The following is a 142551-nucleotide window of genomic DNA, read 5'->3' on the forward strand; positions in this document are numbered from 1 at the left end:
TCTCTGAGGGTCAGGAGGAAGGAGTAGTCAGAATGTGTGAGGAGGTCCATGTGTGCAGACGTGTGGAGTGGGGTGGAGGTTAAGCTCCAGGAGGAGAGCTTCCTCACCGCTAGAGTGCAAAGACTGGAGCTTGGTCTCCACGGTGGTACGGATACTAACGGTCCTGCCACAGATACCAGAGGAGTAGGAGGCTGTAAATGTCCTGCTCCCAGCAAAGACTTGGGACACAACAGCAATTGGATAGAGAGCCAGGACTCAGGAGAGGGGTCCCCGAGAGAGGCTACAGCTGTCTGTCATACAAGTATAGTTCTAGGAACATCTGAAGAGAGGCATTTCAGAGTAACTAAGTGCTGGAGTGCTTCACCCTACAAGCGCTAGGAAGGAGACTGCACAGCCCTTCTGCTGAGAGAGAATCCTGATCTGCTTCCAGGCTAATCTGCTCCAATACCATCTGTAATCAGGACCCTGGACTGCATATACTCAGTAAAGGTACAGAAACTACAACCGCTGTGTCTTGTCTGTTCCCTACGCTTTCGGCACTGCTACATTCCCATGCCAGCTACATCTACACAGCCCTGGGACTACAGCTCCACCTGTGGGGAGCTTTACCATCTAAGCTGCACATACCATCAGTCCCAGCAGATCTGTATGCAGCGTTGGACTAACACCACATTTGCCAAACACCACAGGTGGCGTCACGAACTATTCTACCAATAACTAGATCTCCCCATTACTTGGGCGCCCAGGGCCACGGACCGGGTCATCGCTGCTGTGACACATCCCCCTGACACCGGCCCGGTACCAAGTACCCCACAGCCCTGGGAGGGCGACCCAGTTTGGCATCACGAACAGAATTATGGAGCCCGGTATCCACGGGTCCTGTGTGCCATAGACTGTGATTGTGAACTATGTGAATTTGGCGCCAGAAACCGCCATTGCCGTGCTGCTTGGCGCGCGCGGGAAGAAAGAGAAAAGCCTGCCACAGAGCGCGAAGAAGAGAAGTGCCGTGTGGGAAGATAGGACAGCGTGCGACAGGAGGGGGAGCTGAGGCCTACAGCCCGGAGCATCGGGCCTGTGACGCAGCCGCCGGTGAGCTCCCATAGCCCCCGGCCTAGCCAACGTTAACTAGGGGGGAGAGAGAATGTTTGATCCGAGCGGCAATGCAGTGACCGGCGCCGTTGCCAATCCCGCGGTACCGCCAGGTGGAGCACCCGCCTCAGCGGTCCCCATAATGCTGCTGTCTATGCCCTACATACCGGGAGCGGCCTGGCTACCGCAGTACTCGGGTGAGTCACATACCCTGAGTGAATTTAAAGGACTGTGCAGTTTGTTTAAAGTTTACCCTCTGTCTGAAGACCAGAAAGTGAATATCCTGACTGGACAGCTAACGGGTGCAGCCCTGAGAGAGGTGAAAGCCTGGCAGGATACTGATAAGGACACTGTTGCAAAGATCCTGGCCAAGCTGAGAAGCACTTTTGACACCCGCACTGCAGCTGAAATCATGATGCGGTTCTTTGGCTTTAAACAGAGGGCGCAGGACAGTATCAGGGTCTATGCCCTCAACCTGCAGGAGGCGCTGCGAGCAGTTAAGCAAGTTGACTCTGACAGTGTGAAAGAAGAAGACAAATTGTTGAAGGAGCAATTCATCGAATGACTCCTGTCAAGTACCCACAGAGGACAGTTACGCATCATTACCCTGCAAAACCCTGATTTGAACTTTGCTGAGTTTAAGGACAGGGCTATCCGGGTACTGCAGGAACCAACTGACAGCTGTCCAGCGCCCCTGAGGCGCCCAGCGATCACTTACCATCAGGAAGCTACATCCTTTCTTTCCATCCCTGTGGAGGTTGATGCACAGACCCTGGATAAAGACCCTACAGAGGAGCTGCGTCTTCAAGTCCAGGAGTTGACCAAAGGAATGGCTGCACTTACCAAAACCGTGCAGTCCCTCCAGGTGTCCTCAAAGGAAAAGATCCAGCTCGCTTCCAGTCCAGAGTATGTCCCGTGGCTCTGGAGGAGGAGAGCCCCACCACTTTGAGGAATGAACAACTATCTCTACGACCAGGACGGACGTCCCATCTGTTGCCGCTGCTACAAGGCAGGTCATCTTGCAAGGTACTGTCCTTTAAATGAGCAACCCCTGGGGGCAGAGGGCCAACCCCCAGGAGTAGGATCACCAGGCCCAAGGAACTGGAAAGCCAAGTATGTGGGAGGGAGACCGATCCTCCCTGTGGTGATTGACGGCATCCCCATGAACGCTTTGCTGGACACTGGCTCCCAGGTGACCACTATGCCGTATATTTTGTACAAGAGGTACTGGGCTGATTCTGAACTCACCCGTGGCCCAACTGATGAACTAACAGTAGTTGCTAGTAATGGTCATACCTTGCCACAGATTGGATGCAAGGAAATTACTGTTAAAGTGGGGCGGGTAGAGCTAAAATCACAAGGACTGATAATTGTTGATATTGATCGACGTGAATGTAATCCCATGATGACTCTTGGTACAAATGTAATTGAAAACTGTCTGTCCGAGGTTATTGTCTTGTTGCAACAGGTGGCTGAGACTGCTGGTTCCGGTGAACAAAGTCCTGCAGAAGGAGATCCGTGCCCTGATGCAAAGACAACAGGTAGAACTCTCTGGCGGAGAGATTGGCAGCGTTAGAGTGAGTGATGCCTTCCCCATTGTAATACCCCCCAGGAGTGAAATGTTGATATGGTGTTGGGCAGCCATAGGTCTCAGAGGGCAGGATTACCAGGCATTGATAGAGTCAGTATATTCAGATAGCAGGCCCACTGCCCTGACAGCCAAAGGGGTGGTTGATGTACGAAAGGGGAGAGTACCTGTATGCCTTTTGAATTGTGGGGAGGAGGAAGCCACATTACCTCGGTACGCCACAGTTGCTAAGCTGCTCACTGTTAATAACAACTCATTGCAGGCAGCAGAGCCTTTGGTCTCATCCGATCCAGTGGAGGACAATGGCCCTGTGAAGCAGCTAGAAGAGTGGTGCCAGCAACTGCAGTTGGCAACTGACTACACCTTCATACCAGAGAAATGGGGTTTACAGAGTGACATGAGAGTATGAGCGGGTATTCTGCAAACACCCACTAGATATTGGGCAGGCAAAAGGGGTGTAACATCATATCCCCACTGGAGACCATCCACCCATAAAGGAGAGGTACAGACCTATACCCCAAGTACAGTACCAATGTGCTAAGAGTATGTTGAAAGAGATGAAGGAAGCTGGGGTCATTAGGGACAGTTGTAGCCCATGGGCAGCACCAATAGTGTTTGTAAAGAAAAAGGATGGTACTATGAGAATGTGTGTTGATTACAGGAAAATTAACAGTATCACACATAAAGATGCCTACCCATTACCTAGAATTGAAGAGTCATTAGCTGCACTTAAAACTGCTAACTACTTTTCCACCTTGGATCTCACCAGTGGGTATTGGCAGGTTCCCGTGGCAGAGGCAGACAAGGAGAAAAGAGCATTTACCACTCCAATGGGTCTCTGTGAGTTCAATTATATGCCATTTGGACTCTGCACTGCTCCAGGAACGTTTCAACGGCTGATGGAGTGCTGCCTGGGGCACATGAACTTTGAAACAGTCCTGTTGTACCTGGATGATGTCATTGTTTTCTCCAAAACCTATAAAGAGCATCCGGAACACCTGGCTGACGTGTTTGAAGCTTTGTCCAATTTTGGCCTGAAGGTGAAGCCTTCAAAATGCCATCTCCTGAAGCCTAAGGTACAGTACCTCGGTCATGTGGTCAGTGCAGAAGGTGTGGCACCAGATCCTGACAAGGCCACAGTAATCCGGGACTGGACGAAGCCCAACAACCACCATGAAGTATGCCAATTCCTGGGACTGATTCATCAAAGGCTTTACTGAAATAGCCACCCCGATGCAAAACCTTCTGGTGGGGCAGTCCAAGAAAGGCAAGCAGAAGAATTCCACATTTGAATGGACTGAAGAGTTGGAGAGGTCTTTCACCAGATTGAAGATGGCTCTCACAAGTGACAAAGTTCTGGCCTACCCAGATTATGACAGACCCTTTGTGCTGTACACAGATGCCAGCAACGTGGGATTGGGAGCAGTACTGTCGCAGGTACAGAATGGAAAAGAGAAAGTGATCTCCTACGCCAGCAGGAAGCTGCGTCCCACTGAGAGGAACCCTGATAATTACAGTTCTTTCAAGTTGGAGTTCCTTGCCATAGTCTGGGCTGTCACCGAAAGGTTCAAGCATTACCTAGCTTCGGCCAAATTTACAATCTTTACAGACAACAATCCATTGACCCACTTGGACACTGCCAAGCTAGGAGCACTGGAGCAGCGATGGATGGCTCGGTTATCCAATTATGATTTTACCATCAAGTACCGGGCAGGGCACAAGAATGCCAATGCTGATGCGCTGTCCAGAATGCCTAATCTGCCAGATGCAGGAGATGACCCTGAGGCTCTCGAAGAGATAGAGTTGTCTCCCTTTCACAGGCCACTTGCGGCCCAATGTGCTCAGGAAGTGAGAAACAAGCGGTCTGGCTTGAAGGAAGTCACTCTGAACCCATTGCCCCATCATGACTGGGCAGAAGCACAAGATAATGACCCTGCAGTCCGCCTGGTGAAAGAGCTAATGCTACAAGCTGACTCATGCCCAGATTCGAAAGCTCCTGAAGAAACCCAGCAGTTGTGGAAAGAGAAAGGTCAGCTGTTCATATATGAGGGGAAGCTGTGTCGGACGAGTATCAATGCCCGCACACATGAACTGGTCTGGCAGGTGGTGGTCCCGAAGAGAGATGCATCAATGGTCCTGGAAGCATACCACAATGGAGCTGGACACTTCGGGTGGAAGAAGTTAGAAACCTTGCTTCGAGAGAGGTTCTACTGGACTGGCATGTGAAAAGCCATTGAGAGGTGCTGCTGGGAGTGTGGACAATGTAACCTGCGCAGAAAGTTTCAAACAGCCAGAGAGCTCCCCTACAGCCAATCATCACCAAACAGCCACTGGAGTTGGTAGCCCTGGACCATGTGAAGTTGGTTCCAAGCCGGTCAGGCTACCTCTATGCCCTTACCATAGTGGACCACTATTCATGATTCCTGGTGGTTGTGCCTGTCAAAGATCTAACGGCCAAGACCGCAGCCAGAGCATTCCAGCAGCACTTCTGCAGACCACATGGTTATCCTGAGAGGGTGCTGACAGATCAAGGTCCAGCTTTCGAGGCAGAAGTGTTGCATGAATTTTGCAACTTATATGGGTGTAAGAAGATCCGGACAACACCTTATCACCCACAGACCAACGGCATGTGCGAGAAGATGAACCAGGTAGTGATTGATTTAGGCTACTTTCACACATCCGGTGTGTGGGGTCCGGCGGCGTGCGGCGAAAAGCCGGGCCGCCGGATCCAGCCTGCAGCCGTGACACCGGATGTGTGTGCGGCGTCTGATACGGCTCGGACGTGATTTAAAGGAGCCGCAGCAGGAGGTGGACAGAGACAGCCGCTGAGACAGACAGCTGCTGAAAGGGAGGTGAGGGGAGGGTAGGAGAGGAGAGGGGAGAGGAGAGGAGAGGGGAGGGGAGAGGAGAGGGGGTTGGAGAGAGAGAGAGACATGTGGGGTTAACACTCAGTGTCCGGGCGAGAGAATCTCTCTCTCTTGCCGGGCATTTGTGGGGTTAACCCCACAGAGAGATCTCTCTCTCTCACCCAGACACTGTGAGTGTTAACCCCACAAGTGCCCGGCGAGAGAGATCTCTCACAAGTGTCTGGGTGACAGAGAGAGATCTCTCTCTCTCTCACCGGGCACTTGTGGGGTTAACATTCACAGAGTCCGGGCATGCGCTGTGGAAAAAGCCGGTCCGGCGCTGAGAAAAAACGTTGCAGAGAACGTTTTTTCCAGACGCCGGACCGGCTGTTTTTGCCGGATCTGGCAAAAACCGGATACGCCGCATAGGCATCAGGCGCAATGCGGCGATAATGAAACTCTATGGGAAAAAAACGGATCCGGTGGCAACAGGCACCGGATCCGGTTTTTACACTTTTCGCCACATCGCGCCTGATGCACAAAAACTGATGTGTGAAAGTGGCCTTACTGAAGACATTGCCCTTGGAGGAGAGAAATCTGTGGCCAGAAAAGTTACCCGATCAGGTAGATCTCTACAACCATATCCCAGTGAACTCTACCAACTGTACTCCAGCGTACCTGATGAGAGAAAAGCCTGGTAAGCTGCCTATTGACTTGGACATGGGAGTCCTGACGCCTGAAGTAACGTCACCAGATGCTGACTGGGACAAGGAGAGGCAGCAGCAGTACAGAAGGGTACAGGAGTGTGTGGAGAGGAGTCTGGCTCAGGCAAGGCAGAAGCAGGAGAGACTTTAAAACCAAAATGCACCTGCTGTTCCTTTTTCGCCGAGAGAACAAGTTCTCAAGAGAAAAAGAAGACTGCATAAGCTGGATGATTAAGGCTACTTTCACACATCAGGTTTTCGGCGTCAGGCGCGATCTGGCGTCGTGCCGGAACGCCGGATCCGGCAAATGTTTTGTAAAACCTGATGTGCCGGATCCGGTTTTCTGCCGGATCCGTCTTGTTCTTGACAGACAAAACCGGATCCGTCTCATCCGGTTCATCCGTTTTTCTATCCGTTTTTCGACGGATTACGCCGGATCCGGTTTTTAAAATTGACCCTTGTGGCCTTCCGAACGGGATTGGCTACTGGAAAACTATATATAGCGTGTTCCTACAGCCCTTCTTTGACAGGTTGTAGAGGAGAACGTGCAGGTTGGAGAGAAGAGCAAGTTACTGGCGAAGATGGATGTTGTCATTGGAAATATTTTGAAGAATTTGGCGGATTTTATAGCGGAGGCGAATCGTTTGAGGGTGATAGTTCTGGAGAAGGAGAGAGCGAGACAGCAGCGCATCAGGCATCGTAGACGACGTTTGTGGATCCACCCCATCACAGCCAAGAGAATGACGCGTGGGATCTATTCTACACTCTGCATGGACCTTCGACGAAACCCGGATAAATTTTTTGGATATGTTCGGATGAAAATGGAGAATTTTGATTACTTGGTGGAGCGCATTGCACACCTCATAAGAAAAGTGGACACCTATTGCCGCTTCTCAGTTTCACCCGCAGAGCGTCTGATGGTGACTTTAAGGTAAGCCACATTTATTGGATGTGATCGCATCAGAGCACACTTTCACTGCAATCTTGTTGGTGGTAGTTTGTATCTCCAAGTGTTATAGCTGAGTTTTGGTATGTAATGCTGTTATTTAAAACTAATTGATTGTTTTTTAATTCCCCACAGATTTCTTGCAACTGGAGAATCCCTTTCGTCACTGCATTTCCAGTACAGACTCGGGATTTCCACCATATCTGGAATAGTGAAGTACACATGCCGTGCACTGTGGGACTCCTTAGCTGAAGAGTTTTTACCAGAGCCCACAACAGAGAGGTGGATTGAAATTGCTGACAAGTTTCAACAGATATGTCAGTTTCCCAACTGCTTGGGCGCTGTGGACGGGAAACATATCCGCATTGTAAAGCCAGCCGGATCGGGATTGGAATATTTCAATTACAAGAAATATTTTTCAATTGTCCTCATGGCCATCGCTGACGCGGAATACAAATTTATTGCTGTTGATATTGGGGCCTATGGCCGCTCCAATGACTCTCAAGTTTTCAAACTGTCTGCCATGGGGCGTAAACTGTATGGAAACACCTTCCAGTTCCCACCACCTAGACCGCTGCCGCAAACATCTGGTCCACCTATGCCATTTGTCTGTGTAGGGGATGAAGCCTTCCAGCTGTCAGAACACCTTTTGAAACCGTACTCTAGCAGAGGATTGACAAGACCAAAACGCATTTTTAACTACCGCCTCACAAGAGAAAGAAGAATGGTTGAATGTACCTTTGGTATTCTGACAGCCAAATGGCGGGTCCTATTGACTGCGATCAACCTCAAGACAGAAACTGTTGACGAGGTGATCAAAGCTTGCGTGGTACTCCACAATTTTGTTATCTGCAAGGAACCCATTTCCATTGAGGACACCTCTGAAGAAACCACCTTGCAAGATTACCATGACATTACCACTAGAAGTTCTGTGACGGTTTCAGTAATGAGGGACAATTTTGCACTATACTTTATGTCACCTCAAGGCAGAGTACACTGGCAGGATGACAGAGTGTGAAAGATTTGAGCCCTAACCAAACTTGTGTACCTTCTGTACCAACAGTATATACCTTTGCCAACCAAAGTTGGCTATCTTGTCATGGTCTCTATTTTTAGCTTTAGGCCACAGGTGTGTACCTGGTTGTGTTTTATGCAAAGTATTTCACCTTTTAACAAAAGTTGTGTACATTGTTAGGAAATCACCAACAATAAACACAACTTTTTAGGTGAAATACTTTGCTTCAAACACAACCAATAGCACAACTGTGGCAAAAAGCTAAAATTTACCCACAGTTATATACCTGGTTTTGAATACCTTTTTACCTTTTAAATACCCTGTATTTAACCTTTTTTTTAAACATATTTCGCCGCAGAAAGAAATGACAGACAACCAGTGTAAACAATAATTTAACTTTTATTTAAAATATTTTTTTTTTGTAAACTGTTTTTAAAGTTAAAAAAACTTTTTTAATAAAGGTTTGAAACCAACTGGGCATTTTTCTTACAAAACACATCATAAATCTGTGTAGTGTGGGGTGGAATTACTGCTGGAGGGGCTGCGGGACACTTCGACAATGGGAGTGTGGAGAGAGGACTGGGATCATGGTGGGGAAGGAACAGTTAGAGGTGATGGTGTGGAAAAAGCTACAGAATGGGTGGACATGTGGGAGGCAGAAGAGGTGGTGGGTGGTGGAGTGGAGGGTTGGGCAGGGACTGTAGGAGCAGATGATGTTGATGGAAAGTTGTATGGGGAAGGAGTTTGGTACGGGGAAGGAGTTTGGTACGGGGAAGGAGTTTGGTACAGGGCAGGTTGCTGGAAGTGGGGAGATGTCTGGTACTGGGGAGGTTGCTGGTACTGGGGAGGTTGCTGGTACTGGGGAGGTTGCTGGTATGTAATAGGAGGGGGAGGATGGAAAGTGGCTGGAGGGGGTGCAGATGTAATAGGAGGGGGAGGATGGAAAGTGGCTGGAGGGGGTGCAGGTGGAGGAACTACAGTGGTGGGAGGTGGAGGTTGGGAGGTAACCTGCTGTAGAGCACCGTGGCACGAATGCATTACATGCATCTGCTGGGTAGGAGATAGCGTTTCCATGCGCTCCACAACAGACCTGAAAAAGGTGTGGTTTGGCGAAGATCTTGCTTCTGAATGCATGGTTTGCAGAAGTGTCTTCACCTCCAGAATGCTGGAGTTGATCTGCTGAAAGCCTGCGGAGATTTGCTCTGACAAGACTTTTAGACAGTTCTGGAAAGATGCATTCAGATGCAAGAACTCTGGCGCATAACTCTTTTCCTGACCCCTCTGCTGCTGCCGCCCAGTACCCGCAGGTGTACTAGAGGTGGCAGGGGCAGAAGGGTGGGGTAAAGGGAAAGCGATCTCCTCACCAGCAGCTTCATGTAATGTAGGCGGCCACGATGCTCCTGTGCTGGTGGATGGGACAGATGGGTCGAATGTGTGGGAAGGCTGGGAAGGTGCAGATGTACCGGGGCGGTCGAAGTGTCCCTCGGTGCCGGTCTCCTCAGGGATCGCCTCAGAAGGGTCCAATCGTGCAGGCTCCCGAGTGCTGCTCACCATGCTGTGGAATAAAGAGAAAAAAAAACAATTAAAATAGTGACATGGTATGGCCCTGGCTGAAAAAAAAAAGTTACATCTAAACATTTTTTTGTCACATGTGGTGTGTAATATTTACCTTCTGGTGAGCATTGTTTCCCGGAGGAACGACAGGGCTCGTGCGTACTTGTACTTGCTCCTGCGTCCTCCAGATCCACTCTGGGTCCACATCTCTTTATTGAACTCCTTCTTGAAACGATCCCTCACAGACCGCCACCGCTTCACAATTCTCTCCCCTGAAACGAGAAAGGACAAAGTGGTTAGTATACAACATCAGTGTTTCCCAAACTCCAGTCCTCATGGTCCCCAGGGGTCATGTTTTCAGGATTTCCAAAGTAAATAGAAATCCTGAACACATGATCCGTGGGGACCACGAGGACTGGAGTTCGGGAAACACTGGTTTAAATCAAGCAACCGGTACTGTATATACTTACGCTCTTTAATCTGGGCCCGAGCTTCGAGGTCCTCCCAGCGGTCCACAAGGAGCGAACAGATTTCCTCCCAGAGTCGTCGGGTAACGATAAGGTCAGCGTGGCGGCGGTCAGCCATATTCCAGAGCGGCTCCCTTTCTCTGACGAGATCGATGAGGTGGTCCACATCGATTCCTCCATCCTCACCGTCAGAGTCGGGAGCACGCTGTGAAGGCTGTTAAAGAAAAAGACAAAAATAACATAATTAGCCTCCACAAAAGAAATGAAATAAAAAGTGCAAAAAAACAAAGCAAAAATATTTATACTTTCACGCTGGTGACCGCCGCGTTGCTGTCGCCGACGACCCTGGGAGGCACTGCGAGGACCTCTTGGCCCAGCACCATATTGGGAAGACTAGAGAAGAAAACAAAAAATGTTATGTCTTTGGATGTAGGCATTTGTTTGCTGTGTGTGGTCTGCAGAACATTGTTTTCTATGTGTTGTGTGTAGTGTGATGTTGTGTTTCTGCGTTTGATGCAAAAAACTTACCAATTGTGAGCCCACTCCAAGTGTCTGTCCACCCCTTCCTTCTTCTTCTGGGAGCTCCTCTTCATCTTGTGATTCCTGTTTTGAAATAAAAGGCAATGAATAGACATATATTACAGAGATGATGGATTTTGGAAATAAAAACTTACCGTCAAACCCTGACGATGCGAGGGAGGGCTCCCAGAAGAAGATGTGCTGTCTTCCTGATGGCCAGACTCCATGGCTGTGGGTGGTGTTCCTGCTGCTGCCATTGCTGCTGCTGCCGCATCTATTGGGCGGCTGTTGAATAAAGAGAAACAAAGGGCCAATGAATATCTTGATATTCCATAGCCCTAGTTTGGAGGAATGGGGGATTTGATAATTACCGTCTCTCATCTGCTGCTGGACTCCCCTCCCGTTGTTCAGCATGCTGCTCCATTTGGGGTGGTGCTGATGGTGCTGCTGCAGATGTCTGCTGCCTTCTCCTGCTCCTGGTTCATGGCTTGGGTGGCATGTTTGGTGTGGCTGAGGGTCCCAATGTCTTGCTTTTATATATGTCTTGTGGGCAGAGCTACTGAGCATGCTCAGACCAAAAAAAACGGATCCGGCCACCGGATCCGGCTGTCGCCGGATCAGGCGCATTGCGGCGCTCATAGGCTTTCATTGTATGAAAAAGCCTGACACGCCGGATCCGGCGTGTCCGGCTTTTTCGCCGGAGACAAAAAACGTTACAGTAGCCGTTTTTTCCAGACGCCGGATTGCGTCACATTGCCGAATCCGGTGAAAATCGGATGAAACGCATGGCCATCCGGCTCTAATGCAAGTCAATGGGGGGGGAAACCGGATCCGGCATTGCATTTCGCCGGATCCGGTTTCTGTCAAAAGCGCCGGATCACGCCTGACGGCGAAAACCTGATGTGTGAAAGAGGCCTAATGGGAAGAGGAACCTTACACCATTCTGCCCTCCAACTTCGATAATACCAAAGTATGCCTTGTTAGCAAAGATGGAGGAGAGACTTCAGCAGCGGTATCCAGAGATCACTTGAAGTTATGACCTGATCAGTTGAAAGAGAAAGCGGGAGAATCAGATAACATCCCACCTGCAAAGGAAGAAAAGACAGTCAGTACAGTGCTGGGAGAGTTCCCTGCAAATTGGACTAGAGTTAATGATGCAATCATGGTGCCGGTGTTGTTATTTCCCCAAGTAGAAGCACAGGAGGATAGGACTCAAGAGAACCCTGAAGATCGAGAAAATCAGGCAACAGAGGCCGCACCAGCAGTGGAGTGAGAGAACCCTCGCCCTGCTAGTGGTGAACCTGTCGTGCCCGTGGTGAGACCAAGAGTTCACAGACCAGTTAGTGTCCCTGTGCTACGTAGAACTAGAGCATTACACACTACACCAGTAGTTAGGACCAGATGGTTGGTAGGGACCACTACAACACCAGTGTTACGCAGATCCACTCGTACCACACAGGGTGTACTACCAGTTAGATTCCGCATATAAAGTAAAATGTGAATAGTGAAATTGAATGTAAATATGTAACTGTTTTCTAAGTTTTGTACCTACAGGTGACCTGTAAGAGTTATCTTTGGTTTGTTTTATGGACACTGAACCACAGGACTTGTGTGTGGTCAAAAACTTTATTTATAAATAGTTCACCATTTGCCAGGAATGGACCATGGACATTGATGTTGGACTTGTCATCATAGGATCATTTTTGAGCACTTGGCTTTTGTACATTTTTCATTTTTAAATCTTGTACAACTAATACTGTTAAAATGTTTATATGTTGTTTTTCATGCTTTTGTTCAGCCCAGGAGTGCTGACTTGCACTAGGGGGGAATGTGGTGCCCCCAGGGGTATGGTCGCCACTGGCTTTGCCTTCCTCCAGGGGAGGGTAATGCCAGGCTTGGAAGCAGTGATGGGTCTCTCCAGCAGATAACCTAATGGATGCAACACAGTTCCACTCCGGGCCAGCAGGGGGAGCTCTGAACCAGGATTGAGGAGCAGAGTGCTCTCTGAGGGTCAGGAGGAAGGAGTAGTCAGACTGTGTGAGGAGGTCCACATGTGCAGATGTGTGGAGCGGGGTGGAGAGCTCCCTCACCGCTAGAGCGCAAAGACTGGAGCCTGGTCTCCATGGTGGTATGGATACTATTGGTCCTGCCACAGATACCAGAGGAGTAGGAGGCTGTAAATGCCCTGCTCCCAGCAAAGACTTGGGACACAACAGCAATTGTATAGAGAGCCAGGACTCAGGAGAGGGGTCTCCGAGAGAGGCTACAGCTGTCTGTCATACAAGTATAGTTCTAGGAACATCTGAAGAGAGGCATTTCAGAGTAACTAAGTACTGGAGTGCTTCACACTACAAGTGCTAGGAAGGAGACTGCACAGCCCTTCTGCTGAGAGAGAATCCTGATCTGCTTCCTGGCTAACCTGCTCCAATACCATCTGTAATCAAGACCCTGGACTGCATATACTCAGTAAAGGTACAGAAACTACAACCGCTGTGTCTTGTCTGTTCCCTATGCTTTTGGCACTGCTACATTCCCATGCCAGCTACATCTACACTGCCCTGGGACTACAGCTCCACCTGTGGGGAGCTTTACCATCTAAGCTGCACATACCATCAGTCCCAGTGGATCTGTATGCAGCGTTGGCCTAACACCACATTTGCCAAACACCACGGGTGACGTCACGAACTATTCTACTAATAACTAGATCTCCCCATTACTTGGGCGCCCAGGGGCACGGACCGGGTCTTTGCTGCTGTGACACATCCCCCTGACACCGGCCCGGTACCGAGTACCCCACAGCCCTGGGAGTGCGACCCTACTGGTCCATGTATCGGTGCTCATTTGAGCTGGCTTTGGTGTGCTCAGTTCATCGGAGTGGTGGCCAGTGAGTAGCAGCCGACGTACTGGCTTTGTGGCCGGATGCAGAGTTTTTGCACCCTGTTCCCTCATTTGCATTGCAGCTGGACCAGTGTGACCAAATCCTCTTCCTCTGAACTGCCCACATCACTCTGCTGGTATTGACTTCATGGGGGAGTCTAGGACCTCATCATCCCCCATCGCATCATCGCACCTCTCTAGTCTGACCTTAACCCTGCTGTTCTACTAATCCACTTCTGTCATCACTGCTAGGGAACATCGGACTCGTGGATGTCCTCAAGTTTGGCCGAACTAGAGTAAAAAGTTTGGTTTGGCATATGAACTTAACCCCAAACTTGACCCTGATCCTGAACCCTCTACAAACCAATGGGGATCCAAACTTTGGTGCTCCAAAATGGTTTTATAATGGTCATAATAAGGGCTAGGAGGCTACAAAAGGAAGCTAAATAGGGGTAATAGCAGGATAAGTGTCCTGCAAACGAATTTGGATAGGTAAATTACTTAATATAATATCTCCCTTGTGCAGCCTTCTCCCTAGTGCAGCCATCTCCCCAGTGCAGCCATCTCCCTAGTGTAGCCATCTCCCCAGTGCAGCCATCTCCTCAGTGCACCCATCTCCTCAGTGCACCCATCTCCCCAGTGCAGCCATCTCTTCAGTGCACCTGTCTCCCTAATGCAGCCATCTTCTCAGTGCACCCATTTCCCCAGTGCAGCCATCTCCTCAGTGCACCCATCTCCCTAGTACAGCCATCTTCTCAGTGCACCCGTTTCCCCAGTGCAGCCGTCTCCTCAGTGCACCCATCTCCCTAGTGCAGCCATCTTCTCAGTGCACCCATCACCCTAGTGCAGCCGTCTCCACAGTGCAACCATCTCCCCAGTGCAGCCATCTCCTCAGTGCACCCATCTCCCCAGTGCAGCCATCTCCCTAGTGCAGCCATCTCCTCAGTGCACCCATCTCCCTAGTGCCACCATCTCCTCAGTGCACCCATCTCCCTAGTGCAGCCATATCACTAGTGCAGCCATCTCCTCAGTGCACCAATCTCCCCAGGACAAGTGCAGCCATCTCCTCAGTGCACCCATTTCCCCAGTGCAGCCATCTCCACAGTGCACCCATCTCCTCAGTGCAGCCATCTCCCCCCTCCCTCCCCACTGGGCTCATTCTTATCTCCCCCCTCCCTCCCTGCTGGGCTCATACTCATCCCCTCCCCCCATGTGGCGCCCCTGAGGGTCAGTCGCCACAGAGGTACTGCACCTTCTCCTAAGGTGTGGTGCCCCACCACCTAGGTAAGTTGGGAGCTCCTTTCCTCACTTCAACACCTGCACCCCACACACAGGATAGTTCAGCAAAGGACCACATTGTGGCTCCATGCTTAGAGGGTAGCAGAGCACCTTTCGTGGGTCCTTGCTTCGTAACACGAGATGTGCTGGGAGGTGGGTGGAGTTGAGATATATAAAAGGTTGGGAAGGTTTAGAATTACAGTTTCAGTCTGGAGGTCAGTCAGTCAGTCAGGAGAGTCTGAGGACAGATCCCTGGAGGAAGGAATGGAGGAAGGAGTGCTGCAGCTGCCTCAGAGACCTGAGCCAGCTGGCATGGGAAAGGAACAGAAGGAGAAAGACGTAGAACTGCAACCTAAGCTTCCATAAGAGAGAGAAGGAACAGCGCGGAACGAAGGAGTAGGAGAGCAGAGAGGAGTTGAGGGTTGGAAGAGGAACCCTGCCTATAGGTCCTCAGCGCAAGGCCGGGGCCCGGTCCCCGAGGTTGTATGGACACTTATGGTTCTGCAGCAGACATCGGTGGAGTAGTTGGCTGTAAATGCACTACTCCCATCCAAGACTTGGGGCACAACAGCAACTGAATAGAGAGCCAGGACTCCAGAGAAGGGAGTCCCGAGAGAGGCTACAGCTGTCTGTCATACAAGTTGAGTTGTTAGGAACATCTGACAGGAGTTAGGAGGAACTTCAGAGTACCACGGTACTGGAGCTCTTCACACTAAAAGGAAGCAATAGAGGAGTCGTTCAGGAAAGGTTCATGTTGGCGGAGTGTTGGAGAGGAGAACCCTGACTTGCCCGGGAGGTTAATTGAGTCTCTACCCCGCAGGGCACCGCACGGAGGCAGGCACCAGTGTGTATCACGAACTGTGAGTAAAGCTTTGGAACTGCAAGCCCTGGTGTCTTCCATTCACTTGTGCGCCAACACCGTCAGCATCTGGGTACCTACATTCCTCACACCGCCTGCGCCTATACACTGCCCTGGGGTTACAGCTTCACCTGTGGGGAGCTACACCATCTATGCTGCAACACTCCATCAGCCCGAGAGGATCTGCACGCAGCGTTGGCTTAACATCTTGCTTGCCAAACACCACAGGTGGCGTCATGAACTATCACACAAACTATATCTCAAACCACCATTGATTTGGGCACTCAGGGACACGGACCGGGTCACAGCCGCCGTGACACATCCCACTGACACCGGCCTGGTACCGAGTACCCCACAGCCCTGGGATGGGGCGACCCACCCACTCATACTCATCTCCCCCCCAGGCTCATACTCATCCCCCCAGGCTTATTCTCATCTCCCCCCTCCCTCCCTGCTGGGCTCATACTCATCCCCTCTCCCTGCTCATACTCATCTCCCCCCTCCCTCCCCTCTGGGCTCATACTCATCTCCCCCCTCCCTCCCCTCTGGGCTCATACTCATCTCCCATCTCCCCCACGCTCACACTCACCTCCCCCCGGGCTCATACTCACCTCCCATCCCCCCACTCATACTCACCTCCCCCCGGGCTCATACTCATCTCCCCCTCCCTGTATGCATGGCTGGGCTCACCTTGCGCGGTCCCTGCATGTTTACAGCTCCAGACGCTGGCAGTGGCGTTCTTCCTGTATCACACAGGCTGTGTGTGTGAGCGGTCACATGATACCGCTCATTAAGCTCCATGAATATGGACGCCACACCTATGGGAGAGGAGTGGCGTCCATATTCATTACTGTAATGAGCGGTATCACGTGACCGCTCACACACACAGCCTGTGCCACAGGAAGAATGCTGGCGGCGGAGACCATCGGAGCCGCAGGCACCGCTGGAGCCGAGGAGGTGAGTATGATGTCTTCAAGAGGGGAGGGGAGGAGAGGAGAGGGGAGCGGAGGGGAGGATCCGACCCGAACTTCCATTTTTAAAAAAAGATAAAAAAACCTTTTCCCAGGTGCTGCCCCACCACATCGTCCCGACCTAGGCATGAGCCCACGGATGCCTAGTGGAAAATATGGCCCTGCGTAGGTTCTTGATAAAAAACATGAACCTTATTCCATATTATTTAAAACAGGAAGACAAAGCAGGCAATGTTTCAGCCATAAATGATATTTCTAATGCATAAAAAATACAACTCTAAGGCACAGACCACATGGAAATGCTTTAAATACACTCCATATGACAATAGGTCCTCCTTTTTCTCCTCCCAGGAGCTCAATCCAGTTGTCACAGTAAAGATCTGACACATAAGATTCAGTTATATAAATTTTTGCCTAGCAGCAATAGATCAACTTACGATTTTTGGAGGTGCGGTTCATGCTCTTTTTTTGGCATATAGCATGTTCTTTCACCTTTCCTGGACCAGCACTCTTGCCATTTGGCACAGGTGATTTTATTTAGCAGGAGACTGCAAAGTAATGGGTCTAGCTCATTTTTGCTCTCACTGAAGAGCTTGATGGAGGTGAGTTTCTTTGCTCCTTACATTTGGTGTTGTGCTGTGTGGCAGCCATTGTTGCTGTGGTTGTGTTCTGGTGGGGCGGAGCAGTCTGGTGTCATGGGGATTGTCTTGCAGCATGGGTGCTGTGAGATCCCAGGCCATCTGTCCTACGGCTGCATTTCCACTGTGGCGGTGGTCGGCTAATGGCTCCGCTCAGTGGGAGCAATGGGGACTCCTTTCATTTGGTGTTGGTGCTGTGCGGCGGTCATTGTTGCTGTGGTTTTGTACTGGTGGAGCCGCACAGTCTGGAGACCCTGGAAATTTACTCTGCTGGTGCATTGCTGCTGTGGGGGTGGTTGGCGCACGGCTCCGCTCCGTTAGGGCAGTAGGATACACTATGAGGTTTGCCATAACGTGGCAGTGGGCTTCATACAGTCTGATCAGAATGTTAAACTAAGAACCTCATATTCAGTTATATACATTTTTGACGAGAGGCAATAGATCAACATTTTTGGAGGTGTGGTTCGTGCTCTTTTTTGGCGTGACACATAAGATAAACAATACTAACATACAAAGCATTGTATTTTGGGAGTACTGTGCCAAAAAGCCAATGTATGTACTCTGTAGCTCCCCTGTAGGAGTACAGTGCCTTTAACCAGTGGTGGGTACTCTACACCCCCTGCTTTTGGACTACTGTGCCTTTAAGCCACTGCTTGTCTGATGCAGTAACTGGAGACAGGGAAGGGGCTAACAGTTTTTTTTACTAAACAATTGATAACAGCAATACTCCTTGCAGGGAGGCAATGATAAGGGTAACAATAATAATAATAATCTTTATTTATATAGTGCCAACATATTCCGCAGCGCTTTACAGTTGAACAGTTTCAAACACAACAGTCATAAGTAATAACGTTAACAATACAATAACTAAAGCGAAATAAGACGACCCTGCTCGTGGGAGCTTACAATCTACAATGAGGTGGGGGCGATACAAAGCACAGGTTTGTATTTACAATGATGTATTTACAATGATGATCCAGCCATCTTCAGGGGGTGGGGGATAGATGGAGATAGTGAATGGGCAACACACACACAAGCATAAAATGACTTTGATTACTGAATGTGATAGGCCGCTCTGAACAAATGTGTTTTGAGTGAGCGCCTAATACTATGCAAATTGTGGATGGTAATAATATCTTGGGGTAGAGCATTCCAGAGGATTGGCGCAGCACGGGAGAAGTCTTGGAGTCGGGAGTGGGAGGTACGGATTAGGGCAGAGGTTAGTCAAAAGTCATTTGCAGAGCGCAGTGGTCGGTTAGACCGATAGACAGAAATGAGGGAGATGTAAGGGGGTGCCGCACTGTGGATAGCTTTGTGGGTGAGAACAAGTACTTTGGATTGTATCCTGTAATGAATGGGCAGCCAGTGTAATGACTGGCAAAGAGCGGATGCGTCCGAGAAACGATTAGCCAGATGGACAACCCTGGCTGCTGCATTAAGGATGGACTGGAGAGGGGAGAGTCGAGTGAGGGGGAGGCCAATTAATAGAGTGTTACAGTAGTCCAGGCGAGAGTGGATCAGGGCGACAGTGAGGGTTTTTGTTGTTTCAATGGTGAAAAAAGGGCGGATTCTAGAGATGTTCTTTAGGTGTAAGCGGCACGAGCGGGCAAGAGATTGTATATGGGAGGTGAAGGAGAGATCGGAGTCAAACATAACGCCCAGACAGCGCGCCTGCTGTCGGGGTGTTATTATGGTGCCACCCACGGAGAGGGAAATGTCAGATTTAGGGAGGTTAGTAGATGGCGGGAGCAGAAGAAGTTCAGTTTTGGAGACGTTGAGTTTCAGATAGAGAGCAGACATGAAGTTGGAGACTGCAGACAGACAGTCTGTGGCGTTCTGTAGTACAGTGGGGGTAAGGTCAGGGGATGATGTGTATAGTTGTGTGTCATCAGCATAACAAGAATATGTAAAATAAACAGTGACCTTATCGGTTGAAGTTCTGGCAGGGGGAAGGCTGGAATATCTCCCGGCGGTCTCGCAAACGATTCACAAAGGCTCTAGCTCTGATCCTCTGGAAGGAATAGCACTGCCACCTGACAATGCCAAAGGATTCAGTCTTCTTTGCTTTTAATGCACTGTAAAGTAGAAACAATCCTCTGGATAAATGTCCCAGGAATGGCGCCGGGCACAGGTCGCGCGCACTTGCACTAGCCACAACAGTCCAGGGTCTCTCGGAGTAGTCTCTTGGCTGTGGTAACGGTAACTCAGATGAGACAACAATATTCAGTGGTTTGCACACAGACGGTAACTCAATAACGTCAGGGGTGAACTCCAAGTCAGTACACAGAGGCCTGGAAGCAGGGGAGTCATCAGTAGGAGCTGCGGAGAGGGAGTCAATTGTCTCCTATTGCCTTCCCACCAAGTCTGCCTTATTCCCGCACTCAGCCCCCCTTAAGTACCCCGTGCCCCCTGCTGTCTCACCAGATGGTTTCTCCCTTGCAAGGGGAAATCTGCCCCGCTAGCAGTGGTGACTGCACCAATAGTTCCAGCCTTAAAGGGCACCACACAGCGCTGACTCTTGTCTCATCTTCTTACATTTGCACTCTGCAACCCCACCTGTGAGAGTACTGAGCAAAAATGCACCCCACTTTTGGGAGTACTGTGTCAAAAATCTGCTGTGTATACTCTGCAACCCTGCCTGTGGGAATGCTGATCCAAAAAGCCTTTGTGTACTTACTCTGCAGCCGTCTCTTACACATTTTATAAGCGAAACAAATAATTTTGCTATACTGCTGTGTCTATATGAGTAGTGTGACACAAACATAAACCACTCTGTAGTTGTGTTTTTTGCCATTTTTGGTACACAAAGATATTGTACTCTGAAGCCGTTTCTTTGCCATCTGTAGGCCAAATAAATAATACCAAATAATTTTACCGTACTGCAGTCTTACTCTACTCTGAAGCCAGCTCTTTGCCATTTGAAGGCAAAATAAATGTTTTTACTGTACTGCTGTGTCGGTACGAGTAATGTGGCAACACAATAATTCACTCTGCAGTCATGTCTTTGTCATTTTGGGTATAAAAAGGTATTATACTTTGCAGCAATTTCTTTACCATTTGTAGGCCAAATAAATAATTTTGCTGTACCCCTGTCTCTATACGAGTAGTGTGGCAAAAAAAAGAAAATCTACTCTTCCACCAAGGTTGATACATAAAATGAGAACAATGGGGATAGGGGAAAATATGTGTAGGTGGGTTAAGAGCTGGCTCAGGGATAGGAAACAAAGGGTGGTTATTAATGGAGCACACTCGGACTTGGTCACGGTTAGCAGTGGGGTACCACAGGGGTCAGTTTTGGGCCCGCTTCTTTTTAACATATTTATTGATGACCTTGTAGGGGGCATAGAGAGTAGAATTTCAATATTTTCAGATGACACTAAACTCTGCAGGGTAATCAATACAGAGGAGGACAATTTTATATTATAGGAGGATTTATGTAAACTAGAAGCTTGGGCTGATAAATGGCAAATGAGCTTTAATGGGGGTAAATGTAAGGTCATGCACTTGGGTAGAACGAACAAGATGTATAATTATGTGCTTAATTGTAAAACACTGGGCAAAACTGTCACTGAAAAAAGACCTGGGTGTATGGGTGGACGACAAACTCACATTTAGTGGCCAGTGTCAGGCAGCTGCTGCAAAGGCAAATAAAATAATGGGATGCATTAAAAGAGGCATAGATGCTCATGAGGAGAACATACTTTTACCTCTATATAAGTCACTAGGGCGACCACACTTAGAATACTGTGTACAGTTCTGGTCTCCGGTATATAAGAAAGACATTGCTGAACTGGAGTGGGTGCAGAGAAGAGCGACCAAGGTTATTAGGGAACTAGGTGGTCTGCAATACCCAGACAGGTTATTACACTTGGGGTTATTTAGTTTGGAGAAGTGAAGGCTTAGGGGTGATCTTATTACAATGTATAAAGATATGAAGGGACAATACAAAGACCTTTCTAATGATCTTAGACCTGTGACGGGGACAAGGGGGCATCCTCTACATCTGGTGGAAAGAAGGATTAAGCATACTCACAGATGCGGATTCTTTACTGTAAGAGCAGTGAGACTATGGAACTCTCTGCCATATGATGTTGTAATGAGTGATTCCCTACTAAAATTTAAGTAGGGACTGGATGCCTTTCTTGAAAAGTATAATATTACAGGTTTTTTACACTAGTTTCCTTAATATTGCGTTGATCCAGGGAGCTAATCTGATTGCCGTGTGTGGAGTCGGGAAGGAATTTTTTTCCCCAATGTGAAGCTTACTGTTTGCCACATGGGTTTTTTTGCCTTCCTCTGGATCAACATGTTAGGGCAGGTTAGGACAGGATATGGGTTGAACTAGATGGACTTAGAGTCTCCCTTCAACCTTAATAACTATATTTACTATGTTACTATATTACCATTTCTGTGCGAGTATTGTGCTGAAAGACCACTTCCAAAAATGAGGAGAGCATTAAATAGGGGACGTAGACCTGGTAATGGTGGTACCGGTGTAACAGCTGCAAGGAGAGGACGTGGTCATTTTGTCCCTGCTACGTTTCCAAATACAACACCTTCCTCTGTGTAACAATTATAGTGGTACACTCAGGAATCTCTTGGCTTGAGACAAATAAGGCAGCTGAACCAGAGTGCAGTGTAAAGTCTGTATAATTCAAACAAACACAGGTGTGACGCATAAGCAAGTTCAAGAGCACAGCAAATAAAGTGATATCAGGAGAAGTCAGTATTTACATGAATAAACGTGGGTGCAGCATGTGCACAACAGTTCAAGTGAACAGCAAACGGTGCTCTTAGGAGTAGTTCATTTTCAGCTCTGCTGCGGGCAAAGTCTTATGGGCATAGCACTCACGGGGAAATGCAGATCAGAGAACACAGTCCATACCAGGGCTGGCAGTAACTAGAAAAGAGTTCGGAAGCAGTGTAGAGCTACGAGTCCAGAAACTGTCAAATAAACTGGCAGCGGATACCAAACAAGATTAGCTGTAGCAGGCCGAGCTTGCATGTCCTAGCAGGCAGGGGTAGAATGCAGAGTAACACAGGCAAAACAGCACCACGGGCACCACTGCGAGCTGGGAAGGTTTACATTTGGGCTGACACTGGTCTGTATCACATCTAGATGATTGCCACTCATTTTTTCTTATCATTTTATATCCATCATGTGACTACTTTTTACAAGTCCTGTTCTTATGTGTGTCTTTATGTATTAATATAATAAAGTTGTATTTTTCTGTAGCTGACTTTTGTCTTCCTCTTTTTGTTTCGAACTGGGAAGGTTTGCTGAGAAGATAGAGCTGGAGTATCTGGAGAGGAAAAAGTCTCTTGCAGCACAAGCCAGGAATTCAAGCAGAATACACAAGCAAGGACTGGGAGGGGAACCAGGGTTATAAAGACAGGGAAGATGTATCACATGAGCAGAAGCGATGCAGCAGACGCCATCTTGGAGAAGGGCAAAAAGTACCACAGATGAAACAGGGAATCTAGAGTCCTGACACTCTAATGCACGCTTGTGACAGAACATTATGCATCCTTTTGTAGGGCAGAATACTGATACACAAATGGTGAGGCCAGAACATGTTGAGACTGTGTTACATTGGATGGCTGACAGTGGCTCCAGTTCCTTCACATTATCTTCCACCCAGTCCACTGCAGAGTTGGTACTTGAAGGCCATTGCCATCCAGCTTCCACTTCACCCCCTTGCAAATCAGCCAAGCAGTCTGACCCCCAAGTCAAGCACCAGCCTCTTCTGCTTTTTGATGACTCCACTGGCTGGGGTTCCGTGATCCATCCATCTACCACTGTCCCAGAAGGGGAAGAGCCCAACCACTTGTTAGGTTGGAGGATGAGTATGTGGCAGAGATAGTGCACACAGTCAGTGGACCAGCAGCACATGTCAGAGGATGAAAAATCATAGTTGCCAACTGCAGCATTTTTCTGCAGTGTGCAGACTGGCAAGGAGTGCAGGGGTGAGGAGTGGGTGGAAGATGATGCTGGGGAGGTTGAGGTCCTAGACCCTACATAGAGGAGAGGCCATCCAAGTGATGTTTGTAGCTTGTAGGATGGTGGGCACTGATCTGATTAAGGAAAGTGCCACTGACTGGGTGTGCCTTTCCTACCCTCCCCTTACCCCTGTTTTGGTTTAGGCATTTTAGCTGCCAACCCACATGTTAGTGGGGTGGGGTTTATGTATGGGGGGGCCAATGGAATCAGGAAGGGGATAGCACAAACCCTTCCTCTGTATATAAAGTCCTGGTTTTAGGCAGCCCTTCCTCTTCCCCGTTTTTCCTGCGGTCCTGGAGGTGCTTTTTCCCACCCTCCCTCCCCTTTTGTTATAAATTACTGTTACTGTATGTTGTCTTGTTTTTATTGTAGTTATTTCAAGTCACAGCGGTGGAGAAGTTATGGCACAAAGCTACGGCTTGCTGGCTGACTTGCCTGCGACTATGGAGCAGGGCATTTGGCGGCTAGCGCGTGTTTAAGAAAGCTAAGTGCCTGATTTCAAATGGTTGTTAAGAAAAAACTTTAATAAAGCTGTGACCGACCTTCACCCAAAATTTGGTCTCCGGGTCTGATTTGTAGTGGTTAAGTGGGGCTGAGGAAATGCGCCAAGGGGTTCCTCCCCTCCCTTAGGTCAACACAGTCAGAGGAGGTGGCCACACTGCATCGGCAGAACAGCAAAAGAGGTAGCAGGGTGCAAAGGCACAGCAGGCTGCCCTTTAGCCAGTATATCAGCAACTGCTGCTCACAGTGCCGATTAAATCAGCACACCAAATTCAGCTCAAAAGAGCTCTAAGATGTGACATTTTTTCAGGGAATGTGCTGGCGACAAGCAACAAATGGGTCGCCCTCCCAGGGCTTTGGGGTACTTGGTACCGGGCCGATTTCTCAGAGGGGATTGTCACAGCAGCGGTGACCCAGTCCGTGGCCATGGGCGCCCATGTAAAAGGGGTTGAGTTGGGAATAAAGTTTATAAGTGATTCGTGACGCCACCTGTGGTGTTCGGCAAGGGAGGTGTTAAGCCGACGCTGCAAGCAGATCCTCTGGGACAGATGGTGTAGTGCAGCAATGATGTTGTAGCCCTCCACAGGTAGGGCTGTTGGTCCCAGGGCAGTGTAGTGGAATGTTTAGGAAGAGGGTGAAGTGTTTGGCACAGAGATGTAGCAGTGCTGAGGATGTTGCAGGAAGGAGGCAAGGACACAACAGGGTGCAGTTTCTTTACCTTTACTTGGCAAACGCAGTCCAGGGTCCTGGTTACAGATGGTACAGGAGCAGGCAAACCTGGAAGCAACTCAGGGATCTCTCTATCAGATGGATTGTGCAGTCTCCTTCCTCGCGCTGGCTTGAGGTACATCCAGTACTGTGTTACACTGAAGTTCCTCCTTCTTATCTTCTCTTAGAACTACCTCGTATGGCAGACAGCTGTAGCCCTCTATCTCTCTTGGCTCACCCGCCGCTGTTGTGCCTCCGAGTCTTAGTTGGGAATAGAGCATTTACAGCTTCCTATTCCTCTGGTTTCTGTTGCAGGACCTTCAGTATCCATACAACCGTGGAGACCAGGCTCCAGATTATGCGCTATCACTGGGAGGGAGCTCTCTATCCTCAGCTCAACCTCCAGCTTCTCTCCACACATCTACACTCTTTGCCCTCCACACACTAACTCCTCCTTTCCCTTCCTGGCCCTCAGAGAGCACTCCTCCCCCAATTCTGGTTCAGAGCTCCCTCTGCTGGCCTGGAGTGGGAACTGTGTTGCATACCATGGTTAACTGCTAGAGAGACCCTTCATTGCCTCCAAGCCTGACATCACCCTCCCTGGAGGAAGGCAATACCACTGTGGTGACCATACTCCTGGGGGCGCCACATTCCCCCCTAGTGCAAGTCAGTTCTCCTGGACTGATAAAAGAAAAACACGAAATACATATAAACATATAAACAATATGAAGGTTACAAGATTTAAGAAAAATGAAAAATTTACAAAAAGCAAAAGCTCCAAAAATAGTCCTGTGATGATAAGTCCAAGCATCAATGTCCATGGTCCATTCCTGGGTAATTGGTAAACTATGTACAAAGTTGGCGACCACACCTAGTCCAGTGGCCCAAAATGTCCATAAAACAAAATGGGAATATTCAAAAAGGGATTTCTTACAGATTATCTGTAGGCACAAACTTGAACAGTTACATATATACACACAATTTCAACATTTACCTGAACTTATCTGTACACGATATCTGATGGGCGGTATACCTTGTTTAGTACGAGTAGACCTGCGTAGCTCTGGTGTGGGTAAACTGTGTAGTATTCTCCTACGGACTCTTAGTCTCACCATGGCTAATGCAGATTCACCACTGGCAGGGCGAGGGTTCTCTGGCTCCACTGCTGGTATGGCATCTGCTACCTGAACTTCCTGATTTTCAGAGTTCTCATGAGTCACTTCTTCTTGTAATACCAGTTGGGGAAATGTCAACACTGGCACCACTATGGCATCATTCACTTTAGTCCAATTTGCAGGGAATTCTCCAAGTATAGTGTTGACCTTTTCTTCTTCTATGGGTTGGATGTTATTTTGTTCTTCCATTCTTTCTCTTATCTGGTCAGGGCATAATTTAAAATGATCCCTTGATACTGCTGCTGAGGTTTCTCCTCCATCTTTACTAATAAGGCACACCTTGGTATTGTGAAAATTTGAGGGTAGAATGGTGTAGGGTTCAGCTTCCCATTGGTCATCCAATTTATGCAGTCTTCTTTTCCTCTTGAGTAGAGTTGAGCGAAACGGGTCGAAAAAATTCAAAAGCCGTCGACTTTCGCCAAAGTCGGGTTTCATGAAATGAAACCCGACCTTAGCGTGAGGTCGGCCACGAGGTCGGTGACTATCGCGCCAAAGTCGCGTTTCAAAAGATGCTTTTGCGCCCTTTTTCAGCCAATCAGGAAGAACGGACACTGTGGGCAACGTGATGACATAGGCAACGGTTACCACCATGTTTGTGAAGGGCATGCAAGTGATTAGCTTGCTTTGTGTGGCGTCACAGGGAGTATAAAAGGGCATGCACGGTGACCGCCATGTTACTTATGCTGATCTCAGAATAGGGAGAGCTGCTGCTGCTGATTCTGTAGGGAGAGGGTTAGCCAGGGAAGAATATACCAAAAACTACATCTGCTGCTAGCGATTTTGCCAGTACAACACACCAGTTACTGTGCAGTGCAAGGGGAGGCTATATTTCGGTGCATCAGCTCTGTTGGTTATTAGGCTGCCTTTTAAGGCTCCCTGATAGATGCATTGCTGTTTTAACACTGCTGAGCAAACTGCTTTTTTCAAAGCAATCCAAATTTTATTGTTTTGTCCTGGTGAGTTACTGAGCGTTCATTTTTTCACACACCATACAGCGGTGTACGCTCCTCACACAGTACCATGTACCGGCTGTTATCACGGCCAAATTGAAGCTATCTACGTGTGTGACTCTGTAAGGAAAAGTTGAGGAGTTTGTCCGTTCTTACAGACCTACACCTTATAGTTTTGTCCATTTTTCAAACAGTTTAGTATATTTGCTGTTTGATTACATTCAAAACTAGAGAGAGACTGCGTGTGTCAGTCTGTATACAAAAACACGGAGCTTGACAATTTTACATACACCGTACAGCAGTGTGAGTGCACGCTCCTCTCTCAGTACCATGTAACAGCTGTTATCACGGCCAAATTGAAGCTATCTACGTGTGTGACTCTGTAAGGAAAAGTCGAGGAGTTTGTCTGTTCTTACAGACCTACACATTATAGTTTTGTCTGTTTTTCAAACAGTTTAGTATATTTGCTGTTTGATTACATTCAAAACTAGAGAGAGACAGCATGTCAGTCCGTATACAAAAACACGGAGCTTGACAATTTTACATACACCGTACAGTGGTGTACGTGCAGGCTCCTCTCTCAGTACCGTGTAACGGCTGTTATCACGGCCAAATTGAAGCTATCTACGTTTTTGACTCTGTAAGGAAAAGTCGAGGAGTTTGTCCATTCTTACAGATCTACACTCTAGGGAGATTCCAATTCTGCCCAATTCTATATACACCTTGTAGTTAGTCATACACTAGAAAATTTCTGCCTGTCACATTGCGGTGTAATCTGTCCTGGGCCTGAGACAATAGCTCAGCGTCCTCCAATCTATAGTGAGATTAAAATTCTCACCAATACTCTATACAGCTTCTGCCTTCTCATACACCAGCCAATTTCTGCCTGTCACATAGCGGTGTAATCTATACTGGGCCTGAGACAAAAGTTCAGCATCCTCCAATCTACATTGAGATTCAAATTCTCACCAATACTCTATACAGGTTTGCCTTCTCATACACCAGCCAATTTCTGCTTGTCACATTGCGGTGTAATCTATACTGGGCCTGAGACAATAGTTCAACGTCCTGCAATCTACAGTGAGATGAAAATTCTCACCAATACTCCATACAGATTCTGCCTTCTCATACACTAGCCAATTTCTGCCTGTCACCTTGCGGTGTAATCTGTACTGGGCATGAGACAATAGTTCAGCGTCCTCCAATCTACAGTGAGATTCAAATTCTCACCAATACTCTATAGACCCTTTACCTTGTTTTACAGTACCATATAGCTGTTGTTATTTTGGGTACCTTTTTAAAAAAAAATGAAAAAGTATGGTGGAAGAGGCCGTGGAAGTGGGCGGGGGTTGCCAGCTGGTCCTGATGGTGGTGTTGGTGGTGGTGCTTCTGCTGGTTGTGGCAAAAGCACAATAGCACCTAAGGCAGGAGGTGGTGAGCCGGCATCATTGTCTGGCTCCACAAGGCTTCGTAGGCTCCCTTTTCTGGGAGTAGGTAAACCGCTTTTAAAGCCGGAGCTTCAGGAACAAGTTTTGTCTTACATTGCTGACACAGCCTCCAGCTCTATCGCCTCCTCTTCTGAAGTTTCAAGAAATAAATGCACTGCGTCGTCAGTGGAGGCTCCTGGTCAGGAACAACACCTTTCCTTGTGTCCTTCACCCCTACCAAAAGTGAAGGATGCGGCAGGCCACACTACAGATTACTCCATGGAGCTATTTTCTCATACCATGCCTGGGTTATTAAGTAAAATCGTGAATTCCCCAGTCCAAGATGAATCTGACATGGAGTGCACTGATGCACAGCCACTGCTAGATTTATCTGCTGGTACATTCACTCAGAGCACTACATTGTCCTCGCAGTGTACTGAGCCAGAATCTGACACTGATGAAACTCAGGTGCCCCTTCCCGCATACTATACCACCATACACGGTGACACAGAGGAAGGTGCACATGACATTGAAGAGGAGGTGATGGATGACCCAGTTGTTGACCCAGATTGACATCCATTGGGGGAAGAGGATGCCGCTGCCAATAGCTCAGAAGAGGAGGAGGAGCATCCGCAGCAGGCATCGACATCGCAACAGCTGTTATCTGGCAGGCCAGAAGCAGTCCAAAAATGTGTTACAAAAAGCAAAAGAGTTGCAGGACAGCTTGGCCAGACGGTCAAAATAGCACAGCGTGCAAGGCCTCAAAATGTCTTCCATAGTGGGAAGAGTGCAGTGTGGCACTTTTTTGAACAAAATCCTAATGATCAGGCAAAGGTTATCTGTAAGAAGTGCGCAAAGACCTTTAGCCCAGGGAAAAATATGAGAAATTTGAATACCAGTTGCATGCTTAGACATTTAACCACCATGCACTTGCAAGCGTGGACGAACTACCAAACCTCACGTACTACATGTTCAACTGCTCCCAAAGAAGGTAGTCAGCAACGCTACATTGTTTCCCCCATTGTAAGCCCATCATTTAGCACACCACCAGCAGCAAATGTTGAAGTGTTGTCGCAAGGCCAAAGCAGTCAGGGAATCACAATGTTATATCAACGAAAGACTGAATCTAGGCCATCAGAAAGAACAACTCCATCACCATCATCAACCCTCTCTCAGTCCGCCATGTCCACCGCTAGTTCCACCATATGCAGCTCTCAAGTCCAGCTCACCTTACCAGAGACTATGAGTAGGACAAGAAAGTACTCATCCTCTCATCCATGTACACTGGGTTTGAACGCCCACATTGCCAAACTAATCTCGTTAGAGATGATGCCCCACTGGTTGGTTGAAAGCGCACCTTTCCACGAACTCATGGTCTACGCAGCACCACGCTATGACCTACCCAGTCGCCACTTCTTTTCTCGCAAAGCCATCCCAGCCCTCCACCTTCATGTGAAAGACCGCATTGTCCATGCAATCAAGCAATCAATGAGTAGAAAGGTGCACCTCACAACTGATGCATGGTCCAGTAGGCATGGCCAGGGGGGCCGTTACGTGTCCATCACTGCGCACTGGGTTAATGTGGTGGATGCATGGTCCACAGGGGACAGCGGTGGTGGGACAGTGCTGCCTAGCCCATGGTATAGGAAACAGTTGGCTGTAGGCGTTCGACCATCCTCCTCCTCCAGAAGCGAAAGCTCATCCACAGAGCGCAGTCGCACAAGCACTCCATCCGCAGCTGCCAGTGTTGCACACGAGGTGTCCCCCTATCGATCAGCTAGTGGAAAGCCTCAGCAGGCTGTGTTGCAGATGATGTGTTTGGGCGACAGACACACCGCGGAGGTACTGGCCGACTACTTTCAGCGACAAACTGCGTCATGGCTGGGCACTCTACATCTTGAGGCAGGCAAGGTAGTTAGTGAGAACGGCCGGAATTTTGTGGCAGCCATAGCCCATTCAAAACTCAGACACATACCTTGCTTGGCTCACACCTTGAACCTGGTGGTGCAGTGCTTCCTCAATAATTATCCGGAGTTAACAGGCCTGCTCCATAAGGTTCGAAGACTGTGCTCGCACATCCGCCGGTCGCCGGTACACTCCAGTCGTATGCAGAAGCTGCAGAGATTGCTCCACCTTCCCAAGCACCGCCTAATTATTGACGTTGCAACAAGGTGGAACTCCACCCTGCACATGGTTGAGCGGCTGTGCGAACAGAGGCAGTCCATAATGCATTTGTGGGAGGATACACGGGCAGGCACTTTGAGGGCAGACATGGAGTTGACAGGTGTGCAGTGGTCAAAGCTGAAAGACCTCTGTAAAGTCCTTCAGTGTTTTGAGGAATACACAGCGGCTGGTAAGCGCAGACGATGCAATCATAAGCATGAGCATCCCACTTATTCGTCTGCTCATGCAAACTTTGACGGACATTAAGGAGCAGGCGTCTGGAGCCGAGGTAGATGAGGAGGAAGAGGAGGAGGGAAGCCTTCATGACAGTCAGCCATTGTCTGCTCCGGGACCTCTCCTGAATGAGGTGGATGAAGAAGAGGAAGAGGAAGAGGAGGAGGATGATGATGGGGATGATTATTTAGGGAAGGAGGATGCTTCTCGTGGGGCAAGAGAAAATGTTGACGTGGCAAGGTCTAGTACAGGGTTTGTGCATGACTGGAGGGATGTGGATTTGCCAGAAAGTGCCCCTCCATCCAGCACTCGCAGTGCATCATTGACACAGGGAACATTGGCCCACATGTCAGATTATGCATTGCAGATCCTAAAAAGGGACCCCCGCATTGCCAAAATGATGAACGATGACGACTACTGGTTTGCCAGCATCCTGGATCCACGCTATAAAGGCAAATTCCAAAATAAAATGCCACAGGAGAACCTTGACCTAATATTGGCTAACAAACAAGCAACTCTGGTAAACCGGTTGGTTGAGGCATTCCCAGCACACAGCAGCGGTGATGGTTCTCACACGAGCCATAGGGGCCAGGGGCAGTTTGGAAGAGGTGTTTGTGGTGCACACAGCAGAAGTGGCGTTGGAGACAGGGGTTTCATGACCATGTTGTGGACTGATTTTTCAAGTCCCGCTCACACGACTGATAATACTGCATCGATTGAAAGTGACAGGAGACAGCAGTTGTCAACTATGGTTACAAACTACTTCTCGTCCCATATCGATGTTCACCCTCACAGGTCATTCCCATTTGACTATTGGGCCTCTAAACTGGACACCTGGCCTGAATTGGCACAATATGCCTTACAGGAGCTCGCTTGCCCAGCTGCAAGTGTGCTATCAGAAAGAGTCTTCAGTGCAGCTGGATCAATCCTGACAGAAAAAAGGACCCGTCTGTCAACCCAAAATGTGGATGATCTAACCTTCATTAAAATGAACCATGCATGGGTTTCCAAGTATTTTGTCCCACCTTCCCCTGATGACACCAAGGTTGCCAGAAAAATGACTTGCTTTGGTCCTCCTCTTCCTCGCTCTTGCCCAGTTGCAGCTGAATGTCCAACATCAGCATATGCCATTTTGTAAACCTCCCTAACTGGGCTGCCTCCCCCCATGGCCAGGGTCACCACCTAGCGCACCCAACCGTGCGAGTGCCGTTGCCCTGGACAGGTGGGTGGGCCGACTCTTGGGCGCGGACACTGGCACAGGGTCCCTCATAGTGCAATCAAGTGTCTCTGATGGTGGGGGTGCACACCCACCATCAGACACACCGCCGTACTATGAGGGGCCCAGTGCCAGTACCGACGCCCAAGAGTGTGCCCCCCTTGCTTGGGCAGGGCCACAGCATTTGCAATGTTTACCTCTCCCTGCTCCTCCGCTGTGTAGTCTGGGCTGTCAAATCCTTCACTGGGCCTGCCACTACAAATTTGTTGAACTGATAGATGATGGTTAAGACGTAGCTATGCCCTGTCCCGCTGGCCGGGCTCTAGCTTCAGATGATCCATAGCTTCCATTTCTTATGGACCTCGACTCACAATGACATGCAGTGGTGGTTTATCATCAGCTTTCACAGTTTTCCTACTCACAGACGCGTGACATTCCGGCGCACATTTTTAAATGTGCCCCCTCATGCCAATCCCATAGAATCGCCTACGGCCTGTGGCTTCTGTCTTTTGCACTCCAAAATTGCGTGACAGATCATGATAGGCAGTGAGCAACATGTTTACATCTCTCCCTCTGATTAAAATTTGATGGAGATGAGTAACGCTGATGGGATCAGCGATACTGCGATACAGCAACACTTTCTTCACAAAGTTATGTTTTTGCTGTCTCCGCACACAAATTAATTGAGGGTCAGCATCACCTCAGACAATTGTGATGGTAGTTTTTCCCGTGATTGTTAATTCCTAGATTTCTGCAATCACTAGACTTTATGTCAGTAATTGTATGCATCTCATTTCCTATGTCGGAGAGGCTGGACTGTCTTACTGAGACAGAAATATATATGAAGATTTAAAAATACCACCAAAAGTGTATACTGGTGTATGCTTCAAAAACATTTCCTTTTTTCTGCTTTTTAGATTGTTGTCTAATCCATACTGAGAACACGGAAATTTTAAATGTTTAAACTATGCTATATATACCTGCTGTCCAGTGATAATGTACCATTTCTCACCTTTGTCCAATCACGTCTAATCCATACTGGGCCTGAGACCGCCTGAGCCTGCCTCCTGATCTATAGACATAGGTTTTTAATGCCTAAACTATGCTATACATACCTGTAATCCTGTGATACGTTACCCTTTCTCACCTTTGTTCAATCACGTCTAATCCATACTGGGCCTGAGACCGTCTGAGCCTGCCTCCTGATCTATAGACATAGGTTTTTAATGTGTAAACTATGCTATACATACCTGTAATCCGGTGATACGTTACCCTTTCTCAGCTTTGTCCTATCACGTCTAATCCATACTGGGCCTGAGACCGTCTGAGCCTGCCTTCTGATCTATAGACATAGGTTTTTAATGTGTAAACTATGCTACATATATACGTGTTATCCGGTGAAACTGTACCCTTTATCAACTTTCTACAATGTTGTCGAATCCATACTGGGCCTCATAATGGCTGCCGAACTTTTAAGCAAACCAACAGCACCTGTGGTTTGGACACGTAATTTTTTCATTTTATCAGGAATGCCGGTTAGGCCTATTTCCGTAATTGCGGTTGACCTGCACTTACTGGGAAATCATCGATCACGGGGAATAATTGGAATCCCAGATCCCCATCACTAACGGTGTTCAACGGGTTATCAGCACCAGTAAGCGACAAAAGCTGGTCCTTTCTGTTAGGGTCGGCGGAACGCACCAGATATAAATAATGGAAGGCGCGTTCGCCGCCCGGGGTCCACCGTGCGGTAGATGACAAGACCGCTGCTGGACAATGGCAGATACGCTAGAAGTGCGATACAGCGCTCGGGTTAACGTCACCCGAGAGCCTGAGGGCGGACTCTATTTAGTCACAGAGACGCCAAAGTATGAACTAGACGTAAAGGCTGAACCTGTTAGCTGCACAGGTCAGCCGGCGTGTGGCGTCGCAGCCGCGAACACCAAAAGCTGCTACTACTGCAGCGCGGCCGTAACTGAAGCCGCTAAGCGACGATGCCGGAGGAGCCGGGCACCGACGGACGCTAGTGTAGGTGAGGAAGGCTCAGTGGCGTGTAGCCTGCCACAATCTGGAGCTGACTAACCCAACATACTGTTACCATTCGTAATATCCGAGGGAAGGGGTTTCATAATAAGTCAGACACCAGTCCATGCATCCATCACCATACACACACAGCATAATATGCTACACTAGCGCATGGGCCGAGCCGCCATGCAGGCTTTTTATAGCCATGCGCTTCCGGGACCTTCCAGTACTATAGGAAGGACCAATCAGATCCGACATAGGACTTTCACATGTGGCCCCTGCTCTCCACTGAGAGGACAAGTTGCGGGCATGCCCAGTCGCACGGCGCGAGGACTTAGCCTCTAGAGCAGTTCCCTGCAAAGCAGGTTGCGTTATCATTGCTGCACCAGAGGTGGCAGCAACATCCAGGCTCACAGAACGAGTCTGCGGGGAATGCCTGGTTCGCCGAGATTGCTGAGCAGGAGTCCGAGCGGTCGGAGGAGAATGGGAGACCGCAGGATGTCTGGCTCTGGATTCCTGCTGTGCAGTGCCAGGAATCCGACGCCTAACATTACCCCCCCCTAGGGCCCCCCCCCCTCTGAGCCTCACTGCGCTCAAAGGCCGCGATCAGGAGCGGTGCGTGAATATTTTCCAGCGGCTCCCAGGTCCGAGCCTCGGGCCCATGACCCTTCCAGTCCACCAAATAAAATTTTTTGCCACGGACAAACCTGCGCCCCACGATGGCGTTAACCTCAAACTCATCAGACGATAAGTCTGATGACCCGGCAGATGACTCAGAAAACCGGACCATGTGAACTGGTTTGAGGAGGGACACATGGAACACGTCCGAAATGGCCAAATGTGGAGGAAGAGCCAGGCGGTAGACCACTGAGCTAAGTCGCTCGAGGACCTTGAATGGTCCAATGTATCGCGGTGCGAACTTGGGAGACTCAACCCGCAGTTTAATGTTTCGGGTGGAGAGCCATACCATGTCGCCAGGGGAGAAGCTTGGCGCAGGCCGCCGATGCGTGTCGGCGGACGCCCTCATCCTTTCTTTAGATGCCCGGATAGCATCCTGAGTGCGATCCCAAATGTCCCGGGCCTCCACTGCCCAGTCTGCCACCCTGGAGTTGGTGGAGGACACTGGCATCGGGACAGGGACACGTGGATGTTGGCCATAGTTTAGGAGAAAGGGCGTCTGACCAGTGGAATCAGCCACCGCATTGTTTAGGGCAAATTCTGCCCAAGGTAGCAAGGATGCCCAGTCATCCTGCCTGGCAGAGACAAAATGTCGTAAATAGGTGACCAAGGTCTGATTGGCTCTCTCGACCAAGCCATTCGTCTCGGGATGGTAAGCGGAGGATAGATTTAGCTCGATGCTGAGTAAACTGCAGAGCTCCCTCCAAAACCGAGATGCAAACTGGGGACCACGGTCACTCACGATTTTGTCCGGCATGCCATGTAGACGGAATACATGTTTAATGAACAAGGTGGCCAGACCTCGAGCGGAAGGCAGGCGTGCGAGTGGCACCAGATGCACCATTTTGGAAAAATGGTCGGTGACCACCCAGATGACCGTACTGCCACCAGACTTGGGCAGGCCAACTATGAAGTCCATGCCAACCATCTCCCAAGGTCTATCCGCCACTGGCAGGGGAAACAACAGCCCCGCCGGCCTCTGTCTAGAGGGTCTGTTCCGAGCACACGAAACACATGCCTGCACGTACTCCTTGACATCTCGAGCCATATGTGGCCACCAATATGACCTTGCCAGGAGTTCGGCGGTCCGTTTTTTACCAAAATGGCCACCCACTCTGGAGGCATGTGCCCAGGCGAGGACCTCCGGCCGTAGCTGAGGAGGCACCAAGGTCTTGCCCGGTGGTACTGACTCGAGCGCAACTGGAGCCACGGTCGTAAAACTCTCCGGCGGGAGAATTAACCGAGGCTCAGCTTCTCCTTCCTCCGCTGAGACCACTGAACGTGAGAGAGCATCCGCACGGACGTTCTTCTCTCCAGAGAGGTAGTGGAGGGTGAAGCGGAATCGTGAGAAGAGCGACCACCTGCCTGACGGGAATTCAGGCGTTGGGCCGTCTGTAGATAGACCAGGTTTTTATGGTCCGTATACACCAGAAAGGGAAACCGGGCTCCCTCTAAGAGATGTCTCCATTCAGAAAAAGCCAACTTCATGGCTAGCAGCTCCCTGTCGCCGATGGAGTAATTTTTCTCCGCCGGTGAGAAGGTCTTGGAATAGAAGAAGCAGGGGTGCTTCCGACCTTGAGCATCCTTTTGATAAAGGACTGCTCCTGCACCGACGGAAGAAGCGTCTACCTCAAGGATAAACGGCTTATCCACATCGGGACGATGTAATATGGGAGCGCCAGCAAAATGTGATTTTATAGCCGAGAAGGCCTTAGAGACATGTTCTGACCAAGCATTGGGGTTAGCTCCTTTCTTGGTGAGAGCAACCAAAGGAGCCACCAGTGTGGAAAAGTGTGGTATGAACTGGCGGTAGTAATTCACGAACCCCAAAAAGCGCTGCACCGCTTTGAGGGAATGGGGTTCCTGCCAGTCCATTACCACTTGTAGTCTGGCCGGATCCATGGCCAGCCCCTGGGCCGAGATGATATAGCCCAGGAACGGCAAGGACTCCTGCTCAAACTGGCACTTCTCCAGCTTGGCAAATAACGAGTTCGCCCGCAGACGGTCAAAGACCCTGCAGACGTCTCTCCGGTGGGTGGTCAAATCTGGCGAAAAGATGAGTGTGTCATCCAGATAGACCACCACCGAGGTAGAGAGCATGTCGCGGAAGACGTCGTTGACAAAATCTTGGAAGACAGCTGGGGCATTACAAAGGCCAAAGGGCATAACCAGGTATTCGTAATGGCTATCCCTGGTATTAAAAGCTGTCTTCCATTCGTCTCCTTCGCGAATGCGGATCAGGTTGTATGCACCCCGCAGATCTAGTTTAGTAAAGATCCGGGCCCCCCGCAACCTGTCAAATAACTCCGAGATCAATGGTAGGGGGTATTTGTTTTTATCCGTGATAGCATTGAGACCTCGGTAGTCGATGCAGGGGCGTAGTTCTCCGTTCTTCTTCTGTACGAAGAAGAACCCGGCACCAGCCGGTGACACCGATTTTCTGATGAAACCCCTAGCCAGGTTCTCCCGGATATACTGGGACATAGCCTCCGTCTCAGGGAGTGATAAAGGGTAAACACAGCCTCGGGGAGGCTCTGTGCCTGGCAGGAGATCAATCGGGCAATCATAGGAACGGTGCGGTGGGAGCGTCTCCGCAGACTTCTTAGAGAAGACGTCCGCGTAATGGTGGTAGGGTTTGGGGAGCGCGGAGAGATCCACAGGCACTTCTGTGGAAGCCACCTGAACGCTGCCCCTCAGGCACCTTCCCTCACAGTCCTTGCCCCAGCCCAGTATCCTCCCTGAAGCCCAGTCAATATGCGGGGAGTGGCAACGAAGCCAGGGAACTCCGAGGAGCACCTGATCGATGCCATTGGGCATAATTAGCAGGGACAGAGTCTCCCGATGTGAGGGCGAAATAGAGAATCCGAGTGGGGCTGTCTGATGGGTCACCTGAGATGGTAACGGTGCCCCATTTACCACCCTGATGGTCAGAGGTTGGGGGAGTATCACCAGAGGGATAGCGTGTCTCTGGGCAAAAGTCGAGGACATAAAGTTCCCCTCGGCCCCGGAATCCAGGGTGACCTCTGCCTCCCAGGAGGAGGACCCACTATCTAATGTACCCCGGAACACCGGTTTGGGTGAAAAGGGTCCCACCTTGGACTGACCACCACCTACGGCCACTGAACGTGGTCGTCTTTTCGGCCGCTGAGGGCATGTGCCAGCCAAGTGGCCCAACTGTCGGCACTGATAACAGCGCACAGAGGTTCGCATCGGACGCGACTTAGTGCCGGTGTGAGACACCTCCATAGGCTCAGAGGAGGGGTGCTCCTGTGCGGGAAATTACAGCGGCTCAGTAAAGGTGGGAGCCAAATTAACCCTACGTTTGGATTGCGCTCGTTCCAACCCGCGCTCCGTGTAGCGGAGATCAATGCGGGTGGAAACGGCGATCAACTCCTCCAGACTGGTGGGAATCTCCCTAGTAGCTAGAGCATCTTTTACGTGCTCAGCCAGGCCTCTCCAAAACACCGGGACCAACACTTTGTCCGGCCACTCTAACTCGGAAGCCAGTGTCCGAAACTGGACAGCATGATGGCTAACCGAAAGTGACCCTTGTGTTAAAGATAACAGTTGGAGAGCCGTATCGTGGGTGACCCGTGGTCCCAAGAAGACTTGCTTCAGAGCCGCGAGGAACTGAGCAGCCCCCTGTACCACGGGATCACCACGTTCCCACAATGGCGTGGCCCACTGTAATGCCCGGCCAGACAACAGAGAGACAATAAATCCCACCTTAGCCCGCTCCGTAGGGAACCGTGCAGCCAGCAACTCCAGCTGGATGGAGCACTGACTAACGAATCCCCTACAGGAGGCACTATCACCCGAAAACTTATCGGGGAGCGGGAGGCGAGACATTGTCGGCAGGGGCAAAAGTGTGGGCGCACGTGAGACAGCCTCAGCGACTGTCTGAGCAGCAGCTAGCGCAGCATTCGCAGCTGAGTTGGTGCTCTCAATAGCCGCCAACCTGCTCTCCAGCTGCCGAATGTAGCGCTGCAGCTGCTGCACGTCTGCCATTGCCAGCCAGACCCTGGCGCTAGTGTAATGTTAGGGTCGGCGGAACGCACCAGATATAAATAATGGAAGGCGCGTTCGCCGCCCGGGGTCCACCGTGCGGTAGATGACAAGACCGCTGCTGGACAATGGCAGATATGCTAGAAGTGCGATACAGCGCTCGGGTTAACGTTACCCGAGAGCTTGAGGGCGGACTGTTTAGTCACAGAGACGCCAAAGTATGAACTAGACGTAAAGGCTGAACCTGTTAGCTGCACAGGTCAGCCGGCGTGTGGCGTCGCAGCCGCGAACACCAAAAGCTGCTACTACTGCAGCGCGGCCGTAACTGAAGCCGCTAAGCGACGATGCCGGAGGAGCCGGGCACCGACGGACGCTAGTGTAGGTGAGGAAGGCTCAGTGGCGTGTAGCCTGCCACAATCTGGAGCTGACTAACCCAACATACTGTCACCATTCGTAATATCCGAGGGAAGGGGTTTCATAATAAGTCAGACACCAGTCCATGCATCCATCACCATACACACACAGCATAATATGCTACACTAGCGCATGGCCGAGCCGCCATGCAGGCTTTTTATAGCCATGCGCTTCCGGGACCTTCCAGTACTATAGGAAGGACCAATCAGATCCGACATAGGACTTTCACATGTGGCCCCTGCTCTCCACTGAGAGGACAAGTTGCGGGCATGCCCAGTCGCACGGCGCGAGGACTTAGCCTCTAGAGCAGTTCCCTGCAAAGCAGGTTGCGTTATCATTGCTGCACCAGAGGTGGCAGCAACATCCAGGCTCACAGAACGAGTCTGCGGGGAATGCCTGGTTCGCCGAGATTGCTGAGCAGGAGTCCGAGCGGTCGGAGGAGAATGGGAGACCGCAGGATGTCTGGCTCTGGATTCCCGCTGTGCAGTGCCAGGAATCTGATGCCTAACATTTTCAGTGTAGCACGCATGCAGCCCCAGACATGTAAGGGCATGATAGACCTGTTATTGCTTGATCTCGCATGCCTGAGCCTCGCGCACCCCTCTAGCAAGCTTGACGCGTACCGCGGGGGCATGCCGGAGTCTCGGTCGTTAACGGAATAAAGCTGAGAAATCGCTAGCACAACTACAAACGGACATACCACACCACACACAGAAACGACAAAGCTTGGAATCTGTCCATCTTTTCTGTAGCTTGTATGGTTGTGGTTTCCCGGGTGGAGTCCAATTAAGCCACAGGCTCCACTCCTGGTGGTTCCTTTTTGGACATTCCTTTAAGGTTCAGCTTTGCAATCATACAGCCCCCGGGAACCAAACACTTTGCCTTCATGGACGCAGTTTGGAGGTTCGTGGGAATAACGCCGCCCCATCGGCAGTTGCCTTAATTTATTGGTGGGCAGTCTGACGGTATATGATTGTGTTCGATTTCAGAAATTTTTTTTTTTTTTTTTTGGTTTGTATTTTACATTTTTATTCCAACCTTTCTTAACTTCATAAGGGCATGACAAGCCTATATCTGTGTCTCCTCCACCTCCTCCTTTTACTCCTCCACCTCTTTTCTAAATGTAGTTGCCCTTTTCCATATGTTATTTTTGTCTTCTGAGCATTTTGTCTGCTTTGGGACACCTTTAAAGGTGTTTTGTAATTGTTTTATATGTGTTTGTATGTGTTTGTGTTTGCCTGCCATTGTTTTCAATGGGGTTCGACGGTGTTCTTCGAATGTTCAATGAACATTCGACGAACTTGCCTCCTGTGCGACGAACCAAAACAGTAGAGGGGTGGCTCAACACTACTCCTGATATATCGAAGTACATTGTTAATGTTTAAACTATGCTATATATACCTGGTATCTGGTGATACTGTACCCTTTCTGCCAGGAAGTCCTCCTCCAACCAACACTCTAAGTGTATCATTGACACGTGGAACATTGTCCCACATGTGTGATTATTTCTTGCGGATCTTCTTGTTATATTGTGGTGTGATCCATCCTGAGCGTGTGAGTGTCTATGGGTTACTCCTGCAATTTAGATGTACATTTAAAAATTACCCCAACACTGTATACAGCTCTACGCTTGGGATACATTACCCATTTACTGCTTGTTATATTCTGGTCTGATCCAAACTGACCAAGTGAGAGTTATTTTCTGACTGTGGAAATAAATACTGAAATTGACAACAATGACCCCTACACTGTGTACAGCTGTACTCTTGAGATCCATTACCGTTTTACGACTTTTTAGATTTTGTTGTAATCCAATACTGAGCCTGAGAGTGTCTGTGTGTGCCTCCTCAAATATCTACGGAGATTTAGAATGTTTAAACTATACTATATATACCTGCTATCTGATGATACTGTACACTTTGTCTAATATTTATATTCTTGTCTAATCCATACTGAGCCCTTGAGCGTCTCTGTGTGGCTGATGGAATATATAGGGAGATTGACAATTATCCTTTGACTGAATAGAGCTGTACGCTTCTGATACAGTGCCATATATCTGATGTTATTTTTGGTCTATTTTCTGCAAAATTTTGAAGTTTGATGGAAGAGGCCACGGACATGGGCATGGGGGGGCCAGCTGGTGCTGATGGTGGTGGTGCATCTGCTGGTAGTGACAAAAGCACAATAGCAGCTAAGGCAGGAGGTGTTGAGCCTGCATAATGGTCTAGCTCCGGAACGCCTGGAAGGCTACCTTTTCTGGGAGTAGGTTAACCGCTTTTAAAGGCGAAGCATGAGGAACTGGTTTTGGCTTACATTGCCGAAACAGACTCCAGCACATATGCCCTCCTCTTCTGGAGTTTCAAAAAATGCAAGCACTGAGTCGTCAAGTGCTGGCTCCTGGTCAGGAAGAACCCCTTTCCTTGAGTCCTTCACCCCCACCAAAAGTGAATGATGCAGCAGGCCACACTTCACATTAGTCCATGTAGCTCTTTCTATCATACCATTTCTGGGTTATCAAGTCAAATCGTGAATTCCCAAGTCCAAGATGAATCAGACATGGAGTGTGGGTGGCCAGCCAAGGCAGTGGGGTTAATTGGTACGGGCCGGTGTCTCACAGGGATGTGTCACGGTGGTGGTGACCCTTTCCGTGGCCCTGGGCGTCCATGCAAAGTGGTGAATTACATTTATAGGTGAATGATACATGACACCACCTGTCGCTTCTGATTAGATTGACCAGCGCTGCAGTGTCGCTTCTCTGGGACAGATGTTGTGGTGCAGCTAAGATTTAGAAGCCCTGCCCAGGTGGGCCGTAGTTGCAGGGCAGATGAAAGAGTTGGTACATGGTGTGCAGTGCAGGATGTAGCAGAGCTGTGCGCCTTGCACAAGAGAAAGATGACAGACACAGTCATGCAGTTCCTTTACCTGTACTTGGTAAGTGCCGTCCAGGACCCAGAGTACAGATGGAGAAGGAGTTGGTCAGCCTGGAAGCCAATTTGGAATTCTCTCTCTGCTGATTGGTAGTGTGGCCTCCGTTCTAGCACTTATCTGAGGTATTCGCAGTGCTGAGTTCAATGAAGTTCCCCCTGTTGACTCTCTTTTGGAACTTTCTCGTATGGCAGGCAGCCGTAGCCTTTTCCTCCTGGCTCCCACACGTCGATGCTGGGGCCTCCGAGCCTTAGTTGGGTACAGAGCATTTACAACTGCTACTTCCTCTGGTTTCGGCTGCAGGAGCGTCAGTGTCCCTACAAACTCGGAGACCGGAATTCGGACCATGCGCTCCAGCTAGGAGTGAGCCTCTGCTCATCCTCCAGCTCCCCTTCTCACGTCCACACACTTCCCCTTCCCTGCACAGAGTGCCCTAACTTACCTCCTCCCGACCACAGAGAGCAGCTCCTCAGCAGTCAGGTTCAGAGGTCTCCCTGCTGGCCTGGAGTGGGAAATGTGTTGTGTGTTGGTTGAACTGCTAGAGAGATCCTTCGTTGCTCCCAAGCATGACATCACACTCCCTAGGAGGAATGTAATGCCACTGTGGCGACCGTACTACTGGGGACGTCACAAGTGCACTGATGCCCAGCCACTGCTAGATGATTCTGCTGGTACATTGACCCAGACCACTACATTCCCCTCACACTCTACACAGCCAGAATGTGACCCTGAGGAAACTCAGGTTCCCCTTCCCACATACTATACCACCTTACAAGGTGACAAAGAGGAAGGTGCAGATGAAAGTGCAGGTTCCTTGAGCAGGTGGGGGGCATACTCATGGGCGATGGCACTGGCACAGGGCCCCTCATAGTACGCAAAAGTGTCTCTGCCGGCGGGTTGTCTCTGCCGGTGGGAGTTCCCACCCGCCGTCAGACACAACGCCACACACCACCGTACTATGAGAGGCCCTGTGCCAGTGCCTTCACCAACGAGTGGGCCCCCCCTGCTTGCTCAGGATCACAGCACTTGCAACGTTGAAATACTTACCTCTCCCTGCTCCACTGCCATGACGTCTTCCGCGTGTCCTGACAGTGATATTCTGATCAAAGAGCGCAATGACATCACGTCTGTACGCCCTCTGCCTAAACAGCCAAGTGCAGTGAGATGGAAGATGGGGACGACGACGAGTCAAGACTAGTACAGGGATTCCCTAGCGAGGAGACTTATTTAATTGTTTTCAATGTTGGGACAGCAATTTTTGGGGAGCAGTAACTCTGGAGAATGATATATGGGGCCCACCATACACTGGAGCATTCCAAAGGTGGACATCAGACACTGGAGCAGCATTTACAGGGCCCATTATGCACTGGAGCATTAGAAATGGGGCCCATTATATATGGAGCATTATTTGGGCCCATAAGACAGTGCAGCTTCATCCATGGGGACCAACATATACTGTAGCATTATGTGGAGCTCATCATATACTGTTTCAAACATTATATGGGACCAATGATTCTGTATGGAGAAATATATGGGCCTCATTACTCTGTATAGCGCACTATGCGGTGCCCATAATACTGTATGGAGTAATATACTGTCCGTTTTTGGAGCTATTGGAGAATTTTAAATTGATATCAGTCATGACTCATGAGATGTAAAAAGTGAAGTATTTTTCATTGTACCATACCGCTATTTCTCTACCGTATCGGAGCATCATGAGTTGTGGTATGTGTTAAAGGGGTGCTCTTTGGCCCAGGGCACATGAAAACCTGGAGCCAGCCCTACCCCTCCACAACTTTAGCCAAATAACCCCCAGTTTTCAGTGCGTAACTATTATTATGAAGTAAATTAAGGTTGACAAGCTTCAGTAATAAAAATTGATGTTTTTGCCATTCAAATGGGCACTGTAGGTGTGTTTAATGTCTTCCACTCCCTGCCGACTTTGCTTCCCCATTGACTTGCATTGGGTTTTGTGTTTCTGTCGGCCTTCGACTTTTCACGATAATCGGCCGATTTCGTTCGACCTGACTCTTCAGAAAGTCGGGTTTCATGAAACCCGACTCGACCCGAAAAAAGGCAAAGTCGCTCATCTCTACTCTTGAGGACTTGTTGGTGGAATTCACAGGAATGTGGTTGTAGAGGTCTACCAGATCTGGCCACTTTTCTGGCCACAGATTCCTTTCTTCCAAAGGCAAGGTCTTCAGCAGGTCGATCACCACCTGGTTCATCTTTTCACACATGCCATTGGTCTGTGGATGGTACGGTGTTGTCCTGATCTTCTTGGAACCGTACAAGTTACAGAATTCCTGGAACACTTCTGCCTCAAAAGCTGGACCTTGATCTGTAAGCACTCGCTCAGGATATCCATGTGGTCTACAGAAGTGCTGTTGAAAGGCTCTGGCTCCTGTCCTGGCTGTTTGATCTTTGACAGGCACAACTACCAGGAATCTTGAGTAGTGGTCCACGATGGTAAGAGCATAGATGTAGCCTGAGCGGCTTGGGACCAGTTTCACATGGTCTAGGGCATCCATCTCAAGTGACTGTTTGGTTATTATTGGCTGTAGAGGAGCGCTCTGGCTGTTTCGATCCTTTCTGTGCAGGTTACATTGTCCACACTCTCAGCACCACTTTTCAGTGGCTTTCCTCATACCAGCCCAATAGAATCTCTCCCGGAGCAATGCTTCCAACTTCTTCCATCTGAAATTTCCAGCTCCAATGTGGTATGCTTCCAAGACCATTGATGCCTCTCTCTTTGGGACTACCACCTGCCAGACCAGCTCGTGAGTGCGGGCATTGATACTCCTCCGACACAGCTTTCCTTCATAAATGAACAGCCAGCCTCTCTCCTTCCACAACTGCTGGGTTTCTTCAGGAGCATCCGACTCTGGGCGTGAGTCAGCTTGTGACAGTAGCTCCTTCACCATGCAGACTGCGGGGTCACTATCCTGCGTTTCTGCCCAATCGTGATGGGGCAATGGATTTAGGGTGACCTCTTTCAAGCCAGACCTCCTGTTTCTCACTCCTTGAGCACGTTGGGCCGCAATTGGCCGGTGGAAGGGAGGTAACTATATTTCTTCAAGAGCCTCAGGGTCTTCTCCTGCATCTGGCAGATTAGGCATTCTGCACAGCGCATCAGCATTGGCATTCTTATGCCCTGCTCGTTAATTGATGGTAAACTCATAGTTAGACAGCCGAGCCATCCATCGCTGTTCCAGTGCACCTAGTTTTGCAGTTTCCAAGTGAGTCAACGGGTTGCTGTCCGTGAAGATGGTAAACTTTGCTGAAGCTAGGTAATGTTTGAATATTTCAGTCACAGCCCAGACTATGGCGAGGAACTCCAGCTTGATGGAACTGTAGTTGTCAGGGTTCCTTTCAGTGGGACAAAGCTTCCTGCTGGCGTAGGATATCACCATTTCTTTGCCATTCTGTACCTGTGACAGTACTGCTCCAAGTCCCACGTTGCTGGCATCAGTATACAACACAAATGGTTTTTCATAATCTGGATAGGCCAGAACTTCATCCCCTGTGAGAGCCATCTTCAGTCGAGTGAAGGATCTCTCCAACTACTCAGTCCCTTCAAAGGTGGAACTTTTCTGTTTGGCTTTCTTGGACTGCCCCACCAGAAGATTGTTCATAGGAGTGGCTACTTCAGTGAAGCCTTTGATGAACCTTCGGTAGTAGCCTACCAACCCGAGGAATTGGCGTATTTCATGGAGGTTGCTGGGCTTCGGCCAGTCCCGGATGACTGTGACTTTTTCGGGATCTGGTGCCACCACTTCTGCACTCACTACATGACCAAGGTACTGTACCTTGGGCTTCAGGAGGTGGCATTTGGAAGACTTCACCTTCAGGCCAAAATTGGACAAGGCTTCAAACACCTCAGCCAGGTGCTTCAGATTGTCTTCGTAAGTCTTGGAGAAAACAATGACATCTTCAAGGTACAACAGGACCGTCTCGAAGTTCTTGTGTCCCAGGCAGCACTCCATCAGCCATTGAAATGTTCCTGGGGCGGTGCAGAGCCCGAATGGCATATAGTTGAACTCAGAGAGACCCATTGAGGTGGTAAATGCTGTTTTCTCTTTGTCTGCCTCTGCCACGGGAACCTGCCAATATCCACTAGTGAGATCTAAGGTGTAAAAATAGTTAGTAGTTTTAAGTGCAGCTAATGACTCCTCAATTCTGGGTAATGGGTAGGCATCCTTATGTGTAATGCTGTTAATTTTTCTGTAATCAACACACATTCTCATGGTACCATCCTTTTTCTTTACAAAAACTATTGGAGCTGCCCAGGGGCTACAACTGTCTCTGATAACCCCAGTTTCCTTCATCTCTCTCAACATACTTTTAGCACATTGGTATTGTGTTGGGGGTATAGGCCGGTACCTTTCTTTAATGGGTGGATGATCTCCAGTGGGGATATGGTGTTGAACCCCTTTTGCCTTCCCAAAATCTAGGGGGTGTTTACTGAATACCCGCTCATATTCCTGGGTCACTCTGTAAACCCCATTTTTCTGGTATGAAGGTGTGGAGTCAGTTCCCACCTGCAGTTGCTGGCACCACTCCCCCAGCTGCTTGACAGAGCCATTGACTTCCACCTGGTCGGATGAGACCAAAGGCTCTGCTGCCTGCATTGCATTGCATTGTTACTGACAGTGAGCAGCTTAGCAACTGTGGCATACCGAGGCATTGTGGCCTCCTCCTCCCCACAATTCAAAAGGCGTACAGGCACTCTCTCTTTTCGTACAATAACTACCCCTCTGGCTGTCAGGACAGTAGGTCTGCTATCAGAGTTTACTGGCTCTACCATTGCCTGGTAATCTTTTCCTCTGAGGCCTATGGCTGCCCGACACCAAATCAACATTTCACATCTGGGGTGTATGGCAATGGGGAAAGCATCACTCAATCTGACGCTGCCAATTTATCCGCCAGAGAGTTCTACCTGCTGTCTTTGCATCATGACCTTGATCTCCTTCTGCAGGACTCGTTGTTCACTGGAACCAGCAGTCTCAGCCACCTGTTGCAGCAAGACAATAACCTCGGAAAGACAATTTTCAATTACATTTGTACCAAGAGTCATCATGGGATTACATTCTCGTCGATCAATATCCACAACTATCAGACCTTGAGATTTTAACTCCACCCTCCCCACTTTAACAGTAATTTCTTTACATCCCACTTGTGGTAAAGACTGACCATTGCTGGCAACTTCTGTTAGTTCATCACTTGGGCCACGGGTGAGTTCAGAGTCAGCCCAATACCGCTTGTAGTGGATATAGGGCATAGTGGTCACCTGGGAGCCAGTGTCCAGCAAAGCGTTCATGGGGATGCCATCAATCACCACAGGGAGGATCGGTCTCCCTCCAACATATTTGGCTCACCAGTTCTTTGGGCCTTGTGGTCCTACTCCTGGGGGTTGGCCTTCTGCCCCAGGGGTTGCTCGTTTAAATGACAGAAACTTGCGATGTGTCCTGCCTTGTGGCAGTGAGGACAGATGGGACGTCCGTTCTGGTCATAGCGATCGTTGTTCCTCCCTCGGAGTGGCGGGGTTCTCCTCTTCCGGAGCCACGGGACATCCTCTGGACTGGAAGCAAGCTGGATCTTCTCCTTGGAGGACACCTGCAGGGACTGCACGGTTTTAGTAAGTGCAGCCATCCCTTTGGTCAATTCCTGGACCTGAAGACGCAGCCCTTCTTTTGGATCTTTATTCAAAGTTTGTGCATCAGCCTCCACAGGGATGGAAGGGAAAGATGTTGCTTCCTGGTGGTAGGTGATCGCTTGGCACCTAGGGGGTGCTGGACGGCTCACATTTGGATCATGCAGCACACGGATAGCCCTGTCTTTGAAATCAGCAAAGTCTAGATCAGGGTTCTGTAGGGCTATGATGTGCAGCTGTGCTCTGTGGGTGCTGGATAAGAGTCCTTCAATAAACTGCTCCTTTAACAGTCCGCCTCCATCTTTCACATTGTCTGGGTCAATCTGCTTGACAGCTCGCAGCGCCTCCTGCAGGTTAAGAGCATAGTCCCGTATACTGTCCTGTGCTTTCTGTTTACATCCAAAGAATCTCATCTTGATTTCAGCGGCAGTGCGGGTGTCAAAGGTGCTCCTTAGCTTAGCCAGGATCTTTTTAACAGTCTCTTTATCAGTGTCCTGCCAGGCTTTTACTTCTCTCTGTGCTGCACCTGTTAGCTGCTCAATCAGGATGTTCACCTTCTGGCTTTCAGATAGAGGATACACCTTAAACAAACTGCACAGTCTCTCTTTAAATTCACTCAGGGTATGTGACTCCCCTGAATACTGCGGTAGCTCGGCTGTTCCCGGGATGTAAGGCTAATTTCACACTTGCTTTTTTTTGCAGCGCGTTTTTCCCGCAAAAAAACGCATTGAAAAAATGCAAACGCATACAAATGCTGCGTTTTTTTCAAGCATTTTTATGAGCATGCATGAAAAAAACGCAGCGTTTTTATGCGTTTGTATGCGTTTTTAGTGCGTTTTTACCGCGTTTGTGTTTTTTTCCAACATTAGGTGGCCCCTCACACTAACCCAAACCATGACTTTACTAACCCTAACCCTAACCCTAACCCTTACCCTAACCCTAACCCTGACCCTAACCCTAACCCTGACCCTAACCCTAACCCTGACCCTAACCCTTAACCAAACCATACTAACCCTAACCCTGACCCTAACCCTGACCCTAACCCTGACCCTAACCCTGACCCTAACCCTGACCCTGACCCTAACCCTTAACCAAACCATACTAACCCTAACCCTAACCCTGACCCTAACCCTAACCCTGACCCTAACCCTTAACCAAACCATACTAACCCTAACCCTGACCCTAACCCTGACCCTAACCCTTAACCAAACCATACTAACCCTAACCCTGACCCTAACCCTAACCCTAACCCTTAACCAAACCATACTAACCCTAACCCTAACCCTAGCCCTAAACCCCCTTAACTAACCCTAACTCTAACCCAAACCCCTAAATTCCATTGTCCAACTAATGGTAAAAAAAAACGCATGCGCAAAAAAACGCATACATAAGCATGCCAATGCGCACATATGCGCACCCATAGACTTATAATGGGTGTCTTGCTGTAAAAAAAACGCATTGCGCGCATGCGTTTTTTTGAGGCAAGTCGGACGCCCAAAAAATGCAACAGGATGCATTTTGTGCGCCCAAGCGCATACCGCAAAAAACGCATGCGCGGAAAAACGCGTACAAACGCATGTGTATGCGCACATAAGCGCATCCCATGCAAAGTATAGGAAAAAAAACGCATGCGCTATTTAGCGCTAAAATATCGCGAAAAAAAAACGCAAATGTGAAACCAGCCTAAGGCATAGACAGCGGCATTATGGGGACCGCTGCGGTGGGCGCTGTTTCTTGCGATGCCCTGGAAGCAACACTAGCTACTGGATTCACCGGCGCTGTGGGTTCTGTTGTGGCGTCCGCCGCTGCATTGGCGTTGTCCTCAGACATTTTCTCTCCCCCCTAGTTAACATGGGCCTGGCCACGGGGTTGCGCTGGCTTACCGGATGCCGCTCCTTGGCTGGATCCGGGGATGCCGGAACTGCAGGCCTCAGCTTTTCACTTCCCACGCGCTCTTCTCCTTTCACGCTTCTCGGCTGGCTCCGCCCACGAAGGCCTGCCCCATTTTCTTCCCACGTGCGCCCATCAGCGGGATAATGGCGGCAATGGCGCCAATTTCGCACACAGTCTATAGCACCAAACACAGTCTCTGGCACAAGGACCTGGGGATATCGGGCTCCGTAAAACTGTTCGTGACGCCAAAATGGGTCGCCCTCCCAGGGCTGTGGGGTGCTCGGTAGCAGGCCGGTATCTCAGAGGGGATTGTCACAGCAGCAGTGACCCGGTCCGTGTCCCTGGGCGCCCATTTAAAAGGGGTGGAGTTGGGCATAAAGTTTATAAGTGATTTGTGACGCCACCTGTGGTGTTCGGCAAGGGAGGTGTTAAGCCGACGCTGCAAGCAGATCCTCTGGGACAGATGGTGTAGTGCAGCAGTGATGTTGTAGCCCTCCACAGGTAGGGCTGTTGGTCCCAGGGCAGTGTAGCGTAATGTTTAGGAAGAGGGTGCAGGAAGGAGGCAAGGACACAACAGGGTGCAGTTTCTTTACCTTTACTTGGCAAACGTAGTCCAGGGTCCTGGTTACAGATCGCAAAGGAGCAGGCTAGCCTGGAAGCAACTCAGGGATCTCTTTATCAGATGGGTTGTGTAGTCTCCTTCCTAGCGCTGGCTTAAGGTACATCCAGTACTGTGTTACACTGAAGTTCCTCCTTCTTATCTTCTCTTAGAACTACCTCGTATGGCAGACAGCTGTAGCCCTCTATCTCTCTTGGCTCACCCGTCGCTGTTGTTCCTCCAAGTCTTAGTTGGGAATAGAGCATTTACAGCTTCCTATCCCTCTGGTTTCTGTTGCAGGACCTTCAGTATCCATACAACTGTGGAGACCAGGCTCCAGATCATGCGCTATCATTGGGAGGGAGCTTTCTATCCTCAGCTCAACCTCCAGCTTCTCTCCACACGTCCACACTCTTTGTCCTCCTCACACTAACTCCTTCTTTCCCTTCCTGGCCCTCAGAGGGCACTCCTCCCCAATTCTGGTTCAGAGCTCCCTCTGCTGGCCTGGAGTGGGAACTGTGTTGCATGACATGGTTAACTGCTAGAGAGTCCCTTTATTGCCTCCCAGCCTGACATCACCCTCCCTGGAGGAAGGCAATGCCACTGTGGCGACCATACTCCTGGGGACACTACACAGGTGGTTTCACTCTGTGCCATCAGAGCCTGAAGTGAGGCATAAGTCTTCTGAATCTGAGCACCACCTACATGATGAGACATTTGAATTCCATGCACGAGGTGCAGTGGAGTACCTTTAAAAACCATGACACATATAAGCCTCCACCTATTCCCTCTTCTGCTACAGTCTCGGCCTCGTCCTCCCTCTTACAATCAATAGGGCCATCTGCCTACCCACAAAGAAAGGATCTAACAGCATCACCACCACCACAAGTGTCACCGAGCACCTCCACACCTTGGAACATGGAAGCGTTCAGCTTTATGTCCCCTAAACCCTGGAGAAAAAGAGGAGATACCCCCTACCCATGCATGAGCAATAGTCCTGAATGACAGCATTTCCAGATGACTGTCCTTTGAATTGCTCACATTCCGTCTGGCAAAGATGGATAGTTTAAAAAACCATTAAAGGTGGCTGTCTCACAGTACATTCTTCCCAGCCAGCCACCACTTCTCTTCCAGACGTGCTATCCCTGCCTGCACACACACGTTTCGGATAAAATAAGGTGTGTCCTGCACAACACCATCAGTGGCAAGGTCCTCATAACCACTGATACTTGGACCAGTAAGTGCTGAGAGGAACATTACATCTCCCTGACTGCCTTCTCGGTAAATGTAGCAGTGCCTAGGACTGAGGTGGAAGGCATTCTAGCACATGCCTTACCACCACCGTATATTGCTTGACATTTCTCTGCCCAGGTTGTCTCCTCCTACTCCACTTCCTCAAATGCCTCCTCATCTGGTCACAGGAAGACCAGAACCTCCAACTTCAGCACAGCCAGGGGAAAATAACAGCAGGCTGTTCTTAAACTTCTCTGGTGAACAAATCCCACACTGCACAGGAGCTGTGAATGGGGATCAAACTGTAGACAGATGAGTGGTTGTTGCCTGTAAACCTCAAGCCTAAGGTGTAAAGAATGAAATAACAGATGAAATCTTGCAAAAGCTCTAGGCCTTGCCAGTTTGACGCACATCGCTTGCCTGGTGCATGTGCTGAACTTGTTGGTGCAGAGCTTCCTTTATAACTATCCACATATGTCAGAGCTGCTGCTGAAAGTGTAGGCAGTGTGTGAGCTTTCATTTTTCTCACCCTGCTGCTGCTTGCCTGTCTGCACTACAGCATCAATTCTGACTTCGTGCTCACTAGCTCATATGCAATGTACCAACAAGGTGGAACACCACCTTGCACTTGCTAGAGAAATTTAATGGTGTCTCACACTGTAATCCATCTCTGCAATATGTGGTTTACAGCCTAGTCACTGAAGCTGCACTCACAGCAACCTCATTTTCCCTTGGTTTTCAGCCTGGACGGTTGCATCATGGCACCGTCCAGGTTGTAAACCACATATCGCAGTGATGGATTACAGCTTGCCACATGTTCACTTCAGACAGGTGAGGGATATGGTTGTTTATTATTTTCTTTTTTGCATGGGACACAGGCTTCAATGGAATGGTCATAAGGTGAGTATAGCTTTGTTATTTTCAAATAAATTAGTAATACAGGGTGTTGATTTTTATTCCAAATAAAGGGCTTTATTCTGGGTGTTTTTTATTTACAATATTACTATGAGGTTAGTAATGGATAGGTGTCTTATAGACATTTCTTAATTACTAACCAGCGGTCTTCATGTCACCTGACAATATGAAAGTAACATCAACCCTACAACCATTACACTACTTGCCACTGCAAGTGGGAAGATTCAGGCAAAGTGCCAGAATTGGAGCAATTAATAGATGTGCCTTCTCTGGGGTGGCCATGTCTGCTATTTTTAGGCTGGGGGAAAATATCCATGGCCTCTTACCAGTCTGAGAATACCAGCTCCCAGCTGTCTTATTTAGCTAGGCTTGTTGTCAAAAATGGGGGAGACTCCATTCTGTTTTTTAAATTATTTATTTAAATAATTTAAAAAATTGGCATGGAACCGTTCTATTCTTGATAACCAGACATGATAAAGCTGACAGCTCAAAGTTGCATCCAGGGGTTCACCCATCACTAATTGTAATCATCTCAAATTACAGAATGAAGTCAATTTATTGTAGACGGAAGTGCCCCTGCATTATCGACAACAGAGTGATCGTAGAAGGGAAGTATACACAGTTTTGTCCCACTCAGTACAGCATATGATAGAAGGAACAGATTACGTTAGGGCATCACTGTGATGACATCACATTTATTCTTAATGACTTATTATTCTTAGACTTATTATTCAGTAGGCCCAGGGACATGAGCTATTGTTCATATGAGTCTGAACGTTGACTCGTGTAGGTTGAACTGATGTTTATTGATTTGTTGATTGGTTTCTGACTTCTTGTAGAAGTCCATGCAGCTTGTTGTTCTGATATCCTTAAGGGACAAAGGCACATGTTAATTGAACAATTGATGTTTGTTAATTTGATGAATACCTGCTGTGTCTCTATTGTATCAGTCCATGCAGTTTGTTGCTCTGTAAATATTGAAGTACAAAATATGCAGGTTAGTTGAATACTCAAATAAAGAGAGCGGTGAACTATAAAATGGAAATCTGCCTCTTTTTCTGGAAACTCTGCAAGGGAGCATCCAAGGAACAATTGCCCCAACCTGAGGAATACAGATTTTATCCAATGCCCATCACTCAACCCATGGACATGTTTGGAGAACCCAGGTTGGGACAATCAGGTCCCCATGCCGCATACTTCAATGGACTCTGTCAGCTTCCTAAGTTGGCCTCTACCTCTTCTCTGTGGGTGCCTATCAAAAGCGGGATGCTACTGGTCAGGCAATTGGCCAGGAAGCCCCAAAGTCACAGATGTTTTAATTCCCAGAGAGCCAGTGGAAGGATGAGACTCTGTCAGTTGCACTATCTTGCTGAGTTTGCATCCTATGTTATTGACTGTTGTTGATACAATAAATTACTACCATAGTGTGTTACCCTCACTCTGTGTTGTCTGAGTAGTAGTGTTGAGCATTCCGATACCGCAAGTATCGGGTATCAGCCGATATTCACTGTATCGGAATTCCGATACTGAGTTCCGATACTTTTAGCATATCGAATACCGGAATCGGAAGTTCCCATGATGCTATGAGCCAGTTTGATTTGATTCAGCCAATGACAATCCTCAGAAGTGTGGGCACATCCTGTTAGGCATGTAGACATGTTAACTAATGGCATGGCTGTGATTGGCTGCTGAAATGATGTCATGATGCACTATAAAAGCCGCTGCAGCTGCCATTTCTGGTTCACTCTGCTGTGAATTCAGTTAGGGACAGGCTGCTGTTCAAGACTGTGAGGGACAGTTAGAGATAGCGATTTTCACAATCATAGTGTGCTTTACCCAGGCTACACAATCCACCACTGTAGCTTTCTTTTGCCTTGCAGCAGTGTTCACAGCTGTCTGCAAGGTCTGTGTTAGTGCAGCTCACGCTGAGTAGTGTGTCCTGCAGCCACGTCTGGTTGTAGGCCGCTCAGCGTGTCACTGCCTCATACATATGTTTATTTTTTTGCTGCTGATTTTTCATTCTCCTATTAGTGTGCAATGTGCATCCATCCGTATCCATATACATTGGTTGCAAACACTATAGGAGTAGACAGCGGAGCCTCTCTGCAGCCTTTCAGGGCTAGTGCCCAGTTTGCTGCACTGTTCACGGCTGTCTGAGAGGTCTCTGTGTGTGAGTGCAGCTCACACTGAGTAGTGTGTCCTTCAGCTACGTCTGGTTGTAGGCCGCTCAGCATGCATCACTGGCTCACACATATTTTTCTTTTATTGCAGCTCATTTTTTATTCTCCTATTAGTGTGCATCCATCAATATCCATATACGGTGGTTGCAAACACTATAGGAGTAGACAGCGGACCCTCTCTGCAGCCTTTCAGTGCTAGTGCCCCCTTATCTGCACTGTTTACGGCTGTCTGAGAGGTCTCTGACTGTGTGTGAGTGCAGCTCATGCTGAGTAGTGCGTCCTGCAGCTACATCTGGTTGTAGGCCGCTCAGCATGCGTCACTGCCTCACACATATATTTTTCTTTTATTGCAGCTCATTTTTCATTCTCCGATTAGTGTGCATCCATCCGTATCCATCTACATTGGTTGGTTGCAAACACTACATAGGAGTAGATAGAGGAGCCTTTTTTCTGACTTGTGCCCTTCAGCTGCAGCCAGATTAGTATTACCCTATTTTTTGGAGCCTCATCTTTTGCATTGTAGGTTACCTTCCTGCATTGTAATAGCTCCAAAAAGTTAGTGATACTATCGCTTTCAAATCTTTGGTCACATCCTTTTAGTTTTTTTTTTAAAAACAAAAACAAAATAAAGTTCACCAAACACTCCATTTGACAGTTGTGTAGGCCACATTAGCTTCTATTAAAGTGTAGTCCACACACACACTTCATAAAATTAGTGTTTCTTATACCTGTTAGCAGCTGTTCAGGAATAAGCACACTAAGCCCCCACTTTGTACTTTTCTGCCTATCTTTATCAGTCTACCAAGATGAAGAAGGTAGGGAGTAAGGCACGTGGGCGTGGGTGTGGAATTTCAGCAGGGAGAGGACGTGGGGATTCTGCAGGGAGAGGACGTGAGGATTCTGTGCCTGCTGCAGGCACCAGTGAGTCAGCATCCCCCAGTTTTAGCAGGCAACAGTCCTTTATGCGCAGCTTTGTAGGACCTCGCCGTACCCCACTACTGCGGGAGGAACAAATTGAAGCCGTTGTCGGATGGATGGCAGCTAACGCATCGACTTCAATGACTTCCACATCCTCTCAGGCCCAGAGCACTGAAGAGCAACCATCTGTCTCTTCACCACCTGCCAAAGTGCCCAGGCAGTCAGAGAGCCCTGGACAGGAGCCATCACAGTCTCTACTTCTGTTCTCTGAATCTGTTGGCTGGGAAAGAGGGGGACAGCCAAGCAGCATTCAAGAATGTGAAGAAGAGGGAGTATGCAGTGATGCGCAACTTTTTTGTCCCTCTGAATCTGAAGAGGCGGGTGGGCCAGTGCCTATGGTCAGCACACCTCAGTACGCATCAGATGATGATGAGACTCAGGTGCCACTTTCTGGTGCGTACGGTGCTGGCGAGTCTACCCAGGAGAAGCAGGTGTTTGAAGAGGGGAGTGTAGATGATGAGGTCCTTGACCCATCATGGCGTGAGGAACAGGGAGGTGGTGGGAGCAGCTCTGATTAAGAGATTCCCCGAACGGCCAAAACAGGAGGGAGAGGGAGGGGGCAGACTTGGTTCCCTGTAGCCTCCACTTCGGCACCCGTTAGGAGCATTCCTCTTCCAAAAGCCAAAACGGGCGCTCCCAAGACTTGCAGTGCGTGGTCCTTTTTTGACATACTTGCAGATGACATTTGCTTTGTTAAATGCAAGCTGTGTCATCAGAAAGTGAAAAGAGGGAAAAATGTCAGCAACCTCAATACCACAAATAACCATGGACAGGGACGATACCTTTCCCTCACTGCCCATTGGGTCAATGTTGTGGAGCCGGGTACAGATCTGGAGAGTGGCGCTGTACGTGTTCTGCCAACTCCACGGATTGCAGGAATCCAGTCTCTACACATTGACTCCTCCTACTACTAAAGTTCCTCAGAAACAGCGCTGCAGGAGCCTGTTACGACCGATATGAGCACAGCCGTGGCCAAACGTCAACAGGCCATACTCAAATTAATTTCTTTGGGGAATCGAATCCACACAGCGCAGGAGCTCTGGAATGCCATCAAGCAGGAGAGCGACGTGTGGTTTGTGCCAGCGAATCTCCAGCCGGGCTTGGTAGTGTGTGACAATGGCCGAAATCTGGTGACATCTCTGGGCCTAGGCAACCTCACTCACATCCCATGTCTGGCACCTGTGCTGAACTTGGTCATGCAGAGCTTTCTGAGGGACTATCCGGATCTTGATGCACTGCTGCACAAGGTCCGCATAGAGTGCGCTCACTTGCGGCGTTCCAGCACGGCAAGATCGCGCCTTGCTGCTCTGCAGCGCCGATTACGCCTTCCGGAACATCGCATCATATGTGACCTACCCACCAGGCGGAATTCAACATTACATATGTTGGAGCGGTTGTGTGAGCAGCAGGCAGCAGTCATGGAGTACCAGCTGCATCAGGCGCAAACAAGTCGCCCTGTATGCCGGTCACACTTCAGCACCACTGAGTGGGCCTCTATGAAGGACATCTGCCTCATTTTGCGTGCCTTCGATGATTCCACGCGGATAGCGAGTGCAGATGATGCACTAGTCAGCATGACTGTCCCCCTTATCTGCCTGCTTCAAAAAACACTGCAAGCACTAAGGGAGGAGGTTTTGGAAGAGGTGGAGGATGAGGAGTCACAAATGCCATCTGCTTCTGGACAGTCTGCGCTACGTGGTTCCTCACAAAGGCCTAGGCAGGGGACACTTTGTGAGCAGGATGAGGAGGACTCAATGGAGGAGGAAGACATCTCTCCAGAGGAGGGAGGTACACAATGCTCTAGTCAGTATGTACAGCAAGGGTGGGGTGATGCAGAGCAGGCAGAGATGACGACTCAAGCAGGGGACAGTGTTTCTTTGGCAGTTGGGAGTCTGCAGCACATGGTTGATTTCATGCTGCTGTGCCTGAGAAATGACTGCCGCATAGCCCACATTCTCAACACGACTGATTATTGGGTGTACTCCCTCCTAGATCCTCGCTACCGGGACAACTTACAAAGCCTCATATCACCGTTGAACCGGGAGCGTAAACTGCGGGAGTACCAAGACACACTGGTGCAGTCCATCATGTTCTCCATTCCACCTGACAGCAGTGCTGCTAGTGCTTTACAAAGCAGATCTGTGCGTCGAGGCAGTGGAGGAAGCTCGGCACAAAGAGGGAGCAGAGGCAGTGCCTCAGCACAAGGCAAAACCACTATGGCCTAAATGTGGCAAAGTTTTGTGTGTCCGCCACAAATGTCTACACCATCACAGACGGCTCCAGTCAGCAGGAGGCAACGTTTCCGTCAGATGGTGACAGACTACATGTCTTGCCCTGTCAGTGTACTCCCAGATGGCTATTCTCCCTTCAAGTTTTGGGTCTCAAAGCTGGATACATGGCCAGAGCTTAGCCAGTATGCATTGGAGGTGCTGGCTTGCCCTGCTGACAGTGTATTATTGGAATGCATCTTTAGTGCCGCAGGTGGTGTACTAACAGACCGTCGCACGCGGCTATCCTCCGATAACGTTGACCGGCTTCCTTTTCTGAAAATGAACAAGTCCTGGATCTCGCCAGAATTTGCCAGTCCTCTACCAGAATAAATAATTGGTTGGCAACAGTATCCAGGTCTCCTGCTGTGTTCATGTTTCTACCACCTGAACTGTAATACCTGGGCTTCAACACAGCCAGTTGTCGCTCAGAAGTGCCGTCTGCACAAAGAAAATCACTAGCTCCTGTGTTAGTGGGGTTCAGTACCGCCATCTGCTCCCCTGCTGTGTGGACGGCAAAGTCTCCTGCTCCCTCCACAATCGAACTACTACTGATTTTTAACCGTGCTCCACTATGGCCTCTGGCTCCACTGTCTGTAGTATTTTCCCTGGCCTCCAACCGCGCCAGTTGCTGCTCTGAAATGGCACGGTTGGAGGCCCATTAATAGTAGTGGGAATGTGGACAGAGCAGGAGACCTTGCCGGACGCACATCAGGGGATCAACTGAAGTGACTGAGCCCCAGTAACACAGGAACAAGTGTGAATTGTACAGACGACACTTCAGAGCAGCAACCGGTGGAGTTGGAGGCCAGGGGAAATACTAGAGACAGTGGAGCCAGAGGCCATAGTGGAGCACGGTTACAATCAGTAGTAGTCTACAACCTATTTCAAACTTGCTGGAAGTTGGCCTCAGCTTGCTGCTTGATTGATCCTGGGCTTCAACACAGCCAGTTGTCGCTCGGAAGTGCTCCGCACAGAGAAAAACACTACCTCCTGTGTTAGTGGGGTTCAGTAACGTCTGCTGTTCCCCTGCTGTGTGGACATTCAAAAACCATCAGGCCTCAGCCTGCCCCATGCTTGATCCCGGGCTCCAACAACGCCACTTGGTGTTCAGAAGTGCCATCTTCACAGAGAAAAACACACTAGCTCCTGTGTTAGTGGGGTTCAGTAACGTCTGCTGTTCCCCTGCTGTGTGGACGACAATGTCTCCTGCTGCCTCCACATTCAAAAACCATCAGGCCTCAGCCTGCTCCATGCTTGATCCTGGGCTCCAACAACGCCAGTTGGTGTTCAGAAGTGCCGTCTTCACAGAGAAAAACACACTAGTTCCTGTATTAGTGGGGTTCAGTAACGTCTGCTGTTCCCCTGCTATGTGGACGACAAAGTCTCCTGCTGCCTCCACATTCAAACACCATCAGGCCTCAGCCTGCTCCATGCTGGATCCCGGGCTCCAACAACGCCAGTTGGTGTTCAGAAGTGCCGTCTTCACAGAGAAAAACACACGAGCTCCTGTGTTAGTGGGGTTCAGTAACGTCTGCTGTTCCCCTGCTGTGTGGACGACAAAGTCTCCTGCTGCCTCCACATTCAAAACCCATCAGGCCTCTGCCTTCTCCATGCTTGATCCTGGGCTCCAACAATGCCAGTTGGTGTTCAGAAGTGCCGTCTTCACAGAGAAAAACACTAGCTCCAGTGTTAGTGGGGTTCAGTAATGTCTGCTGTTCCCCTGCTGTGTGGACGACAAAGTCTCCTGCTGCCTACACATTCAAAACCCATCAGGCCTCTGCCTGCTCCATGCTTGATCCTGGGCTCCAACAACGCCAGTTGGTGTTCAGAAGTGCCGTCTTCACAGAGAAAAACACTAGCTCCAGTGTTAGTGGGGTTCAGTAATGTCTGCTGTTCCCCTGCTGTGTGGACGACAAAGTCTCCTGCTGCCTCCACATTCAAAAACCATCAGGCCTCAGCCTGCTCCATGCTTGATCCTGGGCTCCAACAATGCCAGTTGGTGCTCAGAAGTGCCATCTTCACAGAGAAAAACACACTAACTCCTGTGTTAGTGGGGTTCAGTAACGTTTGCTGTTCCCCTGCTGTGTGGTTGACAAAGTCTCCTGCTGCCTCCACATTCAAAAACCATCAGGCCTCAGCCTGCTCCATACTTGATCCTGGGCTCCAACAACGCCAGTGGGTATTCAGAAGTGCCGTCTTCACAGAGAAAAACACTAGCTCCTGTGCTAGTGGGGTTCAGTAACATCTGCTGTTCCCCTGCTGTGTGGATGACCAAGTCTCCTGCTGCCTCCACATTCAAAAACAATCAGATCTCAGCCTGCTCCATGCTTGATCCTGGGCTCCAACAACGCCAGTTGGTGTTCAGAAGTGCCGTCTTCACAGAGAAAAACACTAGCTCCTGTGTTAGTGGGGTTCAGTAATGTCTGCTGTTCCCCTGCAGTGTTGACGACAAAGTCTCCTGCTGCCTCCACATTCAAAAACCATCAGGCCTCAGCCTGCTCCATGCTTGATCCTGGGCTCCAACAATGCCAGTTGGTGTTCAGAAGTGCCGTCTTCACAGAGAAAAGCACAATAGCTCCTGTGTTAGTGGGGTTCAGTAACGCCAGCTGCTCCCCTGCTTTGTGGACGACAAAGTCTCCTGCTGCCTCCAAAATCACACTACATCTTATTTTCTACTCACTCCAAGTAGGCCTCAGCCTGCTCCATGACTGATCCTGGGCTTCAACACAGCCAGTTGTTGCTTGGAAGTGCCGTCCGCACAGAGAGAAACACTAGCTCCTGTGTCAGAGGGGTTCAGTAACGCCAGCTGCTCCCCTGCTGTGTGGATGGCAAATTCTCCTGCTGCCTACACAGTCACACTACTACTGATTTTTAACTGTGCTCCACTTAGGCCTCTGGCTCCACTGTCTCTAGTATTTCCCCTGGCCTCCAACCCCGCCAGTTGCTGCTCTGAAGTGGCGTCTGCACAATCCACACTTGTTCCTGTGTTACTGGGGCTCAGTCACGTCATTTGATCCCCAGATGTGTGTCCGGCAATGTCTCCTGCTCTGTCCACATTCCCAGAGCAAAACATTGTCCAGTCGTGTTGCGGTCGGGATAGCCGAGTCTATGGTGCCTGCAGTTTAGGTGCTTCCTATGTGGGCTGTGGGTTCTGGTAATAAAGGCTGGTTCCGTAGTGTCAATAGGACAAGCACCCCCTGTAGGACTGTGGGTTTCGGTAACGTGGCCGGGTCGCGGCCTTGCAACGTTGTTTTTCAGGGGTAGCTTCAGCTAGCCATCCGGTTTCCAGTACCGTCAGCTGGCTCTTGGCAGTGCCTTTGGCCTAGGTGCCTCCTTCTCAGTATCCGAGTTCCAGCAACATCTGCTGGTCCTTGGCAGTGCTTTGTAGCACAGGTACCTCCTGCTTAGTAACCGTGTTCGTGCACCGTCAGCTGGTCCACGGTTGTGCCTTTGTCTCTTGTTCCTTCTGCTGCCCCTCCGGGTTCCAGCACCGTCAGCTGGTACTCGCTAGTTCCATTGACTCTTGTAGCTTCTGCTATCCATCCGGGTTCCAGTACCGTCAGCTGGTTCTCGGCAGTGCCTTTGGCCTAGGTGCCTCCATCTCGGTATCCGAGTTCCATTAACGTCTGCTGGTCCTTGGTAGTGCTTTGTAGCACAGGTACCTCCTGCTTAGTAACCGTGTTCCAGCACCGTCAGCTGGTCCACGGTTGTGCCATTGGCTCTTGTTCCTTCTGCTGCCCCTCCGGGTTCCAGCACTGTCAGCTGGTCCTCGCTAGTTCCATTGACTCTTGTAGCTTCTGCTACCCATCCAGGTTCCAGTACCGTCAGCTGGTTTTCGGCAGTGCCTTTGGCCTAGGTGCCTCCTTCTCGGTATCCAAGTTCCGGCAACGTCTGCTGGTCCTTGGTAGTGCTTTGTAGCACAGGTACCTCCTGCTTAGTAACCGGGTTCCAGCACCGTCAGCTGGTCCACGGATGTGCCATTGGCTCTTGTTCCTTCTGCTGCCCCTCCGGGTTCCAGCACCGTCAGCTGGTCCTCGCTAGATCCATTTGCTCTTGTTCCTTCTGCTACCCATCCGGGTTCCAGTACCGTCAGCTGGTTCTCGGCAGTGCCTTTGGCCTAGGTGCCTCCTTCTCGGTATCCGAGTTCCAGCAACGTCTGCTGGCCCTTGGTAGTGCTTTCTAGCACAGGTACCTCCTGCTTAGTAACCGTGTTCCAGCACCGTCAGCTGGTCCACAGTTGTGCCATTGGCTCTTGTTCCTTCTGCTGCCACTCAGGGTACCAGCACCGTCAGCTGGTTCTCGGTAGTTCCATTGACTCTTGTAGCTTCTGCTACCAATCCAGGTTCCAGCACCGTCAGCTGGTTCTCGGCAGTGCCTTTGGCCTAGGTGCCTCCTTCTCGGTATCCGAGTTCCAGCAACGTCTGCTGGTCCTTGGTAGTGCTTTATAGCACAGGTACCTCCTGCTTAGTAACCGTGTTCCAGCACCGTCAGCTGGTCCACGGTTGTGCCATTGGCTCTTGTTCCTTCTGCTGCCCATCTGAGTTCCAGTACCATCAGCTGGTTCTCGGCAGTTCCTCAGCCTTTTTGTACGTTCTGCTACTTTTCAAAGTTCACGCTTATGGAAATGGTTTTTGGTTCTCACTCTGGATCTCCCTGACGACGACCCTGAAGACGACGACCCTGAAGACCACACCGAAGAAGACCAAAAAGATGACCCTGAAGAAGATGACCAAGAGGACAAAGAACATGAAGACAACTACCAAGATGCAGAACAACAAGAGACAGAAGAGCAAGAAGCAGAAAACCAAAAGCAGAAGAACATTAAGCATAAGATTAAAAATCAGAGCAAATGATATTATCTAAATTATAAGCAGAAGAAGACTAAGCAGTGTATGGGGGTGAGTCCGTTCCTCCTCATGGTGCCCCTGGAAAATGCCTGCTGCTGCAGGCCAAACTGAACGTGGACAAATCCTGTTGTAAATCTTTTGTGACAGGCAGAACGGAAGGTGTAATCTTCAAACTTTTATAGATAACAACTACAGGAATGCCTGTCACAAATAAGAATATGATGAAGAAGAATAGGAAGAAGATGAATAAGAAGAATATGAAGAATGTACAAAAAAAGAATAATAGGAAGAAGATGAAGAATGTAAAAAAAAAATAATAGGAAGAAGGTGAAGAAGAAGAAGATGAATAAGGTGAAGAAGAAGTTGATGAAAAAGATGCTGCTGCTGAGCATGATGAAGGAGAAAGTGTTAGAGAAGTAAAAAAGAAGGTGAAGAGCATGGAAGTAGTGAAACATACATATCTAACAAAATATACAAAAGGTTAACATAGTCAATATCTTTGTAACTCCGAACATCTTTAAAAAAAAAAATATTCCTGCTATTCCACTTGATTGGGCTAAAACTCTATGCCTTTAATGTCTCTTCCACCTCCCCCAGTACATTCTACATTATTCTTAGTTGTTTTTCTTCATGTAGAATTAAACTACAAGGAAAGAAAGGCTTTTTTTTAATTCCGATATTTCTGTTCCATTGATTTGAATGGGACTTCCGGGATCGGAATCGGCGATACCCGATATTTTTTTTATATCGGCCGATCCAATCCGATCCGATATTTTTCAATATCGGGTGGTATCGCTCAACACTACTGAGTAGTATTCTGCGCATGGGAAAGGAGTGCGGGAGTTAAGCTGGATGAGCCCTTGTCCATGCAGTCTTCTTAAATTTGTATATTGATTGTTAATATCGGACCTCAATAGAGGTGTCTGAGATCGCCTAATATTTTTGTAGAGAACTTTCCTCTTTAACATACAGTATATCAATTATACAGTATGGAATGATGAACTGTGTGTTAGGTGTCGAGTTCCTGCAGCTGGACAGCGGGAATCGAGAGCCTTGCATTCAGCTGTCTCCCATTCTCCATCGACAGCAGAGGAGCCTGCTCAGCAGTCCCGTCATTCCCGACGCTCTGCTCAGACCAGCTATGTGGGTCTGGCTGTTGCTGGCACCTCTGGGTCAGCAATAGCAACGCAGGCTGATCAGCAGCAAGTCACTGCAGAGGCTAAGTCCTTCCCTCGCTCTACTGAGCATGCTCACGAGACAATCTCCCATTGGAGATCGGGAGTCACATGCACAGGTCCTTCTCCAGATCTGATTGGTCCATCTCAGGGATCTGGAAGCTTCCGGAAGGTCCCGGCTATAAAAGGTTCACATGGCTGCTCGGCCATGCGCTAGTATAGACTCTAGTTACTTCCTGTGTGAATGATGACGGATGCATGGACTTGCAAATGACTCATTAAGATTCCCTTCCCTCTGATATTATGTGTGTGGATAGGGAACTAGTGATAGAGTCAGCGCCAGTCAGTGGCAAGCTACAGTCCACAGTGCATATAATCCACGGTACTAGCATCCGACAGCGTGTCTGCTACCGGGCATTTTCATACAGCGGCAGTGTCTGTCGCAGCGCTGCAGTCAGCAGTACTTATTGGTGTACGCGGTTGTGACGCCGCACGCACGGTAGGTCTAGAAGGACGCTGACCCTGTGTCTTGGGCCCGAGTCCTGTGACCATATACTGTGCGTGCATTCCGCTGAGACCTGTGAATTCAACAGGCTCGACATTTTTGTTTAATGCTTCGGCGCCTCTGTGAAGTAACAGAGTCCGTCCAGCGCACACCGGGTGACGTTCAACCCGCGTGCAGTATACCACCATATTGAACGTGTGCCATTACGTAGCAGCAGCGTAACACCTCTGCATGGTGGACCCTGGGCGGTGAATGCACATACTATTATTTATTATTTAGTGCGTTCCGCCGTCCCTATCTTTATACTAGCGCCAGGGTCTGGCTAGTAATGGCGAATCAGCAGTAGCTACTGCAATACGTTCGGAAGCTGGAGGGCAGGTTGGTGGCTCTCGAGGGTCCCACCTCAGCTGCGAAGGTTACTGTGGCTGCTGCCCAGGCAGTCGCAGAGGCTGTCTCTCGTGTGTCCCCCTTCATGCCTACGCCGACATTATCCCATCTCCCGTTGCCAGATAAATTTTCAGGTGACAGCGCCACCTGTAGGGGTTTCGGGAGCCAGTGCTCTATCCAGCTTGAGTTACTGGACGCACGATTCCTTACAGAGCGGGCTAAGGTGGGGTTTATCGTTTCCCTCCTGTCGGGCAGGACGTTGGAATGGGCCACGCCACTGTGGGAGCGTGGTGACCCCGTGGTTCTGAGCGCTACTCAGTTTCTAAAGTCCCTAAAGCAGGTCTTTTTGGGACCATGGGTCACTCACAATACCTCTCTCCAGTTACTAGCATTAACACAGGGGTCCCGCTCGGTCAGCCATTATGCCGTCCGTTTCCAGACACTGGCTTCCGAGCTTGAGTGGTCTGATAAGACACTCGTCCCTGTGTTCTGGAGAGGTTTGGCGGAGCATGTCAAGGATGCTCTAGCTACCAGGGAGGTCCCCGTAAGTCTGGAGAAGCTGATTGCTGTTTCGACCCACATTGATCTTCATTTCACAGAGCGTGGGCTGGAACGTGCTCAATCCAGACAGAAGATTAGGTTGGCTCCCACCTTCGCTAAACCTCTTGAACCCCCCGATCTGGAAATGATACCTCCAGAACCCATGGAGGTGTCTTGCACCGGTCCCAAGCCGCGCCCGGTACGAAGCTCCGCACTCTGTTACCAGTGTCGAAAATCAGGTCACCTGGCTAACAGGTGTCCGCAGCTATTGAAAAAACGATCACGCCCAGTGGTGGTTGGTGGGGGTCTATATGATATGGAAACTTTCTCCCCCAAACCGGTATTCCGACGGACGTTAGATAGAGGTGCTTCCACCTGGGAGGTAGAAGTCAAGGTGGACTCCGGGGCAGAAGGAAGCTTTATGTCCTCAGCCTTCACCCAAAAGCAGGCAATTCCGGTGGTGCTACTTCCTCACCCCGTGACTGTCAGGGTGGTCAATGGTTTGGCCTTACCATCCCAGATTACCCACCAGACAGCACCTCTTGGGCTTTCAATCCCACCATCTCACCATGAGACATTGTCCCTGTTCATTATGCCAGAGGGCATCGACCAGGTGCTTTTCGGAGTCCCCTGACTCCGTTGCCATTCCCCTCATATAGAGTGGTCCTCGGGGAGTATTCTGGGTTGGAGCAAGGACTGTGAGGGAAGGTGCATGAGGGGCAGCGTTCATGTAGCCTCCACGGAAGTGCCCGCGGATCTCTTCCCAGACACTACCAGCAGTACTCGGACGTCTTTTCTAAAAAATCGGCAGAGACGCTTCCGCCGCATCGCCCCTATGACTGTCCGACAGACCTTTTGCCAGGTGCGGAACCTCCTAGAGGCCACGTGTATCCTCTATCTCTCCCGGAGACGGAGCCCATGTCACAATATATCTGGGAGAACCTGGCAAGAGGGTTTATTTGGAAGTCGGTGTCGCTAGCAGAACCCTCTTCTTCGTACAGAAGAAGAGTGGAGAGCTGCGTCCCTGCATTGACTACAGAGGTCTCAATGCTATTACAGTGAAAAACAAGTACCCTCTTCCTTTGATCTCTGAGTTGCTTGACAGGTTGCAAGGGGCCCAGATCTTCACTAAGTTAGATCTACAGGGGGCTGGCAACCTGATCCGCATACGCGAAGGAGATGAGTGGAAGACAGCCTTTAATACCAGGGATGGCCACTACGAGTATCTGGTCATGCCCTTCCGCCTCTGTAATGCACCTGCTGTCTTCCAAGACTTCGTAAATGACGTCTTTCATGATATGCTCTCCACCTCGGTGGTGGTCTATATGGATGACATCCTCATCTTTTCTCCAGATTTGGCCTCTCACCGGAGAGACGTCTGCAAGGTCTTCGACCGTTTGCGGGCGAACTCTCTCTTCGCCAAGTTGGAGAAGTGCCAATTTGAGCAGGAGTCCTGCCATTCAAGGGCTATATCACCTCGGCCCTGGGGTTGGCTATGGATCCTGCCAAACTGCAGGCGGTAATGGACTGGCAGGAGCCCCATTCTCTTAAAGAGGTGCAGCACTTTTTGGGGTTCATTAATTATTACCGTCTGTTCAGTCCCAACTTCTCCACACTGGTAGCTCCTTTGGTTGCCCTCACCAAAAAAGGAGCTAATCCCAAGGTTTGGTCAGAACAGGTCTCCGCAGCCTTCTCGTCTCTTAAAACCCATTTTGCTGGTGCTCCTATCCTCCACCTTCCCGATGTGGATAAACCCTTTATCCTAGATGTGGACGCCTTGTCCGTCGGTATAGGAGCAGTCCTTTTCCAGAAGGATGCTTAAGGTCGGAAGCATCCCTGCTTCTTCTTCTCAAAGACCTTCTCATCGGTGGAGAGGAACTACTCCATCAGGGACAGGGAGTTGCTGGCAATGAAGATGGCCTTTTCCGAGTGGCGACATCTCCTGGCAACCTTCCGCTCGTGGTCTCGCCGCACTGTTCATAAAGCATGTATTTCGTTTGCACAGTATGCCGGACAATATTGTTAGTGACCGAGGTCCCCAATTTGCGTCTCGGTTTTGGAGGGAGCTCTGCAATCTACCCAGTATCGAGCTAAACTTGTCCTCCGCCTATCATCCCGAGATGAATGGGTTAGTTGAGAGAGCCAACCAAACACTGGTTACGTACTTGCGACAATTTGTCTGGGCCAGGCAGGATGACTGGGCATCCTTACTACCGTGGGCCGAATTTGCCCTGAATAATGCAGTGGCTGACTCCACTGGTCAGACACCGTTCCTTCTTAATTACGTCCAGCATCCGCGCATCCCCGTCCCGATACCAGTGTCTTCCACTGATTCCAGGGTGGCACACTGGGCAGTGGAGGCTCGCGACATTTGGGATTGCACCCAGGATGCCATTTGAGCCTCTATGGAGAGAATGAGGGCGTCTGCCGACACGCATCGGTGCCCTGTTCCAATTTTGCCTCTGTCGATTTGGGGTGGCTCTCTGCCCAAAATATCAAGCTGCGGGCTGAGTCCACCAAGTTCACTCCACGATACATTGGTCCCTTCAAAATCCTCGAGCGGATCAGCTCGGTGGTCTACTGTCTGGCTCTTCCACCACACTTGGTCATCTCTGACGTCTTCCACGTGTCCCTTCTCAATCCTGTTCACATGTCCCGGTTTTCCGAGTCATCTGCCGGGACATCAGGCTTGTCTTCGGACGACTTTAAGGTCAACGCCATTGTGGGATGCAGGGTGGTGCGTGGCAAAAAATTTTATTTGGTGGATTGGAAGGGTCATGGTCCAGAGGCCCGCACCTAGGAACCAGTGGAGAACATCCACGTCCCGCTCCTTATCGCGACATTAGAGTGTAGCGAGGATCAGAGGGGAAGGGGCCCTAGGTGGGAGGGTAATGTTAGGTGTCGGGTTCCTGCAGCAGCACAGCGGGAATCCAGAGCCTTGCATTCAGCGGTCTCCCATTCTCCCTCAACTGCAGAGGAGCCTACTCAGCAGTCCCGTCGTTCCCAACGCTTTGCTCAAACCAGCTCTGTGGGTCTGGCTATTGCTGTCACCTCTGGGTCAGCAATAGCAACGCAGGCTGATCAGCAGCAAGCCACTCCAGAGGCTAAGTCCTTCCCTCGCTCCACTGAGCATGCTCACGAGACGATCTCCAGTTGGAGATCAGGAGTCACATGCACAGGTATTTCTCCAGATCTGATTGGTCCATCTCAGGGATCTGGAAGCTTCCGGAAGTTCCCGGCTATAAAAGGTTCGCATGGCCGCTTGGCCATGTGCTAGTATAGACTTTAGTTGCTACCTGTGTGAATGATGACGGATGCATAGACTTGCAAATGACTCATTAAGATTGCCCTCCCTCTGATATTATGTGTGTGGATAGGGAAATAGTGATAGAGTCAGTGCCAGTCAATGGCAAGCTACAGGCCACAGTGCATATCATCCACGGTACTAGCGTCCGACAGTATGCCTGCTACCGGGCATTGTCGTACAGCGGCAGTGTCTGTCGCCACGCTGCAGTCAGCAGTGCTTATTGGCGTATGCGTTTGCGACGTCGCACGCACGGTAGGTCTAGAAGGACGATGACCCTGGGTCTTGGGCCCGAGTCCTGTGACCATATACCGTGTGTGCATTCCGCTGAGACCTGTTAGTTCAACAAGCTCGACATTTGTGTTTAACGCTTCAGCGCCTCTGTGAAGTAACAGAGTCCACAGAGTGCACACCGGGTGACGTTCAACCAGGGTGCGTTATACCGCCATATTGAGTGTCTGCCATTGCGTAGCAGCAGCATAACACCTCTGCACAGTGGACCCCGGCGAACGCACTTACTATTATTTATTATTTAGTGCGTTCCGCCGTCCCTAACACTGTGTTTATATTAAAAGGAAACACACAGAATTGCTGTTTTTTGCTAATTCTGCCTCTCAACACGTGCATTATAAAGTGATAAAAAATGAAATGTACAATTAAAAGGAACCATTCAAAATTACAGCTTCTCACACAACTCAGTTCACAGAAAAATGTAAAACTTACAGTTCAGAATTTTGACCAAAATTTTTAAATAGTTCTCAGAATTTTTAAACAGTATTTGTTTTATAAAATTAATAAAATACTAATAAAACTGTATTTAAATATTGCTATAATTGTACAGACCTACAGAATAAAGTGAACACGTTGGCTGCACAATAAATGGCATAACATTTGAAGTGTAAAAAAGTAATGAAATAATTGCTGTTTTTTCTATTTCTTCCCAAGTTAATAAAAATTATTTAATAAATTATATTGATACTAAAATTGTGCTACTGAAAAAAAAAAGCTCACAAAAAAACTAGCTTTCTTATACCTATGTCAAAAGAAAAAGATTTCCTGGAACCCAAACATGAAAAAAAAGTTGGTTACAAGTTAAACTAGATGTGTATTTCCTGAAGGAAGTACAGATAGTGGTTTGAAATGGTGCCCGGGCTGCCCCTTTAAGAGAGACTTGGCTGCTGCCCCTGCAAGACTTTCAACTCAGGATCTGTTTTAACTGTGGGTGCCTCTCAGGGGCCACTTTGGCCTCAGGGTCCGATTTTGTGGGTGGGACCCCTCAGGGCCCGATTTTGTGGGTGGGGCCCCTCAGGGTCCGATTTTGTGGCCGGGGCACCTCAGGGTCCGATTTTGTGGGTGGGGCCCCTTAGGGTCCGATTTGGTGGACGGGGCCACTCAGGGTTCGATTTGGTGGGTGGGGCCCCTCAGGGTCCGATTTTGTGAGTGGGGCCCCTCAGGGTCCGATGTTGTGGCCGGGGCCCCTCAGGGCCTGATTTTGTGGCCGGATCCCCTCAGGGTCCGATTTTGTGGGTGGGGCCCCTCAGGGTTCGATTTTGTGGCCGGGGTCCCTCAGGGTCCGATTTTGTGGCCGGGGCCCCTCAGGGTCCAATTTTGTGGGTGGGGCCCCTCAGGGTCCAATTTTTTGGCCGGGGCCCCTCAGGGTCCAATTTTGTGGGTGGGGCCCCTCAGGGTCCAATTTTGTCGGTGGGGCCCCTCAGGGTCCGATTTTGTGGTTGGGGCCCCTCAGGGATCGATTTTGTGGTTGGGGCCCCTCTGGATCCAATTTTGTGACCGGGGCCCTCAGGGTCTGATTTTGTGGGTGGGGCCCCTCAGGGTCCGATATTGTGGGTGGGGCCCCTCAGGATCCGATTTTGTGGGTGGGGCCCCTCAGGATCCGATTTTGTGGTTGGGGCCCCTCAGGGTTCAATTTTGTAGGCGGGGCCCCTCAGGGTCCGATTTTGTGGCCGGGGCCCCTCAGGGTCCGATTTTGTGGCCGGGGCCCTTGAGGGTCCGATTTTGTGGCCGGGGCCCTTGAGGGTCCGATTTTGTGGCTGGGGCCCCTCAGGGTGTGATTTTGTGGCCGGATCCCCTCAGGGTCCAATTTTGTGGGAGGGGCCCCTCAGGGTCCGATTTTGTGGCCGGGGTCCCTCAGGGTCCGGTTTTGTGGCCGGGGCCCCTCAGGGTCCAATTTTGTGGGTGGGGCCCTTCAGGGTCCAATTTTTTGGCCGGGGCCTCTCAGGGTCCAATTTTGTGGGTGGGGCCCCTCAGGGTTCAGTTTTGTGGGTGGGGCCCCTCAGGGTCCAATTTTGTGGGTGGGGCCCCTCAGGGTCCAATTTTTTGGCCAGGGCCTCTCAGGGTCCGATTTTGTGGTTGGGGCCCCTGAGGGTCCGATTTTGTGGTTGGGGCCCCTCAGGGTCCGATGTTGTGGCCGGGGCCCCTCAGGGTTCGATTTTGTGGCCGGATCCCCTCAGGGTCCAATTTTGTGGGTGGGGCCCCTCAGGGTCCGATTTTGTGGCCGGGGTCCCTCAGGGTCTGATTTTGTGGCCGGGGCCCCTCAGGGTCCAATTTTGTGGGTGGGGCCCCTCAGGGTCCAATTTTTTGGCCAGGGCCTCTCAGGGTCCGATTTTGTGGTTGGGGCCCCTGAGGGACCGATGTTGTGGCCGGGGCCCCTCAGGGTTCGATTTTGTGGCCGGATCCCCTCAGGGTCCGATTTTGTGGGTGGGGTCCCTCAGGGTCCGATTTTGTGGCCGGGGTCCCTCAGGGTCTGATTTTGTGGCCGGGGCCCCTCAGGGTCCAATTTTGTGGGTGGGGCCCCTCAGGGTCCAATTTTTTGGCCGGGGCCCCTCAGGGTCCAATTTTGTGGGTGGGGCCCCTCAGGATCCAATTTTGTGGGTGGGGCCCCTCAGGATCCAATTTTGTGGGTGGGGCCCCTCAGGGTCCGATTTTGTGGTTGGGGCCCCTCAGGGATCGATTTTGTGGTTGGGGCCCCTCAGGATCCAATTTTGTGACCGGGGCCCTCAGGGTCTGATTTTGTGGGTGGGGCCCCTCAGGGTCCGATATTGTGGGTGGGGCCCCTCAGGATCCGATTTTGTGGGTGGGGCCCCTCAGGATCTGATTTTGTGGTTGGGGCCCCTCAGGGTTCAATTTTGTAGGCGGGGCCCCTCAGGGTCCGATTTTGTGGCCGGGGCCCCTCAGGGTCCGATTTTGTGGGTGGGGCCCCTCAGGGTCCAATTTGGTGGGTGGGGCCACTCTGGGTCCGATTTGGTGGGCGGGGCCACTCTGGGTCCAATTTGGATGCCAGGGTGGCTCAGCCTCCTTTTTGTAGGCCAGGGTCTATCAGCCTCCGATTTGGAGCCTTGGGTCACTCAGCTTTCGATTTGGCGCGCCGGCCCTTTAAGACTCATTTTGGTGCGCCGGCTCTTTAAGAATCACTTTGGCGCATCGGCCCTTTAAGAGCCAGGGTGGCTCACTGGGCTTCTAAATCCACTTTGGCGCACATTCTCTGTCAGGGGCAAGTGTCATGTGATGAAGCTAGATTTGCATTTGTGGTGTGGGTTTTGCTTTAAGAGCTGATATTATGTGGCAGAAGCTCTGTCTTGGAGAGGTCATGTGACGTTCGTAGGCGTTGGCATAGTAACTGGGTCTGCCTGCGCATATCAATGAGCTCAACTGCCATTTCAATCGCCTCAGGGCACGTTTTGCCATTACCCATTGAAAAGCATTGGAGACAGCGCATTCCAATGACGGGAAAAAAAATTTTCAAACGCAAATTGCGCAAAAACTACAAATCCGATCGACACGAAAAATAATTAGCACACCTCTCATGGACGCTGGCTTCGAAACGACACCTCAACGGAGTCTGTGCGTGTAGCGGTTCGGGCCGCATTAATTGCGGAAATCAACTTAATAATAATAATAATAATAACTAGATGTGTATTTCCTGAAGGAAGTACAGATAGTGGTTTGAAATGGTGCCCGGGCTGCCCCTTTAACAGAGACTTGCCTGCTGCCACTGCAAGACTTTCAACACAGGATCTGTTTTAACTGTGGGTGCCTCTCAGGGGCCACTTTAGCCTCAGGGTCTGATTTGTTGGGTGGGGCCCCTAAGGATTCGATTCAGTGGCCTGGGCTCCTCATGGCTTGAATTGGTGGCCGGGATCCCTCAGGGTCTGATTTGGTGGGTGTGGCCCCTCAGGGTCTGATTTTGTGTTTGGGGCCCCTCAAAGCTGATTTTGTGGGTGGGGCCCCTCACAGTCCGATTTTGTGGCCGGGGCCCCTAAGGGTCTGACTTTGTGGGTGGGGCCCCTCAAGGTCCGATTTTGTGGGTGGGGCACCTCAGGGTCCGATTTTGTGGCCGGGGTCCCACAGGGTCCAATTTTGTGGCCAGGCCCCTCAGGGTCTGATTTTGTGGCCGGGGCCCCCCAGGGTACGATTTTGTGGGTGGGGCTCTTCAGGGTCCAATTTGTTGGGCGGGGCCACTCTGGGTCCAATTTGGTGGGCTGGGCCCCTCAGGGTCCGATTTGGTGGGCGGAGCACCTCAGGGTCCGATTTGGTGACCGGGGCCACTCTGGGTCCGATTTGGATGCCAGGGTGGCTCAGCCTCCGATTTGTAGGCCAGGGTCGATCAGCCTCCGATTTGGAGGCCGGGGCGGCTCAGCCTCCGATTTGGAGCCTGGGGTCACTCAGCTTTCGATTTAGCACGCTGGCCCTTTAAGACTCATTTCGGTGCGCCAGCCCCTTAAGAATCACTTTGGCGCGTCGGCCCTTTAAGAGCCAGTTTGGCTCACTGGGCTTCTAAATCCACTTTGGCGCACATTCTCTCTCAGGGTCATGCGTCATGTGATGAAGTTAGATTTGCATTTGTGCTGTGGGTTTCGCTTTAAGAGCAGAAATTATCTGCCAGAAACTGTGTCCTGGAAAGGTCATGTTACGTTCGTAGGCGTTGGCATAATAACTGGGTGTGCCTGCGCATATCAATGAGCTTAACTGCCATTTCAATCGCCTCAGGGCATGTTTTGTCTGTGGCAACATTTCCCCATTGAAATGCATTGAGGAAAATGTTTTTTCAAATGTAAATTGCTCAAAAACTACAAATCCGATCGACACGAAAATTACTTAGCACACCTCTCGTGGACGCTGGCTTCGAAACGACACCTCAACGGAGTCTGTGCGTGTAGCGGTTTGGGCCGCATTAATTGTGGAAATCAACTGAATAATAAGAATAAGTTAGCCGCTTTCGGATTACAACATTAATACTAGATGTGTATTTCCTGAAGGAAGTACAGATAGTGGTTTGAAATGGTGCCCGGGCTGCCCCTTTAAGAGAGAACTGCCTGCTGCCTCTGCAAGACTTTCAACTCAGGATCCGTTTTAACTGTGAGTGCCTCTCAGGGGCCACTTTGGCCTCAGGGTCTGATTTAGTGGGTGGGGCGCCTCAGGATCTGATTCCTTGGCCTGGGCTCCTTGAATTGTTGGTGGGGATCCCTCAGGCTCCGATTTTGTGGGTGTGGCCCTTCAGGGTCCGATTTTGTGGGTGGGGCCCCTCAGGGTCCGATTTTGTGGGTGGGCCCCCTCAGGGTCCGATTTGGTGGGCGGGACCACTCTGGGTCCTATTTGTTGGGCGGGACCACTCTGGGTCCGATTTGGTGGGCGGGATCTATCAGAGTCCTATTTCGTGTGCGGGGCCCCTCGGGGTCCAATGTGGTTGGCAGGGACCCTTGGGGTCCGATTTGGTGGGCGGGATCCCTCGGGGTCCGATTTGGTGGGTGGGGCCCCTCGGGGTCCGATTTGGTGAGCAGGGCCACTCTAGGTCTGATTTGGTGGGCGGGCCCCTCAGAGTTCAATTTGGTCAGCGGGGCCCCTCAGGGTCTGATTTGGTGGGTGGGGCCCCTCGGGGTCCGATTTGGTGAGTGGGGACCCTCAGGGTCCGATTTTGTGGGTGGGGGCCCTCAGAGTCCGATTTTGTGGTTGGGGCCTTTCAGAATCTGATTTAGTAGGCAGGGCCCCTCAGGGTCCAATTTGGTGGGCGGGGCCCTTCAGGGTCCAATTTGGTGGGCGGGGCCCCTCAGGGTCTGATTTGGTGGACAGGGCCCCTCAGGGTCTGATTTTGTGGGCGGGGCCACTCTGGGTCTGATTTTGTGGGCGGGGCCACTCTGGGTCTGATTTTGTGGGCGGGGCCACTCTGGGTCTGATTTTGTGGGCGGGGCCACTCTGGGTCCGATTTGGTGGGCGGGGACACTGAGTCTGATTTTGTGGGTTGGGCCCACCAGGGTCTGATTTTGTGGCCGGGGCCCCTCAGGGTCCGATTTTGTGTCTGGGCCCCCTCAGGGTCCGATTTTGTGGCCGGTGCCTCTCAGGGTCTGATTTTGTGGGTTGGGCCCCTCAGGGTCCAATTTGGTGGGCGGGGCCACTCTGGGTCTGATTTGGTGGGCGGGGCCACTCTGGGTCCGATTTTGTGGGCGGGGCCACTCTGGGTCCAATTTGGATGCCAGGGTTGCTCAGCCTCCTTTTTGTAGGCCAGGGTCTATCAGCCTCCGATTTGGAGCCTTGGGTCACTCAGCTTTCAATTTGGCGCACCGGCCCTTTAAAACTCATTTTGGTGCACCGGCTCTTTAAGAATCACTTTGGTGCATCGGCCCTTTAAGAGCCAGGGTGGCTCACTGGGCTTCTACATCCACTTTGGCGCACACATTCTCTCTCGGGGCATGCGTCATGTGATGAAGCTAGATTTGCATTTGTGCTGTGGGTTTCGCTTTAAGAGCTGATATTATGTGGCAGAAGCTCTGTCCTAGGGGCGTCATGAGATGTTCGTAGGCGTTGGCATAGTAAATGGGTGTGCCTGCGCATATCAATGAGCTTTACTGACATTTAAATTGCCTCAGGGCACGTTTTAAGTTGCCCATTGAAAAGCATTGAGACATGCATTCCAATGATGGGAAAAAAAAAATTTAAAACGCAAATTGCGCAAAAACTACAAATCAGATCGACACGAAAAATACTTAGCACACCTCTCATGGACGCTGGCTTCGAAACGACACCTCAACGGAGTCTGTGCGTGTAGCGGTTCGGGCCGCATTAATTGCGGAAATCAACTGAATAAAAAGAAAAAGTTAGCAGTGTTCGGATTACAACATTAATACTAGATGTGTATTTCCTGAAGGAAGTACAGATAGTGGTTTGAAATGGTGCCCGGGCTTCCCCTTTAAGAGAGACTTGCCTGCTGTCCCTGCAAGACTTTCAACTCAGGATCCGTTTTAACTGTGGGTGCCTCTCAGGGGCCACTTTGGCCTTTGGGGCCCCTCAGGGTCTGATTTGGTGGGCGGGGCCACTCTGGGTCCGATTTGGTGGCCAGGGTGGCACAGCCTCCGATTTGTAGGCCAGGGTCGATCAGCCTCCGATTTGGAGGCCGGGGTGGCTCAGCCTCTGATTTGGAGGCTGGGGTCAATCAGCCTCCGATTTGGAGCCTGGGGTCAATCAGCCTCCGATTTGGAGCCTGGGGTCACTCAGCTTTCGATTTGGCGTGCCAGCCCTTTAAGACTCATTTTGGTGCGCCGGCTCTTTAAGAATCACTTTGGCGCATTGGCCGTTAAAGAGCCAGTTTGGCGCACTGGACTTCTAAATCCATTTTGGCGCACATTCTCTCTCAGGGGCATGCGTCATGTGATGAAGCTAAATTTGCATTTGTGCTTTGGGTTTCGCTTTAAGAGCTGATATTATCTGGCAGAAACTGTGTCCTGGCGGGGTCATGTAAAGTTCGTAGGCGTTGGCATAGTAACTGGGTGAGCCTGCGCATATCAATGAGCTTAACTGCCACCTCATGAATGTCCCATGTTTTCCCTATGGAAACATTTTCCCATTGAAATGCATTGAGGAAAATGTTTTTTCAAACGCAAATTGCACAAAAACTACAAATCTGATCGACACGAAAAATACTTAGCACACCACTCGTGGACGCTGGCTTCGAAACGTCACCTCAACGGAGTCTGTGTGTGTAGCGGTTCGGGCCGCATTAATTGCGGAAATCAACTGAATAGTAATCATAATACTAGATGTGTATTTCCTGAAGGAAGTACAGATAGTGGTTTGAAATGGTGCCCGGGCTGCCCCTTTAAGAGAGACTTGCCTGCTACCCCTGCAAGACTTTCAACTCAAGATCCGTTTTAACTGTGGGGTCCGATTTTGTGAGTGGGGCCCCTCAGGGTCTGATTTTGTGGGTGGGGCCCCTCAGGGTCCAATTTTGTGGGTGGGGCCCCTCAGGGTCCAATTTGGTGGGCGGAGCCACTCTGGGTCTAATTTGGTGGGCGTGGCCACTCTGAGTCCAATTTGGTGGGCGGGGCACCTCAGGGTCCGATTTGGTGGGCGAAGCACCTCAGGGTCTGATTTGGTGGGCGGGGCCCCTCAGGGTCCGATTTGGAGGCCGGGGTGGCTCAGCCTCCGATTTGGAGCCTGGGGTCACTCAGCTTTTGATTTAGCACGCCGGCCCTTTAAGACTCATTTCGGTGCGCCGGCCCTTTAAGAATCACTTAGGCGCGTCGGCCCTTTAAGAGCCAGTTTGGCGCACTGGGCTTCTAAATTCACTTTGGCGAACATTCTCAGGGGCATGCATCATGTGATGAAGCTAGATTTGCATTTGTGCTGTGGGTTTTGCTTTAAGTGCAGAAATTATCTACCAGAAACTGTGTCCTGGAAAGGTCATGTGACGTTCGTAGGTGTTGGCATAGTAACTGGTTGTGCTTGCGCATATCAATGAGCATAACTGCCATTTCAATCGCCTCAGGGCATGTTTTGTCTGTGGCAACATTTCCCCATTGAATTGCATTGAGGAAAATGTTTTTTCAAACGCAAATTGCGCAAAAACTACAAATCCGATCAACACGAAAATTACTTAGCACACCTCTCATGGACGCTGGCTTCGAAACGACACCTCAACGGAGTCTGTGCGTGTAGCGGTTCGGGCCACATTAATTGCGGAAATCAACTGAATAATAAGAATAAGTTAGTAGCGTTCAGATTACAACATTAATACTAGATGTGTATTTCCTGAAGGAAGTACAGATAGTGGTTTGAAATGGTGCCCGGTCTGCCCCTTTAAGAGAGACTTGCCTGCTGCCCCTGCAAGACTTTCAACTCAGGATCCGTTTTAAATGTGGGTGCCTCTCAGGGGCCACTTTGGCCTCAGGGTCTGATTTGGTGGGTGGGGCCCCTGAGGATCCGATTCGGTGGCCTGGGCTCCTCAGGATTTGAATTAGTTGCCAGGATTCCTCAGGGTCCAATTTTGTGGGTGTGGCCCCTCAGGGTCGGATTTTGTGGGTGTTTGCCCCTCAGGGTCCGATTTTGTGGGTGGGTCCCCTCAGGGTCCGATTTTATGGGTGGGGACCCTCAGGGTCCGATTTTGTGGGTGGGGCCCCTCAGGGTATGATTTTGTGTCCGGGGCCCCTCAGGGTTTGATTTTGTGTCCGGGGCCCCTCAGGGTCCGATTTTATGGCCGGGGCCCCTCAGGGTCTGATTTTATGGCCGGGGCCCCTCAGGGTCTGATTTTGCGGGTGGGGCCTCTCAGGCTCCGATTTTTTGGGTGGGGCACCTCAGGGTCCGATTTGGAGGCCGGGGTGGCTCAGCCTCCGATTTGGAGGCCGGGGTGGCTCAGCCTCCGATTTGGAGGCCGGGGTGGCTCAGCCTCTGATTTGGAGGCCAGGGTGGCTCAGCCTCCTATTTGGAGGCCGGGGTGAATCAGCCTCCGATTTGGAGGCCGGGGTGGCTCAGCCTCCGATTTGGAGGCCGGGGTGGCTCAGCCTCCGATTTGGAGGCCGGGGTGGCTCAGCCTCCGATTTGGAGGCCGGGGTGGCTCAGCCTCCGATTTGGAGGCCGGGGTGGCTCAGCCTCCGATTTGGAGGCCGGGGTGGCTCAGCCTCCGATTTGGAGGCCGGGGTGGCTCAGCCTCCGATTTGGAGGCCGGGGTGGCTCAGCCTCCGATTTGGAGGCCGGGGTGACTCAGCCTCTGATTTGGAGGCCGGGGTCGATCAGCCACCGATTTGGAGGCCGGGGTCGTTCAGCCTCCGATTTGGAGGCCGGGGTGGCTCAGCCTCCGATTTGGAGGCCGGGGAGGCTCAGCCTCCTATTTGGAGGCCGGGGTGGCTCAGCCTCCTATTTGGAGGCCGTGGTGGCTCAGCCTCCGATTTGGAGGCCTGGGTCGATCAGCCTCCGATTTGGAGGCCGTGGTGGATCAGCCTCCGATTTGGAGGGCGGGGTGGATCAGCCTCCGATTTGGAGGCCGGGGTGGATCAGCCTCCGATTTGGAGGCCGGGGTGGCTCAGCCTCCGATTTGGAGGCCGGGGTGTCTAAGCCTCCGATTTGGAGGCCGGGGTGGCTCAGCCTCCGATTTGGAGGCCGGGGTGGCTCAGCCTCCGATTTGGAGGCCGGGGTGGCTCAGTCTCCGATTTGGTGTGTCGGCCCATTAAGACTCATTTGAGTGCGCTGGCCCTTTAACAATCAGTTTGGCGCGTTGGCCCTTTAAGAGCTAGTTTGGCTCACTGGGCTTCTTTTAAATCCACTTTGGCGCACACATTCTCTCTCAGGGGCATGTGTCATGTGATGAAGCTAGATTTGCATTTGTACTGTGGGTTTCGCTTTAAGAGCTGATATTATGTGGCAGAGGCTCTGTGCTGGGGTTCAAGTGAAGTTCGTAGGCGTTGGCATAGTAACTGGGTCTGCCTGCGCATATCAATGAGCTCAACTGTCATTTCAATCGCCTCAGGGCACGTTTTGCCATTTCCTATTGAAAAGCATTGGAGACAGTGCATTCCAATGACGGGAAAAAAAATTTTCAAACGCAAATTGCGCAAAAACTACAAATCCGATCGACACGAAAAATACTTAGCACACCTTTCATGGACGCTGGCTTCGAAACGACACCTCAACGGAGTCTGTGCGTGAAGCGGTTCGGGCCGCATTAATTGCGGAAATCAACTTAATAATAATAACTAGATGTGTATTTCCTGAAGGAAGTACAGATAGTGGTTTGAAATGGTGCCCGGGCTGCCCCTTTAAGAGAGACTTGCCTGCTGCCTCTGCAAGACTTTCAACTCAGGATCCATTTTAACTGTGAGTGCCTCTCAGGGGCCACTTTGGCCTCAGGGTCTGATTTGGTGGGTGGGGCGCCTCAGGATCTGATTCCTTGGCCTGGGCTCCTCAGGGCTTGAATTGTTGGCGGGGATCCCTCAGGCTCCGATTTTGTGGGTGTGGCCCCTCAGGGTCCGATTTTGTGGGTGTGGCCCCTCAGGGTCCGATTTTGTGGGTGGGGCCCCTCAGGGTCCGATTTTGTGGGTGGGGCCCCTCAGGGTCCGATTTTGTGGGTGGGGCCCCTCAGGGTCTAATTTTGTGGCCGGATCCCCTCAGGGTCCGATTTTGTGGTTGGGGCCCCTCAGGGTCCGATTTTGTGGGTGGGGCCCCTCAGGGTTTGATTTTGTGGCCGGATCCCCTCAGGTCTGATTTTGTGGGTGGGGCCCCTCAGTGTCCGATTTTGTGGCTGGGGCACCTCAGAGTCCGATTTTGTTGGTTGGGCCCCTCAGGATCCGATTTTGAGGGTGGGGCCCCTCAGGGTTCGATTTTGTGGCCTGGGCCCCTCAGGGTCCGATTTTGTGGTTGGGGCCCCTCAGGGTCTGATTTTGTGGCCGGGTCAACTCAGGGTCCGATTTTGAGGGTGGGGCCCCTTAGGGTCCTATTTTGTGGTTGGGGGCCCTCAGGGTCTGATTTTGTGGGTGGGGCCCCTTAGAGTCCGATTTGGTTGGCGGGGCACCTCAGGGTCTGATTTGGTGGGCGGGGCCTCTCAGGGTCCGATTTTGAGGGCGGGGCCCCTGAGGGTCCGATTTTGAGGGCGGGGCCCCTGAGGGTCCGATTTTGTGGCTGGGGCCCCTGAGGGTCCGATTTTGTGGTTGGGGGCGCTCAGGGTCCAATTTTGTGGGTGGGGCCCCTCTGGGTTTGATTTTGTGGCCGGGGTCTCTCAGGGTCAGATTTTGTGGCCGGGGCCCCTCAGGGTCCGATTTTGTGGTTGGGGCCCCTCAGGGTCCGATTTTGTGGTTGGGGCCCCTCAGGGTCCGGTTTTGTGGTTGGGGCCCCTCAGGGTCCGATTTTGTGGCCGGCACCCGTCAGGGTCCGATTTCGTGGCCGGGGCCCCTCAGGGTCCGATTTTGTGGCCGGGGCCCCTCAGGGTCCGATTTTGTGGCCGGGGCCCCTCAGGGTCCGATTTTGTGGTTGGGACCAATCAGGGTCCGATTTTGTGGTTGGGGCCCCTCAGGGTCAGATCTGGTGGGTTGGGCCCCTTAGGGTCTGATTTTGTGGGTGGAGACCCTCTGGGTCCGATTTGGTGGGCGGGGCCACTCTGGGTCCGATTTAGTGGGCGGGGCCCCTCAGGGTCCGGTTTGGTGGGCAGGGCCTCTCTGGGTCCGATTTGGTGGGCGGGGCCACTCTGGGTAAGATTTGGAGGCCGGGGTCGATGAGCTTCCGATTTGGAGGCCGAGGTCAAAGAGCCTCCGATTTGGAGGCCGGGGTGGCTCAGCCTCTGATTTGGAGGCCGGGGTCGATCAGCCTCCCATTTGGAGGCCGGGGTCGATCAGCCTCCCATTTGGAGGCCGGGGTCGATCAGTCTCCCATTTGGAGGCCGGGGTCGATCAGCCTCCCATTTGGGAGGCCGGGGTCGATCAGCCTCCCATTTGGAGGCCGGTGTCGATCAGCCTCCCATTTGGAGGCCGGGGTGGCTCAGCCTCCCATTTGGAGGCCGGGGTGGCTCAGCCTCCCATTTGGAGGCCGGGGTGGCTCAGCCTCCCATTTGGAGGCCGGGGTGGCTCAGCCTCCCATTTGGAGGCCGGGGTGGCTCAGCCTCCCATTTGGAGGCCGGGGTGGCTCAGCCTCCGATTTGGAGGCCGGGGTGGCTCAGCCTCCGATTTGGAGGCCGGGGTGGCTCAGCCTCCGATTTGGAGGCCGGGGTCAACCAGCCTCCGATTTGAAGGCCGGGGTCAATCAGCCTCCAATTTGGAGGCCGGGGTGGCTCAGCCTCCGATTTGGAGGCCGGGGTGGCTCAGCCTCCGATTTGGAGGCCGGGGTGGCTCAGCCTCCGATTTGGAGGCCGGGGTGGCTCAGCCTCCGATTTGGAGGCCGGGGTCAACCAGCCTCCGATTTGAAGGCCGGGGTCAATCAGCCTCCAATTTGGAGGCCGGGGTGGCTCAGCCTCCAATTTGGAGGCCGGGGTCTCTCAGGCTCAGATTTGGAGGCCGGGGTGGCTCAGCCTCCGATCTGGAGGCCGGGGTGGCTCAGCCTCCTATCTGGAGTCCGGGGTGGCTCAACCTCCAATTTGGAGGCCGGGGTGGCTCAACCTCCAATTTGGAGGCCGGGGGGTTGATCAGCCTCCCATTTGGAGCCTGTGGTCACTCAGCTTTCGATTTGGCGTGTTGGCCCTTTAAGACTCATTTTGGTGCGCCGGCCCTTTAAAAGTCACTTTTGCACTTCGGCCCTTTAAGAGCCAGTTTGGCTCACTGGGGTTCTAAATACACTTTGGCGCACATTCTCTCTCAGGGGCATGTGTCATGTGATGAAGCTAGATTTTCATTTGTGCTGTGGGTTTCGCTTTAAGAGCTGATATTATGTGGCAGAAGCTCTGTTCTGGAGATGTCATGTGACGTTCGTAGGCGTTGGCATAGTAACGGGTTCTGCCTGCGCATATCAATGAGCTCAACTTCCATTTCAATCGCCTCAGGGCATGTTTTGCCATTTCGCCATTCAAATGCATTGGAGACAGTGCATTCCAATGACGGGAAAAAAAAATTTCTAACGCAAATTGCGCAAAAACTACAAATCTGATCAACACGAAAAATACTTAGCACACCTCTCATGGGCGCTGGCTTCGAAACGACACCTCAACGGAGTCTGTGCGTGTAGCAGTTCGGGCTGTATTAATTGCGGAAATCAACTTAATAATAAGAAGAAGAATAAGTTAGCAGCGTTCGGATTACAATATAGTGGTTTTTTCAAACCACTATAACTAGATGTGTATTTCCTGAAGGAAGTACAGATAGTGGTTTGAAATGGTGCCCGGGCTGCCCCTTTAAGAGAGACTTGCCTGCTGCCCCTGCACGACTTTCAACTCAGTATCTGTTTTACCTGTGGGTGCCTCTCAGGGGACACTTTGGCCTGTGGGGCCCCTCAGGGTCTGATTTGGTGGGTGGGGCCCCTCAGGATCCGATTCAGTGGACTGGGCTCCTCAGGGCTTGAATTGGTGGGCCGATTTGGTGGGCGAGTCCCCTCAGGGTCCGGTTTGGTGGGCACGGCCCCTCCGGGTCTGATTTGGCGGGTGGGACCCCTCTGGGTCCGATTTGGTGTGCGGGGCCCCTCAGAGTTCGATTCGGTGGGTGGGGCACCACAGGGTCCGATTTGATGGGCGGGGTGCCACAGGGTCTGATTTGGTGGGAGGGGCCACTCTGGGTCCAATTTGGTGGGCGGCGCCCCAAAGGGTCCGATTTGGTGAGTGGGGCCCCACATGTCCAATTTCGTGAGCGGGGCTCCTCTGGTTCCGATTTGGTAGATGGGGCCTCTCAGGGTCCGATTTGGTGGGCGGGGCTCTTCAGGGTATGATTTGGCAGGCGGGGCCCATGAGGGTCTGATTTGGTGGGCGGCGCCCCTCATGGCCTGATTTGGTGGGTGGGGCCACTCTGGGTCAGATTTGGTGGGTGGGACCCCTCAGGGTCTGATTTGGTGGGCGGGGCCACTCTGGGTCCAATTTGATGGGCGGGGCCCTTCAGGGTACAATTTGGTAGGCGGGACCACTCTGAGTCTGATTTGGTGGGAGGGGCCCCTCAGGGTTCGATTTGGTGGGCGGGCCACTCTGGGTCCGATTTGGAGGGCGGGGCCACTCTGGGTCTGGTTTGGTGAGCGGGGCCCCTCAGGGTCCAATTTGGTGGGCGGGGCCTCTCTGGGTCCGATTTGGTGGGCGGGGCCACTCCGGAGCAGATTTGTTGGCCTGGGTGGCTCAGCCTCCGATTTGTAGGCCAGGGTTGATCAGCCTCCGATTTGGAGCCTGGGGTCACTCAGCATTCGATTTAGCGCGCCAGCCCTTTAAGGCTCATTTTGGTGCGCCGTCCCTTTAAGATTCACTTAGGCGCGTCGGCTGTTTAAGAGCTAGTTTGGCGCACTGGGCTTCTAAATTTACTTTGGCGTACATTCTCTCTCAGGGGCACGCGTCATGTGATGCAGCTAGATTTGCATTTGTGCTGTGGGTTTCGCTTTAAGAGCTGATATTATCGCCAGAAACTGTGTCCTGAGGGCGTCATGTGAAGTTCTTTGGCGTTGGCATAGTAACTGGGTCTGCCTGCGCATATCAATGAGCTGTACTGCCATTTGAATCGCCTCAGGGCATATTTTCTCTAAGGCAAAATTTCCCCATTGAAAAGCATTGCGACAATACATTCAAATGACGGGAAAAAAAATTTCTAATGCAAATTGCGCAAAAACTACAAATCCAATCAACACGAAAATTACTTAGCACACCTCTCGTGGACGCTGGCTTCGAAACGACACCTCAACGGAGTCTGTGCGTGTAGCGGTTCGGGCCGCATTTATTGCGGAAATCAACTGAATAATAAGAATAAGTTTGCAGCGGTCGGATTACAACATTAATACTAGATGTGTATTTCCTGAAGGAAGTACAGATAGTGGTTTGAAATGGTGCCCGGGCTGCCCCTTTAAGAGAGACTTGCCTGCTGCCCCTGCAAGACTTTCAAATCAGAATCCGTTTTAATTGGGTGCCTCTCAGTGGCCACTTTGGCCTCATGGTCCGATTTTGTGGGTTGAGCCCCTCAGGGTCCGATTTGGTAGGTGGGGCCACTCAGGGTCCGATTTGGTGAGCTGGGCCCCTCAGGGTCTGATTTGGCCCCTCAGGGTCTGATTTGGTGGGCGGGGCCCCTCAGGGTCCAATTTGGTGGGCGGGGCTTTTCAGGGTCCAATTTGGTGGGTGGGGCCACTATAGGTCTGATTTGGTGGGCGGGGCACCTCAGGGTCCGATTTGGTGGGCTGGGCCACTCTGGGTCCGATTTGCTGGGCGGGGTCCCTCAGAATCTGATTTGGTGGGCGGGGCCACTCTAGGTCTGATTTGGTGGGCGGGGCCCCTCAGGGTCTGATTTTGTGGGTGGGGCCCCTCAGGGTCTGATTTGGTGGGTGGGGCCCCTCAGGGTCCGATTTGGTGGGCGGGGCCACTCTGGGTCTGATTTGGTGGGCGGGACCCCTCAGGGTCTGATTTGGTGAGCGGGGCCCATCAGGGTCCGATTTGGTGGGCGGGGCCACACTAGGTACGATTTGGTGGACGGGGCCTCTTAGGATCCGATTTGGTGGGCGGGGCCACACTGGGTCTGATTTGGCGGGTGGGGACACACTGGGTCCGATTTGGTGGGCGGGGCCCTTCTGGGTCCGATTTGTTGGGTGGGGCCCCTCAGGGTCTGACTTGGTGAGCGGGGCAACTCTGGGTTTTATTTGGTGTGCGGGGCCACTCTCAGTCTTATTTGGTGGGCGGGGCACCTCAGGGTCCGATTTGGTGGGTGGGGCACCTCAGGGTCTGATTTGGTGGGCGGGGCCCCTTAGGGTCTGGTTTGGTGGGCGGGGGCACTCTGGGTCCGTTTTGAAAGCCTGGGTGGCTCAGCCTCCGATTTGTAGGCCAGGGTCTATCAGATTTGCATTTGTGCTTGGGTTTCACTTTAAGAGCTGAAATTATCTGGCAAAAACTCTGTCCTACTGGGGTCATGTAAAGTTCATAGGCGTTGGCATAGTAACTGGGTGTGCCTGCGCATATCAATGAGCTTATCTGCCACCTCTCGACAGCCCCATGTTTTCCCTATGGCAAAATGTTCCCATTGAAAAGTATTGACACATTGCATTTCAATGACAGGAAAATGTTTTTTCAAGCGCAAATTGCACAAAAACTACAAAGCTGATCAACACGAAAAATACTTAGCACACCACTCGTGGATGCTGGCTTAGAAACGACACCTCAACGGAGTCTGTGATGGTAGCGGTTCGGGCCGCATTAATTGCGGAAATCAACTGAATAGTAATAATAATACTAGATGTGTATTTCCTGAAGGAAGTACAGATAGTGGTTTGAAATGGTTCCCGGGCTGCCCCTTTATGAGAGACTTGCCTGCTGCCCCTGCAAGACTTTCAACTCAGGATCCGTTTTAACTGTGGGTGCCTCTCAGGGGTCACGTTGGCCTGTGGGGCCCCTCAGGGTCTGATTTGGTGGGTGGGGCCCCTCAGGATCCAATTTGGTGACCTGGGCTCCTCGGGGCTTGAAATGGTGGACGGGATCCCTCAGGGTCAGATTTTGTGGCCGGGGCCTCTCGGTCCGATTTTGTGAGTGGGGCACCTCTGGGTCCGATTTTGTGGCCGGGGCCCCTCAGGGTTCGGTTTGGTGGGCAGGGTCCCTCAGAGTCCGATTTGGTGGGCGGAGCCCCTCAGGCTGGTTTCACATTAGCGCATTTTCAGCGCGCGCACGGCCGGGGGTAGCTCCGCCCCCGAGCCGGCTCTCTGCCCGGCGTGCCCGCCCCTTGCTTGTAGCGCCGCCTACTAGCGGACAGCGGCGCCTGCGATCGGCGCACCCTATCTTTAGCATAGGGTGCGCAGATCGTGCGCAGGCCGTGCGCTAGTTGCGCTTTGACCTGCGCTGCGCACTTTTGACGGTGCGCCGTGCGCGCCAAAATCCAAAAAGTTTGATTTTGGCGCGCACGGTGCACCGTCAAAAGTGCGCAGCGCAGGTCAAAGCGCAACTAGCGCACGGCCTGCGCACGGCCTGCGCACCCTATGCTAAAGATAGGGTGCGCCGATCGCAGGCGCCGCTGTCCGCTAGTAGGCGGCGCTACAAGCAAGGGGCGGGCACGCCGGGCAGAGAGCCGGATCGGGGGCAGAGCTACCCCCGGCCGTGCGCGCGCTGAAAATGCGCTAATGTGAAACTGGCCTCAGGGTCCAATTTGGTGGGCGGGGCCTCTCTGGGGTCCGATTTGGTGGGCGGGGCCACTCTGGGTCCGATTTGGTGGGCGGGGCCACTCTGGGTCCGATTTGGTGGGCGGGGCCACTCTGGGTCCGATTTGGTGGGCGGGGCCACTCTGGGTCCGATTTTGTAGTTGGGACCCCTCATAGTCCGATTTGGTGGGCAGGGCCCCTCAGGGTCCGATTTGGTGGGCGGGGCCACTGTTGTTCCAATTTGGTGGGCGGGGCCACTGTGGGTCCGATTTGGTGGGCGAGGCCCTTCAGGGTCCGATTTGGTGGGCGGGGCACATCAGGGTCCGATTTGGTGGGCGGGGCACATCAGGGTCCGATTTGGTGGGCGGGGCACATCAGGGTCCGATTTGGTGGGCGGGGCCCCCAGGATCTGTTTTGGTGGGCGGGGCCCCCAGGGTCTGTTTTGGTGGGCGGGGCCCCCAGGGTCCGATTTGGTGGGCGGGGCCGCTCTGGGTCCGATTTGGTGGGCGGGGCCCCTCGGGGTCCGATTTGGTGGGCGGGGCCCCTCGGGGTCCGATTTGGAGGCCGGGGTCAATCAGCCTCCGTTTTGGAGCCTCGGGTCACCCATATTTCGATTTGGCGTGCCGGCCCTTAAAGACCCATTTTGGTGCACCGGCCTTTAAGAATCACTTTGGCGCATCAGCCCTTTAAGAGACAGTTTGGCGCACTGGGTTTCTAAATCCACTTTGGCGCACATTCTCTCTCAGGGGCATGCGTCATGTGATGAAGCTCGATTTGCATTTGTGCTTTGGGTTTCGCTTTAAGAGCTGATATTATCTGGCAGAAACTGAGTCCTTGTGGGGTCATGTAAAGTTCGAAGGCGTTGGCATAGTAACTGGGTCTGCCTGCGCATATCAATGAGCTTAAGGCTGTGTGCCCACGATGCGTTTTGTTAAGCGTTTCCGCAGCGTTTGAGCCGGATCAGACGCTGCAGAAACGCTTAAAAGATGCATCAAATTAATTAGCATGCGTTTTTGGCTTTTTGTGCCAATGCATGCGTTTTTAACCGCTCAAGAATAGCTTAGCAGCTAAAAACGCAGCATACTCATTAATTCCCGCATTGCTCAGCGTTTTTAGCCATCCCCAATGATCCCAGAAATCGCGTGTCAAAAAACGCGTCACAAACGCGTCAAAATCGCGTCAAAAATCGCGCAAAAAACGTGCGGAAAAACATGCGTGATTTCTGAGAAGGGGATCCTTTTGCTGAGCGTTTAAAAACGCTAGCATGGGCACATAGCCTTAATGCTGCAACTGATCCTCACATTTGAATCGCCTCACGTCTGCCCCATGTATTCCTATGGCAATGCATTGAGACAATGCATTCCAATGATAATAAAAAAATTTTCAAACACATATTGCGCAATAGCTACAAATCAGATCGACACGAAAAATACTTTGCACACCACTTGTGGATGCTGGCTTCGAAACGACGCCTCAACGGAGTCTGTGCGTGTAGCGGTTCGGGCCGCATTAATTGCGGAAATCAACTGAATAAAGATAACAAAATTAACACTAGATGTGTATTTCCTGAAGGAAGTACAGATAGTGGTTTGAAATGGTGCCCGGGCTGCCCCTTTAAGAGTCTTGCCTGCTGTCCCTGCAAGACTTTCAACTCAGGATCCGTTTTAACTGTGGGTGCCTCTCAGGGGCCACTTTGGCCTCAGGGTCCAATTTTGTGGGTCGGACCCCTCAGGGCCCGATTTTGTGGGTGGGGCCCCTCAGGGTCCGATTTTGTGGCCGGGGCCCCTCAGGGTCCGATTTTGTGGGTGGGGCCCCTCAGGGTCCGATTTGGTGGGCGGGGCCACTCAGGGTCCGACTTGGTGGGCGGGGCCACTCAGGGTCCGATTTGGTGGGCGGGGCCACTCAGGGTCCGATTTGGTGAGTGGGGCCCCTCAGAGTTCAATTTGGTCAGCGGGGCCCCTCAGGGTCCGATTTTGTGGTTGGGGCCTTTCAGAATCTGATTTGGTGGCCTGGGCCCCTCAGGGTCCGATTTGGTGTGCGGGGCCCCTCAGCGTCCGATTTGGTGGGCGGGGACCCTCAGGGTCCGATTTTGTGGGCTGGGCCCCTCAGGGTCCGATTTGCTGGGCGGGGCCCCTCAGGGTCCGATTTGGTGGGCGGGGCCCCTCAGGGTCCGATTTGGTGGGCGGGGCCCCTCAGGGTCCGATTTGGTGGGCGGGGCCCTTCATTTTCCAATTTGGTGGGTGGGGTCCCTCAGGGTCCGATTTGGTGGACGGAGCTCCTCACGGTCCGATTTGGTGGGCAGGGCCCCTCTGGGTCCGATTTGGTGGGCGGGGCCCTTCAGGGTCCGATTTGGTGGGTGGGGCCACTCTGAGTCCGATTTGGTGGGCTGTACCACTCTGGGTCCGTTTTTGGTGGGCGGGGCCACTCTGGGTCCGATTTGGGGCCAGGGTGGCTCAGCCTCCGATTTTAAGGCCGGGGTGGCTCAGCCTCCGATTTGGAGCCTGGGATCACTCAGCTTTCGATTTGGCGCGTCGGCCCTTTAAGACTCATTTTGGTGCGCCGGCTCTTTAAGAATCACTTTGGCGCGTCGGCCCTTTAAGAGCCAGGGTGGCTCACTGGGCTTCTAAATCCACTTTGGCGCACATTCTCTCTCAGGGGCATACGTCATGTGATGAAGCTAGATTTGCATTTGTTCTGTGGGTTTTGCTTTAAGAGCTGATATTATGTGGCAGAAGCTCTGTTCTGGAGATGTCATGTCATGTTCATAGGCGTTGGCATAGTAACTGGGTCTGCCTGCACATATCAATCAGCTTAACTGCCATTTGAATCGCCTCAGGGCATATTTTCTCTATGACAAAATTTCCCCATTGAAAAGCATTGGAGACAATACTTTCCAATGACAGGAAAATAAATTTTCTAGCGCAAATTGCACAAAAACTACAAATCCGATCGAAACGAAAATTACTTAGCACACCTCTCGTGGACGCTGGCTTCGAAACGACACCTCAACGGAGTCTGTGCATGTAGCGGTTCGGGCCGCATTAATTGCGGAATTCAACTGAATAATAAGAATAAGTTAGCAACTTTCGGATTACAACATTAATACTAGATGTGTATTTCCTGAAGGAAGTACAGATAGTGGTTTGAAATGGTGCCTGGGCTGCCCCTTTAAGAGAGACTTGCCTGCTGCCCCTGCAAGACTTTCAACTCAGGATCTGTTTTAAATGTGGGTGCCTCTCAGGGGCCACTTTGGCCTCAGGGTCTGATTTGGTGGGTGGGGCCCCTCAGGATCCGATTCGGTGGCCTGGGCTAATAAGGATTTGAATTAGTGGCCGGGATTCCTCAGGGTCCAATTTTGTGGGTGGGGCCCCTCAGGGTCCGATTTTGTGGGTGGGTCCCCTCAGGGTCCGATTTTGTGGGTGGGGCTCCTCAGGGTCCGATTTTGTGGGTGGGGCCCCTCATGGCTGATTTTGTGGGTGGGGCCCCTCAGGGTACGATTTTGTGGGTGGGGCCCCTCAGGGTCCGATTTTATGGCCGGGGCCCCTCAGGGTCCGATTTTATGGCCGGGGCCCCTCAGGGTCTGATTTTGTGGGTGGCACCCCTCAGGGTCCGATTTTGTGGCCGGGACCCCTCAGGGTCCGATTTTGTGGTCTGGGCCCCTCAGGGTCCGATTTTGTGGCCGGGGCCCCTCAGGGTCCGATTTTGTGGCCGGGGCCCCTCAGGGCCCGATTTTGTGGCTGGGGCCGCTCAGGGTCCGATTTTGTTGGTTGGGCCCCTCAGGGTCCGATTTTGAGGGTGGGGCCCCTCAGAGTCCAATTTGGTTGGCGGGGCCCCTAAGGGTCCGATTTGGTAGGCGGGGCCCCTCAGGGTCCGATTTTGAGGGCGGGGCACCTCAGGGTCCGATTTTGAGGGTGGGGCCCCTCAGGGTCCGATTTTGTGGGTGGGGCCCCTCAGGGTCCGATTTGGTTGGCGGGGCCCCTCAGGGTCCGATTTGGTAGGCGGGGCCCCTCAGGGTCCGATTTTGAGGGCGGGGCCCCTCAGGGTCCGATTTTGAGGGCGGGGCCCCTGAGGGTCCGATTTTGTGGGCGGGGCCCCTCTGGGTTCGATTTTGTGGCCGGGGTCTCTCAGGGTCCGATTTTGTGGCCGGGGCCTCTCAGGGTCCGATTTTGTGGTTGGGGGCCCTCAGGGTCCGATTTTGTGGGTGGGGCCCCTCCAAGTCCGATTTGGTTGGCGGGGCCCCTCAGGGTCCGATTTTGAGGGCGGGGCCCCTCAGGGTCCGATTTTGAGGGCGGGGCCCCTCAGGGTCCGATTTTGAGGGCGGGGCCCCTCAGGGTCCGATTTTGTGGGCGGGGCCCCTCAGGGTCCGATTTTGTGGGTGGGGCCCTTCTGGGTTCGATTTTGTGGCCGGGGTCTCTCAGGGTCCGATTTTGTGGTTGGGGCCCCTCAGGGTCCGATTTTGTGGTTGGGGCCCCTCAGGGTCCGATTTTTTGGCCGGGGCCCCTCAGGGTCCGATTTTGTGGCCGGGGCCCCTCAGGGACCGATTTTGAGGGTGGGGCCCCTCAGGGTCTAATTTGGTGGGCGGGGCCCCTCAGGGTCCGATTTTGTGGGTGGGGCCCCTCAGGGTCCGATTTTGTGGCTGGGGCCCCTCAGGGTCTGATTTTGTGGCTGGGGTCCCTCAGGGTCTGATTTTGTGGGTGGGGCCCCTCAGGGTTCGATTTTGTGGTTGGGGCCCCTCAGGGTCCGATTTTGTGGCCGGGGTCTCTCAGTGTCCGATTTTGTGGCTGGGGCCCCTCAGGGTCTGGATTTGTGGGTGGGGCCCCTTAGGGTCCGATTTTGTGGGTGGGGCCCCTCAGGGTCCGATTTTGTGGCTGGGGACCCTCAGGGTCTGATTTTGTGGCTGTGGCCCCTCAGGGTCTGATTTTGAGGGTGGGGCCCCTCAGGGTCTAATTTGGTGGGCGGGGCCCCTCAGGGTCCGATTTTGTGGGTGGGGCCCCTCAGGGTCCGATTTTGTGAGTGGGGCCCCTTAGGGTCCGATGTTGTGGCCGGGGCCCCTCAGGGTCTGATTTTGTGGCCGGATCCCCTCAGGGTCCGATTTTGTGGGTGGGGCCCCTCAGGGTCCGATTTTGTGGCCGGGGCCCCTCAGGGTCCGATTTTGTGGGTGCGGCCCCTCAGGGTCCAATTTGGTGGGTGGGGCCACTCTGGGTCTGATTTGGTGGGCTGGGCCACTCTGGGTCCGATTTGGTGGGCGGGGCCACCCTGGGTCCAATTTGGATGCCAGGGTGGCTCAGCCTCCTTTTTGTAGGCCAGGGTCTATCAGCCTCCGATTTGGAGCCTTGGGTCACTCAGCTTTCGATTTGGCGCGCCGGCCCTTTAAGACTCATTTTAGTGCGCCGGCTCTTTAAGAATCACTTTGGCGCGTCGGCCTTTTAAGAGCCAGGGTGACTCACTGGGCTTCTAAATACACTTTGGCGCACATTCTCTCTCAGGGGCATACGTCATGTGATGAAGCTAGATTTGCATTTGTTCTGTGGGTTTTGCTTTAAGAGCTGATATTATATGGCAGAAGCTCTGTCTTGGAGAGGTCATGTGACGTTCGTAGGCGTTGGCATAGTAACTGGGTCTGCCTGCGCATATCAATGAGCTCAACTGCCATTTCAATCGCCTCAGGGCATGTTTTGTCTATAGCAACATTTCCCCATTCAAATGCATTGAGACAGTGCATTCCAATGACGGGAAAAAAATTTTTCAAACGCAAATTGCGCAAAAACTACAAATCCGATCGACACGAAAAATACTTAGCACACCTCTCATGGACGCTGGCTTCGAAACGACACCTCAACGGAGTCTGTGCGTGTAGCGGTTCGGGCTGTATTAATTGCGGAAATCAACTTAATAAGAAGAAGAAGAAGAAGAAGAATAAGTTAGCAGCGTTCGGATTACAATATAGTGGTTTTTTCAAACCACTATAACTAGATGTGTATTTCCTGAAGGAAGTACAGATAGTGGTTTGAAATGGTGCCCGGTCTGCCCCTTTAAGAGAGACTTGCCTGCTGCCCCTGCAAGACTTTCAACTCAAGATTCGTTTTAAATGTGGGTGCCTCTCAGGGGCCACTTTGGCCTCAGGGTCTGATTTGGTGGGTGGGGCCCCTCAGGATCCGATTCAGTGGCCTGGGCTCCTCAGGATTTGAATTAGTTGCCGGGATTCCTCAGGGTTCAATTTTGTGGGTGTGGCCCCTCAGGGTCGGATTTTGTGGGTGTTTGCCCCTCAGGGTCCGATTTTGTGGGTGGGTCCCCTCAGGGTCCGATTTTATGGGTGGGGACCCTCAGGGTCCGATTTTGTGGGTGGAGCCCCTCATGGTCTGATTTTGTGGGTGGGGCCCCTCAGGGTATGATTTTGTGTCCGGGGCCCCTCAGGGCCCGATTTTATGGCCGGGGCCCCTCAGGGTCTGATTTTATGGCCGGGGCCCCTCAGGGTCTGATTTTGCGGGTGGGGCCTCTCAGGGTCCGATTTTGTGGGTGGGGCCCCTCAGGGTCCGATTTTGTGGCTGGGGCCCCTCAGGGTCCGATTTTGTTGATTGGGCCCCTCAGGGTCCGATTTTGAAGGTGGGGCCCCTCAGGGCTTGAATTGTTGGCCGGGATCTCTCAGGCTCCTATTTTGTGGGTGTGGCCTCTCTGGGTCTGATTTGGTGGGTGGGGCCACTCTGGGTAAGATTTGGAGGCTGGGGTCGCTCAGCCTCCAATTTGGAGGCCGGGGTCGTTGAGCTTCCGATTTGGAGGCCGAGGTCAAAGAGCCTCCGATTTGGAGGCCGGGGTCGATGAGCTTCCGATTTGGAGGCCGGGGTCGATGAGCCTCCGATTTGGAGGCCGGGGTGGCTCAGTCTCCGATTTGGAGGCCGGGTTGGCTCAGCCTCCGATTTGTAGGCCGGGGTGGCTCAGCCTCCGATTTGGAGGCCGGGGTGGCTCAGCCTCCGATTTGGAGGCCGGGGTGGCTCAGCCTCCGATTTGGAGGCTGGGGTCGCTCAGCCTCCGATTTGGAGGCCGGGGTCGCTCAGCCTCCGATTTGGAGGCCGGGGTGGCTCAGCCTCCGATTTGGAGGCCGGGGTCGATCAGCCTCCGATTTGGAGGCTGGGGTGGCTCAGCCTCCGATTTGGAGGCCGGGGTGGCTCAGCCTCCGATTTGGAGGCCGGGGTGGCTCAGCCTCCGATTTGGAGGCCGGGGTGGCTCAGCCTCCGATTTGGAGGCCGGGGTGGCTCAGCCTCCGATTTGGAGGCCGGGGTGGCTCAGCCTCCGATTTGGAGGCCGGGGTGGCTCAGCCTCCGATTTGGAGGCCGGGGTGGCTCAGCCTCCGATTTGGAGGCCGGGGTCGCTCAGCCTCCGATTTGGAGGCCGGGGTGGCTCAGCCTCCGATTTGGAGGCCGGGGTCGATCAGCCTCCGATTTGGAGGCTGGGGTGGCTCAGCCTCCGATTTGGAGGCCGGGGTGGCTCAGCCTCCGATTTGGAGGCCGGGGTGGCTCAGCCTCCGATTTGGAGGCCGGGGTGGCTCAGCCTCCGATTTGGAGGCCGGGGTGGCTCAGCCTCCGATTTGGAGGCCGGGGTGGCTCAGCCTCCGATTTGGAGGCCGGGGTGGCTCAGCCTCCGATTTGGAGGCCGGGGTGGCTCAGCCTCCGATTTGGAGGCCGGGGTGGCTCAGCCTCCGATTTGGAGGCCGGGGTGGCTCAGCCTCCGATTTGGAGGCCGGGGTGGCTCAGCCTCCGATTTGGAGGCCGGGGTGGCTCAGCCTCCGATTTGGAGGCCGGGGTGGCTCAGCCTCCGATTTGGAGGCCGGGGTGGCTCAGCCTCCGATTTGGAGGCCGGGGTGGCTCAGCCTCCGATTTGGAGGCCGGGGTGGCTCAGCCTCCGATTTGGAGGCCGGGGTGGCTCAGCCTCCGATTTGGAGGCCGGGGTGGCTCAGCCTCCGATTTGGAGGCCGGGGTCGATCAGCCTCCGATTTGTAGGCCGGGGTGGCTCAGCCTCCTATTTGGAGGCCGGGGTGGCTCAGCCTGATTTGGAGGCCTGGGTTGATCAGCCTCCGATTTGGAGGCCGGGGTGGATCAGCCTCCGATTTGGAGGGCAGGGTGGATCAGCCTCCGATTTGGAGGGCGGGGTGGATCAGCCTCCGATTTGGAGGCCGGGGTGGCTCAGCGTCCGATTTGGAGGCCCGGGTGGCTCAGCGTCCGATTTGGAGGCCCGGGTGGCTCAGCGTCCGATTTGGAGGCCGGGGTGGCTCAGCCTCCGATTTGGAGGCCGGGGTGGCTCAGTCTCCAATTTGGTGTGTCGGCCCTTTCAGACTCATTTGAGTGCGCTGGCCCTTTAACAATCACTTTGGCGCGTTGGCCCTTTAAGAGCTAGTTTGGCTCACTGGGCTTCTTTTAAATCCACTTTGGCGCACACATTCTCTCTTAGGGGCATGTGTCATGTGATGAAGCTAGATTTGCAGTTGTGCTGTGGGTTTCGCTTTAAGAGCTGATATTATGTGGCAGAGGCTCTGTGCTGGGGTTCAAGTGAAGTTCGTAGGCGTTGGCATAGTAACTGGGTCTGCCTGCGCATATCAATGAGCTCAACTGTCATTTCAATCGCCTCAGGGCACGTTTTGCCATTTCCTATTGAAAAGCATTGGAGACAGTGCATTCCAATGACGGGAAAAAAAATTTTCAAACGCAAATTGCGCAAAAACTACAAATCCGATCGACACGAAAAATACTTAGCACACCTCTCATGGACGCTGGCTTCGAAACGACACCTCAACGGAGTCTGTGCGTGTAGCGGTTCGGGCCGCATTAATTGCGGAAATCAACTTAATAATAATAAGAAGAAGAAGAAGAATAAGTTAGCAGCGTTCGGATTACAATATAGTGTTTTTTTCAAACCACTATAACTAGATGTGTATTTCCTGAAGGAAGTACAGATAGTGGTTTGAAATGGTGCCTGGGCTGCCCCTTTAAGAGAGACTTGGCTGCTGCCCCTGCAAGACTTTCAACTCAGGATCCGTTTTAAATGTGGGTGCCTCTCAGGGGCCACTTTGGCCTCAGGGTCTGATTTGGTGGGTGGGGCCCCCAGGATCCGATTCGGTGGCCTGGGCTCCTCAGGATCTGAATTAGTGGCCGGGATTCCTCAGGGTCCAATTTTGTGGCCGGGGCCCTTCAGGTTCCGATTTTGTGACCGGGGCCCCTCAGGGTCTGATTTTGTGGGTGGGGCCCCTCAGGGTCCGATTTTGTGGTTGGGGCCCCTCAGGGTATGATTTTGTGGCTGGGGCCCCTCAGGGTCCGATTTTGTGGCCGGGGCCCTTCAGATTCCGATTTTGTGGCCGGGGCCCCTCAGGGTCCGATTTTGTGGGTGGGGCCCCTCAGGGTCCGATTTTGTGGCCAGGGCCCCTCAGGGTCCGATTTTGTGGTTGGGGCCCCTCAGGGTCTGATTTTGTGGCCGGGTCTACTCAGGGTCCGATTTTGTGGGTGGGGCCCCTTAGGGTCTGATTTTGTGGGTGGGGCCCCCTGGGTCCATTTTGGTGGGCGGGGCCACTCTGGGTCCGATTTGGTGGGCGGGGCCCCTCAAGGTCTGATTTGGTGGGCGGGGCCCCTCGGGGTCTGATTTGGTGGGTGGGGCTCCTCAGGGTCCGATTTGGTGGGCATGGCCTCTCTCGGTCCGATTTAGTGGGCAGTGCCCCTCAGGGTCCGATTTGGTGGGCGGGGCCACTCAGGGTCCGATTTGGTGGGCGGGGCCCCTCAGGGTCCGATTTGGTGGGCGGGGCCCCTCTGCTTCCGATTTGGTGGGCGGGGCCCTTCATGGTCCGATTTGGTGGGCGGGGTCACTCTGGGTCCGATTTGGTGGACGGAGCTCCTCAGGGTCCGATTTGGTGAGCAGGGCCCCTCTGGGTCCGATTTGGTGGGCGGGGCCCTTCAGTGTCCGATTTGGTGGGTGGGGCCACTCTGGGTCCGATTTGGAGGCCAGGGTGGCTCAGCCTCCGATTTTAAGGCCGGGGTGGCTCAGCCTCCGATTTGGAGCCTGGGGTCACTCAGCTTTCGATTTGGCGCGTCGGCCCTTTAAGACGCATTTCGGTGCGGCGGCCCTTTAAGAATCACTTTGGCGCTTCGGTCCTTTAAGAGCCAGTTTGGCTCACTGGGCTTCTAAATACACTTTGGCGCACATTCTCTATCAGGGGCATGTGTCATGTGATGAAGCTAGATTTGCATTTGTGCTGTGGGTTTCGCTTTAAGAGCTGATATTATGTGGCAGAAGCTCTGTTCTGGAGATGTCATGTGACGTTCGTAGGCGTTGGCATAGTAACTGGTTCTGCCTGCGCATATCAATGAGCTCAACTGCCATTTCAATCGCCTCAGGGCACGTTTTGCCATTTCCCCATTCAAATGCATTGAGACAATTCATTCCAATGACGGGAAAAAAAAATTTCTAATGCAAATTGCGCAAAAACTACAAATCCGATCGACACGAAAAATACTTAGCACACCTCTCATGGACGCTGGCTTCGAATCGACACCTCAACGGAGTCTGTGCATGTAGCGGTTCGGGCCGCATTAATTGCGGAAATCAACTTAATAATAATAATAATAATAACTAGATGTGTATTTCCTGAAGGAAGTACAGATAGTGGTTTGAAATGGTGCCCGGGCTGCCCCTTTAAGAGAGACTTGCCTGCTGCCCCTGCAAGACTTTCAAGTCAGGATACGATTTAGCTGTGGGTGCCTCTCAGAGGCCACTTTGGCCACAGGGTCTGATTTTGTGGGTGGGGCCCCTCAGGGCCTGATTTTGTGGGTGGGGCCCCTCAGGGTCCGATTTTGTGGGTGGGGCCCATCAGGGTCCGATTTTGTGGCCGGGGCCACTCAGGGTCCGATTTTGTGGCCGGGGCCACTCAGGGTCCGATTTGGTGGCCGGGGCCCCTCAGGGTCCGATTTGGTGGCCGGGGCCCCTCAGGGTCTGATTTGGTGGGTGGGGCCCCTCAAGGTCCGATTTTGTGGCTGGGGCCCCTCAGGGTCCGATTTTGTGGCCGGGGCCACTCAGGATCTGATTTTTGTGGCCGGAACTCCTCAGGGTCCAATTTTGTGGGTGGGGCCCCTCAGGGTCCGATTTTGTGGCTGGGGCCCCTCAGGGTCCGATTTGGTGGGCGGGGCCCCTCAGGGTCCAATTTGGTGGGCAGGGCCCCTCAGGGTCCAATTTGGTGGGTTGGGCCCCTCAGGGTCCGATTTTGTGGCCGGGGCCCCTCAGGGTCCGATTTAGTGTCAGGGGCCCCTCAGGGTCCGATTTTGTGGTTGGGTCCCCTCAGGGTCCGATTTTGTGGCCGCGGCCTCTCAGGGCCTGATTTTGTGGCTGCGGCCCCTCAGGGTCCGATTTTGTGGGCGGAGCCCCACTGGGTCCAATTTGGTGGGCGGGACCACTCTGGGCCCAATTTGGTGGGCGGGACCACTCTGGGTCCAATTTGGTGGGCGGGACCACTCTGGGTCCAATTTGGTGGGCGGGGCCCCACAGGGTCCGATTTGGTGGGCGGGGCCCCTCAGGGTCCTATTTGGTGGGCAGGGCCTCTCTGGGTCTGATTTGGTGGGTGGGGCCACTCTGGGTAAGATTTGGAGGCTGGGGTCGCTCAGCCTCCAATTTGGAGGCCGGGGTCGTTGAGCTTCCAATTTGGAGGCCGAGGTCAAAGAGCCTCAGATTTGGAGGCAGGGGTCGATGAGCTTCCGATTTGGAGGCCGGGGTCGATGAGCCTCCGATTTGGAGGCCGGGGTGGCTCAGCCTCTGATTTGGAGGCCGGGGTGGCTCAGCCTCCGATTTGGAGGCCGGGGTGGATCAGCCTCCGATTTGGAGGCCGGGGTGGATCAGCCTCCGATTTGGAGGCCGGGGTGGATCAGCCTCCGATTTGGAGGCCGGGGTGGATCAGCCTCCGATTTGGAGGCCGGGGTGGATCAGTCTCCGATTTGGTGTGTCGGCCCTTTAAGACTCATTTGGGTGCGCTGGCCCTTTAACAATCACTTTGGCGCGTTGGCCCTTTAAGAGCTAGTTTGGCTCACTGGGCTTCTTCTAAATCAAATTTGGCGGACATTCTCTCTCAGGGGCATGTGTCACGTGATGAAGCTAGATTTGCATTTGTGCTGTGAGTTTCGCTTTAAGAGCTGATATTATGTGGCAGAGGCTCTGTGCTGGTGTTCAAGTGAAGTTCGTAGGCGTTGGCATAGTAACTGGGTCTGCCTGCGCATATCAATGAGCTCAACTGTCATTTCAATCGCCTCAGGGCACGTTTTGCCATTTCATATTGAAAATTGCATTCCAATGACGGGAAAAAAAATTTTCAAACGCAAATTGCGCAAAAACTACAAATCCGATCGACACGAAAAATACTTAGCACACCTCTCATGGACGCTGGCTTCGAAACGACACCTCAACGGAGTCTGTGCGTGTAGCGGTTCGGGCCGCATTAATTGCGGAAATCAACTTAATAATAATAATAATAAGAAGAACTAGATGTGTATTTCCTGAAGGAAGTACAGATAGTGGTTTGAAATGGTGCCCGGGCTGCCCCTTTAAGAGAGACTTGCCTGCTGCCCCTGCAAGACTTTCAACTCAGGATCCATTTTAACTGTGAGTGCATCTCAGGCGCCACTTTGGCCTCAGGGTCCGATTTTGTGGGTGGGGCCCCTCAGGGTCCGATTTAGTGGCCAGGGCCCCTCAGGGTCCGATTTGGTGGGTGGGGCCCCTCAGGGTCCGATTTAGTGGCCGGGGCCCCTCAGGGTCTAATTTGGTGGGTGGGGACCCTCAGGGTCCGATTTTGTTGCCGGGGCCCCTCAGGGTCCGATTTGGTGGTTGGAGCCCCTCAGGGTCTGACTTTGTGACCAGGTCCCCTAAGGGTCCGATTTTGTGATTGGGGACCCTCATGGTCCGATTTTGTGGCCGGGGCCCCTCAGGGTCCAATTTGGTAGGTAGGGCCCCTCAGGGTTCGATTTTGTGGGTGGGGCCCCTCAGGGTCCGATTTGGTGGATGGGGCCCCTCTTGGTCCGATTTTGTGGCTGGGGCCCCACAGGGTCCGATTTTGTGGGTTTAGCCCCTCAGGGTCCGATTTGGTGGCTGGGGCCCCTCAGGGTCCGATTTGGTGGGCGGGGACACTCAGGGTCCGATTTGGTGGGCGGGGCCCCTAACGGTCCGATTTGGTGGGCTGGGCCCCTCAGGGTCCGATTTGGTGAGCGAGGCCCCTCAGAGTTCAATTTGGTGAGCGAGGCCCCTCGGGGTCCGATTTGGTCAGCATCGCCCCATAGGATCAGATTTGGTGGGCGGGGCTCCCAGGGTCTGATTTTGTGGTTGGGGCCCCTCAGAGTCCGATTTTGTGGGTGGAGCCCCTTAGGGTCCGATTTTGTGTCCGGGGCCCCTCAGGGTCCAATTTTGTGGTTGAGGCCTTTCAGAATCCGATTTGGTGGGTGGGGCCCCTCAGGCTCCGATTTGGTGAGCGGGGCCCCTCAGGGTTCGATTTGGTGAGCAGGGCCTCTCAGGGTCCGATTTGGTGAGCGGGGCACCTCAGGGTACGATTTTGTGGTTGGGGCCTTTCAGAATCCGATTTGGTGGGTGGAGCCGCTCAGGGTCCGATTTGGTGAGCGGGGCCCTCAGAGTTCAATTTGGTGAGCGGGGCCCCTCAGGGTCCGATTTGGTGGGCAGGGCCCATCAGGGTCCGATTTGGTTTGTGGGGACCCTCAGGGTCCGATTTGGTGGGCAGGGCCCCTCAGGGTCGGATTTGCTGGGCGGGGTCCCTCAGGGTCCTATTTGGTGGGCGGGGTCCCTCAGGGTCCGATTTGGTGGGCGGAGCAACTCAGGGTCCGATTTGGTGGGCGGGGCCCCAGGGTACGATTTGGTGGGCGGGGCCCATCAGAGTCAGATTTGGTGGGCGGGGACCCTCAGGGTCCGATTTGCTGGGCGGGGTCCCTCAGGGTCCTATTTGGTGGGTGGGGCCCCTCAGGGTCCGATTTGGTGGGCGGGGACCCTCAGGGTCCGATTTGCTGGGCGGGGTCCCTCAGGGTCCTATTTGGTGGGTGGGGCCCCTTAGGGTCCGATTTGGTGAGCGGGGACCCTCAGGGTCTGATTTGGTGAGCGGGGCCCCTTAGGGTCCGATTTGGTGAGCGGGGACCCTCAGGGTCTGATTTGGTGGGCGGGGCCACTCAGGGTCCGATTTGGTGGGCGGGATCTCTCAGAGTCCGATTTGGTGGGCGGGGCCCCTCAGAGTCCGATTTGGTGGGCGGGGCCCCTCAGGGTCTGATTTGGTGGGCGGGGCCCCTCAGGGTCCCATTTGGTGAGCGGGGCCCCTCAGAGTTCAATTTGGTGAGCGGGGCCCCTCATGGTCCGATTTGGTGAGCGGGGCCCCTCTGTGTCCGATTTGGTGGGCGGGGGCACACTTTGGCGCACATTCTCTCTCAGGGGCATGCGTCATGTGATGAAGCTAGATTTGCATTTGTGCTGTGGGTTTCGCTTTAAGAGCTGATATTATGTGGCAGAAGCTCTGTCCTGGGGGCGTCATGTGACGTTCGTAGGTGTTGGCATAGTAACTGGGTGTTCCTGCGCATATCAATGAGCTTAACTGCCATTTCAATCGCCTCAGGGCACGTTTTGCCATTTCCCATTCAAATGCATTGAGACAGTGCATTCCAATGACGGGGAAAAAAAATTTCAAACGCAAATTGCGCAAAAACTACAAATCCGATCGACACGAAAAATACTTAGCACACCACTCGTGGACGCTGGCTTCAAAACAACACCTCAACGGAGTCTGTGCGTGTAGCGGTTCGGGCCGCATTAATTGCGGAAATCAACTGAATAGTAATAATAATACTAGATGTGTATTTTCAACTCAGTATCCGTTTTAAATGTGGGTGCCTCTCAGGGGCCACTTTGGCCTCATGGTCTGATTTGGTGGGTGGGGCCCCTCAGGATCCGATTCGGTGGCCTGGGCTCCTCAGGATTTGAATTAGTGGCCGGGATTCCTCAGGGTCCAATTTTGTGGGTGGGGCCCCTCAGGGTCTGATTTTGTGGGTGTGGCCTCTCAGGGTCCGATTTTGTGGGTGTGGACCCTCAGGGTCTGATTTTGTGGGTGGGTCCCCTCAGGGTCCGATTTTATGGGTGGGGCCCCTCAGGGTCCGATTTTGTGGGTGGGGCCCCTCATGGTCTGATTTTGTGGGTGGGGCCCCTCAGGGTACGATTTTGTGGCCGGGGCCCCTCAGGGTACGATTTTATGGCCGGGGCCCCTCAGGGTACGATTTTATGGCCGGGGCCCCTCAGGGTCTAATTTTGTGGGTGGGGCCCCTCAGGGCCTGATTTTGTGGCCAGGACCCCTCAGGGTCCGATTTTGTGGCCGGGGCCCCTCAGGGTCCGACTTTGTGGCCGGGGCCCCTCAGGGTCCGATTTTGTGGCGATTTTCTTGGTTGGACCCCTCAGGGTCCGATTTTGAGGGTGGGGCCCCTCAGGGTCCGATTTTGTGGGTGGGGCCCCTCAGGGTCCGATTTTGTGGGTGGGGCCCCTCAGGGTCCGATTTGGTGGGCGGGGCCACTCAGGGTCCAATTTTGTGGGTGGGGCCCCTCTGGGTTCGATTTTGTGGCCGGGGTCTCTCAGGGTCCGATATTGTGGCCGGGGCCCCTCAGGGTCCGATTTTGTGGTTGGGGCCCCTCAGGGTCCGATTTTGTGGTTGGGGCCCCTCAGGGTCCAGTTTTGTGGTTGGGGGCCCTCAGGGTCCAGTTTTGTGGCGGGGCCCCTCAGGGTCTGATTTTGTGGTTGGGGGCCCTCAGGGTCCGATTTTGTGGCCGGCGCCCCTCAGGGTCTGATTTCGTGGCTGGGGCCCCTCAGGGTCCGATTTTGTGGTTGGGGCCCCTCAGGGTCCGATTTTGTGGCCGGGGCCCCTCAGGGTCCGATTTTGTGGTTGGGGTCGCTCAGGGTCTGATTTTGTGACTGGGGCCCCTCAGGGTCTGATTTTGTGGTTGGGACCCCTCAGGGTCTGATTTTGTGACCGGCACCCAGCAGGGTCCGATTTTGTGGCCGGGGCCCCTCAGGGTCCGATTTTGTGGCCGGGGCCTCTCAAGGTCCGATTTTGTGGCCGGGGCCCCTCAGGGTCCGATTTTGTGGCCGGGGTCTCTCAGGGTCCGATTTTGTGGTTGGGGCCCCTCAGGGTCCGATTTTGTGGTTGGGGGCCCTCACGGTCCGATTTTGAGTCCGGGGCCCCTCAGGGTCTGATTTCGTGGTTGGGACCCCTCAGGGTCCGATTTTGTGGCCGGGGCCCCTCAGGTTCCAATTTTGTGGCCGGGGCCCCTCAGGGTCCGATTTTGTGGGTGGGGCCCCTCAGTGTCCGATTTTGTGGCTGGGGCCCCTCAGGGTCCGATTTTGTTGGTTGGGCCCCTCAGGATCCGATTTTGAGGGTGGGGCCCCTCAGGGTTCGATTTTGTGGCCTGGGCCCCTCAGGGTCCGATTTTGTGGTTGGGGCCCCTCAGGGTCCGATTTTGTGGCCGGGTCTACTCAGGGTCCGATTTTGAGGGTGGGGCCCCTTAGGGTCCTATTTTGTGGTTGGGGGCCCTCAGGATCTGATTTTGTGGGTGGGGCCCTTTAGAGTCCGATTTGGTTGGCGGAGCCCCTCAGGGTCTGATTTGGTGGGCGGGGCCTCTCAGGGTCCGATTTTTGAGGGAGGGGCCCCTCAGGGTCCGCTCCATAAACACACGGCTCTGCTTCATAAACACTCAGCTCCCCTCCGTACCCCTCGTACACACACGGCTCTGCTCCGTACACCTCGTACACACACGGCTCTGCTCCATACACCTTGTAAAACCCCTCCTGACCCCACACAAGTACACACACGGCTCTACTACATCCACCTTGTAAACCCCTCCTGACCCCACACAAGTACACACACGGCTCTGCTACATCCACCTTGTAAACCCCTCCTGACCCACACAAGTACACAAACGGCTCTGCTACATCCACCTTGTAAAACCCCTCCTGACCCACACAAGTACTCACACGGCTCTGCTACATCCACCTTGTAAAATCCCTCCTGACCCCACACAAGTACACACACGGCTCTGCTACATCCACCTTGTAAAACACCTCCTGACCCACACAAGTACACACACAGCTCTGCTACATCCACCTTGTAAAACACCTCCTGACCCACACAAGTACACACATGGCTCTGCTACATCCACCATGTAAAACCCCTCCAGACCCCACACAAGTACACACACGGCTCTGCTACATCCACCTTGAAAAACCCCTCCTGACCCCACACAAGTACAAACACGGCTCTGCTACATCCACCTTGTAAAACACCTCCTGACCCCACACAAGTACACACACAGCTCTGATACATCCACCTTGTAAAACCCCTCCTGACCCCACACAAGTACACACACGGCTCTGCTACATCCACCTTGTAAACCCCTCCTGACCCCACACAAGTACACACGCGGCTCTGCTACATCCACCTTGTAAAACCCCTCCTGACCCCACACAAGTACACACGCGGCTCTGCTACATCCACCTTGTAAAACCCCTCCTGACCCCACACAAGTACACACGCGGCTCTGCTACATCCACCTTGTAAAACACCTCCTGACCCACACAAGTACACACACGGCACTGCTACATCCACCTTGTAAAACCCCTCCTGACCCCACACAAGTACACACGCGGCCCTGCTACATCCACCTTGTAAAACACCTCCTGACCCACACAAGTACACACGCGGCCCTGCTACATCCACCTTGTAAAACCCCTCCTGACCCCACACAAGTACAAACACGGCTCTGCTACATCCACCTTGTAAAACACCTCCTGACCCCACACAAGTACACACACAGCTCTGATACATCCACCTTGTAAAACCCCTCCTGACCCCACACAAGTACACACACGGCTCTGCTACATCCACCTTGTAAACCCCTCCTGACCCCACACAAGTACACACGCGGCTCTGCTACATCCACCTTGTAAAACCCCTCCTGACCCCACACAAGTACACACGCGGCTCTGCTACATCCACCTTGTAAAACCCCTCCTGACCCCACACAAGTACACACGCGGCTCTGCTACATCCACCTTGTAAAACACCTCCTGACCCACACAAGTACACACACGGCACTGCTACATCCACCTTGTAAAACCCCTCCTGACCCCACACAAGTACACACGCGGCCCTGCTACATCCACCTTGTAAAACACCTCCTGACCCACACAAGTACACACACGGCACTGCTACATCCACCTTGTAAAACCCCTCCTGACCCCACACAAGTACACACGCGGCCCTGCTACATCCACCATGTAAAACCCCTCCAGACCCCACACAAGTACACACGCGGCTCTGCTACATCCACCTTGTAAAACCCCTCCTGACCCCACACAAGTACACACGCGGCTCTGCTACATCCACCTTGTAAAACACCTCCTGACCCACACAAGTACACACACGGCACTGCTACATCCACCTTGTAAAACCCCTCCTGACCCCACACAAGTACACACGCGGCCCTGCTACATCCACCTTGTAAAACCCTCCTGACCCCACACAAGTACACACACGGCTCTGCTTCATCCACCTTGTAAAACACCTCCCTGACCCCACACAAGTACACACACGGCTCTGCTACATCCACCTTGTAAAACCCTCCTGACCCCACACAAGTACACACACGGCTCTGCTACATCCACCTTGTAAAACACCTCCCTGACCCCACACAAGTACACACACGGCACTGCTACATCCACCTTGTAAAACCCCTCCTGACCCCACACAAGTACACACGCGGCCCTGCTACATCCACCTTGTAAAACACCTCCCTGACCCCACACAAGTACACACACGGCACTGCTACATCCACCTTGTAAAACACCTCCCTGACCCCACACAAGTACACACACGGCACTGCTACATCCACCTTGTAAAACCCCTCCTGACCCCACACAAGTACACACGCGGCCCTGCTACATCCACCTTGTAAAACCCTCCTGACCCCACACAAGTACACACACGGCTCTGCTACATCCACCTTGTAAAACACCTCCCTGACCCCACTGTCCCACACATAAATGTTACCTCATCCATCCAGACCAGCACCGTAATGACAAGCGACCAGCACAGCAGAGTCCTGCAGCCGCCCTGATCATGTGACCCCTGACTCCTCCCCTCCTGTGACCTCATCACAGGTCCTGTGACAACACCGCACACAAGATTACAGCCGAAGGAAGCGATGACCATTGCTGGCAGTAAGGCTGTGTGCACACGATGCGGATATCCAGTGGATCCGCAGCGGATTTTACTGCGCAGAAACATTGCATATCCGCATTGTGATGTACAGTAGCCTTAACATCAATGAAAAAAAAAAACGTACAGCAGACGCTGCGGATTTTTCTGCGCAGTTTTCCTGCGGTACAAAATCCGCAGCACGTTACTTCTTTTGTGCGGTTTTCCATCTCCCCTGTCACCAAATCCGCAGGAGGAAAACCACAGAAAACCGCAGGAAAAATGGAAGAAATCCGCAGGAAAAATGCAGGTCATTTAACCTGCGGATTTCTTCCATTCTGAGTGGAAAAATCCGCAGGGCTAAAAAGTCGTGTGCACTCAGCCTAAGGGGCTGCGTCACTGCGTGGGTCCCTCGTGGAGGGCGCAGGATGGGGTCAGTACATGGGGGGCGTGGCGGCGGCCGACGGGTATCCCAGACAGCGTGAGTGGGTCCTCCCATCTCGCCAGGGCCCCGGCACTTGCCCGGGTGCTGACGCCGGCCCTGGCCTACGCATATCAATGAGCATAACCGTCACCTCACGACTGCCCCATGTTTTCCCTATGGCAACATTTTCCCATTAAAATGCAATGAGACAGTGCATTCCAATGACAAGAAAATGTTTTTTCAAACGCAAATTGCGCAAAAACTACAAATCCGATCGACACGAAAAATACTTAGCACACCTCTCGTGGACGCTGGCTTCGAAACGACACCTCAACGGAGTCTGTGCGTGTAGCCGATCGGCCCGCATTAATTGCGGAAATCAACTGAATAGTAATAATAATACTAGATGTGTATTTCCTGAAGGAAGTACAGATAGTGGTTTGAAATGCTGCCCGGGCTGCCCCTTTAAGAGAGACTTGCCTGCTGCACCTGCAAGACTTTCAACTCAGGATCTGTTTTAACTGTGGGTGCCTCTCAGGGGCCACTTTGGCCTCAGGGTCCGATTTTGTGGGTGGGGCGATTTTGTGGGTGTGGCCCCTCAGGGTCCGATTTTGTGGCCGGGGCACCTCAGGGTCCGATTTGGTGGGTGGGGCCCCTCAGGGTCTGATTTGGTGGCCGGGTCCCCTCAGGGGCTGATTTGGTGGGTGGGGCCCCTCAGGGTCCAATTTTGTGGCCGGGGGCCCCTCAGGGTCTGATTTGGTGGTTGGGGCCCCTCAGGGTCCGATTTTGTGGGTGGGGCCCCTCAGGGTCCGATTTTGTGGCCGGGGCCCCTCAGGGTCCAATTTGGTGGGTGGGGCCCCTCAGGGTCCGATTCTGTGGCCGGGGCCCCTCAGGGTCCGATTTTGTGGGTGGGGCCCCTCAGGGTCCGATTTTGTGGCCGGGGCCCCTCAGGGTCCAATTTGGTGGGTGGGGCCCCTCAGGGTCCGATTTTATGGCCGGGGCCCCTCAGGGTCCGATTTGGTGGGTGGGGCCCCTCAGGGTCCGATTTGGTGGGAGAGGCCCCTCAGGGTCCGATTTTGTGGCCGGGGCACCTCAGGGTCCGATTTGGTGGGTGGGGCCCCTCAGGATCTGATTTGGTGGGTGGGGCCCCTCAGGGTCCGATTTTGTGGGTGGGGCCCCTCAGGGTCCAATTTTGTGGCCAGGGCCCCTCAGGGTCTGATTTGATGGTTGGGGCCCCTCAGGGTCCGATTTTGTGGGTGGGGCCCCTCAGGGTCCGATTTTGTGGCCGGAGCCCCTCAAGGTCTGATTTTGTGACCGGGCCCCCTCAGGGTCCGATTTTATGGCCTGGACCCCTCAGGGTCCGATTTTGTGGCCGGGGCACCTCAGGGTCTGATTTGGTGGGTAGGGCCCATCAGGGTCCGATTTGGTGGGCGGGGCACCTCAGGGTCCGATTTGGTGGGTGGGGCCACTCTGGGTCCGATTTGGTGGGCGTGGCCACTCTGGGTCTGATTTGGTGGACGGGCCACTCTGGGTCTGATTTGGTGGGCGGGGCCACTCTGGGTCTGATTTGGTGGGCGGGGCCACTCTGCGTCCGATTTGGTGGGCGGGGCACCTCAGGGTCCGATTTGGAGGCCAGGGTGGCTCAGTCTCTGTTTTGTAGGCCAGGGTCGATTAGCCTCCGATTTGTAGGCCAGGGTCAATCAGCCTCCGATTTGGAGCCTGGGGTCACTCAGCTTTCGATTTGGCGCGCCGGCCCTTTAAGACTCATTTTGGTGCGCCGGCCCTTTAAGAATCACTTAGGCGCGTCGGCCGTTTAAGAGCCAGTTTGGCTCACTGGGCTTCTAAATCCACTTTGGCGCACATTCTCTCTCAGGGGCATGCGTCATGTGATGAAGCTAGATTTGCATTTGTGCTCTGGGTTTCGCTTTAAGAGCTGATATTATCTGCCAGAAACTCTGTCTTGGAGGGGTCATGAAAAGTTTGTAGGCGTTGGCATAGTAACTGGGTGTGCCTGCGCATATCAATGAGCTTAACTGCTATTTGAATCGCCTCACGACTGCCCCATGTTTTCCCTATGGCAAAATTTTCCTTTTGAAATGCATTGAGACAGTGCATTCCAATGACAGGAAAATGTTTTTTTCAAACGCAAATTGCACAAAAACTATAAATCTGATCGACACGAAAAATACTTAGCACACCTCTCGTGAACGCTGGCTTCGAAACGACACCTCAACGGAGTCTGTGCGTGTAGCGGTTCGGGCCGCATTAATTGCGGAAATCAACTGAATAGTAATAATAATACTAGATGTGTATTTCCTAAAGGAAGTACAGATAGTGGTTTGAAATAGTGCCTGGGCTGCCCCTTTAAGAGAAACTTGCCTGCTGCCCCTGCAAGACTTTCAACTCAGGATCCGTTTTAAGTGTGGGTGCCTCTCAGGGGCCACTTTGGCCTCAGGGTCTGATTTGGTGGGTGGGGCCCCTCAGGATCCGATTCGGTGGCCTGGGCTCCTCAGGGTTTTTATTGGTGGCCGGGATGCCTCAGGGTCCAGTTTTGTGGGTGGGGCCCCTCATGGTCTGATTTTGTGGGTGGGGCCCCTCAGGGTCTGATTTTGTGGGTGGGGCCCCTTATGGTCCAATTTTGTGGGTGGGGCCTCTCAGGGTCCGATTTTGTGGCCGGGGCCCCTCAGGGTCCGATTTTGTGGCCGGGGCCCCTCAAGGTCCGATTTTGTGGCCGGGGCCCCTCAGGGTCCGATTTTGCGGGTGGGACCCCTCAGGGTCCGATTTTGCGGGTGGGGCCCCTCAGGGTCCGATTTTGTGGCCGGGACCCCTCAGGGTCCGATTTTGTGGCCGGGGTCCCTCAGGGTCCGATTTTGAGGGTGAGGCCCCTCAGGGTCCAATTTGGTGGGTGGGTCCCCTCAGGGTCCGATTTTGTGGGTGGGGCCCCTCAGGGTCCAATTTTGTGGGTGGGGCCCCTCAGGATCCGATTCGGTGGCCTGGGCTCCTCAGGGTTTTTATTGGTGGCCGGGATGCCTCAGGGTCCAGTTTTGTGGGTGGGGCCCCTCATGGTCTGATTTTGTGGGTGGGGCCCCTCGGGGTCTGATTTTGTGGGTGGGGCCCCTTATGGTCCAATTTTGTGGGTGGGGCCTCTCAGGGTCCGATTTTGTGGCCGGGGCCCCTCAGGGTCCGATTTTGTGGCCGGGGCCCCTCAAGGTCCGATTTTGCGGGTGGGGCCCCTGAGGGTCCGATTTTGCGTGTGGGGCCCCTCAGGGTCTGATTTTGCGGGTGGGGCCCCTCAGGGTCCAATTTTGTGGCCGGGGCCCCTCAGGGTCCGATTTTGTGGCCGGGGTCCCTCAGGGTCCGATTTTGAGGGTGAGGCCCCTCAGGATCCAATTTGGTGGGCGGGTCCCCTCAGGGTCCGATTTTGAGGGTGAGGCCCCTCAGGGTCCAATTTTGTGGGTGGGGCCCCTCAGGGTCCGATTTTGTGGCTGGGGCCCCTCAGTGTCGGATTTTGTGGCTGTGGTCCCTCAGGGTCTGATTTTGTGGGTGGGGCCCCTCAGGGTCCAATTTTGTGACCGGGGCCCCTCAGGGTCTGATTTTGTGGTTGGGGCCCCTCAGGGTCCGATTTTGTGGCCGGGGTCTCTCAGGGTCCGATTTTGTGGCCGGGCCCCTCAGGGCCTGGATTTGTGGGTGGGGCCCCTCAGGGTCCGATTTTGTGGGTGGGGCCCCGCAGGGTCTGATTTTGTGGCTGGGGCCCCTCAGGGTCTGATTTTGTGGCTGGGGCCCCTCAGCGTCTGATTTTGTGGCTGAGGCCCCTCAGGGTCTGATTTTGAGGGCGGGGCCCCTCAGGGTCTACTTTGGTGGGGGCGGGGCCACTCTGGGTCCGATTTGGTGGACGGGGCCCCTCAGGGTTTGATTTTGTGGGTGGGGCCCCTCAGGGTTCGATTTTGTGGCTGGGGTCCCTCAGGGTCTGATTTTGTGGGTGTGGCCCCTCGGTCCGATTTTGTGACTGGGGCCCCTCAGGGTCTGATTTTGTGGCCGGGGCCCCTCAGGGTCTGATTTTGTGGCTGGGGCCCCTCAGGGTCTGATTTTGTGGCTGGGGCCCCTCAGGGTCTGATTTTGTGGACGGGGCCCCTCAGGGTCTAATTTGGTGGGTGGGGCCCCTCAGGGTTCGATTTTGTGGCTGGGGCCCGTCAGGGTCTGATTTTGTTACTGGGGCCCCTCAGGGTCTGATTTTGTGGGTGGGGCCCCTCTTGTCCAATTTTGTGACCGGGGACCCTCAGGGTCTGATTTTGTGGTTGGGGCCCCTCAGGGTCCAATTTTGTGGCTGGGGCCCCTCAGGGTCTGATTTTGTGGGTGGGGCCCCTCAGGGTCCGATTTTGTGACCGGGGACCCTCAGGGTCTGATTTTGTGGTTGGGGCCCCTCAGTGTCCGATTTTGTGGCCGGGGTCTCTCAGGGTCCGATTTTGTGGGTGGGGCCCCTCAGGGTCTGGATTTGTGGGTGGGGCCCCTCAGGGTCTGATTTTGTGGCTGGGGTCCCTCAGGGTCTGATTTTGTGGGTGGGGCCCCTCAGGGTTCTATTTTGTGACCAGGGCCACTTAGGGTCTGATTTTGTGACTGGGGCCTCTGGGTTCGATTTTGTGGCCGGGGTCTCTCAGGGTCCGATTTTGTGGGTGGGGCCCCTCAGGGTCTGATTTTGTGGGTGGGGCCCCTCAGGGTCTGATTTTGTGGGTGGGGCCCCTCAGGGTCTGACTTTGTGGGTGGGGCCCCTCAGGGTCCGATTTTGTGATCGGGGCACCTCAGGGTCTGATTTTGTGGTTGGGGCCCCTCAGGGTCCTATTTTGTGACTGGGGCCCCTCTAGGTTCGATTTTGTGGCCGGGGTCTCTCAGGGTCCAATTTTGTGGTTGGGGCCCCTCAGGGTCTGATTTTGTGGCCGGGCCCACTCAGGGTCCGATTTTGTGGGTGGGGCCCTTTAGGGTCAAATTTTGTGGGTGGAGCCCCCTGGGTCCATTTTGATGGGCGGGGCCCTTCAGGGTCCGATTTGGTGGGTGGGGCCCTTCAGGGTCCGATTTGGTGGGCGGGGTCACTCTGGGTCCGATTTGGTGGACGGGGCTCCTCAGGGTCCGATATGGTGGGCGGGGCTCCTCAGGGTCCGATTTGGTAGATGGGGCCCTTCAGGATCCGATTTGGTGGGCTGTGCCACTCTGGGTCTGATTTTTTGAGCGGGGCCACACTGGGTCCGATTTGGAGGCCAGGGTGGCTCAGCCTTCGATTTGGAGGCTGGGGTGGTTCAGCCTCCGATTTGGAGGCCGGGGTGGCTCAACCTCCGATTTGGAGGCCGGGGTCACTCAGCTTTCGATTTGGCGCGCCGGTTCTTTAAGAATCACTTTGGCATGTCTGCCCTTTAAGAGCCAGGGTGGCTCACTGGGCTTCTAAATCCACTTTGGCGCACATTCTCTCTCAGGGGCATGTGTCATGTGATGAAGCTAGATTTGCATTTGTGCTGTGGGTTTCGCTTTAAGAGCTGATAATATGTGGCAGAAGCTCTGCCTTGGGGCGTCATGTGACGTTCGTAGGCGTTGGCATAGTAACTGGGTCTGCCTGCGCATATCAATGAGCTTAACTGCCATTTCAATCGCCTCAGGGCACGTTTTGCCATTTCCCATTGACAAGCATTGGAGACAGTGCATTCCAATGACGGGAAAAAAAATTTTCAAACGCAAATTGCGCAAAAACTACAAATCCGATCGACACTAAAAATACTTAGCACACAGCTCATGGACGCTGGCTTCGAAACGACACCTCAACGGCTTCTGTGCGTGTAGCGGTTCGGGCCGCATTAATTGCGGAAATCAACTGGAAAATAAGAAGAAGAAGAATAAAAAGAAAAAGTTAGCAGCGTTCGGATTACAACATTAATACTAGATGTGTATTTCCTGAAGGAAGTACAGATAGTGGTTTGAAATGGTGCCCGGGCTGCCCCTTTAAGAGAGACTTGGCTGCTGCCCCTGCAAGACTTTCAACTCAGGATCCGTTTTAACTGTGGGTGCCTCTCAGGGGCCACTTTGGCTTCAGGGTCCGATTTTGTGGGTGGGACCCCTCAGGGCCCGATTTTGTGGGTGGGGCCCCTCTGGGTCCGATTTTGTGGCCGGGGCACCTCAGGGTCCGATTTTGTGGGTGGAGCCCCTTAGGGTCCGATTTGGTGGACGAGGCCACTCAGGGTCCAATTTGGTGGGCGGGGCCACTCAGGGTCCGATTTGGTGAGTGGGGCCCCTCAGAGTTCAATTTGGTCAGCGGGGCCCCTCAGGGTCCGATTTTGTGGGTGGGGCCACTCAGGGTCCGATTTTGTGGTTGGGGCCTTTCAGAATCTGATTTAGTGGGCGGGGCCCCTCCGGGTCTGAATTGGTGGGCGAGGCCTCTCAGGGTCCGATTTGGTGGGCGGGGCCCCTCAGGGTCCGATGTGGTGGGCGGGGCCCCTCAGGGTCCGATTTGGTGGGTTGGGCCCCTCAGGGTCTGATTTTGTGTCCGGGGCCCCTCAGGGTCCGATTTTGTGGCCGGTGCCTCTCAGGGTCCTATTTTGTGGTTGGGGCCCCTCAGGGTCCGATTTTGTGTCCGGAGCCTCTCAGGGTCCGATTTTGTGGTTGGGGCCCCTCAAGATCTGATTTTGTGGCCGGGGTCCCTCAGGGTCTGATTTTGTGGCCGGGGCCCCTCAGGGTCCAATTTTGTGGATGGGGCCCCTCAGGGTCCAATTTTTTGGCCGGGGCCCCTCAGGGTCCGATTTTGTGGTTGGGGCCCCTCAGGGTCCGATTTTGTGGTTGAGGCCCCTCAGAGTCCGATTTTGTGAGTGGGGCCCCTCAGGGTCCGATGTTGTGGCCGGGGCCCCTCAGGGTCCGATGTTGTGGCCGGGGCCCCTCAGGGTCTGATTTTGTGGCCGGATCCCCTCAGGGTCCGATTTTGTGGGTGGGGCCCCTCAGGGTCTGATTTTGTGGCCAGGGTCCCTCAGGGTCCGATTTTGTGGCCGGGGCCCCTCAGGGTCCAATTTTGTGGGTGGGGCCCCTCAGGGTCCAATTTTTTGGCCGGGGCCCCTCAGGGTCCAATTTTGTGGGTGGGGCCCCTCAGGGTAAAATTTTGTGGGTGGGGCCCCTCAGGGTCCGATTTTGTCGGTGGGGCCCCTCAGGGATCGATTTTGTGGTTGGGGCCCCTCAGGATCCAATTTTGTGACCGGGGCCCTCAGGGTCTGATTTTGTGGGTGGGGCCCCTCAGGGTCCGATATTGTGGGTGGGGCCCCTCAGGATCCGATTTTGTGGGTGGGGCCCCTCAGCATCCAATTTTGTATTTGGGGCCCCTCAGGGTTCAATTTTGTAGGCGGGGCCCCTCAGGGTCCGGATTTTGTGGCAGGGCCCCTCAGGGTCCGATTTTGTGGCCGGTGCCCGTGAGGGTCCGATTTTGTGGTTGGGGCCCCTCAGGGTCCGATTTTGTGGCCGGGGCCCCTGAGGGTCCGATTTTGTGGTTGGGGCCCCTCAGGGTCCGATTTTGTGAGTGGGGCCCCTCAGGGTCCGATTTTGTGAGTGGGGCCCCTCAGGGTCCGATGTTGTGGCCGGGGCCCCTCAGGGTCTGATTTTGTGGCCGGATCCCCTCAGGGTCCGATTTTGTGGGTGGGGCCCCTCAGGGTCCAATTTTTTGGCCGGGGCCCCTCAGGGTCCGATTTTGTGGTTGGGGCCCCTCAGGGTCCGATTTTGTGGTTGGGGCCCCTCAGGGTCCGTTTTTGTGAGTGGGGCCCCTCAGGGTCCGATGTTGTGGCCGGGGCCCCTCAGGGTCTAATTTTGTGGCCGGATCCCCTCAGGGTCCGATTTTGTAGGTGGGGCCCCTCAGGGTCCGATTTTGTGGCCGGGGTCCCTCAGGGTCCGATTTTGTGGCCGGGGCCCCTCAGGGTCCAATTTTGTGGGTGGGGCCCCTCAGGGTCCAATTTTTTGGCCGGGGCCCCTCAGGGTCCAATTTTGTGGGTGGGGCCCCTCAGGGTCCAATTTTGTGGGTGGGGCCCCTCAGGGTCCGATTTTGTGGTTGGGGCCCCTCAGGGATCGATTTTGTGGTTGGGGCCCCTCAGGATCCAATTTTGTGACCGGGGCCCTCAGGGTCTGATTTTGTGGGTGGGGCCCCTCAGGGTCCGATATTGTGGGTGGGGCCCCTCAGGATCCGATTTTGTGGGTGGGGCCCCTCAGGATTCGATTTTGTGGTTGGGGCCCCTCAGGGTTCGATTTTGTAGGCGGGGCCCCTCAGGGTCCGATTTTGTGGCCGGGGCCCCTCAGGGTCTGATTTTGTGGCCGGGGCCCCTCAGGGTCCGATTTTGTGGCCGGGGCCCCTCAGGGTCCGATTTTGTGGCCGGGGCCCCTCAGGGTCCGATTTTGTGGTTGGGGCCCCTCAGGGTCCGATTTTGTGGTTGGGGCCCCTCAGGGTCCGATTTTGTGAGTGTGGCCCCTCAGGGTCCGATGTTGTGGCCGGGGCCCCTCAGGGTCTGATTTTGTGGCCGGGGTCCCTCAGGGTCCGATTTTGTGGGAGGGGCCACTCAGGGTCCGATTTTGTGGCCGGGGTCCCTCAGGGTCCGATTTTGTGGCCGGGGCCCCTCAGGGTCCAATTTTTTGGCCGGGGCCCCTCAGGGTCCGATTTTGTGGTTGTGCCCCCTCAGGGATCGATTTTGTGGTTGGGGCCCCTCAGGATCCAATTTTGTGACCGGGGCCCTCAGGGTCTGATTTTGTGGGTGGGGCCCCTCAGGGTCCGATATTGTGGGTGGGGCCCCTCAGGATCCGATTTTGTGGGTGGGGCCCCTCAGGATCTGATTTTGTGGTTGGGGCCCCTCAGGGTTCAATTTTGTAGGCGGGGCCCATCAGAGTCCGATTTTGTGGCCGGGGCCCCTCAGGGTCCGATTTTGTGGTTGGGGCCCCTCAGGGTCCGATTTTGTGGGTGGGGCCCCTCAGGGTCAGATGTTGTGGCCGGGGCCCCTCAGGGTCTGATTTTGTGGCCGGATCCCCTCAGGGTCCGATTTTGTAGGTGGGGCCCCTCAGGGTCCGATTTTGTGGCCGGGGTCCCTCAGGGTCTGATTTTGTGGGTGGGGCCCCTCAGGGTCCAATTTTGTGGGTGGGGCCCCTCAGGGTCCAATTTTGTGGGTGGGGCCCCTCAGGGTCCGATTTTGTGGTTGGGGCCCCTCAGGGATCGATTTTGTGGTTGGGGCCCCTCAGGATCCAATTTTGTGACCGGGGCCCTCAGGGTCCAATTTTTTGGCCGGGGCCCCTCAGGGTCCGATTTTGTGGTTGGGGCCCCTCAGGGTCCGATTTTGTGGTTGGGGCCCCTCAGGGTCCGTTTTTGTGAGTGGGGCCCCTCAGGGTCCGATGTTGTGGCCGGGGCCCCTCAGGGTCTGAATTTGTGGCCGGATCCCCTCAGGGTCTGATTTTGTGGGTGGGGCCCCTCAGGGTCCGATTTTGTGGCCGGGGTCCCTCAGGGTCCGATTTTGTGGCCGGGGCACGTCAGGGTCCAATTTTGTGGGTGGGGCTCCTCAGGGTCCAATTTTGTGGGTGGGGCCCCTCAGGGTCCAATTTTTTGGCCGGGGCCCCTCAGGGTCCAATTTTGTGGGTGGGGCTCCTCAGGGTCCAATTTTGTGGGTGGGGCCCCTCAGGGTCCAATTTTGTCGGTGGGGCCCCTCAGGGTAAAAATTTTGTGGTTGGGGCCCCTCAGGGATCGATTTTGTGGTTGGGGCCCCTCAGGATCCAATTTTGTGACCGGGGCCCTCATGGTCTGATTTTGTGGGTGGGGCCCCTCAGCGTCCGATATTGTAGGTGGGGCCCTCAGGATCCGATTTTGTGGGTGGGGCCCCTCAGGATCCGATTTTGTGGTTGGGGCCCCTCAGGGTTCAATTTTGTAGGCGGGGCCCCTCAGGGTCCGATTTTGTGGCCGGGGCCCCTCAGAGTCCAATTTTGTGGCCGGGGCCCCTCAGGGTCCGATTTTGTGGCCGGGGCCCCTCAGGGTCCGATTTTGTGGCCGGGGCCCCTCAGGGTCCGATTTTGTGGCCGGGGCCCCTCAGGGTCCGATTTTGTGGTTGGGGCCCCTCAGGGTCCGATTTTGTGGTTGGGGCCCCTCAGGGTCGGATTTTGTGAGTGGGGCCCCTCAGGGTCCGATGTTGTGGCCGGGGCCCCTCAGGGTCCGATTTTGTGGTTGGGGCCCCTCAGGGTCCGATTTTGTGGTTGGGGCCCCTCAGGGTTGGATTTTGTGAGTGGGGCCCCTCAGGGTCCGATGTTGTGGCCGGGGCCCCTCAGGATCCAATTTTGTGACCGGGGCCCTCAGGGTCTGATTTTGTGGGTGGGGCCCCTCAGGGTCCGATATTGTGGGTGGGGCCCCTCAGGATCCGATTTTGTGGGTGGGGCCCCTCAGAATCTGATTTTGTGGTTGGGGCCCCTCAGGGTTCAATTTTGTAGGCGGGGCCCCTCAGGGTCCGATTTTGTGGCCAGGGCCCCTCAGGGTCCGATTTTGTGGTTGGGGCCCCTCAGGGTCCGATTTTGTGGTTGGGGCCCCTCAGGGTCCGATTTTGTGAGTGGGGCCCCTCAGGGTCCGATGTTGTGGCCGGGGCCCCTCAGGGTCTGATTTTGTGGCCGGATCCCCTCAGGGTCCGATTTTGTGGGTGGGGCCCCTCAGGGTCCGATTTTGTGGCCGGGGTCCCTCAGGGTCTGATTTTGTGGCCGGGGCCCCTCAGTGTCCAATTTTGTGGGTGGGGCCCCTCAGGGTCCAATTTTTTGGCCGGGGCCCCTCAGGGTCCAATTTTGTGGGTGGGGCCCCTCAGGGTCCAATTTTGTGGGTGGGGCCCCTCAGGGTCCGATTTTGTGGTTGGGGCCCCTCAGGGTCCGATTTTGTGGTTGGGGCCCCTCAGGATCCAATTTTGTGACCGGAGCCCTCAGGGTCTGATTTTGTGGGTGGGGCCCCTCAGGGTCCGATATTGTGGGTGGGGCCCCTCAGGATCCGATTTTGTGGGTGGGGCCCCTCAGGATCTGATTTTGTGGTTGGGGCCCCTCAGGGTTCAATTTTGTAGGCGGGGCCCCTCAGGGTCCGATTTTGTGGCCGGGGTCCCTCAGGGTCCGATTTTGTGGGTGGGGCCCCTCAGGGTCCAATTTGGTGGACGGGGCCACTCTGGGTCTGATTTGGTGGACGGGGACATTCTGGGTCTGATTTGGTGGACGGGGCCACTCTGGGTCCGATTTGGTGGGCGGGGCCACTCTGGGTCCAATTTGGATGCCAGGGTGGCTCAGCCTCCTTTTTGTAGGCCAGGGTCTATCAGCCTCCGATTTGGAGCCTTGGGTCACTCAGCTTTCGATTTGGCGCGCCGGCCCTTTAAGACTCATTTTGGTGCGCCGGCTCTTTAAGAATCACTTTGGCGCGTCGGCCCTTTAAGAGCCAGGGTGGCTCACTGGGCTTCTAAATCCACTTTGGCGCACATTCTCTCTCAGGGGCAAGTGTCATGTGATGAAGCTAGATTTGCATTTGTGGTGTGGGTTTCGCTTTAAGAGCTGATATTATGTGGCAGAGGCTCTGTGCTGGGGTTCAAGTGAAGTTCGTAGGCGTTGGCATAGTAACTGGGTCTGCCTGCGCATATCAATTAGCTCAACTGCCATTTCAATCGCCTCAGGGCACGTTTTGCCATTTCCTATTGAAAAGCATTGGAGACAGTGCATTCCAATGACGGGAAAAAAAATTTTCAAACGCAAATTGCACAAAAACTACAAATCCGATCGACACGAAAAATACTTAGCACACCTCTCATGGGCGCTGGCTTCGAAACGACACCTCAACGGAGTCTGTGCGTGTAGCGGTTCGGGCCGCATTAATTGCGGAAATCAACTTAATAATAAGAAGAAGAAGAAGAAGAAGAATAAGTTAGCAGCGTTCGGATTACAATATAGTGGTTTTTTCAAACCACTATAACTAGATGTGTATTTCCTGAAGGAAGTACAGATAGTGGTTTGAAATGGTGCCCGGGCTGCCCCTGCAAGACTTTTAACTCAGGATCCGTTTTAACTGTATGTGCCTCTCAGGGGCCACTTTGGCCTCAGGGTCTGATTTGTTGTCCGGGATCCCTCAGGCTCCTATTTTGTGGGTGTGGCCCCTCAGGGTCCGATTTTGTGGGTGTGGCCCCTCAGGGTCCGATTTTGTGGGTGTGGCCCCTCAGGGTCCGATTTTGTGGTTGTGGCCCCTCATGGTCTGATTTTGTGGGTGTGGCCCCTCTGGGTCCGATTTTGTGGCCGGGGTCTCTCAGGGTCCGATTTTGTGGTTGGGGCCCCTCAGGGTCCGATTTTGTGGTTGGGGGCCCTCACGGTCCGATTTTGAGTCCGGGGTCCCTCAGGGTCTGATTTCGTGGTTTGGACCCCTCAGGGTCCGATTTTGTGGCCGGGGCCCCTCAGGTTCCAATTTTGTGGCCGGGGCCCCTCAGGGTCCGATTTTGTGGGTGGGGCCCCTCAGTGTCCGATTTTGTGGCTGGGGCCCCTCAGTGTCCGATTTTGTTGGTTGGGCCCCTCAGGATCCGATTTTGAGGGTGGGGCCCCTCAGGGTTCGATTTTGCGGGTGGGGCCCCTCAGGGTCCAATTTTGTGGCTGGGGCCCCTCAGGGTCCGATTTTGTTGGTTGGGCCCCTCAGGATCCGATTTTGAGGGTGGGGCTCCTCAGGGTCCGATTTTGCGGGTGGGGCCCCTCAGGGTCCAATTTTGTGGCCGGGGCCCCTCAGGGACCGATTTTGAGGGTGGGGCCCCTCAGGGTCCGATTTTGCGGGTTGGGCCCCTCAGGGTCCGATTTTGTGGCCGGGTTCCCTTAGGGTCCGATTTTGCGGGTGGGGCCCCTCAGGGTCCGATTTTGTGGCCGGGGCCCCTCAGGGTCCGATTTTGTGGCCGGGGCCCCTCAGGGTACGATTTTGTGGCCGGGGCCCCTCAGGGTCCGATTTTGAGGGTTTGGCCCCTCAGGGTCCGATTTTGTGGCTGGGGCCCCTCAGGGTCTGATTTTGTGGGTGGGGTCCCTCAGGGTCTGATTTTGTGGGTGAGGCCCCTCAGGGTCCGATTTTGTGATCGGGGCCCCTCAGGGTCTGATTTTGTGGTTGGGGCCCCTCAGGGTCCGATTTTGTGGCCGGGGTCTCTCAGGGTCCGATTTTGTGGCCGGGGCCCCTCAGGGTCCGATTTTGTGGCCGGGGCCCCTCAGGGTCCGATTTTGTGGCCGGGACCCCTCAGGGACCGATTTTGAGGGTGGGGCCCCTCAGGGTCTGATTTTGTGGGTGGGGTCCCTCAGTGTCTGATTTTGTGGGTGGGGCCCCTCAGGGTACGATTTTGTGATCAGGGCCTCTCAGGGTCTGATTTTGTGGTTGGGGCCCCTCAGGGTCCGATTTTGTGGCCGGGGTCTCTCAGGGTCCGATTTTGTGGCTGGGGCCCCTCAGGGTCTGGATTTGTGGGTGGGGCCCATCAGGGTCCGATTTCGTGGATGGGGCCCCTCAGGGTCCGATTTTGTGGCTGGGGCCCCTCATGGTCTGATTTTGTGGCTGTGGCCCCTCAGGGTCTGATTTTGAGGGTGGGGCCCCTCAGGGTCTAATTTGGTGGGTGGGGCCCCTCAGGGTCCGATTTTGTGGGTGGGGCCCCTCAGGGTCCGATTTTGTGGCTGTGGCCCCTCATGGTCTGATTTTGAGGGTGGGGCCCCTCAGGGTCTAACTTGGTGGGCGGGGCCCCTCAGGGTCCGATTTTGTGGGTGGGGCCCCTCAGGGTCCGATTTTGTGGCTGGGGCCCCTCAGGGTCTGATTTTGTGGGTGGGGCCCCTCAGGGTCCGATTCTGTTGGTGGGGCCCCTCAGGGTCCGATTTTGTGACCGGGGACCCTCAGGGTCTGATTTTGTGGGTGGAGCCCCTCAGGGTCCGATTTTGTGGCTGGGGTCCCTCAGGGTCTGATTTTGTGGGTGGGGCCCCTCAGGGTCTGATTTTGTGGCCGGGCCTAGTGATGGGCGAGTCCTAAATTACTCGGAATCGCTTGACTCTAGCGAGTCCGAGCCCGGGACTCGCTACTCGTTGCGAGTCTAGCGAGTCCAATGTTAATGAATGGGGTAGCGAGTCTTAGCGAGTAATGTGCGATTTACAAATTACAAAGGAACATAACAGATTCTATATTTGCGAGTCCCGAATCCAGTATACAGGACTCGGGATTCGTAGACTCGCTCAGACTCGCTCACAATCGCTGTGTGTTGACATAGGCTGTCTTGGAAACTTGTAGGAACATAACAGATTCTGTATAAGCGATTCCCGAATCCAGTATACAGGACTCGGAATCGTAGACTCGCTCAGACTCGCTGTTGACAGAGATGTGATATAGCGAGTCTAGCGAGTGAGAAAAAAAAACTAATCACTGGGAGACTCGCCGAGTAACGAGTCCAGCGAGTCCCTTACTATTCGCCGAGTAACGAGTCCTAGCGAGTAGACTCGCCCATCCCTAGCCGGGCCCACTCAGGGTCCGATTTTGTGGGTGGGGCCCCTTAGGGTCTGATTTTGTGGGTGGAGTCCCTTGGGTCCATTTTGGTGGGCGGGGCCACTCTGGGTCCGATTTAGTGGGCGGTGCCCCTCATGGTCCGATTTGGTGGGCGGGGCCCCTCTGGGTCCGATTTGGTGGGCGGGGCCCTTCAGGGTCCGATTTGGTGGGCGGGGCACCTCTGGGTCCGATTTGGTGGGCGAGGCCCTTCAGGGTCCGTATTTGTGGGCGGGGCACCTCTGGGTCCGATTTGGTGGGCGGGGCCCTTCAGGGTCCGATTTGGTGGGCGGGGTCAATCTGGGTCCGATTTGGTGGGCGGGGCTCCTCGGGGTCCGATTTGGTGGGCGGGGTCAATCTGGGTCCGATTTGGTGGGCGGGGCTCCTCAGGTTCCGATTTGGTGGGCGGGGCCCCTCAGGGTCCGATTTGATGGGCGGGGCCCCTCTGGGTCCGATTTGATGGGCGGGGCCCCTCTGGGTCCGATTTGGTGGGCGGGGCCCTTCAGGGTCCGATTTGGTGGGCGGGGCCCTTCATGGTCCGATTTGGTGGGCGGGGCACCTCTGGGTCCGATTTGGTGGGCGGGGCCCTTCAGGGTCCGATTTGGTGGGCGGGGTCAATCTGGGTCCGATTTGGTGGGCGGGGCTCCTCATGGTTCGATTTGGTGGGCGGGGTCAATCTGGGTCCGATTTGGTGGGCGGGGCTCCTCAGGTTCCGATTTGGTGGGCGGGGCCCCTCAGGGTCCGATTTGATGGGCGGGGCCCTTCAGGGTCCGATTTGGTGGGCGGGGTCACTCTGGGTCCGATTTGGTAGGCGGGGCTTCTCAGGGTCTGTTTTGGTGGGCGGGGCTCCTCAGGGTCCGATTTGGTGGACGGGGCCCTTCAGGGTCCGATTTGGTGGGCGGGGCCACTCGGAGTCTGATTTGGTGGGCGGGGCCCCTCAGGATCCGATTTGGTGGGCTGTGCTACTCTGGGTCTGATTTTTTGAGCGGGGCCACACTGGTCCGATTTGGAGGCCAGGGTGGCTCAGCCTCCGATTTGGAGGCAGGGGTGGTTCAGCCTACGATTTGGAGGCCGGGGTGGCTCAGCCTCCGATTTGGAGGCCGGGGTCACTCAGCTTTCGATTTGGCGCGCCGGCCCTTTAAGACTCATTTCGGTGCGCTGGCCCTTTAAGAATCACTGTGGCACGTCGGCCCTTTAAGAGCCAGGATGTCTCACTGGGCTTCTAAATCCACTTTGTCGCACATTCTATCTCAGGGGCATTTGTCATGTGATGAAGCTAGATTTGCATTTGTGCTGTGGGTTTCACTTTAAGAGCTGATATTATTTGGCAGAAGCTCTGTCCTTGGGATGTCATGTGACGTTCGTAGGCGTTGGCATAGTAACTGGGTCTGCCTGCGCATATCAATGAGCTCAACTGCCATTTCAATCGCCTCAGGGCACGTTTTGCCATTACCCATTGAAAAGCATTGGAGACAGTGCATTCCAATGACGGGAAAAAAAAATTTCAAACGCAAATTGCACAAAAACTACAAATCCGATCGACACGAAAAATACTTAGCACACCTCTCATGGACGCTGGCTTCGAAACAACACATTAACGGCGTCTGTGCGTGTAGCGGTTCGGGCCGTATTAATTGCGGAAATCAACTTAATAATAATAATAAGAAGAAGAATAAGTTAGCAGCGTTCGGATTACAATATAGTGGTTTTTTCAAACCACTATAACTAGATGTGTATTTCCTGAAGGAAGTACAGATAGTGGTTTGAAATGGTGCCCGGGCTGCCCCTTTAAGAGAGACTTGCCTGCTGCCCCTGCAAGACTTTCAATTCAGGATACGATTTAACTGTGGGTGCCTCTCAGGGGCCACTTTGGCCTCATGGTCTGATTTTGTGGGTGGGGCCCCTCAGGGCCTGATTTTGTGGGTGGGGCCCCTCAGTGTCCGATTTTGTGGGTGGGGACCCTCTGGGTCCGATTTTGTAGCCGGGGCCACTCAGGGTCGGATTTGGTGGCCGGGGCCCCTCAGGGTCCCATTTGGTGGCCGGGGCCCCTCAGGGTCTGATTTGGTGGGTGTGGCCCCTCAAGGTCTGATTTGTTGGGTGGGGCCCCTCAGGGTCCGATTTGGTGGGTGAGGCCCCTCAGGGTCCGATTTTGTGGCCGGGGCCCGTCAGGGTCCGATTTTGTGGGTGGGGCCTCTCAGGGTCCGATTTGGTGGGCGGGGCCCCTCAGGGTCCAATTTGGTTGCCAGGGCCCCTCAGGGTCCGATTTTGTGGGTTGGGCCCCTCAGGGTCAGATTTTGTGGCCGGGGCCCCTCAGGGTCCGATTTTGTGTCAGGGGCCCCTCAGGGTCCGATTTTGTGGTTGGGTCCCCTCAGGGTCCGATCAGGGTCCAATTTTGTGACTGGGGCCCATCAGGGTCCGACTTTGTGGCCGCGGCCCCTCAGGGTCTGATTTTGTGGCAGGGGCCCCTCTGGGTCTGATTTTGTGGGCGGAGCCCCTCTGGGTCCGATTTGGTGGGCGGGACCACTCTGGGTCCAATTTGGTGGGCGGGACCACTCTGGGTCCAATTTGGTGGGCGGGGCCTCTCAGGGTCCGATTTGGTGGGCGGGGCTTCACAGGGTCCGATTTGGTGGGCGGGGCCACTCTGGGTAAGATTTGGAGGCCGGGGTGGCTCAGCCTCCGATTTGGAGGCCGGGGTGGCTCAGCCTCCGATTTGGAGGCCGGGGTGGCTCAGCCTCCGATTTGGAGGCCGGGGTCGATCAGCCTCCTATTTGGAGGCCGGGGTCGATCAGCCTCCTATTTGGAGGCCGGGGTCGATCAGCCTCCTATTTGGAGGCCGGGGTCGATCAGCCTCCGATTTGGAGGCCGGGGTCGAACAGCCTCCGATTTGGAGGCCGGGGTGGCTCAGCCTCCGATTTGGAGGCCAGGGTGGCTCAGCCTCCTATTTGGAGGGCGGGGTGGCTCGGCCTCCTATTTGGAGGGCGGGGTGGCTCGGCCTCCTATTTGGAGGGCGGGGTGGCTCGGCCTCCGATTTGGAGGCCGGGGTGGATCGGCCTCCGATTTGGAGGCCGGGGTGGATCGGCCTCCGATTTGGAGGCTGGGGTGGATCGGCCTCCGATTTGGAGGCCGGGTGGCTCGGCCTCCGATTTGGAGGCCGGGGGTGGATCGGCCTCCGATTTGGAGGCCGGGGTGGATCGGCCTCCAATTTGGAGGCCGGGGTGGCTCGGCCTCCGATTTGGAGGCCGGGGTGGCTCGGCCTCCGATTTGGAGGCCGGGGTGGATCAGGCTCCGATTTGCTGGCCGGGGTGGATCAGGCTCCGATTTGGAGGCCGGGGTGGATCAGGCTCCGATTTGGAGGCCGGGGTGGCTCATTGTCCGATTTGAAGGCCGGGGTGGCTCAGTCTCCGATTTGGAGGCCGGGGTGGCTCAGTCTCCGATTTGGTGTGTCGGCCCTTTAAGACTCATTTGGGTGCGCTGGCCCTTTAACAATCACTTTGGCGCGTTGGCCCTTTAAGAGCTAGTTTGGCTGACTGGGCTTCTTTTAAATCCACTTTGGCGCACACATTCTCTCTCAGGGGCATGTGTCAAGTGATGAAGCTAGATTTGCATTTGTGCTGTGGGTTTCGCTTTAAGAGCTGATATTATGTGGCAGAGGCTCTGTGCTGGGGTTCAAGTGAAGTTCGTAGGCGTTGGCATAGTAACTGGGTCTGCCTGCGCATATCAATGAGCTCAACTGCCATTTCAATCGTCTCAGGGCACGTTTTTTCCATTACCCATTGAAAAGCATTGGAGACAGTGCATTCCAATGACGGGAAAAAAAAATTTCAAACGCAAATTGCGCAAAAACTACAAATCCGATCGACACGAAAAATACTTAGCACACCTCTCATGGACACTGGCTTCGAAACGACACCTTAACGGCGTCTGTGCGTGTAGCGGTTCGGGCCGCATTAAATGCGGAAATCAACTTAATAATAATAATAATAATAATAATAATAAGAAGAAGAAGAAGAAGTTAGCAGCGTTCGGATTACAATATAGTGGTTTTTTCAAACCACTATAACTAGATGTGTATTTCCTGAAGGAAGTACAGATAGTGGTTTGAAATGGTACCCGGGCTGCCCCTTTAAGAGAGATTTGCCTGCTGCCCCTGTAAGACTTTCAACTCAGGATCTGTTTTATTTGAGGGTGCCTCTCAGGGGCCACTTTTGCCTGTGGCATATTAACTGGATCTGCCTGCGCATATCAATGAGCTTAACTGCCATTTGCGTCGCCTCAGAACTGCCCAATGTATTCCTATGGCTAAATTTTCCCATTGAAATGCATTGAGGAAAATGTTTTTCAAACGTAAATAGCGCAAAAACTACAAATCCAAATATACGAAAAATACTTAGGTCACCACTCGTGGATGCTGGCTTCGAAACAACACCTCAATGGAGTCTGTGCGTGTAGCGGTTCGGGCCGCATTAATTGCGGAAATCAACTGAATAATAATAATAATACTAGATGTGTATTTCCTGAAGGAAGTACAGATAGTGGTTTGAAATGGTGCCTGGGCTGCCCCTTTAAGAGAGACTTGCCTGCTGCCCCTGCAAGACTTTCAACTCAGGATACGATTTAACTGTGGGTGCCTTTCAGGGGCCACTTTGGCCTCAGGGTCTGATTTTGTGGGTGGGGCCCCTCAGGGCCTGATTTTGTGGGTGGGGCCCCTCAGGGTCCGATTTTGTGGGTGGGGCCCCTCAGGGTCCGATTTTGTGGCCGGGGCCACTCAGGGTCCGATTTGGTGGCCGGGGCCCCTCAGGGTCGGATTTGTTGGCTGGGGCCTCTCAGGGTCTGATTTGGTGGGTGGGGCCCTCAAGGTCCGATTTTGTGGCTGGGGCCCCTCAGGGTCCGATTTTGTGGCCGGATCCCTCATGGTCCGATTTTGTGGGTGGGGCCCCTCAGGGTCCGATTTTGTGGCCGGGGTCCCTCAGGGTCTGATTTTGTGGCCGGGGACCCTCAGGGTCCAATTTTTTGGGTGGGGCCCCTCAGGGTCCAATTTTTGGCCGGGGCCCCTCAGGGTACAATTTTGTGGGTGGGGCCCCTCAGGATCCAATTTTGTGACCGGGGCCTTCAGGGTCTGATTTTGTGGGTGGGGCCCCTCAGGGTCCGATATTGTGGGTGGGGCCCCTCAGGATCCGATTTTGTGGGTGGGTCCCCTCAGGATCTGATTTTGTGGTTGGGGCCCCTCAGGGTACAATTTTGTAGGCGGGGCCCCTCAGGGTCCGATTTTGTGGCTGGGGCCCCTCAGGGTACGATTTTGTGGGTGGGGCCCCTCAGGGTCCAATTTGGTGGGTGGGGCCACTCTGGGTCTGATTTGGTGGGCGGGGCCACTCTGGGTCCGATTTGGTGGGCGGGGCCACTCTGGGTCCAATTTGGATGCCAGGGTGGCTCAGCCTCCTTTTTGTAGGCCAGGGTCTATCAGCCTCCGATTTGGAGCCTTGGGTCACTCAGCTTTCGATTTGGCGCGCCGGCCCTTTAACACTCATTTTGGTGCGCCGGCTCTTTAAGAATCACTTTGGCGCGTCGGCCCTTTAAGAGCCAGGGTGGCTCACTGGGCTTCTAAATCCACTTTGGCGCACATTCTCTGTCAGGGGCAAGTGTCATGTGATGAAGCTAGATTTGCATTTGTGCTGTGGGTTTTGCTTTAAGAGCTGATATTATGTGGCAGAAGCTCTGTCTTGGAGAGTTCATGTGACGTTCGTAGGCGTTCGCATAGTAACTGGGTCTAACTGCGCATATCAATGAGCTCAACTGCCATTTCAATTGCCTCAGGGCACGTTTTGCCATTACCCATTGAAAAGCATTGGAGACAGTGCATTCCAATGACGGGGAAAAAAATTTTCAAACGCAAATTGCTCAAAAACTACAAATCCGATCGACACGAAAAATACTTAGCACACCTCTCATGGGTGCTGGCTTCGAAACGACACCTCAACGGAGTCTGTGCGTGTAGCGGTTCGGGCCGCATTAATTGCGGAAATCAACTTAATAATAATATTAATAAGAAGAAGAAGTTAGCAGCGTTCGGATTACAATATAGTGGTTTTTTCAAACCACTATAACTAGATGTGTATTTCCTGAAGTAAGTACAGATAGTGGTTTGAAATGGTACCCGGGCTGCCCCTTTAAGAGAGATTTGCCTGCTGCCCCTGCAAGACTTTCAACTCAGGATCTGTTTTATTTGAGGGTGCCTCTCAGGGGCCACTTTTGCCTGTGGGGCCCCTCAGGGTCTGATTTGGTGGGTGGGGCCCCTCAGAATCCGATTTTGTGGGTGGGTCCCCTCAGGGTCCGATTTTGTGGGTGGGGCCCCTCAGGGTCTGATCTTGTGGACGGGGCCACTCTGGGTCTGATTTGGCAGGCAGGGCCCCTCACGGTCTGATCTTGTGGACGGGGCCACTCTGGGTCTGATTTGGCGGGCAGGGCCCCTCACGGTCTGATTTGGTGAGCGGGGCCCCTCAGGGTCCGATTTGGTGGGCGGGGCCCCTCAGGGGCCGATGTGGTGGGCAGGGCCCCACAGGGTCCGATTTTGTGGACAGGGTCCTTCAGGGTCTGATTTGGTGGGCGGGGACACTCTGGGTCCGATTTGGTGGGTGGGACCCCTCTGGGTTTGATTTGGTGGACGGGGCCCCTCTGGGTCCGATTTGGTGGGTGGGACCCCTCTGGGTCCGATTTGGTGGGCGGGGCCCCTCAGGGGCCGATGTGGTGGGCAGGGTCCGATTTTGTGGACAGGGTCCTTCAGGGTCTGATTTGGTGGGCGGGGCCCCTCAGGGTCTGATTTGGTGGGCGGGGACACTCTGGGTCCGATTTGGTGGGCGGGACCCCTTTGGGTTTGATTTGGTGGACGGGGCCCCTCTGGGTCCGATTTGGTGGACGGGGCCCCTCTGGGTCCGATTTGGTGGGCGGGACCCCTCTGGGTCTGATTTGGTGGGCGGGACCCCTCTGGGTCTGATTTGGTGGGCGGGACCCCTCTGGGTCCGATTCGGTGGGGGGGACCTCTCAGGGTCCGATTCGGTGGGCGGGGCCACTCTGGGTCCGATTTGGTGGGCGGGGCCACTCTGGGTCCGATTTGGTGGGCGGGGCCACACTGGGTCCAATTTGGTGGGCGGGGCCCCTCAGGGTCCAATTTGGTGGGCGGGCCCCCTCAGGGTTCAATTTGGTGGGCGTGGCCTCTCTGGGTCCGATTTGGTGGGCGGGGCCACACTGGGTCCAATTTGGTGGGTGAGGCCCCTAAGGGTTCAATTTGGTGGGCGGGGCCCCTCAGGGTCCGAATTGGTGGGCGGGGCCCCTGAGGGTCCGATTTGGTGGGCAGGGCCACTCAGGGTCCAATTTGTTGGGCGGGGCCCCTCAGAGTCCGATTTGGTGGGCGGGGCCACTCTGAGTGCGATTTGGTGGGCGGGCCCACACTAGGTCCGATTTGTAGGCCGGGGTCAATCAGCCTCCGATTTGGAGCCAGGGGTCACTAAGCTTTCGACTTGGAGCACCGGCCCTTTAAGACTCATTTTGGTGCGCCGACCCTATGGGATCATGTTAAATTCGTAGGCATTGGCATAGTAACTGGATCTGCCTGCGCATATCAATGAGCTTAACTGCCATTTGCGTCGCCTCAGAACTGCCCAATGTGTTCCTATGGCTAAATTTTCCCATTGAAATGCATTGAGGAAAATGTTTTTCAAACGTAAATAGCGCAAAAACTACAAATCCAAATATACGAAAAATACTTAGGTCACCACTCGTGGATGCTGGCTTCGAAACAACGCCTCAATGGAGTCTGTGCGTGTAGCGGTTCGGGCCGCATTATTGCGGAAATCAACTGAATAATAATAATACTAGATGTGTATTTCCTGAAGGAAGTACAGATAATGGTTTGAAATGGTGCCCGGGCTGCCCCTTTAAGAGAGACTTGCCTGCTGCCCCTGCAAGACTTTCAACTCAGGATACGATTTAACTGTGGGTGCCTCTCAGGGGCCACTTTGGCCTCAGGGTCTGATTTTGTGGGTGGGGCCCCTCAGGGCCTGATTTTGTGGGTGGGGCCCCTCAGGGTCCGATTTTGTGGGTGGGGCCCCTCAGGGTCCGATTTTGTGGCCGGGGCCACTCAGGGTCCGATTTGGTGGCCGGGGCCCCTCAGGGTCGGATTTGGTGGCCGGGGCCTCTCAGGGTCTGATTTGGTGGGTGGGGCCCCTCAAGGTCCGATTTTGTGGCTGGGGCCCCTCAGGGTCCGATTTTGTGGCTGGGGCCACTCAAGATCCGATTTTTGTGGCCGGAACCCCTCAGGGTCCAATTTTGTGGGTGGGGCCCCTCAGGGTCCGATTTTGTGGCCGGGGCCCGTCAGGGTCCGATTTTGTGAGTGGGGCCTCTCAGGGTCCGATTTGGTGGGCGGGGCCCCTCAGGGTCCAATTTGGTGGGCAGGGCCCCTCAGGGTCCGATTTTGTGGGCTGGGCCCCTCAGGGTCCGATTTTGTGGCCGGGTCCCCTCAGGGTCCGATTTTGTGTCAGGGGCCCCTCAGGGTCCGATTTTGTGGTTGGGTCCCCTCAGGGTCCGATTTTGTGGTTGGGGCCCCTCTGGGTCCAATTTTGTGGGTGGGGCCCCTCTGGGTCCAATTTGGTGGGCGGGACCACTCTGGGTCCAATTTGGTGGGCGGGGCCTCTCAGGGTCCGATTTTGTGGTTGGGTCCACTCAGGGTCCGATTTTGTGGTTGGGGCCCCTCAGGGTCCGATTTTGTGGCCGGGGCCCCTCAGGGTCTGATTTTGTGGCCGGATCCCCTCAGGGTCCGATTTTGTGGGTGGAGCCCCTCAGGGTCCGATTTTGTGGCCGGGGCCCCTCAGGGTCCAATTTTGTGGGTGAGGCCCTTTAGGGCCCGATCTTGTGGCCGGGGCTCCTCAGGATCCGATTCGGTGGCCTGGGCTCCTCAGGGCTTGAAATGGTGGATGGGATCCCTCAGGGTCAGATTTTCTGGCCGGGGCCTCTTGGTCCAATTTTGTGGGTGGGGCCCCTTAGGGTCCGATTTTGTGGGCGGAGACCCTCTGGGTCCAATTTGGTTGGCGTGGCCGCTCTGGGTCCGATTTGGTGGGTGGGGCCACTCTGGGTCCGATTTGGAGGCCGGGGTTGCTCAGCCTCCGATTTGGAGGCCAGGGTCGATGAGATTCCGATTTGGAGGCCGGGGTCGATGAGCCTCTGATTTGGAGGCCGGGGTGGCTCAGCCTCCGATTTGGAGGCCAGGGTGGCTCAGCCTTCGATTTGGAGGCCGGGGTGGCTCAGCCTCCAATTTGGAGGCTGGGGTCGATCAGCCTCCGATATGGAGGCCATGGTGGCTCAGCCTCCGATTTTGATGCCGGGTTCAATCAGCCTCCGATTTGGAGCCTGGGGTCACTCAGCTTTCGTTTTGGCACGCCGGCCCTTTAAGACTTGTTTTGGTGCGCCGGCCCTTTAAGAATCACTTTGGCGCGTTGGCCCTTTAAGAGCCAGTTTGGCGCACACTCTCTCTCAGGGGCATGCGTCATGTGATGAAGCTGCCCCATGTCTTCCTATTGCAAAATTTTCCTATTGAAATGCATTGAGACAATGCATTCCAATGATGGGGAAAAAATTTTCAAACGCAAATTGCGCAAAAACTACAAATCCGATCGACACGAAAAATACTTAGCACACCTCTCGTGGACGCTGGCTTCGAAACGACACCTCAACGGATTCTGTGCGTGTAGCGGTTCAGGCAGCATTAATTGCGGAAAATCAACTGAATAATAATAATAATACTAGATGTGTACTTCCTGAAGGAAGTACAGATAGTGGTTTGAAATGGTGCCCGGGCTGCCCCTTTAAGAGAGATTTGCCTGCTGCCCCTGCAAGACTTTCAACTCAGGATACGATTTAACTGTGGGTGCCTCTCAGGGGCCACTTTGGCCTCAGGGTCTGATTTTGTGGGTGGGGCCCCTCAGGGCCTGATTTTGTGGGTGGGGCCCCTCAGGGTCTGATTTTGTGGGTGGGGCCCCTCAGGGTCCGATTTTGTGGCCAGGGCCACTCAGGGTCCGATTTGGTGGCCGGGGCCCCTCAGGGTCTGATTCGGTGGGTGGGGCCCTTCAAGGTCCGATTTTGTGGCTGGGGCCCCTCAGGGTCCGATTTTGTGGCCGGGGCCACTCAGGATCCGATTTTTGTGGCCAGAACCCCTCAGGGTCCAATTTTGTGGGTGGGGCCCCTCAGGGTCCGATTTTGTGGCCGGGGCCCGTCAGGGTCCGATTTTGTGGGTGGGGCCTCTCAGGGTCCGATTTGGTGGGCGGGTCCCCTCAGGGTACAATTTGGTGGGCAGGGCCCCTCAGGGTCCGATTTTGTGGGTTGGGCCCCTCGGGGTCCGATTTTTGTGGCCAGAACCCCTCAGGGTCCAATTTTGTGGGTGGGGCCCCTCAGGGTCCGATTTTGTGGCCGGGGCCCGTCAGGGTCTGATTTTGTGGGTGGGGCCTCTCAGGGTCCGATTTGGTGGGTGGGTCCCCTCAGGGTACAATTTGGTGGGCAGGGCCCCTCAGGGTCCGATTTTGTGGGTTGGGCCCCTCAGGGTCCGATTTTGTTTCCGGGGCCCCTCAGGGTCCGATTTTGTGTCAGGGGCCCCTCAGGGTCCGATTTTGTGGTTGGGTCCCCTCAGGGTCCGATTTTGTGGTTGGGGCCCCTCAGGGTCCGATTTTGTGGCCGAGGCCCCTCAGGGTCCGATTTTGTGGCAGGGGCCCCTCTGGGTCCGATTTTGTGGGTGGGGCCCTCTGGGTCCAATTTGGTGGGCGGGACCACTCTGGGTCCAATTTGGTGGGCGGGGCCTCTCAGGGTCCGATTTTGTGGGCGGGGCCTCTCAGGGTCCGATTTGGTGGGCTGGGCCCCACAGGGTCCGATTTGGTGGGCGGGGCCCCACAGGGTCCGATTTGGTGGGCAGGGCCTCTCTGGGTCTGATTTGGTGGGTGGGGCCACTCTGGGTAAGATTTGGAGGCTGGGGTCGCTCAGCCTCCAATTTGGAGGCCGGGGTCGTTGAGCTTCCGATTTGGAGGCCGAAGTCAAAGAGCCTCAGATTTGGAGGCAGGGGTCGATGAGCTTCCGATTTGGAGACCGGGGTCGATGAGCCTCTGATTTGGAGGCCGGGGTGGCTCAGCCTCCGATTTGGAGGCCGGGGTGGCTCAGCCTCCGGTTTGGAGGCCGGGGTGGCTCAGCCTCTGGTTTTGAGGCCGGGGTGGCTCAGCCTCCGATTTGGAGGCCGGGGTGGCTCAGCCTCCGATTTGGAGGCCGGGGTGGCTCAGCCTCCGATTTGGAGGCCGGGGTCGATCAGCCTCCGATTTGGAGGCCGGGGTGGCTCAGCCTCCGATTTGGAGGCCGGGATGGCTCAGCCTCCGATTTGGAGGCCGGGTTGGCTCAGCCTCCGATTTGGAGGCCGGGGTGGCTCAGTCTCCGATTTGGTGTGTTGGCCCTTTAAGACTCATTTGGGTGCGCTGGCCCTTTAACAATCACTTTGGCGCGTTGGCCCTTTAAGAGCTAGTTTGGCTCACTGGGCTTCTTTTAAATCCACTTTGGCGCACACATTCTCTCTCAGGGGCATGTGTCATGTGATGAAGCTAGATTTGCATTTGTGCTGAGTTTCGCTTTAAGAGCTGATATTATGTGGCAGAGGCTCTGTGCTGGGGTTCAAGTGAAGTTCGTAGGCGTTGGCATAGTAACTGGGTCTGCCTGCGCATATCAATGAGCTCAACTGCCATTTCAATCGCCTCAGGGGACGTTTTGCCATTTCCTATTGAAAAGCATTGGAGACAGTGCATTCCAATGACGTGAAAAAAAATTTTCAAACGCAAATTGCGCAAAAACTACAAATCCGATCGACACGAAAAATACTTAGCACACCTCTCATGGACGCTGGCTTCGAAACGACACCTCAACGGAGTCTGTGCGTGTAGCGGTTCGGGCCGCATTAATTGCGGAAATCAACTTAATAATAATAATAATAAGAAGAAGAAGAATAAGTTAGCAGCGTTCGGATTACAATATAGTGTTTTTTTCAAACCACTATAACTAGATGTGTATTTCCTGAAGGAAGTACAGATAGTGGTTTGAAATGGTGCCCGGGCTGCCCCTTTAAGAGAGACTTGCCTGCTGCCCCTGCAAGACTTTCAACTCAGGATCCGTTTTAACTGTGGGTGCCTCTCAGGTGCCACTTTGGCCTCAGGGTCCGATTTTGTGGGTGGGACCCCTCAGGGCCTGATTTTGTGGGTGGGGCCCCTCTGGGTCGGATTTTGTGGCCGGGGAACCTCAGGGTCCGATTTTGTGGGTGGAGCCCCTTAGGGTCCGATTTGGTGGACGGGGCCACTCAGGGTCCGATTTGGTGAGTGGGGCCCCTCAGAGTTCAATTTGGTCAGCGGGGCCCCTCAGGGTCCGATTTTGTGGGTGGGGCCCCTCAGGGTCCGATTTTGTGGTTGGGGCCTTTCAGAATCCGATTTAGTGGGCGGGGCCCCTACGGGTCTGAATTGGTGGGCGGGGCCCCTCAGGGTCCGATTTGGTGGGCGGGGCCCCTCAGGGTCCGATTTTGTGGGTTGGGCCCCTCAGGGTCCGATTTTGTGTCCGGGGCCCCTCAGGGTCCGATATTGTGGCCGGTGCCTCTCAGGGTCCGATTTTGTGGTTGGGGTCCCTCAGGGTCCGAAGCCTCTCAAGGTCCGATTTTGTGGTTGGGGCCCCTCAGGATCCGATTTTGTGGCCGGGGTCCCTCAGGGTCCGATTTTGTGGCCGGGGCCACTCAGGGTCCGATTTTTTGGGTGGGGTCCCTCAGGGTCCAATTTTGTGGGTGGGGCCCCTCAGGGTCCAATTTTGTGGGTGGGGCCCCTCAGGGTCCAATTTTGTGGGTGGGGCCCCTCAGGGTCCGATTTTGTGGGTGGGGCCCCTCAGGATCTTATTTTGTGGTTGGGGCCCCTCAGGGTTCAATTTTGTAGGCGGGGCCCCTCAGGGTTTGATTTTGTGGCCGGGGCCCGTGAGGGTCCGATTTTGTGACCTGGACCCCCCAGGGTTCGGTTTTGTGGTTGGGGCCCCTAAGGGTCCAATTTTGTGGCCAGGGCCCCTCAGGGTCCGATTTTGTGGGTTGGGCCCCTTAGGGTCCGATTTTGTGGGTGGGGCCCCTCAAGGTCCAATTTGGTGGGTGAGGCCACTCTGGGTCTGATTTGGTGGGCGGGGCCACTCTGGGTCCGATTTGGTGGGCGGGGCCACTCTGGGTCCAATTTGGATGCCAGGGTGGCTCAGCCTCCTTTTTGTAGGCCAGGGTCTATCAGCCTCCGATTTGGAGCCTTGGGTCACTCAGCTTTCGATTTGGCGCGCCGGCAGTTTAAGACTCATTTTGGTGCACCGGCTCTTTAAGAATCACTTTGGCGCGTCGGCCCTTTAAGAGCCAGGGTGGCTCACTGGGCTTCTAAATCCACTTTGGCGCACATTCTCTCTCAGGTGCATGCGTCATGTGATGAAGCTAGATTTGCATTTGTGCTGTGGGTTTTGCTTTAAGAGCTGATATTATGTGGCAGAAGCTCTGTCTTGGAGAGGTCATGTGACGTTCGTAGGCGTTGGCATAGTAACTGGGTGTGCCTGCGCATATCAATGAGCTTAACTGCCATTTCAATCGCCTCAGGGCATGTTTTGCCATTTCCCATTCAAATGCATTGAGACAGTGCATTCCAATGACGGGAAAAAAAAATTTCAAACGCAAATTGCGCAAAAACTACAAATCCGATCGACACGAAAAATACTTAGCACACCTCTCATGGATGCTGGCTTCAAAACGACACCTCAATGGAGTCTGTGCGTGTAGCGGTTCGAGCTGTATTAATTGCGGAAATCAACTTAATAATAATAATAACTAGATGTGTATTTCCTGAAGGAAGTACAGATAGTGGTTTGAAATGGTGCCCGGGCTGCCCCTTTAAGAGAGACTTGCCTGCTGCCCCTGCAAGACTTTCAACTCAGGATACGATTTAACTGTGGGTGCCTCTCAGGGGCCACTTTGGCCTCAGGGTCTGATTTTGTGGGTGGGGCCCCTCAGGGCCTGATTTTGTGGGTGGGGCCCCTCAGGGTCCGATTTTGTGGGTGGGGCCCCTCAGGGTCCGATTTTGTGGCCGGGGCCACTCAGGGTCCGATTTGGTGGCCGGGGCCCCTCAGGGTCCGATTTGGTGGCCGGGGCCCCTCAGGGTCTGATTTGGTGGGTGGGGCCCCTCAAGGTCCGATTTTGTGGCTGGGGCCCCTCAGGGTCCGATTTTGTGGCCGGGGCCACTCAGGATCCGATTTTTGTGGCCGAAACCCCTCATGGTCCAATTTTGTGGGTGGGGCCCCTCAGGGTCCGATTTTGTGGCTGGGGCGCGTCAGGGTCCGATTTTGTGGGTGGGGCCCCTCTGGGTCCAATTTGGTGGGCGGGACCACTCTGGGTCCAATTTGGTGGGCGGGGCCTCTCAGGGTCCGATTTTGTGGTTGGGTCCCCTCAGGGTCCGATTTTGTGGTTGGGGCCCCTCAGGGTCCGATTTTGTGGCCGGGGCCTATCAGGGTCCAATTTTGTGACTGGGGCCCATCAGGGTCCGATTTTGTGGCCGTGGACCCTCAGGGTCTGATTTTGTGGCAGGGGCCCCTCTGGGTCTGATTTTGTGGGCGGAGCCCCACTGGGTCCAATTTGGTGGGCGGGACCACTCTGGGTCCAATTTGGTGGGCGGGACCACTCTGGGTCCAATTTGGTGGGCGGGGCCTCTCAGGGTCCGATTTGGTGGGCGGGGCCCCACAGGGTCCGATTTGGTGGGCGGGGCCCCTCAGGGTCCGATTTGTTGGGCAGGGCCTCTCTGGGTCTGATTTGGTGGGTGGGGCCACTCTGGGTAAGATTTGGAGGCTGGGGTCGCTCAGCCTCCAATTTGGAGGCCGGGGTCGTTGAGCTTCCGATTTGGAGGCTGAGGTCAAAGAGCCTCCGATTTGGAGGCAGGGGTCGATGAGCTTCCGATTTGGAGGCTGGGGTCGATGAGCCTCCGATTTGGAGGCCGGGGTGGCTCAGCCTCCGATTTGGAGGCCGGGGTGGCTCAGCCTCCGATTTGGAGGCCGGGGTGGCTCAGCCTCCGATTTGGAGGCCGGGGTGGCTCAGCCTCCGATTTGGAGGCCGGGGTGGATCAGCCTCCGATTTGGAGGCCGGGGTGGCTCAGCCTCCGATTTGGAGGCCGGGGTGGATCAGCCTCCGATTTGGAGGCCGGGATGGCTCAGCCTCTGATTTGGAGGCCGGGGTCGCTCAGCCTCCGATTTGGAGGCCGGGGTCGCTCAGCCTCCGATTTGGAGGCCGGGGTGGCTCAGCCTCCGATTTGGAGGCCGGGGTGGCTCAGCCTCCGATTTGGAGGCCGGGGTGGCTCAGCCTCCGATTTGGAGGCCGGGGTCGCTCAGCCTCCGATTTGGAGGCCGGGGTCGCTCAGCCTCCGATTTGGAGGCCGGGGTCGCATTTGGAGGCCGGGGTGGATCAGCCTCCGATTTGGAGACCGGGGTGGATCAGCCTCCGATTTGGAGGCCGGGGTGGATCAGCCTCCGATTTGGAGGCCGGGGTGGCTCAGCCTCCGATTTGGAGGCCGGGGTCGCTCAGCCTCCGATTTGGAGGCCGGGGTGGCTCAGCCTCCGATTTGGAGGCCGGGGTGGCTCAGCCTCCGATTTGGAGGCCGGGGTGGCTCAGTCTCCGATTTGGTGTGTCGGCCCTTTAAGACTCATTTGGGTGCGCTGGCCCTTTAACAATCACTTTGGCGCGTTGGCCCTTTAAGAGCTAGTTTGGCTCACTGGGCTTCTAAATCCACTTTGGCGCACACATTCTCTCTCAGGGGCATGTGTCATGTGATGAAGCTAGATTTGCATTTGTGCTGTGGGTTTCACTTTAAGAGCTGATATTTTGTGGCAGAATCTCTGTTCTGGAGATGTCATGTGATGTTCGTAGGCGTTGGCATAGTAACTGGGTCTGCCTGCGCATATCAATGAGCTCAACTGTCATTTCAATCGCCTCAGGGCAAGTTTTGCCATTTCCTATTGAAAAGCATTGGAGACAGTGCATTCCAATGATGGGAAAAAAAATTTTCAAACGCAAATTGCGCAAAAACTACAAATCCGATCGACACGAAAAATACTTAGCACACCTCTCATGGACGCTGGCTTCGAAACGACACCTCAACGGAGTCTGTGCGTGTAGCGGTTCGGGCCGCATTAATTGCGGAAATCAACTTAATAATAATAAGAAGAATAAGTTAGCAGCGTTCGGATTACAATATAGTGGTTTTTTCAAACCACTATAATAAGAAGAAGAATAAGTTAGCAGTATTCGGATTACAATATAGTGGTTTTTTCAAACCACTATAACTAGATGTGTATTTCCTGAAGGAAGTACAGATAGTGGTTTGAAATGGTGCCCGGGCTGCCCCTTTAAGAGAGACTTGCCTGCTGCCCCTGCAAGACTTTCAACTCAGGATCCGTTTTAACTGTGAGTGCCTCTCAGAGGCCACTTTGGCCTCAGGGTCTGAATTGGTGGGTGGGGCCCCTCAGGATCCGATTACTTGGCCTGGGTGCCTCAGGGCTTGAATTGTTGGCGGGGATCTCTCAGGCTTCGATTTTGTGGGTGTGGCCCCTCAGGGTCCTATTTTGTGGGTGGGGCCCCTCAGGTTCCGATTTTGTGTGGGGCCCCTCAGGGTCCGATTTTGTGGCTGGGGCCCCTCAGGGTCCGATTTTGTGGTTGGGGCCAATCAGGGTCCGATTTTGTGGTTGGGGCCCCTCAGGGTCAGATTTTGTGGGTGGGGCCCCTTAGGGTCTGATTTTGTGGGCGGAGACCCTCTGGGTCCTATTTGGTGGGCGGGACCACTCTGGGTCCGATTTGGTTGGCGGGACCACTTTGGGTCTGATTTGGTGGGTGGGGCCTCTCAGGGTCCGATTTGGTGGGCGGGGCCACTCTGGGTCCGATTTGGTTGGCGGGACCACTCTGGGTCCGATTTAGTGGGCGGGGCCCCTCAAAGTCTGGTTTGGTGGGCAGGGCCTCTCTGGGTCTGATTTGGTGGGTGGGGTCACTCTGGGTAAGATTTGGAGGCTGGGGTCGCTCAGCCTCCGATTTGGAGGCCAGGGTCGATGAGCTTCCGATTTGGAGGCCGGGGTCAAAGAGCCTCCGATTTGGAGGCCGGGTGACTCAGCCTCTGATTTGGAGGCCGGGGTGGCTCAGCCTCCGATTTGGAGGCCGGGGTGGCTCAGCCTTCGATTTGGAGGCCGGGGTGGCTCAGCCTCCGATTTGGAGGCCGGGGTGGCTCAGCCTCCGATTTGGAGGACGGGGTGGCTCAGCCTCCGATTTGGGAGGCCGGGGGAAAGAGCCTCCGATTTGGAGGTCGGGGTGGCTCAGCCTTCGATTTGGAGGCCGGGGTGGCTCAGCCTCCGATTTGGAGGCCGGGGTGACTCAGCCTCCGATTTGGAGGCCGGGGTGGCTCAGCCTCCGATTTGGAGGCCGGGGTGGCTCAGCCTCCGATTTGGGAGGCCGGGGTGGCTCAGCCTCCGATTTGGGAGGCCGGGGTGGCTCAGCCTCCGATTTGGAGGCCGGGGTGGCTCAGCCTCCGATTTGGAGGCCGGGGTGGCTCAGCCTCCGATTTGGAGGCCGGGGTGGCTCAGCCTCCGATTTGGGAGGCCGGGGTCAAAGAGCCTCCGATTTGGAGGCCGGGGTGGCTCAGCCTCCGATTTGGAGGCCGGGGTGACTCAGCCTCCGATTTAGAGGCCGGGGTGACTCAGCCTCCGATTTGGAGGCCGGGGTGGCTCAGCCTCCGATTTGGAGGCCGGGGTGGCTCAGCCTCCGGTTTGGGAGGCCGGGGTCAAAGAGCCTCCGATTTGGAGGTCGGGATGGCTCAGCCTCCGATTTGGAGGCCGGGGTGACTCAGCCTCCGATTTGGAGGCCGGGGTGGCTCAGCCTCTGATTTGGAGGCCGGGGTGGCTCAGTCTCCGATTTGGGAGGCCGGGGTGGCTCAGCCTCCGATTTGGAGGCCGGGGTGGCTCAGCCTCTGATTTGGAGGCCGGGGTGGCTCAGTCTCCGATTTGGGAGGCCGGGGTCAAAGAGCCTCCGATTTGGAGGCCGGGGTGGCTCAGCCTCCGATTTGGAGTCCGGGGTGGCTCAGCCTCTGATTTGGAGGCCGGGGTGGCTCAGTCTCCGATTTGGGAGGCCGGGGTGGCTCAGCCTCCGATTTGGGAGGCCGAGGTGGCTCAGCCTCCGATTTGGAGGCCGGGGTGGCTCAGCCTCCGATTTGGGAGGCCGGGGTCAAAGAGCCTCCGATTTGGAGGCCGGGGTGGCTCAGCCTCCGATTTGGAGGCCGGGGTGGCTCAGCCTCCGATTTGGAGGCCGGGGTGACTCAGCCTCCGATTTGGAGGCCGGGGTGGCTCAGCCTCCGATTTGGGAGGCCGGGGTCAAAGAGCCTCCGATTTGGAGGTCGGGGTGGCTCAGCCTCCGATTTGGAGGCCGGGGTGGCTCAGCCTCCGATTTGGAGGCCGGGGTGGCTCAGCCTCCGATTTGGGAGGCCGGGGTCAAAGAGCCTCCGATTTGGAGGTCGGGGTGGCTCAGCCTCCGATTTGGAGGCCGGGGTGACTCAGCCTCCGATTTGGAGGCCGGGGTGGCTCAGCCTCCGATTTGGGAGGCCGGGGTGGCTCAGCCTCCGATTTGGGAGGCCGGGGTCAAAGAGCCTCCGATTTGGAGGTCGGGGTGGCTCAGCCTCCGATTTGGAGGCCGGGGTGACTCAGCCTCCGATTTGGAGGCCGGGGTGGCTCAGCCTCCGATTTGGGAGGCCGGGTCAAAGAGCCTCCGATTTGGAGGCCGGGGTGGCTCAGCCTCCGATTTGGAGGCCGGGGTTGACTCAGCCTCCGATTTGGAGGCCGGGGTGACTCAGCCTCCGATTTGGAGGCCGGGGTGACTCAGCCTCCGATTTGGAGGCCGGGGTGGCTCAGCCTCCGATTTGGAGGCCGGGGTGGCTCAGCCTCCGATTTGGAGGCCGGGGTGGCTCAGCCTCCGGTTTGGAGGCCGGGATGGCTCAGCCTCCGATTTGGAGGCCGGGGTCGCTCAGCCTCCGATTTGGAGGCCGGGGTCGCTCAGCCTCCGATTTGGAGGCCGGGGTGGCTCAGCCTCCGATTTGGAGGCCGGGATGGCTCAGCCTCCGATTTGGAGGCCGGGGTCGCTCAGCCTCCGATTTGGAGGCTGGGGTGGATCAGCCTCCGATTTGGAGGCCGGGGTGGCTCAGTCTCCGATTTGGTGTGTCGGCCCTTTAAGACTCATTTGGGTGCGCTGGCCCTTTAACAATCACTTTGGCGCGTTGGCCCTTTAAGAGCTAGTTTGGCTCACTGGGCTTCTAAATCCACTTTGGCGCACACATTCTCTCTCAGGGGCATGTGTCATGTGATGAAGCTAGATTTGCATTTGTGCTGTGGGTTTCACTTTAAGAGCTGATATTATGTGGCAGAATCTCTGTTCTGGAGATGTCATGTGACGTTCGTAGGCGTTGGCATAGTAACTGGGTCTGCCTGCGCATATCAATGAGCTCAACTGTCATTTCAATCGCCTCAGGGCAAGTTTTGCCATTTCCTATTGAAAAGCATTGGAGACAGTGCATTCCAATGACGGGAAAAAAAATTTTCAAACGCAAATTGCGCAAAAACTACAAATCCGATCGACACGAAAAATACTTAGCACACCTCTCATGGACACTGGCTTCGAAACGACACCTCAACGGAGTCTGTGCGTGTAGCGGTTCGGGCCGCATTAATTGCGGAAATCAACTTAATAATAATAAGAAGAATAAGTTAGCAGCGTTCGGATTACAATATAGTGGTTTTTTCAAACCACTATAATAAGAAGAAGAATAAGTTAGCAGTATTCGGATTACAATATAGTGGTTTTTTCAAACCACTATAACTAGATGTGTATTTCCTGAAGGAAGTACAGATAGTGGTTTGAAATGGTGCCCGGGCTGCCCCTTTAAGAGAGACTTGCCTGCTGCCCCTGCAAGACTTTCAACTCAGGATCCGTTTTAACTGTGAGTGCCTCTCAGAGGCCACTTTGGCCTCAGGGTCTGAATTGGTGGGTGGGGCCCCTCAGGATCCGATTACTTGGCCTGGGTGCCTCAGGGCTTGAATTGTTGGCGGGCATCTCTCAGGCTTCGATTTTGTGGGTGTGGCCCCTCAGGGTCCGATTTTGTGGGTGGGGCCCCTCAGGTTCCGATTTTGTGTGGGGCCCCTCAGGGTCCGATTTTGTGGCTGGGGCCCCTCAGGGTCCGATTTTGTGGTTGGGACCAATCAGGGTCCGATTTTGTGGTTGGGGCCCCTCAGGGTCAGATTTTGTGGGTGGGGCCCCTTAGGGTCTGATTTTGTGGGCTGAGACCCTCTGGGTCCTATTTGGTGGGCGGGACCACTCTGGGTCCGATTTGGTTGGCGGGACCACTTTGGGTCCGATTTGGTGGGTGGGGCCTCTCAGGGTCCGATTTGGTGGGCGGGGCCACTCTGGGTCCGATTTGGTTGGCGGGACCACTCTGGGTCCGATTTAGTGGGTGGGGCCCCACAGGGTCTGATTTGGTGGGCGGGGCCCCTCAAAGTCTGGTTTGGTGGGCAGGGCCTCTCTGGGTCTGATTTGGTGGGTGGGGCCACTCTGGGTAAGATTTGGAGGCTGGGGTCGCTCAGCCTCCGATTTGGAGGCCAGGGTCGATGAGCTTCCGATTTGGAGGCCGGGGTCAAAGAGCCTCCGATTTGGAGGCCGGGTGGCTCAGCCTCTGATTTGGAGGCCGGGGTGGCTCAGCCTCCGATTTGGAGGCCGGGGTGGTTCAGCCTCCGATTTGGAGGCCGGAGTGGCTCTGCCTCCGATTTGGAGGCCGGGGTGGCTCAGCCTCCGATTTGGAGGCCGGGGTGGCTCAGCCATCGATTTGGAGGCTGGGGTGGCTCAGCCTCCGATTTGGAGGCCGGGGTGGCTCAGCCTCCGATTTGGAGGCCGGGGTGGCTCAGCCTCCGATTTGGGAGGCCGGGGTCAAAGAGCCTCCAATTTGGAGGTCGGGGTGGCTCAGCCTTCGATTTGGAGGCCGGGGTGGCTCAGCCTCCGATTTGGAGGCTGGGGTGACTCAGCCTCCGATTTGGAGGCCGGGGTGGCTCAGCCTCCGATTTGGAGGCCGGGGTGGCTCAGCCTCCGATTTGGAGGCCGGGGTGGCTCAGCCTCCGATTTGGGAGGCCGGGGTGGCTCAGCCTCCGATTTGGGAGGCCGGGGTGGCTCAGCCTCCGATTTGGAGGCTGGGGTGGCTCAGCCTCCGATTTGGAGGCCGGGGTGGCTCAGCCTCCGATTTGGAGGCCGGGGTGGCTCAGCCTCCGATTTGGGAGGCCGGGGTCAAAGAGCCTCCGATTTGGAGGCCGGGGTGGCTCAGCCTCCGATTTGGATTCCGGGGTGACTCAGCCTCCGATTTGGAGGCCGGGGTGGCTCAGCCTCCGATTTGGAGGCCGGGGTGGCTCAGCCTCCGATTTGGAGGCCGTAGTGGCTCAGCCTCCGGTTTGGGAGGCCGGGGTCAAAGAGCCTCCGATTTGGAGGTCGGGGTGGCTCAGCCTCCGATTTGGAGGCCGGGGTGACTCAGCCTCCGATTTGGAGGCCGGGGTGACTCAGCCTCCGATTTGGAGGCCGGGGTGGCTCAGCCTCCGATTTGGAGGCCGGGGTGGCTCAGTCTCCGATTTGGGAGGCCGGGGTGGCTCAGCCTCAGATTTGGGAGGCCGAGGTGGCTCAGCCTCCGATTTGGAGGCCGGGGTGGCTCAGCCTCCGATTTGGAGGCCGGGGTGGCTCAGCCTCCGATTTGGAGGCCGGGGTGGCTCAGCCTCCGATTTAGGAGGCCGGGGTCAAAGAGCCTCCGATTTGGAGGCCGGGGTGGCTCTGCCTCCGATTTGGAGGCCGGGGTGGCTCAGCCTCCGATTTGGAGGCCGGGGTGACTCAGCCTCCGATTTGGAGGCCGGGGTGGCTCAGCCTCCGATTTGGAGGCCGGGGTGGCTCAGCCTCCGATTTGGGAGGCCGGGGTCAAAGAGCCTCCGATTTGGAGGTCGGGGTGGCTCAGCCTCCGATTTGGAGGCCG

This window comes from Dendrobates tinctorius, unplaced genomic scaffold, assembly GCF_039654945.1.
Source record: "Dendrobates tinctorius isolate UK_male_01 unplaced genomic scaffold, ASM3965494v1 ptg000094l, whole genome shotgun sequence".
Classification (NCBI taxonomy): Eukaryota; Metazoa; Chordata; class Amphibia; order Anura; family Dendrobatidae; genus Dendrobates; species Dendrobates tinctorius.